Below are 144,179 nucleotides of genomic sequence, written 5' to 3' on the forward strand. Positions count from 1 at the left end.
AGAATATAGCTAATAGAGTTCATCTTGAACCTCATAAGAAATGTGAAGTGGGGGCAATGAGATTTGATTGGGAAAGTATAAGTCCATGGCTTCTCTCAGTTGCAGTAGATAATAATGGTCTGTCTTCTTGCTGCCAATGCAGGTTAGGATGGTGAAGCAGATGGTCCCTGGCATTTATTAGTCTGCTGGTTAAAGTACTAGAAGAGAGAAAGGGAGGTCAATATTCAATTATCAAAATAAAACTAAGTATTTAGATAAAATAAAATGGCAAATGATGGCCAACCCCAATATAAAATATTCTCCAGTTTATATTTCTTGGTTTGCTATAACTATCAAATAACTCTCAAACCTTCAAAAAATGAGCAAGTGGTTGGTTTTGTCTTTATTGATTGCTCGTTTGTTCATTTGTTTGTTCTTGGCAAGTGTAAGAGAGCTCTACCAAGGGACAAATGCCATATTTATCCTTGTAACTACATCCCCCCAGTAGTTTGTAAATGCAGTTAGAAGCTATCAGTGCTTCCAAAATAAAAGAACATGGGAAATAGCTGAAGAATGGTAGTACGAGAAGAATATGAAGAGAAGCAAACAATATGAAAGAGGTAGCTGTCAGTGCAATGAGGACAGTGGTGTGGTGAGGAACAGCTGGTGGTATGAGAGAGCTGATGTGTGGAGAAAGGTAATCAGCTCCTAGGAGAGATATGGAGTTATGGAGATGACCTGCCAGATACTCCCTAGTTATTGCTGTGAAAGACTGTGAAAAAGTTGACTGGATCAAGGATGGTTTGTCAACATTACCTTCCTTCTAATGCCTAAAATGATGAGTTAACTGTTTTTATGTGGGTGTAGTGAGGCAGTAGCTCCCTGGGGACACCCATACTAATTATCTGATTCATCTCCTTTGTTATATACCTTGTTTCAAGTTTTGATAAAGCATTTTATTGGATTTATGCCTTAAGTATGTGTAAGAATAGTGCAGGAATCATGGAATGAATCAGCCTGAGACTTGAATAATTGATTACTCAAAATAAGACTACACACTTGGAAAGAAGTAAGTAGGGGAATAAAGCAGTGAGTTCTGGACTATGCATGATCATATTGATAGAGGTTTAATCTGAACACAGAATTTGTAACAAGTGATTTCTGTACTATTGTGCTAGTCCCTCAAGTTTAAGTTACAAGAATCTACTCTTTCCTCCCTAGCATCATTTATGGTAGTGACCTCTTCCACCATAATTGCCATGTTAGTAGGACCACCACCACTACCCCACCTGATGCTCTACGATGGTGGTGTTAAATAATAGATCACTGTGGGCTACATAATGGTGTGAAAAATAACAAATTATTATCTATGTTGTATTTTATTTTTATTTATTTTGTTAAATATTTCCCAATTACATTTTAATCTGGTACCAGAAGCACTCAAGAGTTTTGCTTAGTTGCTTGAGGTCAGAGACTGAGTTTGACACTCTTGCAGTCTATACTACAACTCAGTTGGCTGAATTACATTATTTCCCTCAAGATTCTTGAACTTTGGATCTTCCGGATGAATTCTGTTTTGTTTTGTTTTTATAATTCTATAAAGTAAATCTTTGTTAGATTGATTGGCATAGAACTAAATTTAAAAATTAATTTAGACAGTATTGTAATTTTGTTATATTAGCATGATCTAACCATTACTCTCAATCATTTGTCTCCCTTTACTTCCATAAAGAGAGCTTTGTACTCATATAACTCAAATGCATCTTAATTGCTGAATTCTCAGATATTTTCTTCCTTCAGTAATTATTTTTGAACATAATTTCTTTTTCTATAACTTCCTGGTAGGTTTTGTTGGCAATATGCAGAAAGGCTATAGATTTGTGTGGGATAATTATATTTTCTGCTATTTTACAGAAGTTAATTTTTTCCAATTGATTTTAGTTCAATTTCTGAGATTTTCTAAGTAAACCATTGTATCATCTGCAAAAAGTGATATTATTTCTCCTTTGTATATTTCCTCAATTCCTCTAATGTATTGAAATAGCTAGAATTTCCATAAGAATATTAAGTAATAATGGTGATAGTGGTATCTTCACTTTACCCTGAGTTATTGGAAACATTTTAGCTATTCTTTATTATAGGTAATACTAGCTTTTGGATTTAGTTAAGTGGTGGTGTTCAGTTGTTTCAGTCATATCTGACTTTTTGTGAACCCATTTGGGTTTTTATTGGGAAAAATATTGAAATGGTTTGCCATTTCCTTTTTGAGCTCATTTTATAGATGAGGAAACTGAGTCAAAAAGGTTAAGTGAATTGCACGGGGTCACATTGCTAGTAAGTGCCTAATGCCAGATTTAAACTCTGATTTTTCTAACTCCGGCCATGCATTCTATCCACTGAACCGTCTAGTTGCCTTGTTTAGATAGGTACTACTTACCCATTAAGGAAGAGTCCATTTATTCATAGTGTTTTTTATGTTTTTAACATAAATGAGTATTGCATTTGGTCAATAATTTTTTTTAATATATTGACATAATCATGAGATTTTATTATTTGTTATACAGTATTCCTGCTGTTCAGATAACTTTGGATTCATGGTAATAGTGTATCATCTTTTTGTTATGTTGTGGTTTCTTTGCTAATATTTTATTAAATTTTTGCATAAATTGGAGGTATTGCACAGTAGTTGTGTTATCTTCCTGACTGTATCTCTTCCTGGTTTAGGTAACAGTATCAAATTTGTCTCATTGAATGAATTTGACAGGATTGCTTCTTTTTTTAGAAAAAAATTTAGGTAATGTTACTTAATCTTTTAATAACTGAACTTAATTCTAAACTTATGTAGTAATTTTTCCTTCCTTTGAGAGTTCATTTATGGTTTGCTAATTTCTCTCTCTAAAATTAATACATTTCAATTCTTTATTTTGTCTTCTGTTAATCTGGCTATTTTAGACTTTTATAAGTACTCATCTATTTCATTTGGGTGATCAGTTCTGAGGGCATGTAATTGGTCTTAATTTCCTCTTTAAATGCTGTTAATTAAAAAAGATTTTAAAAAACAGCAAAAAAAATGTTGCTAATTATCTTTTTATAATTTCAGTATGGTAATTTGTGTTTCCTCTCTTGTCATATTAGTTTACTTTATATCTATTTTATCAATTGATTTTCAAATAAAACTTACAATTTTATTTATTTCATTCATTTAAAAAATAATTTATTATTCTTTTATATTATTTTAATGTTTCAGTTTTAAAATTTGTTTTATTATTTATTGTTGTCTCATTATTTTTAAGGAAGTCCATTCTTTGAATCATATTTTATAACTTAAATTTTAAGTTATTTGTTTCTCCTCAAATTTTTCCTTTTAATTGCATTGTTATTTTTCATTTCATTTCTTCCAAGCACTCTCTCTTCAAATTTTTTTTAATTTACAAGCATATATTATCTCTCTACCATGTCCCACTGGAAGAAGAAGAAAACAAAGAGGAAAAAGGAGGAGGAAGAGAAGGAGGAGGAAGAGGAAAACAAGAAGAAGAAGAAACTCCCTGCAACAAATACCCATAATCAAGTGAAACAAATCTTCACATTGGCCATGTCCAAAATATCAAGTTTTATTCTGCATATATCACCCATAACCTCTGTCAAGAGGTGGACAGCATTCTAAATTATTCATCCTCTGGAATAATACTTGATCATTGGGTTCATCAGAGTTCTTAAGGTTCTCAACATTTTTAATTTATTTTTATTTTTAAATTTTTCAGGGCTTTTAAAAAGTTTATTAAATTTCATATCCTATTCTGCTGCAAGGTTGAAGCCTCATCTGTATAAAATAACTTCAGACAAGCAGTTTATTCAAAAATTAAGTTGATATCATTCTGCATCCGACAGCAGCCAGCTAACCAATATCAGTAAATTATTCCCATGGACAGAAAACCAAATGTATTTTGAACAAAACTGATGATGAATGGAGTCAAATGGCCATTACAACATTACTGATTTAAGGCTTTTTACAGATAAGATTCTAGCTTTGAAGTACATGGTCTTAGAATTCATTTTTACCACACATGATGCAATGAATTCAGAACTAGACAGACACTAACTTGAAATCACTAGGAAGAAGTTATGCAAAAGGTACAGATAGTAAAAATAATTTTTATCCAGTCATTTCTGAGTAGTTTAGATTTTTTTTCCCCATGCCATGGTGTTGTTTCAGAAGTGTTAAAGCTGCTAACCTTCTATATACCACTGATTTAGGACAAAATTGTACTGGACTGTATTCTTATGCAGTGCTCAATAGATGTTATGAATCTCTCATATGCATTCTCGCTCATTAGTTCATCAAGTTCTGAAGGGTCGCTCAGTCATCTTGATCAGGCAACCATCTTCATAACAAAATTTGTTGAGAAGTCCTGGGTCTTCTGCAAGAGCTACATTAATTTCAGTTACTTCTGTAAGCGGAGAATAGAGTTCACTGGCAGCTTTCACACTTTCCAAAGCTCCAAACTCATCTTGTTTGTTCAATTTTGTTCCACCTTCTGGAAGACTACAGTAAACTGTATCTCCCATGCCACTGTTCCAATACCATTTTCAGTTGATATCCATTTCATTTTATTTCACTCCTACTTTGGACCCTACTGATGCTATAGTTCTTGGGATGCATTATTTCCCCTCCCCATTACAGGGTTTGGGAGCAGGGAGATGAATTCTGTCTTAGACACATTGAATTTGAGGTTTTGTTTTCCTGATACTGGACCTTCCTACAATTTTATAATCATTAGCCTTCTCTAGCTAAGCAGGCTACACTGAATTGGGAGTAAAAGGACCTTGTTTCTAATCCCAGTCCTCATACTTGTAACCTGTGTAACCTTATACTAGTCATTTAGGGCCACCGGGCTTTGGTTTCACCAATGTAAAATGAGTGATTTAGAATGGATGGAGTCTGAGGTCTCTTCCAGCTGTAAATCTATAATGCAAATCTCTATTCCTCAAGAAAACTTTTCAAATATTTGAAAGGTTCATATATTGCTCAGATGGACAAAGAAATAAGAAAGATTTTATGAGAGATAATGATAATCCACTACAGTTTTAGATGATGAGACCTAATTCTGCATTTATATTGGACTGGATTTTCAACAATTTGTGTAGTTCTAAGATGAAACGAATTGTATATAATCCTGGAAGTATTCAAGCATATGAATACCATAAAATAATAGAATTTTTGAGCTAGAAAGGATCATCTACTCCAATACCATCATCTATCTCTCAAAAAATTAGTTATTATTGATATTTATACCCACTGTATTGATTTTTACTCTTCTGTCTATGGTACCATCTCATTCTTAATATCAGAATACCTAAGTTCAAGTCATGGTTTTGACATTTTACAAGCTGGGTGACCATAAACATCTTAACCTCTGTTTCTCTGAGTCCAATGTTCCTTATCTGTGTGTGTATGTGTATGTGTGAAAGAGACAGACAGGGACAGAGAAAGACAGAAAAAAAATACTTTATATATCTTAAAGTATTAATTTTTAAATGTATTAGTTATTATTACTTGGCCTCTAGAATCATATATTTTTAGTGTCATAGAATTCATTCTGTTTTTAGTCCCATAGTTCATCTGTTATCGAACAAAACTCCTGCATGACACGTCCAGCATCTTTCCACGTGGTACTCTTTTCAAGATGTATCTCACATATCTCTTGGGCATCTGGGTAGTGCATTAGAGAGAGTGCGTAGCCTGGAGCCAAAAAGATTTATTTTCAAGAATTCAAATCTGGCCTCAGACACTTACTAGCTGTGTGATCCTAGGCACTTAACCTGTTTCTCTCACTTTCTTCATCTGTAAAATAAGCTGGAGAAGGAAATGGCAAACCATTCCACTATCTCTGCCAAGAAAACCCCAAATGGAGTCACAGAGTCAGACATAACTGAAAATGACTGAACAATAAAGCCAGAAATAAGGATTAGACCAAATCTCACCCATATGATCATAATGAACTCTAAAAGATGTATGACTAAGATGTAAAAGGTCACATCATAGCAAATTAGAGAAGCAGAGGACAAGCCTTTCATAACTATAAATGAGGGAAAAATTCTTCACCAAACAGTTCTAAGGTTCTATTTCACACCCATTAGATTGGGGAAAAAAAGACCAATTAGGAAAAGAACAATTGTTACAGGGGATGTGCGAGGATGAACATACTAATTCGTATTGGTAGAGCTGTGAATTGGTTTAATCATCGTCGAAAAGTTTTTGGAAATGTACCCTAAAAGTCATTAAACTGCGCATACCCTTTGACTGATCAATACCACTATAAATGTATATCCTGAAGAGATCAAAGAAAGAAAGAATGGTCTCCTATGAACAAAAACAATTATAGCTGGGGGTTTTTTTGTTATGGCAACGATCTGGAAAATAAGGAGATGGTTATTAATTGGATTATGGCTGAACAAAATATATTATGAGTTTAATGGAATAATATTGTGATATAAGAAATGAGGGAGGAACAGATTCAGAGAAACTGAGGAATGTTTGTTTGGAATGATACAGAGGAAAATGAGTAAAACCAGGGGAAAAGTTACACAATGAATAAAATATTGCTTTAAAAAAAAACTTCAAAAGACTTAAGTACTTAAGCATGGTTCCAGGAGGCTAATAATGAATCATGCTTCCCAACTAAAATATGGCCCAACTCAAATCTAGCCTAGATACTTGCTAGATGTATGACTATAGGCAAGTTACTTAAACTTTTTTTTTCAACCATAGGATGAGGATAATAATAACAGCTACCTCTCCTAGGATTGTCATGAAGATCAAATGAGATAATATTTGTAAAGCACTTAGCACAATGTATAGCACATAATAGATATTTAATATATACTTTTCTTCCCTTTACCTTTATAGAGCATTTATAGGCTGGAGATACAGAATGACACATCGATTTTTAGATATGGTCAATATGCAGGTTTATTTTGTTTGATGATGCTTATTTGTTGTCAGGTTTTTGTTTCTGTTGGGGGTGGGAAACTAGGGTTAAAACTATATGCTAGTGATAGGAATATCCCTTCCTGAAGAAAAAAATAATATTAGTGAAATATTTTATTTTAGAAATGCACTGAAGGTAACTAAACAAAGTCCAGGTGAAGACACCAAGAAGCATACCACCTTTGGAAAGAATGTATTAGTTCCATTATACATTTTTAAAATGAGTAAGCTATGGATAATATAGATTCACAGTTTCATAAACACTTATTTTTCTGTTCTTTGTATATGGAAATATTCATACTTGTTAATGTTTGTTAAATTCAGAACAACAAAAACAAACTTAAAATTTAAAAAACAAATAAACAGAAACATACCACCTCCTACAGAGTTCTTCATGAATACTGTTGTACTTATTACAATGCAAAGAGCTTAACATTTAGAGTCAAAGGTTATCAGTTTGGCTCCTGGCTCTGTTCCTATCTATGTGAGTCACTTCACCTTTTCTGAGTCTCAGTTTTCTCATCCATAAAATGAAGAGATTGGACAGGATTATCTCTAGGTTTCTTACCAGCTCTGAAGCTTATGTGTCTTGCAGTCTTCCAGAGTGAGGTTTTGGACACCACTCTTCCAGTTGCATGCTGGTTAACATTTAGTTTCTTCTCTTTGCATAAAAGACCAGCATTCTGCTTTACAAATTATCATAGGGAGCATGGTGACATTATTACACATATTCATAAGGAGGATTTTTCTCATTTTACTAATAAGGATAGAAAAAGTGATTCAGTTTAGATCATAGCTTATACAGTCCAATTTCATGTAGAAGAGGGTTATTTATTGGTGCAATCTACCTTTGTGAATATTTGTGCTTTGTTAAGTAGTGAAACATGGACTTAAAATAATTAAGCCTCTAAATACTTGGTCGTTCTAACTAGTGGAGCACAGTTTCATAATCTATGAAGTATGTGAGCAATAAAATAGTGATTTCTTCTTCATAATACACTGTACCAAGATCACTGAAAGTCATATTGAAATATCCCTCTGGTTTTTAAAGGCTTTTCCCTGAGATTATTGCACTGTGATCTATTTTTGTACATGAAATGAAGGTTTTCCTTGGTAAAACAAACTTGATGTTCTGCTAGCTCACATTCAGTAACACAGTGTTCCAGGAGGTATGTTATTTCCTTCTGTTAACTTCTTTTGATAGTTAATCAATCTTCTTATTGTTATAAACAGTACACAAAACCTTTTTTTTTAAACATACAGCTGAAAAAATCATGGGGTTTTCACAAAATGCGTTTTCACTTTGCAGCATTCATTAGACTCAAAAGAAAATAAAACTAATCATTACTATCTAATTTGGAAAGTTCTCAGATTTCTTGTTTTCTTTTTATTTGTGCATGATCATTTCTTTATTATATCCACATTTGGATAGATCCATAATCTCATTAATGTGGATACTTCCTTTTATAGTACAGATCACAATTTATCCACAGTGTCTCTTCTCATGCGATTCTTGTTTATGCCTTCCAATGATAAAACCTTCTAAGGGAGTTCCATTCTATGAGCTAAGACTGTCCTCTAGATCTCTTTATACGGTGTACAGGTCAACGCAGTATATGCATGTGCTTAATATGCTTAGTCTGGTACAGGGACTCTTTTTTCTTTTGTTTTATTTAGTACCATTTCTTCATTTCTCTTTCTCCATGCAGTACATAAATGACTGTGACCTGTGACACGAGAGTCCAAATATAGGCATTCTATTCTTGTTGATGGAGAGAATACTTTATTATAGTCATCTTGACAGCTTTTTATCTATTTTTCATCTTTTTGTTGTCCTTTTAGTTTTGCCTTTAAATGATCCAGTGATCTTTAGTTGAGTTTCCCACCAAACTTCCTGAAAACTTGTATTTCCCCACCACATCTTTCTGTTTTAAAAGCTGTCATGTCTCATAATCTTCTAACATTCTTCTACATGAGATTCTCTAAATTAATTTATATTCTATACTGCTGTTGCCCTTGGCTGCCATATCTGTCCATGTAACTGGAGATTAATTAAAGAAATAATAGTTTCTTTTGTCCAACACATTGTAACAGTCACTTTTATGTTAGTTAAACTTCATTAGAAAATAGTAGCATCTGTGCTGTCAACAACAGAAGCAAGCATCTATTAAGTATTTACTATGCCACTAGGAATGGCAGCTAAGTGGCTCAGTGGATAGGGTACCAGACCTGGAGTGAGTAAAACTCATCTTCCTGAGTTCAAATCTGGTCTCAGACACTTACTAGCTGTGTGACCCTGGATACCCTGTTGCCCTCAGTTTCCTCATCTGTAAAATGAGCTGGAGAAGGAAATAACAAACCACTCCAATATCTTTGCCCTAAAGGGGGTCACAAAGATTGGGACATGACTAAAAAATGATGGAACAACAATGTACCTGACAGTGCACTAAGTGCTAGGCATTCAAAAAGTGACACTCAACCAAAACTGCTTTCTACAATGATCTTTTCAATGTTACGTTCAAAGGTTTTCTCTCAATTCTCATCCTTTTTGACCTCCTTACAACACCAACACTGGTGAGTATTCTCTCCTTCCCTGGGTTTTTGTGTTCCTCCTTTCTGATGACTTTTCTCCTACCAATATGACTTTTTAAAAAAACTCTCTTTTGATTATCATCTATATCCCCTGACCCCTAACTGTGAGTAAGCCTCCATGTTTTATTCTGTTCCCTTTTCATTTCTCCTTCCAAATGCTTTCTCTTGCTGTTCTCATTGGTTCACATGGGTTCATTCATTCATTCATCCATTCAATTTTTTTTGAATCATCAGTAATCAATGTGATAAGCCTAAAGCATAAGTGACCATGTTACTCCACTACATAATAAAATTAAGTGGATTCCACTTACCCCTAGGTCCAAATAAAAGCTTTTCTGTTTGGCATGTGAGCCCTTGACAAACTGGCCCCAACTTACATTTCTAAGCTTTTTATGTATTATTCCCTTTCACACATAACATGGTCAAGCCAAACTGGTCTTAGTGTTCTTCCTACATGGCATATTATTTTCCATCATTTTGATTTTGTATTAGCTATCCCTATGTCTGGAGGGCTTTCTTTCTCGGCACCACTTCTTAGAATCTCTATTTTTCTTTAAAAATCAGCTTAAATACAATCTTCTATAGTCTTTTATGTCTTTCTTAATCTTCCCTATTACTAACGTCTTCCACCCTCCAAATGTTCTTATATCTATTTTGTATAAAACAATATATGTACATTTTGTCCCCTTTAGCTAGATTATATAGTAACTTCTTAAAGTTAGAAGCTATTTCACATATATTTGTATTCCTAGGACCTAAAACAATGTCTGGATCACAGTAGGTACCTGAAATGCTCATCGATTAGTGGATTGTTCACATGTAGATGACTTTCATATCTATATATTCTACCCTATTTCTCTTGAGATTGAGGATCTCATCACCAATAGATTGTTGGACATCTCCAATTAAATATCTTGCAGGCATCTCACATTAAGTTTGTCTAAAAGAATTGCCTTAGTCCCTAAACCCTCCCATCTGCCAGACTTTTATATTTTTTATTGTGGAAAGCACCATCCTTTAAGTCACCCAATTTCACAGTTTTCAAGTTATCCTTGTTTCTTTCCTTTTTCTTGACTCCAACATCCATTTATTTTCCAAGTCTCAGTATCTCAGCCTCCATTATATATGCATGTATATGTATGTATGCACATGTATACACATACATATATACATGCATGTGTGCACACACATATATATGCATATATGTGTATGTATATATATGTATATATATATATATACATATATATATATATATATATATATACATACATGCATGCATATTACTACCCTTCTTTGCACTCATGTGGTCACCATCTTATTTCAAGCCCTCGTTCCCTCTCACTTGGACTATTGAAACCTAAGATTCCAATTACTCCTTTCTCTAACATATCCTTTACATAGCTACCAAAATAATTTACACATCTTACAATGTCACTCCTCTACTCAATAAGCTTCAATGGCTACTTCTTATCTCTAGGATAAAATATAAATGTCTAAGCCTGGCATTTAAAATCTATAATAATCTGGCTCTAGACTCCCTCTCCAAATTTATTACAATTTTAATTCTCCATGCACTCTATGTTCAATCTAACCTAACTGGTCTATTTCACTGCTCTCTGAATTAGACATTCTGCTTCCTGCCCCATACCATTATGTAGGCTAACAATACCCCATACCTGGAATGCACTCCTTAGTCAGTGCTGTGTCTAAGAATCTCTAGCTGCTTTTAAGCATGAAGAACAACAACTATCCCATAAACACTTATTTCCACACATACCTCCAAATGTAGGCTCCGTAATGGCAGGGACTTTTTTTTTTTGTCTTTGTATTCCTAACACTTAGCATAGTGCTTTGCAACATTTTATGCACTTAATAAATGGTTACTGTATTAGATTCAACACTTTGCTAGCAGTACAGTAGGAGCATAAGGAGGCCACATAGGTTAGAGACCATTTTATACCTTACTTTATTACTTTATTTTATTGACTACCATGTCACCAAGTGACCTACCTACTGCTGATGAGTTGTGGGGGTTTTTTTTCATACTTAGCTAATCTGATTCCTAGAAAACAAATATTGTTGTTACCATTACAATATATGAAATCTATTTAGAATGATAAAACTCACTACAACTTGCCCTAGGTTAGCATAACTTTTAAGAACTCAGTTATATCTGTACAATGATGATGTATCAGAGTATAAGCTAGGGAAGGATATTTTAATTGAACTCTAAAAAGTATTCTAAAGATAAATAATCCTGATAATTGAGCTATATCATAAATTTTCCAAAAAAAAGGAATACAACCTTTCAAAATATTTGATACATGAGAGAAGTAAAAACAAAAAAGGAATATTGAAGTCAATCTTCAAATATTTAAGGAATACTTGGGAATCATAGACACACAAGGTAAAAAGAAGTACATAACCTAACAGACCTTTCCTGTTTGGGCATCTCATTCTAACCCATTTTCTTTAGCAGATTGCTTCTTCTATCATTCCCACTCTCTACCTTTTCTTCAATCTCCCCTTGTCTCTTGGATGCTTCTGTACTGCCTATAAGCACTCCCATATTTGTAGACAGCTAGATGGTGCAGTGGTTAGAGTGCTGGTTCCAGACTCAGAAAGACCTAAGTACAAATCCATCCTTATATACTTACTGTGTGACCCTGGGAAAGTCACTTGACCATTATCTACCTCATTTACTCTATCTGTAAAATGGGAATAATAATAACACCTACCTCACTGGGTTGTTCTGAGGACCAAAGGATATAATGATTGCAAAGCATTTAGTATAATAGGTGCCTAATAAATGCTTGTTCCTTTCCCTTATTCCCCTCCAATATCTCCCTCATCCTCAAAAAAAAAAAAGTCACTGGATCTATCTATCCCCAATAGCTATCAAGCCATATCTCTCCCTTTTTGTGGCTAACCTCATTGAGAAAGCCATCTCCAGTAGATGCCTTCTCTCCTCCTGGGTTCACTGGTTTCCATTAAGTCACAACTAAATCTAACCTTAAACAGGAATCCTATAGTGATGCCACCTTCCTTTAATTCTAATACTTCCCCTCTGTTGATTACCTCCAATTTATCCTGTATGTAGTTTGTGCCTAGTTCTCTATCCCCCATAGACCACGAACTCCTGGAAATTGGGAACTTTCTTTTGTCTTTGTTTGCATCCCCAGTGCTTGGAACAGTGCCTGGTATATAGTACTATTTGTGCTTAATAAATGTGTGCTGACTGACTAACTAGTGAGGCATGAAGTCTTTGAATAATGAAATTCTGAGTTGAACAGATAACTAATATGTACAGTGGTAGTTGACAAAAAGGAAAGATGAATACAGGGGAAAAAAAGGCACCTGAAAAGTAAAAAATTGAAATTCTGGCATTGTCTTTGAGTTTTCATGTTCTTCCATTTCCCACAGCCAATAGCTTTTTTAAAAATTTTCTTAATTTTTCATTACACCAAATACATGTCTTAGTAACCATAATTTAAAAACATAAATTGCGTCCACTTTAAATCTTGTGTGCTTAAAACATTTCTTCAATAAATACTCTCCATTAAGTAGCCATGTAAATAGCAGACTTACTAGAAGACTTAGCCAATCAAGGCAACACACTGATGTACTTTTTTTTTTTAGTAGCAAGATACAATATATTTTCATCATTCCTCTTTGGCAGGGTAGTTTGTTGCCTGAATTTGGATTCAGATCAACACTGTAGCACAGCAATAAATTATATTGAAATAAATGCAATGTATTTCTTGAGTCATATCAGATGTGTCCAATTCTTCATGACTACATTTGGGGTTTCCTTCTCCAGCTCATTTTACAGATGAGGAAACTGAGGTAAACAGGGTTAAGTGACTTGCCCAGTGTTGCACAGCTAGTAAGTACCTGAGGCTAGATTTGAACTCAAGAGCATGAATCTTTCTGCCTTCAGGCTGGGCACTCTACCCACTATCCTAGCTGCCCTATCATATGTGACATAATAACATAAATACTTGTTTCCATTTTTTCTTTTATTATTCCATCCTCCTCTCTATATCCAGCCCTAATTAGTCAAAAAAGAAAGAAAGAAAAGAAAAGAAAAGAAGAAAAAAGAAAAGAAAGAAAAGAAAAGAAAGAAAGAAAAGAGAAGAAAAAAGACAAGAAAAGACAAACAAGACAAGACAAGAAAGAAAAGAAAGAAAAGAAAAGAAAAGAAAGAAAAAAAAGAAAAGAAAAAGAAAAGAAAAGAAAAGAAAAGAAAAGAAAAGAAAAGAAAAGAAAAGAAAAGAAAAGAAAAGAAAAGAAAAGAAAAGAAAAAGAAAGCCTCAATATCTAGCGTCATGATCTGGTGAAACAAATCCCCATATTAGCCATGTCTGAAAATGTATATATCTCTTTTCTGTGTTTTAAGATCATTACCTTTCTGGCAGGAGTAATAAGTATATTTTATCTTCATTCTTTTTTTACTTAACGTTGATCACTACATTTATCAGAATTCTGAAGTCTTGCCAATGTGTTACCATATATGTTATTTATTTAAAGTTTCTCTCAAAATTCCTACTTCTTTACCATGGCTACACTAATGTCCAGGCACTCATCATTTCCCATATGGATCACTACAAGAGCTACCTATAAATGCCAATTTTTTTGTGACTATCTCCTCTTTCAAGGCAATCATATCACTGAGTTTACCATCTAATATACTTTCATAGATCATGAGATGGTAGATTTTAGAACTGAAAGGGATTTTAGAAGCCATGTAGTTATATTACATAATTTTATAAACAAGGAAACTGAGGCACATAGCAGGTAAGTGACTTGATCAGTATAAAATAGCTAACAAGTATCTATAGCAAGATTTGAACTCAGGTCTTTCTGACTCCAAATCTAGTATCATATCCACTACACCTCATTGTCTCTCAATTCTCTATTCACTATTTTAATTTTCTTCTGCTTTTCAAAAAGGAAAATCAAAAACTAATATTTCATCAAAGGTAAATGAAAGAAAGCATTCTCTTTGAGTTCAGGAACTATTTTCATTTATGCCTTTCCCTAGCACTTACTCAAAAAGCATTTATTAAATGACTACTGCATTCTGGGTACCATACAGGCTGGGAATACAAAAAGAGGCAAAGGATAGTCTCTGCTCTCAAGAAAGTCACAATCTAATAACAGTGCTTAGTCCATAAAATATCCTCAACAGATGCTTGTTGAATTGAATTGACTTGGACTTAGTCTGTTAATTTGAAAGGAGCTAATAAACTTCATAAAGTTTTGACATCATAAAATAATTCATTTCATTTTAGTGTTTAAGGAGTCATTTAAAATATGAATTGTATTTAAATTATGTTTATTACTTTCCTGTCATTTTTTTTTGCAATTGACACATTTACCTGTGATTTCTTTGATTTTGATAAAAAGAGAAAGAAGAAATATCATAAATTTGACATTGAAGAACTGACATACTACAAGATTTTGATATTTCAGTGGACACACAAAATCATCTGAATCCAAATATTAACTCAAACTCAAAACTTTTCTTTAAATTGGTATTAATATATTTTGTTTTTACAAGAATACTATTTCCCCACAGTGCAGTGTGGGCCATGTAGGCAAAGATGGGGCCTCAGCAAACCTGAAGCAGGTCTCAGAGGACTGAATCAAGGGGAACTATGGCAGTTTCCAGACTTCTCAACCCACAAATGACAAAAACAACTGAGAAGGTCAGTAGGAAAGATCTATTGAACCTCAGTGAGCAAGGAGCTTAGGCTGGCCCCAGTCCTGGCACAGCCCCAGGGCTGCTTCTGGAGCTCTTGACCTGCAGACAGAGGGGGTATCAAGCAGTTGATTAGAGGTGGATTGCAGGGATTTTTTTGCTGGTGCTGAAGCAGGATTCCCTTGCTTTGCCAATGCTTGGATCTGGGTTGCAGTCCTATGTGGCAGTTCTGGAGCGAGGAGGAGTGCTTGATACTGGAGTTTATGGTAGTGGTACAGAGAGAATGCTGCTCACAGTGCCAAGAAAGAAAAGAGTGTTTGTGGTCTCTCACAGACCAGAGCACAGGCCAGGAAAAAAATAAACACCTCACCTTTGATCATATGACCTTGGAAGAACTGAAAATGTATAGGTGCCCAGAAGTATTTCTGAAAACAGCTGCACAAAACCCCTGAAGTTGGGGACAGTAGATTCTCCACACTGGAAGCAGACCCCTACTTTAACAAAGAGTTTTATAGTCAAGTAACTGGCTGGGAACATGAGGAGACAGAGCAAAAAAGTCAGACCATTGAATCTTACTTTGGTGACAAAGAAGATCAAAACAAACAACCAGCAGACAACAAAGTCAAAGCTCCTACATCCAAAGCCTCCAAGAAAAATATGAATTGGTCCCAGGCCATGGAAGAGCTCAAAAAAATTTTGAAAAGCAAGTAAGAGAAGTGGAGGAAAAACTGGGAAGAGAAATAAGAGTGATGCAAGAAAGTCATGAAAAACAAGTCAACAGCTTGCTAAAGGAGATCCAAAAAAGTACTGAAGAAAATAACACCTTAAAAAAATAGCCTTACCCAAATGGCAAAAGAGGTCCAAAAAGCCAATGAGGGGAAGAATGACTTGAAAAGCAGAATTTACCAAATGGAAAAGGAGGTCCAAAAGCTCACTGAAGGAAATAATTCCTTAAAAATCAGAATGGAGCAAATGGAAGCTAATGACATTATGAGAAATCAAGAAATTATAAAACAAAACCAAAATAATGAAAAAAATAGAAGACAATGTGAAATGTCTCAATGGAAAAACAATTGACCTGGAAAATAGATCCAGGAGAGATAATTTTAAAATTATTGGATTACCTGAATGCCATGATCAAAAAAAAAAAAGCCTAGACATCATCTTTCAAGAAATTATCAAGGAAAACTGCCTTGATATTTTAGAAACAGAGGGCAAAATAGAAATTGAAAGAATCCACCTACTACCTCCTGAAAGAGATCCCCAAAGGAAAACCGCTAGGAATATTGTAGCCAAATTCCAGAGTTCCCAGGTCAAGGAGAAAATGTTTCAAGCAGCCAGAAAGAAATAATTCAAGCATTGTGGAAACACAATCAGGATAACACAATACTTAGCAGCTTCTACATTAAGGGACTGGAGGGCTTGCTATACAATATTCCAGAGGTCAAAGAAGCTAGGATTAAGACCACAAATTACCTACCCAGCAAAACTGAGTATAATCCTTCGGGGGGGAAAAGGGATACTCAGTGAAATAGAGGACTTTCAACTACAAGACTCAAGAGAAGCATGAAAAAGTAAACAGAAAAGAGAAATCATAATGGATTTATTAAAGTTGAACTGTTTATATTCCTACATATAAAAATGATATTTGTAACTCATGAGACCTTTCTCAGTATTAGGGTAGTTGGAGGGAATATATATAGCCAGAGGGCACAGGGTGAGTTGAATACGAAGGGATAATATCTGAAAAATAAAGTTAAGGAATGAGAGGATTGTACTGGGAGAAGGAGAAAAGAAGAGGTAGAATGGAGTAAATTATCTCACATAAAAGAGGGAAGAAAAAGCTTTTACCACAGAGAAGAAGAGGGTGAAAGTGAGAGGGAATGAATCTTACTCTAATTGGATTTGGCTTAAGGATGGAATAACATACACACTCAATCAGATATGGAAATCTATCTTACCCTACAGGAAAATGGGGGGAAAGGGATAAGAAAGGGAGGATGATAGAATGGAGGACAGATTGGGGGAGGAGGTAATCACAAGCAAATACTTTTGAGAAGTGACACGGTCAAAGGAGAGAATAAATGGGGGGGTGGGATAGGATGAAAGGAAATATAGTTAGTTTTTCTCAATGTGGCTATTATCAAGTGTTTTGCATGACTATATAAATATAACCTGTATTGAGTTGCTTATATTGTCAATGAGAGTGGGTGGGCAGGGAAGAAGGGAGGAAATTTGGAACCCAAAGTTTTAAAAACAAATGTTAAAAATTATTTTTACATGCAACTGAGAAATAAGATATACAAACAATGGTTTTCCTGCCCTACAGGAAAATAGAAGGGGAAAGGGATAAGGTAAGGGAGGGACAGAAGGCAGATCAAGGTAAGGGGTATTCAGAATGCATGCCATCTTGGGGTGGGGGGAGGGATGAGATGGGGAGAAAATTTGGAATTCAAAATCTTGTGGAAATGAATGTTGAAAACTAAAAATACATAAATTAATTTTAAAAAGACTACTATTTTACAATATTCAATTTGCTTTCTCTTGTAAAGAATTAACCCTTAAAATAAAGAATGATTTTTACAAAGGGAGGTGGAGGGAACAGTCCAGCAAATCTAACCAGCACAAAAACCAAATCCAACATGAAATGCAGGTTTCTAGAACCATCTCTGGAAAGATGAGAGAAAAATACATTTGCATATTTCTTTATTCAAGCAAGCTGGATCATAATAATTACATAATATTCAGTTTTGATTTTATTGTTGTTCTTTTCATTTACATTGCTGCAATCATTGTGTATATATTCTTTTCCTGGTTTTGCTTACTTCATTTTGTATCAGTTCATACATGTTGCCATGCTTTTTTTTGCTTTCTTCATTTTTTCTATTTTTTGTCATGGAATAATAAAATTCCATTATATTTATGTGTCAAAACTTGGTAAGCTATTCCCCAATCAACTGGCATCTATTTACTTTCCATTTATTTTCTGTTGCAAAAAATGTTGCTCTAAATATTTTGATATATGTGGGACCTTTCTTATTATCTTTAACCTTCTTGGGCTATAGACCAAGCAATTGAAGATTTCAAGCTCATTAAGTCTTAATAGCCAGATTTTAGTTGGATTTGTTGAAAAAAAATTAATGAGCTATCGTCAAAGTGGTGATGAATATTCACACTCAGAAGTTAGCTAGGTTGGTCATTTATTAGAGGCACCAGCCTACCAAAACCTTCCCAATTTGATATTCTTCTGAGCTTAACTTCATTCCTTCAAAAAGAAATTATTTGGTACCTTCTCAATTTTGCCACCTAGCAAATTAATAAAACCAGGATTTAAGAAACCTAAACTTCAGAAGTTATTCCCAAGCATGTCACAGACAATATCAGAGCCATTCCTTGCTTTAGCATATGACTGTGTGACCTTTTAATACTTTGCTTTGAGATTATTTCCCACTGTTACCTATTTAAAATGCAGACACCTATTATCGCTCTTAACTATGTTTAATACTCTGCGAGAGCTGGTCTTCCCTTTAAATATATGGATTATTCATCACAATTTCCCATTTACATTGTCAAGTCCCAAGAACTTTGATCAATAACAAATATTTTGCTCACAAAATACAAAACGTCTTCCTCTTTACATTCTAAAATATAAGATATGATATGAATATAAGAATACTAACAGGGTCAAACTTTACCACAAGATTGGTTTTCTGATCATTTGATCTTAATGAGATAGCTAGATTGTGAGTTCTGCCTGTAGTCGGAAAGCTACAGCTTTTTTTTTTCAAGGATGGGTTTCTTCAAGATAAAAAGGTACGCATGTTTGATCCAAGTCAATCACTGACCACTACAAAGTAGCATTGTCAAGGCATCAAGCTATGTCTATCTTCATTTTTTCAACTTGAGTCATTCATTCAGCTCATAATACGGCTTCCCCACTTCTCTCTCATCAATTATTCTTTGTCATTTCTCATCTTTGAAAGCACCTTTTTTTCTTCTGTGTATGATAATTATTTTTAATTTTAATGGATGTATTTTAATTTCATTTTAATAAAATGTTTTCTTTTTAATGGAGAGGCAGAGCAGCATAGTGAATAATCAGTTTTTTTTTCAAAGTTAGGAACATCTGGATACGGATTGTATCTTCTGACATACTGACTGATTCTGGGCAAGTCACTAACTTTTCGGTGCCTTAGGCAACTCTAGAGACTCTACTTTGAAATGCAACTATAGATTTGCATTGATAGGGGGAATTCCCTGCCTGGATCTCCCTAAGCTGACGAAATCCCAAGCATGAACCAAAAATAAAAGGTTGCGTTTTCCTTTTTGCCATCTTCTTTTTTTTTCTTTTTTTCCTCCAATACTAGAAACATTTATTTAGTTTTCAGGCAACCTCAAAAAATGTCTGTTTTATTTTTCCACTCAATATTCTTTAGATGTGGCCCTTCCCATGTTTATGGGTTTTTTTACTGTAATTCTTTTTATAACTTCTGAAATAATTTAAATTCAATCTTTCTTCAAATTGGTGAAGAAGCAGAAAAGGGTATATCAGGACACTATTTCCTTTTGAATTTCATTAGAAGGTAACAACAACAAAATGTGATCTGCAGTACCATTAAAGATAATTGGAAGTATAATTATTCAAAAGAATTTTGGATGTAAATTGTCACTTCACAGCCTCTGTTATTACAATATCTGCCAATCTTTCCCAAGTCAACTTCCAAAACCCAGGCTGCAGGTTTGATTTAGAAAGTATGTGTTTCAAAATAAATGCAATAGACTTTAGAGTATTTTTATAGGCTTTATAAGTTTGAGCATTTCCTGACCTTATCTCAGCATCTTCAGCTGTTTATATTGAAAGATGGTTGGTCCTGACTTTGGTAAATGCCATTTCTTTAGTATTGTAACGATCTGTTTCATAAGTAGACAACAAGGAAATAATGATGATAACTAAAATTCCTTAAGAAATTTTTTCTCCAAATTCTTAAGATAGATGACAAACTTTACAAATAATTACATGGTCCACCTTAGAGGTAGAAGACTTCACAGAAAGAATAATTCAATGAACAATTTTTTTAATATCTACTGTAAGTAAAATATCATGCTATTATCCTAGGACAATAATCTTAGTCTTAAGTAATGGAAAATCCTTTCTTCCTTTAAGGAAGAGTGTGGAAGAATTTTAGGAAGCTGGGTGGCATAGTAGATACAGTGCTGAGAGTCAAGAGGACTTGAGTTCAAATCTGGACTCAGATATTTACTGGTGGTGTGACCTTGGGCAAGTCACTTAAGTCTGTTTGCTTCAGTTTCCTCACATGTAAAAAGAACTGGAGAAGGAAAGGGCAAAACACTCCAGTATCTTTGCCAAGAAAACACAAAATGGGGTCTCAAAGAGATATGACTGAACAGCAACAGCAGCAACATGGAGGAATTATATATATATGTATATATTTCTTATATATAATTGGCAGATGTATAGGGATAAATTGACAAATTTAATAACTGATAATTTTAGCAAAGTTATTGTGTTAAGCTAAGCTATAGTTATTACATAAGGCTGTGATGACCATTTAATTCCAAAATTCTATGGACATACAGATAGATGATAAAGAGAGAGAGGAGAGAGAGAGAGAGAAGAGAGAGAGAGAGAGAGAGAGAAGAGAGAAGAGAGAGAGAGAGAGAGGAGAGAGAGAGACAGAGACAGAGAGAGAGAGAGAGAGAGAGACAGAGAGTCTATCAGTCAATAAACATTTATCAAGGTACTATGTATGTACCAGGCACTGTGCTAAGCACTGGGAAAATAAATATGATATAGTCCCTGTCATCAAGGAGCTTATCATTTAATGGGGGAAGATAATATATAAAAGGAAGCTTAAACTGCAGGGAGTAGGGGTGGGAGTTTAGGGAAGGAACCCAGGGCAGGGGCCATGATGGAAAAATCCAGAGGAATGCAATGTGTTTTAAAATCAAGAGATGGCTGACCTGGGTGCCCTGCTTAAATGGAGATTCTGAGAAGAGCTCCCAGGTTCCAATCAGAAGGACTAGAGGGAGAGAGATGGAGAGAGAGAGAGAGAAAGAACATATCATTACTGTTCCACTAGGAAATTCTGGTGAACTCTTGCCCTATATGTTAATAACTTTATTCAATTTCTGTTTCATTTATCACTTCAAGGAATCTTTCATCCATACTTACCTAATACTGAAGCATAAAATCTTTTCTAATTCAAGATATCTCTCTCTGTTTATCTATCTACACACACACACACACACACACCACACACACACACATATATATACATACACACAAACACACATATATATTATATATATATAATATATATAATATATATATAATATATATATAATATATGTATATAATATATATATATAATATATATATATTATGCCAAATGTCTGGACGAAAATTGAAAAATTTCACCAATAAAAAGTATGGTTCCAAATATTCCACATTTTATTATTGTGTGGACACTGCCACAGAACAAAGAGTGCCATCTACTGAACCTTGAGCAGAATGTGTTTTATCATTTTGGAGAAGGAAATGCCAAACCTCTCCAGTATCTTTGCCAAGAAAACAACAAAATGGAGTCACAAAGAGTTGAACACAACTGAAAAATGGCTAAACACAATTCTACCATTTGATACCATTTGAAGGTAAGACCAGACTCTAGTTAGTCTGTATTCATTAGAGACAATGTCAATGACATCCTTGACATTAGAGGTCATTTTTCTGTGACTGCCACTTGGCAGGTGGATTTACTATCATGAATAAATGTTAATTGATGAGACCTGTTTTCTCCTAGGTTAAAAAAAAAATAAAGTATTAGCTACAATAAAATCTGAAGTGTTATCCTTTAAAATTGAGATTTTATGATTTTTTTTCTTTTCTACTCTTATAATATAATATCCCAACCTTATTCTCCCTAGTCACTCGATGAATACTTGATGAATGAATGAATGAATGAATGAATGAATGAATGAATGAATGAATGTAAGCATGCATGTTCTGGGAAATCTGTTCATTTCAGAGACCACAATGAAAAAAGAGAGACATGAAATGATTCATTTGGCCTCAGCTTCCTTTGCCAACCATGGAGAAGTCAGGATGCCCTCAATTGGAATGCAGGGCAATAAATCCAGAGAAGTCCCCCTCCTTTCCTATATTGACCAGACTATGGTGATAACTGAGATGAGAATTAAGAACAAAAAACTGCGACAGTGATAGCTAAAGCAAGAAAAAGAGAGGCTAGATAGCTACTATCAGCAAGAAAGGTGTTTCAGAAAGCAGTAAAGGCACAATAGGTAGTATTTATACAGTGCTTTGAGGTATGCAAAGAGCTTTACATGTTATCTTATTTGAACCTCACAACAATTTTATAAGGTGAGCATTATTATTATTTCTATTTTACTGACAGCAAAACTGAGGGTGAGTGAGGTTAAATGATTTTCCCACGGTCATACAGCTATTAAGAGACTGAGTCAGGACTTTTGCAAGTCTAGCATTCTATCTACTATATCATCTACCTGTCTATAGAACAAAGACACTGGCACATTTCCAACCAAAGGTAGACAAAGATTTTGAAGGGTAGATAGACCTGACTCCATGGATGAAGGCATGTAGGAGTATGGAGATGGAGCAGGGAGAGAAGGATAAAGAACTGACCTACTCTTGACTCTGCCCCAAAAGAGAATAAACACTTCCTTGAGATCTGAAGATTGCCAGAAGAATCCATTTTCCTATGCTGATCACTGATAATTCCCAATGCCTCTGCTATTAAGGCAGAAAGAAGTTTCATCCTTCAGACTATATATCATACTGCTTAAGTGTACTGCTTCCAGAGCTACAGGTAGTCATGGGTTGTACACATAGGGGAGAAGGCTGGGACCAGTAGAATAAAAACAACAGTTGGGGCTCAAGCACAGGAGTAGATCAGAGGCAGCTAGGTGGTGCAATTGATAGAGTAGTGGACCTGGAGTTAGGAAGACCTGAGTTCAAATCCAACCTCAGATACTAGCTGTGTTACCTTGGGCAAGTCACTTAACCTCTGTCTCCCTTAGTTTCCTCATTTATAAAATGGGGATAATAATATCAAATGAGTTAATCTTTGTAAAGCTCTTAACACAGTACCTGGTACATAGAAGGCACTCAATAAATGTTTGTTTCCTTCCTCCCCTAAGCTATAGATAGCAGCAAGGAGTCAAAGCAGGTCAAGAATGAATACATGCATGAAAAGGCATTTATTAAGCACTTATGTGTCAGACTCTATTATAAGGGCTGGGGACATAAATACAAAAGGAAAGAATACAAAAAGAAATATAGTCCCTGCTGTAAAGTATTTTATATTCTATGATGCACTTAGGGGGAACAGTGAATAGAAAGCAGGGCCTGGAGTCAGGAAGATTTGAGTTCAAACCCCACTTCAGACACTTAGTAGCTGTTTGACTTTGGGCAAGTTACTTAACGTCTGTTTACCTCAGTTCCTCCTCTGTAAATGGGATGATAATAGCACCTATCTCCCAGAATCAGATGCGTTAATAATTATAAAGCACTTATCACAGTAAGTTATATTACTATATTAGCTATTATTATTATTATACTTATTAACAAAGGAGACAATACAAAGGAATTGTGGATGAAGAGTAGTGTTTAGCACTAGAAAGTTACAAAGACATAACCTTTTCAGAAATTGAACTGTTGATTTGATTACTGTCCCCAAAGCTAAAGATATAAAGGAAAGGGACCCAGAAAGGGTATATGGGTTGGGGAATAGAAGTAAGATGGTTAGAACATGGTGGGTCTACACAGTAGAGGTCAGAACAAAGCCCCAGGTTTACATCACACTTTTAAAAAATATTTGTATTTTCTATTTTACATGTTTAGTAATTAATAGGTATTCATAATTTTGTCTGATAAAGCTGGCATTCATTATAAAAAAATTATATTACCCGAAGGTATATCTGTAAGTTCTTAATGTTTTGCTTATATAATGCAAATTGATAAGAATTCTCTGGGAGAATGACAATAACTACCAACATAACCTTTTTATTATAAACTCACAGAATAACCAAAACAATGTCTAAAACAGAAAGTTTTTTAATGAAAAAAAGAAGTAGTTAAAAGTAGAAATGAGTTTTCTATTCTCTTCAGGTAAGCATTTTTCTAGCTATTGGTTTTGGAGGACACCTTGGTATGCTTTGTTACAATCTAATAATATTTTTTTGAAAAAAAACTTAAAGTAATTCCAGAAAGAGAAACCTATCACTTCTCTCTTCTTCCTTACCTTTGCCATTTCCTGTCTTTTAGAGAAGCTATTTTTAAACATTGAACTGGAATCTACTATAATATTTGATTTAAATTTTTATATTTAATATTGTACATGGTGCTTTCAATCTTCTCTTACAAGGCCTATCAAGAAAATAAAGCATCCTTCCAGAAAATCAGTAGATAAATAATCCACATTAACCAAAATAAATGTAAGTAGGAAGTTATTAACTTGGAGCAATGATATATAATCTTCCTGGGTAGCTATGGTGGTCTCCATCAAAATTACTATAAATTTACAAACATTGATTGGCAATCCACAGCCATAGCTAGCCCTTGCCTTTTAATCCCTCTCTGCATTCCTCTAAATGAACGTGTGTCAGGGACTGGAGATGAGCATCAATCTCTTCAGCTTTAGGAGATAATACCATCAGCAGTAGCTTTGTCAAATTCAAAAATAAAACACATACAGTAAAATCCTGTTAGAGAGCCTTAGACCATAAAGTCCATAATTCCACTGCACAACATGTTAAATCACACCAGGGTGTGAATGGTGATAGGATGTGCACATCTTTTGCTTTAAGAAAAGTAGAAATGGGAGGCAGAGCCAAGATGGCGGAGTAAAAGCAGTGACTTCCTTGAGCTCTCCTCCAAACCCCTACAAATACTCAAAAAATGGCTCTAAACAAATTCTGAAGCAGCAGAAGCCACAAAAAGACAGAGTGAAACAAATTTCCAGAGCAAGACAACCTGGATGATTGATCAGAAAGGTGTATCTGCGGGCTGGTGCACAGGCGCAGCATGGGGCTCAGGCTGCAGCAAACCTGGAGCAGGGCTCAGAGGATTGAATTTCAGGCAGCTGTGGAGGTTTCCAGACTCCTCAATCCACCAATGCCAAAGACAGATTAGAAAGTCAGTAGGAAAAGTCTGTTTCTGTCAGTGCCTGAGAAAGGAAGGCTGGGTTTCAGCTCCATTCCCCAAGAGCATGGCCCTGGGGGTGGGGGGCAGCTGCTTCCCGAGCTTTTGGCCCACAGACTGAGGGGGAATTCAGTGGCTGATCAGAGAGGGATTCCAGGGATCTCTTTGCCAGTGCTGAGGCAGGAATCTCTTGCTTTGCCCGTGTTTGGATCTGGGCCACAGTTCTGGGCAGGGTGCTGGGGTGAGGAGGAGCGCTGGCTTGGTGGAGCTTGTAGTGGTTGTGGAGAGGAGCCCCTCTCACAGTTACAGGACAGAAAGGAGTACTTGTAGTCGCAGGCCAGGAAAGGAGTAAACACCTGCCCCTTATCATACCACCTTGGAAGAACTGAAAATTTACAGGTCCCTACAAGTATCTCTGAAAACAGCTGTACAAACCCCGAAGCTTGGGACAGTACATTCTCCACATTGGAAGCAGATTCGTACCTTAACAAAGAGTTTAAAACTCAAGTAATTGGCGGGATCATGAGCAAGCAGCCAAAAAGAGTCAGACTATATTATCTTACTTTGGTGAAAAAGAAGACCAAAATATACAACCAGAAGAAGACAACAAAGTCAAAGCCCCTACATCCAAAGCCTCCAAGAAAAATATGAATTGGTCCCAGGCCATGGAAGAGCTCAAAAACGATTTTGAGAAGCAAGTTAGAGAAGTAGAGGAAAAACTGAGAGTGATGCTAAAGGAGACCCAAAAAAATACTGAAGAAAATAACACCTTAAAAAATAGCCTAACCCAAATGGCAAAAGAGGTCCAAAAAGCCAATGAGGAGAAAAATGCCCTAAAAAGCAAAATTGGCCAGATGGAAAAGGAAGTCCAAAAGCTTACTGAAGAAAATACTTCCTTAAAAATTAGAATAGAGCAATTGGAAGATAGTGACTTTATGAGAAATCAGACACAGTAGAACAAATCCAAAAGAATGAAAAATTAGAAAACAATGTGAAATATCTCATTGGAAAAACAACTGACCTGGAAAATAGATCCAGGAGAGAGAATTTAAAAATTATTGGACTATCTGAAAGCCATGATCAAAAAAGAGCCTAGACATCATCTTTCAAGAAATTATCAAGGAAAACTGCCCTGATATAGTAGAACCAGAGGGCAAAATAGAAATTGAAAGAATCCACAGATCTCCTCCTGAAAGAGATCCCCAAAGGAAAACTCCTAGGAATATTGTAGCCAAATTCCAGAGTTCCCAGGTCAAGGAGAAAATATTACAAGCTGCCAGAAGGAAACAGTTCAAGTACTGTGGAAACACAATCAGGATAACACAAGATTTAGCAGCTTCTACATTAAAGGACCCCAGGGCATGGAATATAATATTCCGGAGGGCAAAGGAGATAGGATTACAACCAAGAATCACCTACCCAGCAAAACTGAGTATAATCCTTCAGGGGAAAAAATGGTCATTCAGTGAAATAGAGGACTTTCAAGCATTCTTGATGAAAAGACCAGAGCTGAATAGAAAATTTGACTTTCAAATACAGGACTCAAGTGGAACATGAAGAGGTAAACAGGAAAGAGAAATCATAAGAGACTTATTAAGATTGAACTGTTTACATTCCTGCATGGAAAGATGATATTTATAACTCATGAGACCTTTGTCAGTATCAGGGTAGTTGGAGGAAAAAAATTATATGTATGTATATGTAGATAGATAGATAGAGGGCACAGGGTGAGCTGAAGATTAAGGGGTCATATCTGGAGAATAAAATTAAGGGATGAGAGAGGACTATACTGGGAGAAGAAGAAAGGGAGAGGTAGAATGGGGTAAATTATCTCACAAAAAAACAGAAAAGTCTCTTACAGTGGAAGGGGAAACAGGGGAAGGAGAGAGGGAATGAGTGAATCTTATTCTCATAGGATTTGGCTTAAGGAGGGAATAACATACACATTCAATTGGGTATGGAAATCTGTCTTACCCTACAGGAAAATAGGGGGAAAGGGGACAAGAGAGCAGGGGGATGATAGAGAGGAGGGCAGATTGGGAAAGGGGTTAATCAGAAGTAAATACTTCTGAGGAGAGACAGGGTCAAAAGAAAGAATAGAATAAATGGGAGGGCAGGATAGGATTAAGGGAAATAGAGTTAGTTTTTCACAACATGTCTACTATGGACGTGTTTTGCATAACTGCACATGTACAACTTATATTGAGTTGCTTGCCTTTTCAATGAGGGTGGGTGGGGAGGGAGGAAGAGAGAAAATTTGAAACCTAAAGTTTTAAAAACATATGTTTAAAAAAATGTTTTCACATACTACTGGGTAATAAACATAGGAAATGGGGTACAGAAGTCTATCCTGCCCTACAGGAAAATAGAAGGGGAAGGGGATAAGAGAAGGGGAGAGAGATAGAAGAGAGGACAGAATAGGGGAAGGGATATTCAGAATGCATGCCATCTTGGGGTAGGGGAAGGGGGGAGATGGGGTGAAAATTTGGAACTCAAAAACTTGTGGAAGGGAATGTTGAAAACTAAAAATAAATAAATTTAGACATAAAAAAAACCAAAAATAAATAAATAAATAAAAGGCAAAAAAAAAAAGTGAAAATGAGTTCTCTATTCTCTCCAGATTCAAATTTTTTTCATTTGAACGTGCATATATATCACCCTTTTTTCACTAGCATTCACAAAATTCAGTCTCATGTTATTTATTTGGTCTTTTTTCTTATGTCTTAGTGTGGTATTGTGTATTATATGTATTGTGCCCAATTTGATTTCAAAGTCTTTGAGTTCAAGGTTCATCTCATATTTCTTCTATATTTCCCTTTACTGGTAGACAGTGTAGAGCGCAATTGGGTTTTCTTCAAGGTTGTGTTGTGTTTTTGCTTATTTGTTCATTTATTTGTTTCTTGGAGGGAAGGAGGTATATCTTGGCCAGTGATTTCATCACTATGGAAAAGTAACATTGTGAAAATTATCTCCACTAATACAGACTGAAAATTAAGTAACTTTAGAGAGCTTCAAGATGCTTTAATCCAAGATGTGTATTATTTATCTACTGATTTTCTGGAAGGATGCTTTATTTTCTTGATAAGCCTAGTAAGATTGAAAGCACCATGAATAATTTTAAATAGAAAAATTTAAAGCAAATATTAGATTCCAGTTCAATGTTTAAGAATAGTTTCTCTAAAAGATAGGAAATGGGAAAGCTTGTTGACTGATGAGGAATTCCCTACAACAATGAAAGCACAGGTCTAGGCCCCTATCCCTCTCCTGATTCCAATTACAGAAGTTTATCCACTATAATAACTAATGGGCCAGATAGTAGGACAGGATATGACACGAATACAATATAGCATGAGGTTGGTGTAAATGAAGGAGTCTATTGAAGTCACTCCCAGTCATGAGACCCTCCACCTTGGTGCACTTTTCCTCAAAAATGAAATCAAGCATAAAAATAATGTAAAATTTGCATTATGTCCAAACTGTTCTGCTATTTCAATTGCATTGGAAGAATTTCAAGTTTTCAAACCAAGCATTATACATGAACTGTTATTATATGCCAGATACTCTGTTAGGTGCTATGCATACAAAGACAGAAGGTGCCATCTCCAGTCACCCTGATTTATATCTTGCCACTGGACCCAGATGACTCCAGAGGAGAAAGTGAGGCTGGTTACCTTGCACAGCCCTCCATCACTTAAATCCTATTCACTTTCAAGTCACAGCATCATCTTCCTGAAGTCATGGTCCTCTTCCAGAACAAAGGACAAACAACAACAACAAAGGCAAAAGTCAATGTCTCTGCCCTCAAGGAATTTACATTCTATTAGGAAAAACAACAGGTACATATGTAACTACATACAAGACATATACAAAATAATAATTTTGGGGAGGAGGCACTAGGAGCTAGGGTTAGGGGAGGATAAGGCAAGGTTTCATATAGAATTTGAACTTTGAAGGAAACTAGAAATTCTGTGATTTTGAAGTGAGAAGGGATAGCTTTCCAAGAATGTGGGTCAGACTGGACAAAGACATGGAGAGTGATATGGAGGGTCATGTGTGGGAAAGAACAAGAAACCATGTTAATCTTCAAATAGTGGAAGCTACCTGTAACCACTTGTGACCTTTCTACCTTCATAGTTTGGTGGATTCTGTATCATACTCACCACTCTAACACTCAAACACTTTGTAAATGTCATATTCTCCTATGTCTCCATGCACACTAATACCTCACCTCCACAGCGCACACAAAATAATCTATTTTATATTACAGAGACTACCACGGAATTAGAATTGTGCCAGGGCTAGTCATCATCCATAAAATTTCACTGCAAGTATTAGTAGCAACATTCATCACCCACTGAATCTTGCCAACCAGGTTGGGTGCCTGCCTTGATGTACTGCCATAACTCCAGTGTTCCCCAAGCTTCCTAATAGGCATATTAGCCTTAGAGAGCATTCCAAAATCTCTGAGAATCTAGACTGAAGATCCAAAATGCATGCTCAAATTGTCTGATGACCTCTATGCAAATACACACACATATGCACACACACTCACATACTCTGACACAATCCATCAACTTGTATACAGTTGTTCTACTAACCATGCTCTTACCCTAACTCACAAGCCTAACACTAACATTCTAGCCCCACTCTGTTTTCCACGTTCTTTGTACTCTCAGACACCAGAGGGAGCTGACTTCTAACCCTGTCCTCCTCATATCACCAGAGGATCTGGGAAATCAAACCTGCCATTTCTTTGAGTGTCGTAGGATGAAGTTCATCTGAACCTAGGGACTTAAACTCATTGAAGGCAATTAGGTATCTTCATTCTATATCTTCATTTATTATTGGTTTCAGCTTCTCATTAACCAGTTTTCATTTTCCAACCTGAGAGTATTCTTCTTAAAAGAGAAAACAGAAGCAACACAAAAGTTGAATAATTTAGCCTTCTCATTCTTATATCATCCCACTGATCCCAAATAGTGCTTTTATAGCTACAGTAGGAGTCAGAACTTGAAACCAGCTCTTGCTGACTCAGTACATTTCTGAAATTCTCTCTTTAACTCTTCTCTCTCTCTCTCTCTTTCCCATTATTTTTTTCTCCCTGTCGCACCCCACTCTCACTTGTCTCCCTCCAAATAGCATTTTTGTCAGTATGTGTGTGTTATTATTGAGAGAGAGAGAGAGAGACAGACAGACAGACAGAGAGATGAGAGCCATGGGTTTTATTGGCAGTCTTTTTATAAATGTTCTCCTATAAATTATCGAATTATTGACCCTTTCTTCTGCTGTTATTTTTATTGTTGTATACCTGCTGCTCTCTATAGTATTAGACTTGACAGGTACACTTTGGCAGTTTTTTTTCCTGTCCCTCTCTCTTTTCTGTTGGAAATGTTCTTACTAATTTCATTAAATTCTTAAGACTCAAAACAAATATATCTATTAATCATCTAGGTAGTGTCCATCACACAGCAATACAAATCCCATTCCCAGCCATAATCTTAGCTAGATAGCATGCTACTTCCCAAATTTGAATTATCTCCTGAATAACGTACCTTCAATCAGCAATAGTAATGAAAATACAACCTATGTACCTGAAGTCTTCTATTTTCCCCAAAAACTTCTTAATCTTAAGTATACATAGTCTAGTTTCCTTCTGATATTTTAATTTGTCCCCACATGAATCATTAGAAATGAGTCATTTCAAGCTGAACAAGACTCAAGAAGCTCTCCATCACTTACCAGATCCATATCCTGAGAAGACCTCCATCTTGACAAGTAACTGCTTCAATAAGCCTCAGCATTGTATTTTTGACCATCACCATTTGTTTATACTTCCTATTGAGCATTAATGGATGTCATCATCTTGCCTAATAGCACCTGTTAAGTCCACATGCATTAGAACTCAAGGTGCTGCTTCCTTCTAAGATAGTAAAGTTCCCCCTCTGCAGGGCAAGTCTCATATATGTTATTTAGCTCCAAATATTCAATGTTCCTTCTTCATTCTTTCCTATCACATTTTCCACCTCTTGGCACAGGTTATAACTCCACAATGTCCCTTCAACCTTTCATGTTCTTTGCTTCTTCCTTGATACTTCCTTTTTCCATTAACAATTCATTTTCTCCTTGGAGACCAGAGACATAATCTGTCAATTCACTGCCCTTCTCTTGTAGGAGAAAGACTAGTTTACAAATGCAAATAGTATATACCTAGGTTTTATCTAGTACTGATAGCTAAATATGAATTGTCCATTCTCTGATTATCATTAAATACTTCTCCTTGTCTTCTGTTTTCGCTTTTTAAAAAAGAAAGTCCTCAGTTATTGTCTTTATGTTAGCTTTCATAGCTAAACTGAGCAGGTAAAGTCTGTGGCAAATTGTCTCTTTGTCACAAATATTTTGTACCAGAGCTTAGGTGCTACAGTTTCCTAAGCAAAGCTTGGCTATATTGTAAATGATAGCTGTTCTTTCTGTTCGTGCTTGGAATAGGCTCCCTCCTTACTCACACCACTTAGAATTAAGAGTAAAATAACAGACCTAAAAAGATGCTGAATGATAAGACACAAGAAAGTCCTGGTTTGGGTGGGATTTGGAAATGCGGATATCTCTGCCATGATCACAAAGAGAGAAATAAAACAAAAGCGGTATTTATACCAATTTGTTTTCCAAGGACACACAAGACTTTCAAGCATGGAATCAAAGGTGATGATATTCAATCATTTCATGGTCAATCTAGTTTCTGTCCAAATTCAGTTTAAATGGCAACTCTTGCATAAACCCTTGCCTTATTCTCCCCTCCAGTTACCAATGCCTCCCCATGAAAAATACTTTGTGAAGCACTGCGTCCCCCCTACTCTGAGCTCACTCCATCAAACACGCACTAGCACTGATTAGTTGGATCACCAGATGGGTGGCTGCTTCAACTTTGACAGGGTTCTAGAGGTAATCCTGTGAGTGACAATTGACCTAATCTACAGCTCACAAGCCCCTATTGGCATACTTTACCTTCGATCCAGAGTAGGCTCAGTTCTCTAACAAATGAGATAGCAAAAACAGAAGTTATGAAGCATTTTCCTCAAAACATAGGGCGCATATAAACAAAGAGGAAAAGGTTTTTCATGTACAAAAAAAATTATGAAAGCTTGTTTTCTGGTGGTAAAAAAAAAGTGGAAAAGAAGAGGTCAATTGAATGGCTGAATAAGTTATGGTATACGCATGCATCAAATACTGTTGTACTATGAGAAATAAAGAACGGATGATTTCAAAAAGACATGGAAAGATTTGTATGAACTAAAGCAAGAGTGAAGTGAGCAGAACCAGAACAATTTGTACAATTACATCACCACTACAAAGACAAATACCTTTAAAAGTTAAAAGAAATATAATCAATACAATGACCATTCATGATTTTAGAGGACCAGTAATTGAACATGTAATGGAAACATTACAGAGAAGTGATGGACTCAGGGTGCAGAATAAAATGTGCATCTGTCTGTCTACCTATCTATCCACTTATCTATGAAATCTTTATATATAAATAAAAGACAGAGGTTTTGTTGTTGTTTTTTTCCTAGTGTAAAAGAAGTATTTCTAACTGTGGAAGGGGTCTGTCTACCTATCTATCCATTTATCTATGAAATCTTTGTATATAAATAAAAGACAGGTTTTGTTGTTGTTGTTTTTCCTAATGTAAAAGAAGTATTTCTAACTGTGGAAGGGGTAGAAGGCTCAAACAATTAACTGCATTAATAAAAGCAAAGACAATATAATATGACCCAGGGCAGATTGCTATAGATAGATAGATAGATAGATAGATAGATACATACATACATACATACATACATACATATGTATACAGCCCTTGAAGTATTTGTTTTGCTTTATTATGCATATTTGTTACAATAAATTTGTTTTTTTTTTAATTGAGTGGCGGGTATAGGGGAAGAGAGAATAGATTTGCTATTTTTTTAAATAATGGGATGCTACACAGGTGATATGTCATATGCATTTTTCCTTTTGCTTAATTATTTTACTTTGTTACAAGACAATTCTCACAAAAAAGGAAATAATCTATAAATGCTTGTAATGTAAAAAATAAAACAAGTCAATTAAACTGAAAATGTAAAAATTAAAAATTAAAAAGCAATCCATGGCATGAGGCACATTATATTCTCTTTGATAACTTTTTCTTAAAGAAACTGAATAATTCAAACCTTTCCATAATGGGAACGATTCTTTTCTTTTTTTTATTTTCAGACAAAGAGAAGGTTTATTAAAGATCCGCCATACTAGCCATACTGAGGACTCTGAGAGTCTGTGAAGTGTTAGCTAGATTTGAAGAATCTGAGCCTGGGAATGATTCCTTTACACAAGAAAGAACTTCCTCTTTTCCTTTCAGTATCTCTGCCTTTTCATGCCTTCCACCAAACAGTTTTGCTGGTCTCACCTGGGTACATTATTACATTCAGATTCCTTTTGCGTACATTTTCACACACTTACATGTATATATTTATTGACTCCTTGAAGGCAAGGACGCTTTTATTTTTGTCTTGGCATATCCAGTGCATAGTACAGAGTCTGATACATAATAGATGCTTAATAAATGAGTGTTGCTTAATTGCTTATATGTCCTGAACTGGCAAAAAAGGACATTGGTACTATGCCCTAACTCAAACAGAAGCAAATGGAAGCTAATCTATAAGCAGAAACACAAATATTTCATTAGATCTAATTTCCCAACGTTGTTTCTCTTTGCCAAATGATCTCCCATTTATTCTTCAAACAAGACATTTCATCTCTGACTCCAGGCATTTGCACTGACTGCCTCCCCTGTCTGGAAGACACTTCCTCCTGATCTCTACTTCATAGCATGCTTGACTTCCTTCAAGCCTCAGCTAAAATCTTACCTTCTATATAAGGCCTTTGCCCTTCTTCTATAGAGTACTTCCAATTTATCTTATATATAGCTTGATTGTCCAAAGCTGTTTGCATATTGTATTAACCATTAGACTATGAGCTACTTGAGAACAAGGACTGTCTTTTTTCTTTCTTTTGTAGCCCTAGAGTTTAGGATGGTGCCTGGAACACAGTAGGTACTTAATATATGTTTATTGAATGACTAACTGATTCCAGTGACTGATTAGTTTTCAGGCTCTCTGCACTGCATCCTAGAAGTACTCTAGAACAGTGGTATCCAAATGCTTTTTGATAGTACATGTTCCCATATGCAAATTACATACGTGTACTACTATATTAATAATTACCTACATTATAAAAGTTACACAAAAACAAAAGTTAAAAAAGGTGAAATAAAGTTGAAATAATATTTGATCCTAGAATCAAGAAAAAGCTACTAGTTTATTTTTTTAATTTTTTAGTTTTTTTAATTAATTTATTTTGATTTATCAACAATCACTTCCATATGCTTTTGAGTTGAAAATTTTTCTCCCCCTTCCCCCCCACCCTCCCCAAGACGGCACACAATCTGACATAGGCTTTACATTTACATACCCATTCAACATATTTTCACATTAGTGAAGTTATAAGTAAAAATTAAAACCAATAGGAAGAACCATCAGAAAGATGAAACAAAACTCAACTGAAGGTAAACATAAGTGATAGCGATTCAACTTCCATAGTTCTTTCTTTGGATGTGGACAGCATTTTCCATCCTGAGGCCTTTGGAGATATCTTAGATCCTCGTAATGCTGAGAAGGGTTCAGTTTAACAATCTTAGTCAATGCATAACATGGCTGTTATTGTGTACAAAGTCCTCTTGGTTCTGCTCACTTCACTCAGCATCAGACCATATAAGTCTTCCAGGTTTTTCTGAAGTCAGCCTGTTCATCATTTCTTATAGCACAATAGTATTCCATTACATTCATATACCACAACTTGCTCAGCCATTCCCCAATTGATGGGCATCCTCTCAATTTCCAATTCTTTGCCACCACAAAAAGAGCTGCTATGAATATTTTTGCATTGTGGGTCCTTTTCCCATTTTGTTTGATCTCTTTGGGATATAGCCCTAGAAGTGCTATTGTTGGATCAAAGGGTATGCACATTTTTGTAGCCCTTTGGGCATAGTTCCAAATTGTTCTCCAAAATGGTTGGATCATTTCACAACTCCACCAACAATGTATTAGTGTTCCAATTTTCCCACATCTTCTCCAACATTTATCATTTTCCTGTTTTGTCATGTTGGCCAATCTGATAGGTGTGATGTGGTACCTCAGAGTTGTTTTGATTTGCATTTCTCTAATCAATAACGATTTAGAGCATTTTTTCATGACTATAGATGGCTTTAATTTCTTCATCTGAGAACTGCCTGTTCATATCCTTTGACCATTTATCAACTGGGGAATGGCTTGTGTTCTTATAAATTTGTCTTAATTCTCTATATATTTTAGAAATGAGGCCTTTATCAGAGAGACTGGTTGTAAAAATTCTTTCCCAATTTTCTACCTTCCTTCTAATCTTAGTTGCATTGGCTTTGTTTGTGCAAAAACTTTTCAGTTTAATGTAATCAAAATTATCCATTTTGCTTTTCATAATGTTCTCTATCTCCTGTTTGGTCATGAATTCTTCTGTTCTCTACAGATATGATAGGTAAACTATTCCTTGTTTCCCTGTTTACTTATGGTATCAGCCTTTATATCTAAGTCCTGAACCCACTTTGACTTTATTTTGGTATATGGTGTGAGATTTGGGTCTATGCCTAGTTTCTGCCATACTCTTTTCCAGTTTTCCCAGCAGTTTTTTTCAAAGAGTGGGTTCTTATCCCAGAAACTGGGGTCTTTGGGTTTATCAAATAATAGATTACTATAGTCATTGACTACTGTATCTTGCATATTTAACCTATTCCACTGATCCACCTCCCTATTTCTTAGCCAGTACCAAGCAGTTTTGATGATTGCTGCTTTATAATACAATTTAAGATCTGGAATTGCTAGGCCACCTTCCCCTGCATTTCTTTTCATTAGTTCCTTTGATATTCTGGACCTTTTGCTTTTCCAAATGAATCTTATCATTTTTTCTAACTCTATAAAATAATTTTTTGGTAGTTTGATTGGTATGGCACTGAATAAGTAAATTAGCTTAGGTAGGATTGTCATTTTTATTATATTAGCTCAGCCTACCCATGAGCAACTGATGTTTTTCCAATTATTTAGATCTGATTTTATTTGTGTGAAAAGTGTTTTGTAATTGTGTTCATAGAGTTCCGGGGTTTGTTTCTGGAGGTAGACTCCTAAATATTTTATAATGTCTACAGTAAGTTCAAATGGGATTTCTCTTTCTATCTCTTGTTGTTGGGCTTTGTTGGTAATATATAGAAATGCTGATAAAAGCCACTAGTTTATTGAGTGACATGATCAGACCTGCACTTTAGGAAAATAAATCCCAAAGCAGCTCTATGAAGTATGGATTGGAGAGGGGAGAGATATAAGGCAGGAAGATCATTTAGGCTATTTCAGTAGTCCAGGAAAGAGATGATGAATGTTGTATGGGGTGGTAGCTGTGTGAATAGAGATAAGGAGATAGATGGAAAAGATATGGAGGTAGAAGCACATAATTTGGCAATTGATTGGGTATGTGTGGGGAGGAAGACTGAAGAGTCTAAGATGAAACTGAGGTTCTGAGCCCAGGGGACTAGAAGGATAAAGGTACCCTTGGTAGTAGGTAAGTGAGAAAGAGGTATGAATTTGGAAGAATGTAATGAGATCTCACTACTTATACCTGTCTACTTATACTATGTGACTCACTTTATCACATCCAAAATGAAAAAGGGGAGAGTATTGATTCTTATTAACTTGTCACTGTCCTGGATCCCAGAACTCACCTTCTAAAGGGTTCTGCCCCAGCCATGAAAAGATCTGGGCAACAAAAGATAGATAGGTTTTGGGTAGGTGGATATCATATAATTTTCCAAATGGCTTCTACACTGAAGGAGAGGAAGAAGGGAGGGAATATTAAGAGATAGAGGAGATAAGTTACTGGTTAGAGAAAAAGTCCAAAATTGGCTATGATAGAGAGAGAGAGGATCAATTTTCCTACCCTCTAATTGACTGATCAGACTCCTTATAGGGTCATGCTATAGTCTGCATGTTAGATACCATTGATTTAAAGAAGACAATTCGCACATATCAGTTATTATTGCCAGGTGTTATTAGGCATGCTTGTAAATGGCTTCACTTATTTCTACCCATTCCACTTCAACTCCTGGATACTCCCTAGAGCTGAAAGGAAAGAATAATTTTAAAGAATAATTTTAGATTAAGAGAGTAATAAAAAGGAAAGGGCAAGGAAAATGGAGAGTGGTGAAAGAAAGAAATAAAGGGAGTCGTTCAGGTGGCACAAGTTCCCTGTTCTTGTTCTTGATTCTTTCTCTCTGTCATTTATCCTATGAAGAAAGATAGTATAGGATGCTCTTCTGATCTGCAAATTCTAAATTCATTAATTCAGATAGTTCCCATTATCTTTGGTGTTCTTCCAAGTTTACCTCCTCCTGTTCTGGCTTCTATTGCTGCTATGCCACCACGGCTGTTGTTTGCAGAAAGCCCTGCTCCTGCTCCTCACCCTTCTTATTAAAAGGGAAATTAGCAGTTGCTGAAGAGATCTGATAAGACCATTCAGTTCTAACTGGAGTTTTAGTCTATAAATAGCCAGATATGAAAGAGTATCTAAAAGTAGGGAGCTTTAGAGAAAAGTAAATACTCATGGATTCATCTATAAACAAGGATCTGGTTTAAGGTTTATCTCCATTGAATAGGGAAGAGATTCTCTACCCTTCCTAGAATAATTTAAAAACCATAGATTAGCATAGAGATTTGAGGTCCTTCTAAGCTCTAAAAATTTAACCACTATAAAATCACCAGGGCTTGAATTACATGCCCATTTTACAGACAAGAAAGTTGACACTCAAATAAATGATATGGTCAATATCACCAAGCCATAGGTTTTAGAGGTACAAGAGGTCACAGGTCTCACCTAACCTAATACTCTCATTTTACAGGTCATTCAATAAGCATTTAATAAGTGCCTAGTATGTGCTAGGGACCAGGGATACAAAGACAAAAAGAAATAGTCCCTGCTTTCAAAGTAGGAGACTATATAAAGTTATAGGATCATAGATTTAGAAAAGGTCATCATTAGTACAGGTCCCTCATTTTGCAGTTGTTGAAAGTGAGATGCTGGGAGATTAAGTGACTTATTGTCTTAATACAGACTCAGAGAGGTGCAGGATACAGATAGTCTAATACAAGGAAACATGGAACTCTCAACAAGACAGTGAATCAGGCCAGCTTTATTGAGGGGAGATACTTGTGAAATAAAGGGCAGTCAGGGAGAATGATGGAAACAGGTCTGCTGGTAGCCCCAGGTGGAGTTGGGTACCCCTTTGGAATTCTGGTAGGAATTGGGCACCGAAGGCACCCTCTCCTCAAACAATAAAGTCTGGTAGATTTTTATAGGTTTCTTATTTTTGTCTAGTCAGACCAGGCACTGGAGGAAGGCAGTGAGGAACCTGGACCTGGGGAAGGATGTTCATTCATACTAGTAAGAAGAAGTAAGATTCCTGGGGAATTGAAGCCTAGCTGATAGTCAAACTCTCCATCATCAAGAAGAGAGAGGGGGACTAACTGGTCTTATTCTAACAAAGTGACTGAAATACTCTCCCAGAGTTTTTTGAGCTTCTCCTGTTAGTGGATTGGGAAAGTTACCATATTCCTTACATTTGTCCTTCGCCCCATAGGTATTATGTCAGAGGTAGAATTTGGATCCAGGACCTCTGACCTCAGATTACAGTGCCCTTTCCACTGCACCATTTATGTGCAAAATATATAGAAGGCAATTTGGGGGCTGCAGGAATCAGAAAAAGCTTCATGATAAAGAATTGCTTGAGTTGAAATTTAAAGACTAGCGATACTAAGAGCTAGAATGAAGATGCAATGAGTTATAGGAATGGGGAATAGCCTGGAAAAGCCCCAGAGACAGTCTTTTGATAAATAGAGTATTGTATAGGAGAAATAGCAAGCCCCTAATTAGGCTTCAGGGAAAAGTACATTAAAAGAAGTGGAAGGGGATAAAGCAGCAAAGGTAGGTTGCGGCCAGGCTGTGAAAAGTGAAAGGGAGGAGTTTGAACACATGAGAAATATGAGGCCTTAAGAAATAAATATTTGCCCAAGGGTAATACAGGTAAACAGGAAGTGGAATTGATCCTCAGAATCAAAATCTAGTGTTCTTGCCACTATGGCCTGTCGATAAACAGAAACTCAGACCTCAGTGTCCTGATTCCAAAGGCCAGTGCTGCCTCTACTATCCCATGTTGTTTCTCTTCACATTAAAGAGGAAGTGTGGGAAGAATCAGTAATAGGCCATGTCAGCTTGGGTGTCAGAAAGACAAAGAAAGAGGACTCCCATGATTATTTGCATACTGTATTGAGTGAATTCTGATTTTCTAGAAGGCAGGCTTTTGTTAGCTGTTTCAAGAATGGCAGAAGCAGCTGGCACTGTTTTGACATTTTGGATAGCAAATGTAATCTTCTGAATTTAGCTTTCCATCAACTGAACCAATCATTTAGGGAGGGAAAAAAAAAAAGCAAAACTGTGTATGTAAAAAGATTCTTAAAATCAACTTGGAAAAGGTGGTCAAGGTCTTGATCATTCAGCCTTGATTTGTCACAAAGGGAATAAAAATAAGAACATTTCTGAGGAATATCACTGAGCAGAGAAAATATAACCAGGCCCCTCAAAAAGTGCTTTTAGATATCTGTATAATGATTCCAACTAAATAATGTAATAAGATGTCTTATTAGAAGCTATTATATTTAGCTTGTTGGTGCAGGCAGAATTGAAAACAAAAATTAGTCCTTTCTCAGTGGCCACCCATCTGTCCATACCCTAGAAGTAAATGCTGAGACTGGTGAGGATAGTCTACCTCCAAAGCATATTTTCCCCCTTAACTCAAACAGTCTTCATGCCAGAGCTACTGAGTAGGATGAAAGGGATGCTTAGTCATCATTCTCTCTCCTTCTTTGATCTCCAATTCATCTATACTCACTGCTAGAATATTGGTCAAGGCCATACCTTTCCCTCCTCCTACCATGGTCACTGGATTTGTTGAGTCCAAGATTCTTTGGGGAGAAGATCAAAAAACTAAAGGCTCGATCTTTAGCAATAGCTTCCTAAGGGCCTTTCTAAAGTCCATCTCCCCAAGAATTTAAACAACTCTCCTGGAGTTTAAGTCCCCACATGGTTAGTTTCAAAATTATTAAAACACACCAACAAAGGGGCAAAATGTTTAAGAGACTCAAATGTTTATTGAATGAATGAGTATATGAATGAAAGTGTAGGCGAAAAGTAGTAGAATCTCATAGGTTTCCAGTAATCTCCTTTCCATGATTATGAGATAAAAGAAATATTTGAACCAAAGATGTTTGGGACATTTAAAAGTTCTCTCCAAAATACAAAGTGCCCTTCATAGGAAATGGGGAGGGAGAGAAACTCTTCCTGAAACTACTTATTCTACCAACATCAATGGGGCACTCAAAAGAAAGACTATTTTACATATTTATTTTCTTCAAATAATATATGCAATAAGAGGCACCCTCGGAGTCAGTAACGCCCAAGTTCAAGTCCCATCTCTGACAAACACTGGAATATGACTTTGGATAAGTCATTTATTTTCTCAATGGCCCAGGTATTTTTTTTTTTGGTTAGGCAACAGGGTTAAATGACTTCCCCAGGGTCACACAGCTAGTAAGTGTTATATGTCTGAGGTTGGATTTGAACTCAGGTCCTCCTGAATCCAGGGCCAGTGCTCTATCCACTTGGCCACCCAGCTTCCCCTGGCACAGGTAACTCCAAGCTAAATTGCTTAGCAGGTACTTGATAGTACTGCTGCTGCTGCTGCTGCTGCTGCTGCTGCTACTACTACTAGCTAACCTTTACATAACACTTTCAAGTTTGCAAATCACCTTAAAATATAATGTCATTTGATTTTCACAATAGCTCTCTGAGACAAGATTTATTAGTAACCCATTTTACTGGTGAGGAAACTCAGGCTGATAAAGGACAAGTGACTTGCCCAGGGTCACACAGCCAGTAAATATCTGAGGCAGAGTTTCAACTTGCCATTCTATCCACTGCACTACCACTACCCAGTCACTGCTGATCTACATTGGTAAAAGGGAGTTTCTCACCAGATTCACACACTGATATAATCACAGATATGGTAAAAATGTTAGCAAGGGAGGAAGATGGGAAAGCCTAGTCTCTGACTAATACAAAAATAATAATTTGTACCAATCAATTATTATTAATAGTGGTATTCATATCAATACCTTGTTAATAATAGATAATTCTATTATTATAATACTCAAAATGAAATTACATTAAATATCAGAAAGACTGCTAATAATGCTGTAGATTTCTATGAGTAGGTCTAAAATTAAGCAAAGAACAGATTAAGACAGAGAGGAAAGGATGGTCAATTTAGCTTTTGTAATAGCTTACTCTATACCAGGCACTGTGTTGAGGAAGAAAATAGCTACAAATACTAACAGGAAATATGTATATATATATATATATATATATATATATATATATATATATATATACACACACACACACACACACACACACACACACACATACATACATACATATATATGCATATATACATATATATGTATGTATATATATGTATGTATGTATGTATGTATGTATGTATGTATGTATGTAGTCCCAGACTTTAAGGTGCTTACATTCTAATGGGGAAATAGAACACCTAAAAGCATGCTGAAAAGGAGTGCTGGGGGTTGGGAGAAAGACAAAGCTATCCAGGAAAAATGAAAAAAAGGACATGATAGAGGAAGTCAGGAGGGCAGTCTGGCAAAGCATGAGACATGACTGGCCTGGAAATTCTCCTTTAAATGGAGGGTCTGTGAGGAGGAGCTATCCAATCAGAGAGACAGAGGTCTCAGGGGTGGATTCCAAGTCTGGAGTGAGGCTTTAGGATGAAAAGTTACAGCTCAGTAGAAGTCCAGTAGCAACTAGTTGAGAAAATACCATGAGAGAAGAAAAGAAATCATATCAAGATATCTCCATTGAAAATAGACACAAAAGATGTTTGAACTTCTAAGAAACATGGCTGAAGGGCCACCAAAGAATAGAAATAGAAGTAAAATGCCCCTATGAACACACTGTCACAGAATCTACCTTGCCTTTCTAAAATGGAATGGAAGTTCTTTCAAATGTTAGTACTCCTTTTATTTTGTTTCCTCAGGCTTTACTAGCCTCAGATTATAGTGGCACACAACTCACAGCTGGCTGCTATGAGGCGGGTGGGGAAATGACTGCCTTTATGATATATTATATTATTTCACAACCACCTCCTGCTCATACATTTGTTTGCATTATGATTAGCCTGTCAGCTGCATGAAACAGTTGCTTATGATGCATAAGTGCAAAAAGACTAAATGTTTGCAGTACTCAGGGTGTAAAGCATGATTGTTTCTAGAAGATCTAAACTAGTCACTAAAGTTTGTAAAGTAATGTCCCCTTGGAATGTCTTACCCATCTAGAAGATGGAAGCCCCTCCAACATCATAGACAAAGAGTGGAAAGGGACCTCTGAGGCCTTCTGGTAATAGGAGTACAGATTGAGAGATTAAAAAAAAGGCACTGGAGGACATTGAGGCTATCCCCCTCACATTACAGATGAGAAATCTGAGGCTCAGGGAAGTTAATTAACTTGCCCATAATCACATAGATAATAAGTAGCTGAACCAGAACTGGAACTCAGGTCTTCAGACTCCAAAATCAGTGTTCTTTCCACTGTGTCACCTCTCTCTTTTTACAGATGAAAAATGGAAGACAATGGAGGTGATGTGTCTTGACCAAGGTCCCCCAGGTAGTAAGAGTCAGGGGTAGGATTTGGATCCAGATTTTCTGGTTCCAGTGTCAATGTTCTTTCCATAACACTGTCTCCCCATACCCACTGATAGAGGGTCTTATTCTAACACTTCATAATTATGACACTGTCATCGAATATATTCTTGGCATCATAGATCTCAACCTTCAAGTGGCCTCAAAGGTGATTTAGACTGACATTTTGATTTTAAACATGAGAAAACTAAAGTCTAGGGAAGTTATGAGATTTGCCCAAGATCACCCAGGCAGTAAGCACCAATCAATCAATTAATTGATCAATAAAAATTTATTAAGCTCCTACTATGTGCCAGGCACTATGCTAAGCACTGGAGTTATAAAAAGAGGCTAAAGATGGTTATTGCCTTTAAGGAGCTTACAATCTAATGGCTGGGGAGCAGGAAAAGAACATTCTAACAAATATATACAAAGCAAGCAATGTGTAGGATAAATAGGAAATAAGAGAGGAAAGGCACTGGAATTAAGAAAGTTTGTGGAAGGTTTTGTATAAAAGATGGCATTTTAGTTGGGGTTTAAAGGAAGCCAGGGGCATCAGTAGTTAGACTGGGGAGAGAGAGCTTTCCAGGCATGAAGGACAGCCAGAGAGAATTCCCAGACCTGAGAGATGGAGTATCTTGTTTTAGAACAATCAGCTAGTATCACTAAATAGAAGAGTAAGTATAGGGGAGTAAAGTGTGAAAAGACTGGAGGCAATATTTGAACCCCAGTCATTTGATTCCATAGCTGGTGTTCTTTCCACTATACCATACTGCATCCCTGCACAATACCGATGAAATGTCCAGTTTCTCATTCTCCCACTCTGCTGAGTTAGCTACTTGCAGAATGCAGATGTTGGAAAGAGTGATGGATAGCAGGTTGGGGTGGGTTCAGGACATTGAGATTCTAGTCCAAAAGTGGGGAACCTGTGGCCTTGAGGCCACATGTGGTCCTCTAGATCCTCAAGTGCAGTCTTTTGAATCCAAACTTCACAGAACAAATCCACTTAATAAAAGGATTTGCCCTGCAAAACTTAGACTTAGTCAAAAGGCCACACCCAAAGACCCAAAAGGCCACATGTGGCCTCAAGGCCCCAGTTTCCCCACTAGTCTTTTGTTGTTGTTCTTGAGTTATTTCAATCATGTCCAATTCTTTGTGACCCCATTTAAGGTTTTCTTGGCAGATACTGGAGTGGTCTGCCATTTCATCCTCCAGCTCATTTTACAGATGAAGGAACTGAGGCAAACAAGGTTAAGTGACTTGTCTATGGTCACACAACTAGTGAGTGTTTGAGGGCAGATTTGAACTCATGAAGATGAGTCTTCCTGACTCCTGGCTTGGCACTCTATCCACTATATCACCTTGGTCCTTTACTATTAGTCAAATGATGTCACCTTGGGCAAGTTGCCTCACATTTCTAGGCCTGTTTCCTCATGTTTAAAATGAGGCATTGGACTAGCTTGGTAAAAGTAGAAAAAAACACTGGCTTTGGAGTTAGAGGATCTGAGTTCAATGTTCTGACTCGACTACTTATCATTTATGTGACCATTGACAAGTTAATTAACCTCCCTGGGCCTCAGATTGAAAAAAAATATTCCCAGCCCACCTCTTTGCAGAGGTAGAGTGAGCACATTGCACAAATTCTTAGACTTTTTTTCATATATTAATCAGTTTTTTTTATTTTCTTGTTATTAAAATATTACTTGCTTTGTGGGATGGTTCTCTAGAAGGGGAAGGGTAGGGATACTGGGGAAAGTTTTGGTTATGTAAAAAAAACCCAAAAATTTATTATAGAAAAAAAATAAAATAAAATATAAGGGGGTTAGACTAAGTAACCTCTAAGGCCACTTTTAGGTCTAAATCTATGATCTTATTATATGAAAAGATGATCCCTCCAGGAGCCATTCCAGCTACAAAATTCCCTCAGTCTCTTATTCACTTTGTCATTGTTGTTCAGTTGATTCAGTTGAGTCCAACTGTTTATCCTGTGGACCATACTGTCCATGGGTTTTTCTTGGCAAAGATACTGGAGTGGTTTGCCATTTCCTCCCCCAGATTATTTTACAGATGAGAAAACTGAGGCAACAAAGTTAAGCAACTTGCCCAGGGTCACACAGCTTAGTAAGTGCCTAAATATGGATTTGAACTCAGGTCTTCCTGACTCCAAGCCCAGCACTTTATCCACTGAGCCATCTAGCTACCATTTTATTCAGTTACCATTTGACAAACTGAAGATTCGCAGAATTCTAGAGTTGGAAGACTATCTAGTATAACCCAAGTCAGAAAGTTATTCCCACTAAGACATTTTAAACATCTGCCTCTGCTTGAAAATCTCTAGTGATGAGGAACCAGTCACCTTCCTAACTTTGGACAACTCTCGTTATTAAGAAGTATTTCCTGACATTTTAAGACTAAATTTGCCTGTTCGTGACTTCACTCAATCGACAAGTGCCAGGCACTGTGCTAACCTGGGGAACACAAAGACTAAAAAAAAATAGTTCCTGACCTCAAGAAGCTTACAATTTAATAGTGGAGATGGTATTTAAATATAAAGGTGAACAAAGAATATATAAAAACTGAATGCATAATAGTATGAGAAGGGAAGATACTGGCACTGTATGTGGAAAAGCAAGAATAGATGAGGTAAGGCTTAATGTAGAAAACAGCACTTGACCCGAGTTTTAAGGGAAACCAGAAATTCCAAGAGATAGAGGTGAGAAGGGAGGATATTCTAAGAATGGGAATAGCCAGTAAAAAAGACCCAGAGATGGGAAATACAATTTCTCAAGTGACAAAAAGCAACTATGCTAGTATAACCGGCCTATAGATTGTGTGGAGGGGAATAATTTGTAAGAAAGGCTGGAAAGGTAGGAAGGGAGCAGACTGGGAAGAAAGAAGTATTTATATTTGGTCTTAAAGGTAAGAAGACACTAGGTTTAACTGAGGATGAGAGGGAGTAACATAGTCAAACCTGTGCTTTAAGAAAATTACCTTGGTAGGTATATGGAAGATGAGTTGGAATGGGGGAAGACACAAGAAAGGGAAACCAAATATGAAGCTACATAAACACAATAGGTAATCTTGTCCCCTAAAACAAACCAAAACTTAAAAATTATCATGGGAGTTGAGTTCAGAATGGCCGGTAGAATTGTTTGTCTTTAGACAACTCTAATTTAATTAATATGCAACTGCAAAATCATACCTCCTTGAAAAGCCAAAAGGAACAGATGAAAGTAGAGAAAAGGGGAGAGTAGTTTAGTTTTATTCCTTCTATACTTTTAAGTCTTGACCATCAAGAACAAAAAGGTACATGACTTTGTGGACTGCTGAGTAAGACAATAATAAAAGAAATATTTATTAAGTGCTTTCTGTGTGCAAAGCACTGTCCTAGACACTGGAAGGAATACAAAGTTTAGATATAGGATGCATGATCCCTGGCCTCATGGAGCTTATGATCTATTGGAGGAAAAATATAGATAATTAAAACACAAAATAAAATAATAATTAGCTCTTATGTAACACCTTAAGGTTCGTAAATCATTTTCACAAATAAAATATAATTTTATCCTTATAAATAGAGAAGGTAAATGCTATTACTATCCCCATTTTACAGATTAGAAAACTGAGGTATGCAACAGTTAAATAACTTAACCAGGGTCACACAGCTAGTAAGGGTCTGAAGCCATATTTGAACTCAGCTTTCCTAAATCAAAGTCCAGTAATTTATCCATTGCTACATGTAGTCACCATTACATATACACTAGAAAGGGCCAGACCACAATGTTTTTTGAGGTCTGAAGAGAAAAATAATCTCTACCAGAGAGAAGAAGATATGGATATGGTAACAATGATTTCAAATTTAAAGGATGGGTAGGAACAAGTGTCACGTAGAAAAATTCGTAATTTATCCTAGAGGCAATTTATAATTGAGCCAATGAAGTTTTGAAGTAGGGGAGTGGTATAGCCAGACCTGAGCCTTTGGAATATCTATTTAGCAGCTTTGTGGAAGGTGGATTGGAGAAAGGATGAGGAGGATGCAAGAAGACTATTACAATAAACCTTATAAGATGTAAGAAGGAAAGGGATTTCTCTCTTCTGTCTCCACATTCCAATTATCGATGGGGCCTTGCCACAGTAGCACAACCTAGCATCCAGTGGAGCAATAATCTAGCTATGGAGTTGAGTTGACCAGCCAAGAGGAGCTAGAAGTCTGGAGCTTTGAGCTGAGATCCTTCTTGGGAAAAGGCAAATCTCAGAGCCAAGACTCTTGCTGGTCATAGAAAGTGAAGTATGGTCTTTCTGACAGGACGTAACAGTACCCTTTGCCAGAATGTTAGCTGATCCTAAAGCTGGAGGCAATGGTGACTAAAGTAAAGCTGTAAACTGGTATCTACTACCATAGCAACCATTAGTGGAACAGCTTCTGGTAGTCTCCAAGATCAAGGTCAGCAGGAATCATGTAAAAACAGCAGTGCTCTCCTACTGCCCTGAAATATCAGTTCTATGGATTGTTTTTCTTTGTCCATGCCTTAGTCATTTATGTTTCCTCCCATTGTCCCTCTCTATTTGTGAACTCTATGTGACCATTCTTCCTACTGACACTATTCATTTGTGGGAGAATGTACTCTGGTTTATGAGGAAAATGTTATGTTTAGACTATTTCAGCAAATCTCTTTGCTTTAAACTTATTGTGTCAATTGGCTGACTGTTAGAAGGCAAACCCATTAGTAACAACTGTGATATAGACTGGACAGTGAGATGGCACTGTGGATAGATTGCCAGGCCTGGAGTCCAGAAGACTCATCTTACTGAGTTCAAATCTGGCCTCAGGCACTAGCTGTGTGACTCTGGGCGAATTACTTAATCCTATTTGCTTCAGTTGCCTCATCTATAGAATGAACTGGAGAAGGAAATAGCAAACCACTCCAGTTTCTTTGCAAAGAAAATCTCAGATAGGGTCATGAAGAGTCAGACTCAGCTGAGAAATGACTGAACAACAAAAGTTTTATAAACTCACGGATACCTCAGACCTGGAGTAACTGAACTCTAGGGGTCCCAAGCTGAGAGTACAAACTGGGGTATAGTTCAGAAGAGACAATTTATAGAGAAAAACTTTTTGCTAATTAGATTATGCCAAAATAGAGTGAGATTTCTCAGGAGGCAGTGAATTACTAATCATTAGAGATCTTCAAACAAAACCTTAATGACTATTCTTCTAGGATGTTGTAGAATGAATTCCTTGCTCAGGCACGTGTTGGATCACAGGACTTCTGAGATTCTAAGAGTTTATGACCCTGAGGCATTTTAATTCTTCAGTCATAAAAGAGCTAATAAATTATGTTCATTACCCTCTATTCACTAAGGCAAGAAAGAAGATTACTAAAGTTTAAATTTTCAGTAGTTAGGATTGAAGAAAAAAAATAGCAAACAAAAATCTCACACTCCTTTGACCAGGAAACACAATCAATCCAATACATATTCTCCAAGAATTTTAATTAACCAAGATACAGCAAGGTTAGTAAAAAATAATGAATCCCCCAAAAAGGTTGCATGTATTCAAAAACATACTATTCTTAACTTGTAATTATGTAAAATATGATAGTTGGTTCCAATAGAAATAGACAATGTGAATTTAAATAATATAATCACTTCAGGAGATTCATTATTCATACTAATTGGCACTTGGTTGGACATGAATTAACAATAGAATCAGCAATGGAATCTTTATAAGTTTTGCATGTAACCATCCTTTTTGTCCAATATGAATTCAATAACTATCCATATCTATAGAGCTTAGAGTTAAGGCTTAGATTCATTTTTAGCTCTTGCTTCATCAAATACTGTCACATAATGAAATGCATGTTCCCTTGAAAAAAAAACCCAGTGATACCTGCACATCCAGTGAAACTCATCCATTTCCTCCCTGAAGTTCACCATGGAGGGTCTGTTTCTTCTAATAATTGTTGTTTTTCACTTGTTCATTCATGTCCAACTCTTTGTTACCACATGTACCATAGCATGTCAAGCCCTTCTCTCTTCTACTATCTCCCAAAGTCTGTCAAAACTCATGTTCATTGCTTCAATGACACCATCTGTCCATGTCATCCACTGACATCCCCTTTTTCTTTTGCTTTCAATCTTTCCCAACATCAGGGACTTTTCCAATGAGTCCTGTCTTCCCATTATGTGGCCAAAGTATTTAAGCTTTGGTTTCAGTATTTGACCTTCCAGTGAAAAGCCTAGATTAATTTCTTTAATTATTGACTGATTTGATCTTCTTGCTGTCCAAAGGATTCTCAAAAGTCTTCTCCAGCATCACAGTTCCAAAGTGTCAATTCTGTGGACCTCAGCTTTCCTTATAGTCTAACTGTCGTAGACATACTTCACTACTAGAAAAAACAGAGCTTTGATGGTATGGACATTTGCCAGCAAGGTGATGTCTCTGCTTTGTAATGTGCTATCCAGATTTCCTATAGCTTTCCTTCCAAAGAGAAAGTGTTTTTTAATTTCATGGCTGCAGTCACCATCTGCAGTGATCTTTCAGCCCAGGAATATAAAATCAGACAACTGGTTCTATTTCTTCTCCATTTGCTAGGAAATGATGGGACCAGTGTACAAGATCTCTTTTTTTTTTTTTTGGTTGGTTGGTTTTGCTTTGCTTTGCTTTTTTTGATGTTAACTTTCAATATAGCTTTTACACTCTCCTCTTTCACCATCAAGTGGCTTCTTACATTCTTACATCCCAGGTTCCTATGCCATATTGATCTTTACAACATCAGACTTTCATTTCGTCACTGAACTCATCTACAACTGAACTTCCCTTTGGCTTTGGCCCAGCCACTTTATTAGTACTGGAGCTACCTGTAGTCATCCTACACTCTGCCCCTGAAGTGTATTAGGCACCTTCCAACCTGAGGGGCTCATTTTCTGATGTCACCTTTGTTATCATTTTAGTACTGTCCATGGGGCTTTCTTGGCAAAGATATTAGAATGGTTTTCCATTGCCCTCTCCAATGGATCATGTTTTGTCAGAACTCTCTTTTATGACCTGTCTCTGTTAGGTAATCCTGTACAGCATAGCTTATAGTTTCATTGAGCTACACGTGCCCCTCCGTCATGACAAAGCAGTGATCTGGGGGTGGCAGGGCATATGTATGTGTGTATTTATACACGCACACACACACACACACAGATATATATATATATATATATATATATATAAACAATTTTTTGTGAGTTTATGGATCTTACCTAGGAGGCTATGAAATGTGTGAGGGTCTCATGTGATCAGTACAATGTCATATAAGAACATCTGGAGAATCTCACCAACTATAGGGAATCCCTCTTCAAATTTAACTCCTCCAATGACATTAATGTTTTAGGACAACAGAAATCTGAAACATCATATTTTCACTATGGAAAGGGATCTTGTAGACCTAGAAGTGATCCACACACTACTCACAATGCTTTCAGGTTATCTTCTAACTAATTTCAAATTGTTTGAGCACATAGGAGAATCTGCAAATTTTGAACAACCAACAAAATGCTAAAAAATACTTCTGATTTATTTTTTTCTATGACATATCCTAACTCTGGGAGGCAATACTTCTGAACAATACTACTGAACAATTTTCAAAGTATTAATTTACAAATTGTTTCTTCATAGGCATTAAAGAAGCACATGTGTATGTGTGCGTACTGTGACTTAATTGGTGTAGAGAAATCCTGTTCTGGAAACTAATTCCACTGATGCAGGTCAGCAGCTCATCCATAACTACTAGTCTTAAATTGGTCATGTAGCTAGTTAAGGGCCCATCTTCTGGAATCCAGGGCAGACCTATCTACTAATCCAACACTTAACACAGTGCCTGGCATATAACAGGCACACACATAATAAATCCTTGTCGATTTGAGTTTATTTAATTCAGTGTTTCATATGCATTTTAAACACCTCAGAGAATACAGTACCTGAATATGGGTATATTAATATTTTGGCATGGTTAATAAAAATATGATTTACTATTAGGTAGATAAGGTTTTTGGAAATTCAATTCTGGCTTATGTGGTTAGAATTTTTAAAAATTCTTGTTTGGACTTATTTCTCTACTTATTTTGTTGATTTGTATAACTTCCTGTGTCAGAACATATTGGAACATTTGGGAAAAATTAAAAACATAAATCATTCACAATTGCCTTTGGTGTGGGAGAATTAAGTGAGGGATAAGGTATAAAAAGGGGGCAAGGGAATATAAAATTAGATATTATGTTGTGATAGCTTTGACACAGTCTGATCTCATAACTCAGGCTTGAGATTAGAGTGAAATTAAGTATTCATAGTTCATTAACAATTAGCAAAAGGAAGTTATCTTAGCCAACAAGGTAAGGACACTCAGTAAAGATGCAGCACTGGTTCAGATAGATTCAATCCCCTTGTTTCTATATACAGCTATACATGATCATCAAGGAAAGGTATGACAACTGGAATGGCAATGTGACATCCCAAGTCTGAAGGTCACTGACTCCTCTTAGGCTGGCCCCTTTTACATCCTTTTATTTACCAGGAAGCCATTTCAGTGGCTTGAGCCTTAGCTTCCTGAGCTATTCAAGTCTCAGGCACAGAAAAGCAAGTTTCACCTATCCATGGGGAGATGAGGAGGACTTGGGGAAAGGGACAGAAGATTATTAAATACTGTTCCTACCATACACATAACATTAACAACTGATAGGAGGTATTCATATGAAGTGATTTTAAAAAGGTGCAATAATCACAAAACATGAATTACAATTTGGTCTAATAGATACCAATACAATACGCTATATTTTTAAAGCATGTAACCGCATACACATAGATACTTCTTCCTATACTATTCTCTAATTCTCCTCACTCAGCAAGAAACTCCTCCCCACCTTGCTAAACCATTCCAAACATCTACATTGAATCCCATGAGAACAATCTGTCCAACATCTGATCCGTGATAATTGCTGATGTCTAGGTGAAGTGATTTTTCTGTTTCCTCAAATCCTCAATTTGCTGTTTGAGATGGGCCCTTTTATCCTACAAAGAATCTTCCCCGTCCCCATGCCCACATTCACCCAGTTCTGCCGACATAGGACAGCTGTCAACACTTACAAAACACATTTGGCTATCAAAATGGGACATCCATCCCCATTTTTTAGGTGGATAAGAAAAAGTCCATGGGACAGAAAATAGTAATTGGTTCAGGTTTTCATTTCCCTTTTCCTGATTCACCACAAAACAAACCACTTCTTCTGACATCTGCTGTAGAGTCAAGTTAAGCAGGAAAAAAAATAACCCCAGAAGATGGCAGAAAGCGTAGAAACTACATCATTGATGAATCCTCTCCGTTATTTCTTCTTTCCTTACCATTTCCATAATCACCATAGCGATCCAGATTCCCATTAACTTGTGTTTATATTACTTGATCAGGCTTCTACCTAGCTTAGAACACATGCATAGGAACATATTTTATACACAATATATGTTGCATAAATGAGATGTGTTCATCATGTATGTTTAAATATGTGTATGTTGTCTCCCTCTCCTTGAGGTAGCTAGGTGGGGCAGTGGATAGAGCACTGGACTTGGAGTCAGAAAGACCTCAGTTCAAGTCTAGCATCACATGCTTATTAATTGTGTGACCCAAGGAAAGTCACTTAACCTCTGTCTGCCTCAGTTTTCTCATCTGTAAAATGGGGATGATAATAATAGCACTTACTTACCTCAAGGGATGTTGAGAAGATCAAATGTGATATCTGTAAAGCTCTTAGTGAAGAAGTAGACACAATAAATATCTCTTCCCTTCTCTTTCTTGAGAGCAGAAACAGCCTCTCTTTTTGTACTCATGTCCCCAAGTCTTAGCACAGAACTTTGTAAATAGTAAGTGCTTAGGAAATGCTTTTATATTTATTCATTCATAAGAGTTACATAGCATGAGAAGGCACAAGTGTATTGAGATTTGCATCACTGCAGAGCATACTCACATAAATGAGATCACAGATCCATTAAAGTAGCAAGATAGCTTAAAAATGAATTTTATTACTGTTTCATTTCTTGGCTATTGTCTCTGCTGAATTACTGGTCTTCTCTGCTGATAGCCTTCTTCCTAAGTTACAACAGCTACTTTTTGTCATATAATAACAAAAGCTAGCATTTATATAGCACTTTAAGGTTTGCAAAGCACTTTACAAATATTATCTCATTTGATCTTTGTAACAACTCTTAGAGGTAAGTACTATTGTTATTTCCATTTAACAAATGAAGACTCTCTGGCAGACCTCTAGAGGTTAAGAAACTGACACGGGGTCACACACCTAGTGAGTGGCTGAGTCTGGATTTTAACCCAAGTCTTCCTGACACCAGACCCAATGCCTCATCCTCTTTGCTTTCAGCATATAGTACAATACTGGGCTCATAGTAGATAATCTACAAATATCTATTAACTGATAGATTAAGTAGTTGTAAAATACAGCAACAGAAAAAAGAAATAAAATAAATCAATGAGTATGGCAGGGGTCTTGGGAATTGGGGAGTTGCTCAAGAAGGAAAGGGAACAAATGTATAAATTAAGGAAAGATTACGGGGGGGTGGAGAGGAGGGAATTATGTTTATATATTCCATGTAGAATTTCTCCTCCTGAGACATTAAAAAGTGTGTGTGTGTGTGTGTGTGTGTGTGTGTGTGTGTGTGTGTGAGAGAGAGAGAGAGAGAGACAAAGAGAGACAGAGATAGAGAGAGAGATAGGGCTGATCAAGGAAATCCCTGATCAATATGATTGATGAGTCTCTTTTACACACTTGATGAGATTATACCAGATGATCCTTGGTAGGAAGGGCTACTTTCCTTGTCTTGTGACTTAAGTGTTGCCACTGAATTCTGATAACCCAGGAGGACAGAATGAGGCTGATGACTTTGCGCACTTCTGCCTGTACTTCACTCTAAAATACAATTCACATGCAGATCAAGACTTCACCCTCCTGATGTCATTGGTCCTCTTTAAGAATGAATGATAAACAACAATCATCTATTCTAGCCCATTGCTAAGAAGACACAAGAAACTCCTCTGCTTGGTCGGATTGGTTCTGATTGGACTAGAGTGACCTTCAAAATTATTTGCAACTGGGGGTGGGTAGATGGGATGAACTGGGGGTTTCAAAAATACTTTCTGTAGACTATAAGAATGAGTTGTGAAATGGCTCCACCTATTTTATCCTTTCCTGTGTTCACACTTTTTTTTCCCCTTGGACTTCCAGACAAGAGTGTGGCACAATTAAAAGGGAAGGACAGCTCTCCTCCCAAACCTGGAAGCAGAAAAAGTAACCAAAAATTAGAGGTCCAGACACAAAGCAGCAGGTATTTGCCCTGGGGTTCTCCTGCAAATTGGCATATGCTTTTACTGACACTCCATGGAGGGGTATAAAAGTACTCATACCCCTGCCACTCTTTGATGTGTTTATATTCAAGTAATTAATAAATACTTGTTAACTGAGTGCTGTTCATTGATTGTATCAAAACTACAATGTAATTGCCAATTTTAGATCAATTTTATGGTCATACACTCAGATATTTTGAGTCATTGTAACTTATCCTAATGATTTTTTTTGGCTCTAGTTTCTATTCCTATGTTATTAATTTTAATTAAATCTTTGTTTTTGATCCTGTTTGTTGGTGTTTGGTTCCAAGCCACAGAACTGCCTCCATCATGGTATAAAGGGAAAAGTGCTACACTTGCAGTCAGAAGCCCTGGGTTTGAACAATGGATCTGCTCCTTCTGCCTCAATTTCCACATTGTAAAATGAAGGGATATACTAGAAAATCTCTGAAGTCTCTGCCACCATATGAGCTATGGTCTTATGATCCTTACCATCTTTTAAGACAAAGTTTTCCCATCCCTTAAGCATTTTACTAGGCTGATGCTAGACTCTGTGAGGACAGAAGAAGGCAGGAGGGAATCAAAGAAATGACAAAAATGCCTGGGTATACAGTTCCTATAAAATACATCTACTTTTTCTATGAAAAAAAAATTTAAATCTAAGTTAGTAAAAGTGAGAGCAACATAATAAATTTGTTACAAGTGAAAGTGAATGCATTGCAATGATTATTTAATATGGTATCAGCAAATGAGGTCAAATTTAATCAGTATACGTCAAATTTTCATGCGTATGTGTTTTAGTGTAGGATCATGAAATGTATAGATTATGTTATGCTGCTTGCTGCTTTTGAAAGTTCAATCTACAAACTCAGTGAGTCTATAAGTCTATAAAATCAACTAATATGACAGGGGACTGGGGGTTGGAGACATGAGAATATTAACTAGGTCTGGAGAATTGCTGAATGAAGGAAGGGATCAAGGAAAACAAATTTAGCATTAATATTTTTTGACTGTTTAAAGTACCATAATATCTGTCACATGTGTCAATGTCATTCAATTTACTCAGTATACTCTAATAAGCTAGTTTCTAAGAAACAATAACTTTCAAAAATTAAAATAATTCAACATTGTCAAAATATTCAATAAATTTAAACTTGTCTTTTTTTCATTCTCTAGTTTTTTTAAGTGAAATATCATTTCATGAAGAATATATAACTAGTATAAAGAGAAATTCACTGAAATAGCTAAAACTAGTTCAAATAAAGACAATAGAGAAAGTCTAAGTAGCAGAATTTCAGAAACAAAAAATGAAAAGGCTAAATCCAAAAAAAAGCAATTCAATATTTTTTATCACTTAGATTCATAAGTGCTGCTATTAATAGAAAGACCAGTGTATTTGGTTTATATGAATGCTTTAACTGCGAATAGCTTGGCAACTAATAAATTAAATATCTTGCAAGTGACCATGCAGAAAAGCATTGTTAAGACGAGAATTTTCCAGATAACTTACGTAATTTAAATAACAGGAGAAAAAAACATTTTTTTCTCATCTGTAACATCTAAAGCATTGCTGAATTGTATAGGGTGTAACAAGCCTCATTCAATAGAAGAATGATGCTTTGTGAATGATATACAAAGTAGTTTCAAATAGTTGCACTTGCAGATAATCCTAGTAGGAAGTAAGTTATCCATGTGTCTTAAGACCTTTTGCAATCAATTATTTAAGAAATTAAAATCTTCTTATTTTACTTTGAAAGTGGCAGAGGATCTTTTATTCACAATATGTATAACATCTTGTTGAAACTATTGTTAGAAAAAGATTTGTTACTCCTCAAACCTATTGATGGCAATGTCACTTCAGGATGAATTATCAATAAAACTAAGGGGTTTCTTATGAAAATGTTAGAATGTGGAAGAATCATATTGCATATTGGATTCTTTATTGACAGGTCTCAATTGAACAAAATTCAGGTCATAAAGGCAAGACCTTTCTAGCATTTTGGACACATGACATGGCTCACAGACAACCACTTGTATTGAAAAAATATGACTAAGGATCTACATACCATTTTAGAAGATGTTGCAAGAGTAATCAGGCTTATAAAAAAATCAATCTATTAGAAAGAAGGCTTTTTGCAAAACCACATCACAACGTATAGGGTACTTCTATATTATTCTGAGAAATGTTTTGCCAAAGTACTTTGATGAGTCTTTGAAGCCAAAGAAGAAATTACCATTTTTTCTTAGAGATCATGAAGCAAATTCAATTTTATATAAAAATTCCCTCTTCAACTTCGCATATTTTTTGGATATCTTTGAAAATCCTAGTGATTTAAATAAAACTGAGCATTCTAAATAAATCATTGCTAGACTTTCCTTTCTTTTTTGCAGAGGTGGAAGACTATGGCTATGGAATGTTGCATATACTGTCAGACTCAGTAGATGCATCACTTACCTTTACTTTTTTTTTACCTCTTTTTTATTCTTTGGTAGAAAACCTGGCTTTATAAGGAATGAATGGGAGAAGCATCCATATGGAAATGAAGGTGATTTCAAAATAAAATGTAGCAATAAAAATTAAAAATTTAAAAGTGATTGATGCAAATTCATCTTCTAATCTGGAAAGATAAAAATGACTATTTTAAAAATCCAGAGTTGTGAATAATAAATTTACTAAACATATTTCTCCCAATGTTAGAATAAACCCTCTGCAAATGAAGTAGAAGACTATAAAGACCTACTTAGGAAATCGCAAACCACTCCAGTATCTTTGCCAAGAAAACCCCAGATTGGGTCACAAAGAGTTAGATATGACTGAACAACAAAACATTAATTATTTGACCAGTCTACAGAAGAAATGTGCATCAAATCCTTTACAACTCAAAATCGACAAACTTGTATGTGCTGGTCTACAGAAAAGTTCCACCCTCCCTCTTTCCACCACTCCCACTGGTTGAATGAATATGGGTCCCAGATGAATTCTACTCTCTCCTTCTTCACTTCTCCATCCCCTACCCCAGGACCTTTTCCTGTTAAATCAGCAGGGAAAAGGGCAAGGAGAAAGAGGGGTGTGTCCAGTGTACCTGAATCCCTGTCTCCAGCTGACTATGCCATCAATCATTTATACCTTCGCTAACTGGTTTAATATTGATTGCCAGCTTAATGAGCTAGTGACAGAGAATTTCTATCCTACTCCACTGAATCAACATTAAAAAGTGCCAGATGACAGTCTGAGGATGTCACATATGCCCTGTTATACCAGAACTCCACAGCTTAATCAACAGATATCTTTGACTTCATCCAGTAGACCACTACTTACTGGGTAACTTGGGGATGGGGTTACTTGTAGCTGGGACCAAATGTCCTATAAGACTATGGTCCTGTAATTTAGTCAATATTTTGACCTCCTCTTATCCATTTATCAAATTCTAATTTATATTACATTTATCAATGTGCATGTTTAATCAAGTCTACTAGACAGGCTGTAAAGAGAACTTGGCAAAGTTGACAATAGTCCTAGGCTTGGAATCAGGAACACATGGGTTCAAATCCTGTCTCCAACACATAGTATGACTATGGGCAAGTTATTTAACCTCTACATTCCTCAGGCAACTACTTAGGATTTACCTACTTATATTGCATTGTTTTTGTCTTCTCATCCTAGGAGAAATTTGTCCATGTTCTCCCATAAGTCCCCAGTGGGGAGTCTGCCTAATGTGCTAGGGCCCTTCTGGTTCTCTTAGCAATATATGATGTTATTGCCGGATTCAACTATGTCCACCTTCATTACAACTAGCTTCTCTTTGACAATATCCTTTAATGCTTCTAACAGGGAACAGTCCATGGTACACGGGTTCTGGCTGTATAAAGAGAGATGTCTACACTGGCTCACTGCTGAAGGACTTGTACTCTGGGATGATGAAGCAAGCTGTATTCAGATGGTGAAGTAATCTCCTTATTGGTCCCTTGGTTTCAGTGACAGGTGCAGGAAGCAGAGCTGAGCCAAAAAGGATTAACCACACAAGACGAATGAATGAATAAGAAATGAATGGAAAAAGTATCATTTATTAAATATTTACCAAGCAAGGTTCTAAGTGCAGGGGGTGCAAATAGAAACACCAGGATAATTCTTGCTGTCAAGGAAATCACACTCTTAATAGGGGATATAATAGACACAAAAATTCAGACACACAGGCAGATGGGAAGGTCTGGAGGTCTTATAGTTGCAGTAGAAAGGAAGATATCAAGGCCCTGGAGTCATGGCATTGACAAGTCATATGACAATGTCTGAGGTCTTCAGGTTGTAAGGGCAGAGAAGATGATATTGCTTAGTAGTGCTCCATCTGACTAATCAGCGAGTCAAAAAACATTTATTATGCACCTACTATGTGCCAAGCATTGTGCTAAGCCCTGGGGATACAAAGTAAGGCAAAAAGCAGTGAACAAGTCATAAAAGTTTTGGGCTTTCCAGGGTCTGCAGAAGAAAAGCTACCCACTCAAAAGGCTTTAAAGGGGGCAGCTAGGTGGCGCAGTGGATAGAGCACCGGCCCTGAAGTCAGGAGGACCTGAGTTTAAATCTGGCCTCAGACCAAACACTTGACACTTACTGGCTGTGTGACCCTGTGCAAGTCAGGTAAACCCCAATTGCCTAAAAAAGCAAAAATATATCAAAAGGTTTTAAAGGAGAAACAATTTCCTATATGGCTCTCTCTCTTCCCACCTGTCAGGAATGACAGGACTTTTTGAGCTTCTCTCTTATAATTCTTTTGGGTTTTTTTGGTGGGGTATGATTCCTTCCCCCCAATTATTCTTCCAGAAGCAGCTCTAAAGTCTTCTCATACATGTCCATTGGAAGCATATGTTATAAAGGTGCATCTGAAAGAAGGTCTCAAGCATCTGGCTGCCTTTTCTGCTTTGCGTGCTTTGGTTTTTCCCCACTCTGAGCACGGGCAAGTAAAAAGCACTCCTGAGATAGGTGTTTTCTAATCATAGCAACAACCTCATGAGTTCAAGAGCTTGGGGCTTGAATGGGTCTGAGTCTCAGTTACATAAAAGGAAATGATCTCTGAAACAACTTTTCAGAGTAGTTGACCACCAACAGGATGATGAGCCTAAGCCATTGAATGAATTGCTCAAACTTTAGAGAGCTGAGATAAAAGTACAAAAATTATAGCAAGTTTAGCATGCCCACAAAGTGTTCCATGTTTTAGTATTTTAACTAATGATCTAAAAAGCATAAGAGAAGTTACAGATTGTCATGCTTATGAGCCTTTTGTGTTTTAAGCATCTCTTGTGGTAGAGGAAATAAATAATTGTCCCATATATGATGCCAATGTACATTGCTTACTTTTCTAAAAGGGGCCCAGTTAGTACCTCTTGTAGAGACCTTTAACATGGGTGATAGGGGAATTTTAAGGGATTTTTCCTGGGGCTTTCAGGTAGGAGCAAAATTATCCAGAAAGTATGAGACAATCCCTCTCTTTAGAAGTCAGATTCCAGGAGGACTAAACTTGTGTGTAGCTGTGAGCCCAGAGCTAAGGGGCACTAAGAGGAAGAAGGTCTCCCAATATAAGACTTTTCACCTGCTTTTTGTGTACAATTCTTGACTGATAACATGCTACGACCTATTTATATTTACCATGCATCTTTCCATGACACTTTCAGTGACCTACAGCTTTAATTCTTCAAAGACTGTGGAATCTATCTCATGCTGAATATACTCAGAGCAATCAGTACAAGTTTAAAACAATGGGCTTTTATTTCAAGGAAAGACTTGGGAATTATTAAACAAGACTTCAGTTTTCCAAAAGAATTCCAACTTCTTCTTTTCCTATTCTTGAATTCTGCATCTAGTTCCCTGTCTCATCTGGCAAAGATATATGTCTTGATGGAGCAGCATCCAACTAGATATTATATAGACATTTTTCATCACTTTTCTTCCCCACATGGATAGATAAAGTATTATGAGTGTTTATTGGTTTCATTTAGGAAGTTATGTAAGATTCTCACTGACCCATATGCCTTCTTTCAAAATCATAGAATCATAGATTTAGAGTTAAAAGGGCCAGCCAGATAGATAAGTAGATAGAATATTGGTTCTGAGATCAGGAAAACCTGAGTTTGAATCTAGCTTCAGACACTTTCTTGCTGTGTGACCTTAAGCAAGTCACTTAACCTGTGTCTGCCTCAATTTCCTCAACTATAAAATGAGGATAATAGTACCTCCCAGAGGTAGGTGAGAGCAAAATGTCATAAAATTTGGAAAGTATTTAGCACAGGGCCTGGCATATAGTAGATGCTTAATAAATGCTTGTTTTAAAAATACCCTCCTTTTACAGATGAGGAAATTGGAACATAGAGAAGTTAAATGACTTGCTCAATGACACACACACACACAGTAGATGATAGATCTAGATTTTTAATCAAGGTTTACAGATGCCAAATTCAGTATTTTTTCCACTCATCTTGATCACATAATTGACTAACAGCTGTAGAGAATTCCAGACCTCACTGTGTTTATTGTTTGTTAGCTATAAGAAAGTATTTGATTTGCTAGAGACACCTTAAAGGCTCTCTTTCAAAAATATATCTCCCATGTATATTTAAAACATATAAGACTCTTGAAAGATGTAACAGCAGACATACTTTACATAGTTATTTTTTCTGATCATGAATATGAAGCAAGGCATAAAACATGAAAATTGTGTTCATCCTTCATTTTCAAAGAGAAGCAATGACATCATAAAACGATGCCTTGACTTGTATGTGAATTGGTTTTAAGTGAGGCAGAGCTGCACAAAGTATAGTCCCACTCTCTTTCAGAGTCATTGAGATTCAGTGACAAACCAAAAGTCAAGATGACTGGTGATGGCCCCGGATGCAGTGAATGACCTTGGCATCTTTGATATCTGACCAAGCTTTCAGCATTTCACAGCCCCTGTCTCAGCCACTTTCATGGTTATTGGGACGAATTGTTCTCATCTACCCATTCTGGAAGTCTTCACATGCTGGTAGTAGATATTCCCCTACCATATTGATGGGTTTAAGGACTATCAGTTACATTCAACTTGGTTTAGCCTGTCTGCTAAGGCAGTTTTTACCAGGGTGTGGTAATTACACATGCTATACCTTTTTAGAGCCCCACTTGAGAATTGGGTGACGGGTAGACAGCAAAAGTAGATGAGCAGCCCTGGAAAGGACTCAGCAAGCCCTCACACCAGAGGTGTTGGTCCTCCCTGAACACTTCATGCACCACAAAAACATGAAAATACCTGCTCACCAAAAGCATTGACAACAGTCGTGGAGGACATCTAGCACAGAGTCCATATAGAAGAGGAATTATTTGTATATAATGAGATCCTCCATAAATGCCTATTTGTGGATTACATCCTGTTAATTGTATCATGTCCCAGAACATTATAGAACATCCTAAATGAGAGGGTGTTTAATAACGAATGAGTGAATGGTAGTTCTTTGTAAGTCACAGTCTTGCTTAGGCCGACAAATGTTTCAAAACAGAACTATAAAAAAAAGAACCTCAATGAATGAATTCATTAATAATTATTTTGCCTTCTTTGACATTAGCGAAGTTTAGCATTTAGCCAAAACATACAAATAGCTACCTAGCTAGCTAGATGAATAGATATAATCTTTATGTACAAAGAAGCAATGCCTTCTTTTTTTTTTAATCTAACCTTCCTGAGCAGGCTTCTTTCTAGCCTTTCACTTGAGTTAAGCAAGCTATTGAATAATTTTACTCTAAGGAACTGAGGCTGCTTTATAAAACAATTACCTCAATAATCCTCCCCAAATCCAGTGGGGTAGATAGGGATACATTTGTTAAGAAAAAAAAAGGAAATATTATAAGCTGGGTATTTAGTTGGAGTTTTATCTGTTAGGGTAGCCTTAGGTTATACATTTCATTCTGCCTGGAGGCTGGAAAAATGGTACTCTTAGAAAAGACTTACAAAGAAAATAAAAGGATTTAAGAGATTTTTGTGAAAAATACCTTGTTTCTATTTATCCAAGGTTCAAATACTGGGATGATTAATTGAAAAGCTGCAGCTGACCATAACTCTCATGGGTATATTTAGGCCAGCAGATGATTTTATGGAAATCAGAATTCAAACTATTTAGGTCCTCGTTTATTAATCTCAACATTTTAAATTACAGCTGGAGGAAGGCAGGCGTATTTTAGCTAGCCAGCTCTGAAAACCTTTCTTGACAGGCATCCTTGCCAGCAGGAGGGGAAATCGTTGCCTAGCACTGAGATTATCCAAGAGCAGATCAACACATAAAGGCAGGAAACACAGAAAGGCAAAGCTGCCAGGGTGCATTGAAAACCTCCTGCTGGAAGCAGTGTTATCAATTAAATGTCTGCTTTCTTAAGGGGATCGATCTAGGTTTAAGAAAAGATGCTTTTGCCACTGCTTATGTAATTGACTGGGAAGCATGCTAGAGAAATGCATGTAATTGACCAAGAAGCATTCTAACAAGCATGAGAGCACGCAATATGTTCTGTGACTATATAAGCCCTTATCTGCTCCACTGAAAAACAAAACGAATATTTTTTTAAAGGCATCTTGCCCTTTGGATTCACTTGAACTCTGCATAGAAAAAGAAGTAACTATTTACATCAGGGCATTTCACCTCTTTAATTAAAATTAATTCCCATTGTAAATCAATCAACAAGCAATTATTAAGTACCAACTATGGGTTTTCAAGGGGTTTGCATTCCAAGAGGGAGGTAGCAAGTTCATAAGTAAGTACATGCAAAAAAAATACAAGGTTATTTTTTTGGAAGGGTAAGGAGATGCCAGGAAAGGTTTTGAATAGAATGTAACTGTTGAGTAGTTTTGAAGGAAATGGGGATATTCTAAGGAACAATAAATGAAACAGTTTGTCTCATGAAGAAACTTACCATTCAACTGGGGGCAACTGTACATATACATGTAAGTATATACCAAACACAGACAAGTATATACAAGGTTGGTTGATTGAATGATATCAGGATGTCGGGGTCAAGATACAGTGTGTCTGACTGTAGCTCATTGCATGAATATATCTCCACTCCAAATGTCCAGGTGGACTATTTGTACCTAACCTGTGGTAGATCTTTCTGAGCTTGTATTAAAAATACAAGATAGTTTCAAATGTGAGCACTACTGGCTGAATGAATAATGAACTATAATAAATTCCATTTGGGGGGACTCTAAGTGTTCTCTCCCTCCTCAGATTTTTCAAGAACACTATGTTCAGTTTTCTCCTTTCCCAACCCACCACAAATGATATTTATCTTTGGATACATTACATTCTTTTTCTTTTCTTTCCTTTTTTTTTAAACATGTGTTTTTAAAACTTTGGGTTACAGATTTTCTCCCTTCCTCCCTCCCCACCCACCCTCATTGAAAAAGCAAACATCTCGATACAGGTTATAGATGTGTAGTCATGCAAAACACTTCCATGGTAGTCATGTTGTGAAAAAACAAGTATATTTCCCTTCATCCTATCCTACCTCCCATTTGTTCTATTCTCTCTTTTGACTCTGTCCCTCCTCAGAAGTGTTTGCTTCTGATTATCCCCTCCCCCAATCTGCCCTTCTATCTATCAACCCCCTGCTCTCTTGTCCCTTTCCCCCCTTATTTTCCCATAGGGTAAGATAGATTTCCATACTCCATTGTGTACGTTATTCCCTCCTTAAGCCAAATCCTATGAGAATAAGATTCACTCATTCCCTCTCACCATGCCCCATTTCCCCTCCACTGTAAAAGCCTTTTCTTGTCTGTTTCATGTGAGATAATTTACCCCATTCTACCTTTCCTTTTCTCCTTCTCCCAATATAATCCTCTCTCACCCCTTAATTTTATTTTCCAGATATCACCCCTTCATCTTCTACTCACCCTGTACCCTCTATCTATCTATCTATCTATCTATCTATCTATCTATCTATCTATCTAATCTATCTATTTGTATATACATACATTTAATTTTTTTCCTCCCACTACCTGAATTCTGACAAAGGACTCATGAGTTACAAATATCATCTTCCATGGCCTGGGACTAATTCATATTTTTCTTGGAGGCTTTGGATGTAGGAGCTTTGGCTTTGTTTTCTTCTGGTTGTATGTTTTGATCTTCTTTGTAAGATAATACAGTCTGACTTTTTTTTCCCTGCTTGCTCATGATCCCAGCCAATTACTTGAGTTATAAACTCTTTGTTAAGGTAAGGGTCTGTTTCCAGTGAGGAGAATGTACTGTCCCAAGCTTCAGGGGTTTTGTGCAGCTGTTTTCAGAGATACTTGTAGGGACCTGTAAATTTTCAGTTCTTCCAAGGTGCTATCATCAAGGGCGAGGTGTTTATTTCTTTCCTGTACTGTGCTTTGCTCTATGAGTGACCACAAGCACTCTTTTCTGTCTTGGAACTATGAGGAGGATTTTCTCTTTATAGACACTACAAGCTCCACCAAGCCAACACTCCTCTTCACCCCAGGACCGCCACCCAGAACTGTGACCCAGATCCAAGCACAGGCAAAACAAGAGAATCCTACCAGCAGAGAGATCCCTGAAATCCCCCTCTGATCAGCCACTTGATTCCCCCTCAGTTTGTGGGCCGGAAGCTCAGGAGGCAGCCACCACCCCGAGACCAAGCTCGGGGACTGGAGCTGAGACCATAGTGCTTCTCTCCCTCAGGGCAGACACAGACTTTTTCCACTGACCTTCTAAGTTGTCTTTGGCATTCATGGGATGAGAGTTCTGGAAACCGCCACAGATGCCCACAATTCAGTCCTCTGAGGCCTGCTCCAGGTTTGCTGCAGCCTGCACGCCCACGCCAAACTGCGTTCTTCTCCTAGCCAGGTGCGATATACCTTTCTGAGCAAACATCCAGGTTGTCTTGGGCTGGAAATTTGTTCGCTTTGGTTTTTTTGTGAATTCTCCTGCTTTAGAATTTGTTTGTAGCCATTTTTTATAGGTGTTTGGAGGGGTTTGGGGAGAACTCAAGCAAGTCACTGCCTTTACTCCACTATCTTGGCCCCCCCCATACGTTACATTCTTATGAAACCACATTACTTCCACATTAGATCTTAAACTTGTTGAAGGCATGAATTATGTCATTTTCCATCATTTTATTCCAAGAACATATCAGCATGCTCTTTACATAATCAGTCATTCTAACAAATGTTTGTTGGACTGAATTAAATTCACCTTTTTTTAAAAGAAACTAAGCACCAATTCACCAATTCCAATCTCAATCAATACAATTTTCTTGCCCTGCACTGTTAAGAGCAGGGAATGAGAGTAATTTAAAATATTTTAACACAATTTCACATTTGTGGTAAGAGGACTATCTTCCACATTTCCCTGCTGAGCTACTTCTTTTCCTTAAAGCATATTGAAGCTGTCCTCAAAACTTAATTGGCACAGAGGACTAAAGGCTCAGGTGATAGACAATTGTTTTTTGAGTGCGAAAAGTCAAAAGGAACAGCAGCTCCTCCCTGTTCCTTGGCCATCACACCTCTATGGACAAATCAGAAGCAAGGGAGTGGACTCAAATAAATTAATACATTTTTCTCTCTGAATGTGCTTCTTGAATTTAATTCTCAGGCTGAGGAGAAGCAAATCTTCTTTGGATAACTGTTAGATGAACTATAAGTGTCTCCTTTTGTTCCCATCTCAGGCTTAAACTACCAGAGGACTACCTTAGTCAGCTCTGGCCTATGGCACTATTTTAATGTAAAATCAATTTGATTTTAATCATTTTTTTCCAAATGATGAATAAATAACTATTTATGATGCTCAATCAAAAGTACTTGAATGATATTAATTATTTAGATGGTTGCTGAGGTGATGAAGACCAGAAAACGCCAACACCTTCAACCCATATCCACTCCTCAAAATTTCTCAGCTTCATCACTCATTCTTTCCTTCTCTCCTCCTATGTCAGAAGGGATATGCCTGCTAGGAAAATACATTTTCTTTTGCTTTCTCCTCTCACCTCCTCTAGGAACTTGCTCCAGCCATCAATTCCTCTCTCTTTGCCCATTCTCCACTGATTACTTATCATTTGCCTATAAACATTAGCTCATGCCCTTTATCCTTAAAAAAATCTGTTGCCCATCCTACACAAACCTGCTAACATGCAAGAATGAAGAAAACTATTAAGTACTAATTATGTGGAAAGTATTGAGGAAACATATGAAAAAACAAGAGAGTCCCATAGGAACTTACATTCTAATATCAGAAAACATCTCTCAGGGACTTGTGACCAGGAAAGTGTTTTGGTCGAGAAATTAGAGACATGGTGAATTTAGCTGTAGGTAAATGGTCAATTGCTTGATATATTCTTTCTCAGAATGTTCATGTTGATTTGATTACTCTTCTTGGTGCAAATGATGAAAGGAGGTCATGGGAAGGGGAGAGGAAAATGGTACATATGTGCTGGCATGGCAGTAAGGTGGTCATAGCACATTCTGGAGGATCTGAAGATGCCTGAAAATGGTGAGATTTCAACAATCAGATGCTCAGGGTCCTGAGAATTGGACGGTCAGAAGAAAGGAAGAGGAGGAGGTGGAAGGAAGAGCCTAGTATCAGGAAGAGGATGACCATAGTGTAATCCTGAATGTCTAGAGCAGGGGTGAGGTATGGGCAGGGGTGGGGAATTTGCATCCTCAAGGCCACATATGGCCCTCCAGGTCCTCAAATATGGCCCTTTGACTGAATCCAAACAGCCCTGCAGCCAAGCAGTTATTCCCACCTCACCAAGTCTCACACTTATTATCTCTTGCTCAGAGATGAAAATAAATACACATTCCCTGCCATTGTGCAAGGTGTGACAATAAACTGTCATAAGGATACACTCAGAATTCTCATGATTCTAATATGAAGGCTGCCTAGGTGCCCTCCCTAGCCACCATTCTGTGCTTCTCCAGATCTATCAATGTCAACCCCATCCTTCTCTTTAACCTATCCCATGGTACCCTACCCTTCCATGAGAGTCCTCTTCAATTAACAATTGGCTTTTCATATTAGATCTGTATACCACCTCTAGAAATTAATTTGTAGACACATACATCCTGTCTTCTGGTCTTGGTTTGCATAACACTTGTGTTTTAAAGTTATTTTATTTTCCATCTATTAAATTACCTTCTATTTTTGCATTATTGAATTCCAAATCTATCACTCAATATCTACTTCTTAATAGGGACTATCCACCATTTATTCTGTTTTCTTTCTTGTCATTTTTAAAAATTCTGTATTTAGAGCTCTTGTTTCAGACCTAATTTTTATCATAATATGTTTAATAACAGTTATATTTATCCTTTAGATTCTGAGATTTCCTGATATTATTCCATGATCTCTAGGGAGTCCACACAATTCTCTTTTTCAGGTTTTTTTTTCTCTTTAAGTTGTGCTTTATATTATATTTGTTTGAAGTGTTATCTTCTCTCTGAATTTTTATTCTTTTCCTTCTGTCTTTATGAGTCTCTATTGGCTTAATCTGCTTAAGATCTAGGCTTTAACTCACTATAGTACTTAGCACAGTGTCTGGTACATAGTAGGTGTTTAATAAATGTTTATTAACTGCCTTTCAATCTCTCTGTGTCTCTGTTTCTCTATCTTTAAAGTTGTCTCTCTCTCCATATATGTGTGTGTGTATGTATATGCACACATACATACATACATACACATATATGTATATACACATATATGCATATACACATATATAGATTAATATATGCATTGTAATAGGCAATAATTGAATGGAGCTGCTTTAGCTTTCTCTGCTACCCACATTCACATTTATATAGTGCCTACTATGTGCCAGGCACTGTGCTAAATATTTTATAATTAATATCTCATTTGATCCTCACAACCACCCTAGGAGGTCGATGTTATTATAGATGAAGAAGCTGAAGTAAACAAAGGCTAAGCCATTTGCCCAGAAGTATACAGCTAGTAAAGTATCTAAGGTCAGATTTGAACTCAGGCCTTCCTGACTCTTACCACTGTGCCATCTAGCTGTCTTATACAAATACACAAAAAGGGATGTCCAATGCCAAGATGGCAGAGTGAGGAATGACCCCTCTGAAACCCTCCAAAATTCCCCTCCAAGCAACTGAAAACCACCTCAGAATTTGTCTAGGAACAGAGAAGCAGCTTCCCAGCATGAATGGAAATCTCTGCCTCACTGAGGTAAGAGGGGAGCAAGGACCAAGAGCAGCAGCAGCAGCAGCTGTTGCAACAGCCAGTTTCTTAGGAGTGGACCTGCAGTAGTCTCTAAGCCTAGGGCAATCCATCAGTTAGGCCTCACTGTATTGCAAACCAGCAGACCCCTAGGTAAATGAGCAGTCTGTATAACACAGAAAGGCCCTGCCCCAGTGATGCAAGCAGTGACTTGTTGAGCTTTCCCCCAAACCCCTCTAAATACCTGTAAAAAATGACTCTGAACAAATTCTAGAGCAGCAGACTCTCAACAAGACAGAGTGAAACAAATTTCCAGCCCAAGACAAGCTGGAAGGCTGACGTGAAAGGTCTATTGAGCCAGACTGGGAGGAAAGCACAGTTCAGCATGGGCTGTTCCAGCAAAGACAGGGCTCCAACAAATCTCAAGCAGGCCTCAGAGGACTGCATCAGGGGACAGCTATAGTTGTTTCCAGACTTCTCAACCTACAAACACCAAAGACAACTTAGAAGTTCAGTGGAAAAGGTCTGTTGGACCTGGTTGAGAGAAGAGCACTCTCTGGTCCCAGTCCTGACATAGCCCCACAGCAGGGATGGTGGTGGCTCCTTCTTGAGCTCTCTGCCAACAGACAGAGGGGGGATCAAGCAGTTGATCAGAGGGAGATTGCAGAGATCTCTTTGCTGGTGCTGAAGCAGGATTTTCTTGCTTTGCCTGTGCTTAGATTTTGGTTACAGTCCTGGGTGCAGGCCCTGGGGCAAGGAGGAGGGCTGGCATGGTGAAGCTTGTGGCAGCATTGGAGAGGGAATCCTCCTTACAGTTACAAGGCAGAAAAGAGTGATCACTCATAGACCAGAGCACAGGGCAGAAAAGGAGTAAACACTTCTCCTTTGAAGAACTGAAAATTTACAGGTCCCTAAAAGTACCTCTGAAAACAATTGCACAAAACCCTGAAGCTTGGAACAGTACACTTTCCACACAGGAAGCAGAGCCCTACCTTAACAAAGAGTTTAAAAGCTGAGTAATTGGCTGGGAACACAAGCAAACTGTAAAAAAAAAAAAAAACGTCAGAATATAGAATCTAACTTTGGTGAAAAAGAAGATCAAAACAAACAACAAGAAAAAGACAACAAAGTCAAAGCTCCTACATCTAAAGCCTCCAAGAAAAATATGAGGAATGTGAGAGGGAATGAATGAATCTCATTCTCATCAGATTTGACTTAAGGAGGGAATAACATATACTCACATATCTTGCCCTACAGGAAAACAGGGGGAAAGGAGATAAGAGAGAGAGGGATGATAGGGTCAAAGGAAAGAATAGAATAAACAGGAGAGCAGGATAGGATGGAGGGAATAATAGTTAGTCTTTCACAAAATTATTATTATGGAAGTGTTTTTCATGACTCTGCATGCATAACCTATATCAAATTCCTTGCCTTCTCAATGAGGGTTGGTGGGAAGGGAGGAAGGGAGAAAATTTGGAACTCAAAGTTTTAAAAATGAACATTAAAAATTGTTTTTGCATGCAACTGGGAAATAAGATATACAGGCAATGGAGCATAGAAATCTATCCTGTCTTATAGGAAAATAGAAGGGGGAGGGAATAAGAGAGGTGGGAGGATGATAGAAGGGAGGGCAGATTGGAGAAAGGTCTATTCAGAATGCATGCTGTCTTGGGGTGGAAGGAGGGGAGAGATGAGAAGAAAATTGGAAACTCAAAATCTTATGAAAGTGAATGTTAAAAACTAAAATAAATTAATTAAAAATAGAAATGAATGAATGAATGAAAGAATAGAATACAACAAATGAAAAAGGAAGCACAAAAGCTTACTGAAGAAAATAATTCCTTAAAAATTAGAATTGAGCAGGTGGGAGCTAATGACTCTATGAGACATCAAGATTCTATGAAACAAAAGTTTTAAAAAATGGAAGAAAATGTGAAATTACTCATTGGAAAAACAACTGACCTAGGAAATAAATCTAGGAGACATAATATACGAATTATTGGACTACCTGAAAGCTGTGATCAAAAAAACAGCCTTGACAACATCTTTGAAGAAATTATCAAAGACTGCTACTGTTGTTATATATATATATATGTATATGTATATATATATACATATATATATATTAGAATCAGAGGACAAAATAAAAATTGAAAGAATCCTCCAATCTCCACCTGAAAGAGATTCCAAAATGGAAACTCTCAGGAACATCACAGCCAAATTCCAGAGTTCACAGATCAAGGAGGAAATACTGCAAGCAGCCAAAAAAATAAAATTTAAATATCATGGAGTTAGTCAGGATTACACAGGATTTGGCAGCTTCCACATTAAAGAATCATAGGATTTGGAATATGATATACCAGAAAGCAAAGGAATTAGTATTATAACCAAGAATCATTCACCCAGCAAAATTGAATATAATTTTTCACTGGGGGAAATGGACATTAAATGAAATGGAGAATGTTCAAGCATCCCTAATTAAAAGACCAGAGCTGAATAAAAAATTGGATTTCCAAATACACAACTTAAGGAAAACATAAAAAAGTAAAAAAAAAAGAAGAAGAAGAAACAAGGAAGAGAAAACATAAAAAATTAAATAAGCTTAAGCTGTTTATATTTCTATATGGCAAGATAATATTTGCAACTCTTAAGAGCTTTATTACTGTAAGGGTAATTAGAAGGAGTGTATATTAGAGGGTGTGGATATAAGAAAACTTTGATGTGATGATACCGCCAAAAAACATAACAAAGGGGTGAGAAAGAAAATTGCACTGGAAGAAGAAAGGGGGAGATCAAATGGGGTAAATTATATCACATAAAAGAGGCATAGAAGAGATATTGTAAAGATGGGGGAAATAGGAGGTGTCAACTTTACCCTTAATCCTTACTTAAACCTTATTCTCATCAAAATTGGCCCAGAGCGAATAACACATACATTCAGTTGGATAGAGAAATCTATCTTACCCTATAAGGAAGTAAAAAAGGAAGGGGATGATAGATGGGAGACTGATAAAAAATGAGGGTAGATTAGAGAAGGTGGTGATTAGAAGTAAAATGCTTGTGAGGAGGGAAAAGGTGGGGGTAAGAGATGGTGGGGATAAATAAATGGAAAATAGCATAGAGGGAAATACACAGTTTTCATAACTATAACTGTGAATGGGATGAATTCAACCATAAATCAGAAGCAGATAGCAAAATGGACTAAAAACCAGAATCCTAAAATATGTTGTTTATAAGAAGCATATCTGAAGCAGAGAGACTCAAGTGACTTGCCCAAGGTCACACAGCTAGTAAGTGTTAAGTGTCTGAGGCTAGATTTGAACTCAGGTACTCCTGACTCCGAGGTCAGAGCTCTATTCACTGCACCACCTAGCTACCCCAGAACAATCAATCCTAATACCGTATAAACTAGTTGGAAAAATAGAGGAAGGGGTTCTACAAAATTTCTTTTATGACACAAATATGGTGCTGATCCCTAAACCAAGAAGAGCCAAAACAGAGAAAGAAAATTATGGATCAGTTTCCTTAATGGATATTGATGCAAAAAACTTTAAATAAAATACTAGCAAAGAGATTACAGCAATATATCACAAGGATCATACACTATCACCAGGTGGGATTTATACCAGGAATGCAGGGCTGCTTCAATATTAAGAAAAACTATCAGAATAATTGACCATATCAAAAAGAAAACAAACAGAAATAATATGATTATCCCAATGGATGCAGAAAAAGCTTTTTGACAAAATACAATGTCCATTCCTATTAAAAACACTAGCTAGCATAGGAATAAATGGAGCTTAACTGAAAATGGTAAGTCATATTTCTCTAAAACCATCAACAAGCATTATTGGTAATGGGGATAAGCTGGAAGCCTTCCCAATATAATCAGGGGTAAAACAAGGATGTCCATTATTACCTCTATTATTTAATATTGTACTAGAAATATTAGCTATAGTAATAAGAGAAGAAACAGAAAAGGAATTAGAGCAGACAATGAGAAAACAAAACTATCACTCTTTGCAGATGATATGATAATATACTTAGAAAATCCTAGAGAATCAACTAAAAAACTACTAGAAATTATTAACAACTTTAGCAAAGTTGCATGATATAAAATAAACCCACATAAATCATCAACATTTCTATATATTACCAAAAAGTACAGCAGCAAGTGATATAGAGAGAAATTCCATTTAAAATAACAGTAAACAACATAAAATACTTGGGAGTCTACCGAAGATGAACCCAAAAACTATATGAACACAACTATAAAACCATTTTTACACAAATAAAGTAAGATCTAAACAATTGGGAAAATATTAAATACTCATGGGTAGGCTTAGCCAATGTAATAAAAACTACAGTTCTACCTAAATTAATTTATTTATTCAGTACCTTACCAATCAAACTATCAAAAATCATTATATAGACCTAGAAAAATAATAACAAAATGCATCAAGGTTATCAAGGGAATCAAGGGGAAAAAGGGCAAAAGAAGGTGGTCCAGACAAACCAGATCTCAAACTATACTTAATTATTAATTCATGAGACTTGTATCTCAGATGGTGCTTCTCTCTTCTAATCTCATGGATATATCTTTAGTTATTCTTTTTCTAGTGTGTACTTACAGATAATGATAATTATCAAAATAATCTTGTACTGGCTAAGAAACAGAGTAGTAGATCAGTGGAATAGATTAGGTACAAATTACATTATAGTAAATGACCATAGTAATGTGTTATATGATAAATCCAAAGATCCAAGTTTTTGGAACAAAAACTCATTATTTGACAAAAATGCTGGGAAAACTAGAAAATGGCATGGCAGAAACTAGGTATAGACCAACATCTCACATTGTATATCAAGATAAGGTCAAAATGGGTACATGATTACACATAAAAGGTGATACCATAAGCAAATTAAGAGAGCATGAAATAGTTTATCTGTCAGATTTGTGGAGAAGGGAAGAATTTAGGACCAAAGAAGATAGGGAGAGCATTACAAAATGTAAAACAGATAATTTTGATTATATAAAATTTTAGAAGTTTTGCAGAAGCAAAACGAATGCGACCAAAATTATAAGAAAAGTGGAAAACTGGGGCAGGGGGAAGTTTTGCAATAAGTATCTCCGATAAAGGCCTCATTTCTCAAATACATAGAGAACTGAGTCAAATATATAAGAATAAAAGCCATTCCCCATCACTCCAAATGGTGAAAGTCTATCACTAGCTAGTTTTCAGACAAAGAAATCAAAGCTATCTATAGTGATAGGAAAAAATGCTCTAAATCACTATAGAGAAATGTAAATTAAAACAACTCTAAGGTACCACCTCATACCTATCAGGTTGGCTAATATGACAAAAAGGGAAAATATTGGATGGTAGAAGGGATGTGGAAAAACTGGGACATGAATGCATTGTTGGTGGTGTTGTGAACTGATCCCCTTTGGAACTATGCCCAAAGGGCTATAAAACTGTGCATACCCTTTGACCCAGCAATACCACTGTTAGAGCTGTACCTCAAAGACATTCAACAAAAGGGGAAAGGAACTATTTTATACAAAAATATTTATAGTAACTGTTTTTTTTTGTGGTGGCTAAGAATTGGAAATCAAAGAGATGCCCATCAATTTGGAATGGCTCAACAAACTGTAGCATATGATTGTAATGGAAATTATTGTGCTCTTAGAAATGACAAGTAGGATGATTTCAGAAAAAGCCTCCAAGACTTCCATGAACTAATGCATAGTGAAGTGAACAGAACTTGGAGAACGTTGTACACAACAACATTGTGCAATGACCAACTTTGAGCTCTTCTCAGAAAATCAATGAATTTGGAACTCAAAATTTTAAATAAAAATGTTTTAAAAAAGAAATACATAAACAAATAGTTGTGTGTGTGTGTGTGTGTGTGTGTGTATATATATATATAAAATGCATGTATATACATACATATCTACATACATATACAGGTACATATATGAATGCAAATACATGCCCATATTTCTCTCAACCTTTTTCCTTTCTTCCTAGAGGTTTGACTATAGCTCTAGGGCCTCCTTCTACCCTCTTAGTCAAACTTTGTGCCACTAGGGCACAGATTCCCCAAGACCAATTGACCCCAGTCTCTTCTTGTTGGAGGATTTGGGAACCCAGTGTCTTCACTATCTAGAATAAACTCCTTGAGGAAAGAAATAACTGTGGATGGTTTTTCAGTGCCTATTCCCATGGGCATGGAAGCCTCAAAGATTTTCCCTCTAACTACTTTACATTGTTGTGCCTTCCAGTACTGCTCCCCAAAGTTATACTCCTGTCCTCAGAGAAGTTGGGCCCAGTCAGTGTCTTCTGCCTTTGGGAAGTGAGGGTAGCATTCAGAATGAGTCACTGACATGAGAGAACTAGTCATTGACCCACACCACTGGACTATAAAGCTTAAGTCTATGAGGTTGGTTGTGTGAGCAGCATCTGGAGTGCCTGGACTAGAGCAAGAGACATTGAGTTGAAGTTCTAATTGTTTTAGTATTCTAATATTAATTCATGAGACTTGTATCTTAGATGGTGCTTCTCTCTTCTAATCTCATGGATATACCTTTAGTTACTCTTTTTCTAGTGTGTATTTACAGAAAACAACTACCTCATCATCTTGCCAACCACATGATCCTTCTGGTTTCATTCATAGCAAGAATTTCATGAATACCGTAATTTATTTTCTTAAATAGTAAGCTCAAACAATAGTTACTGGACATGGATCTTTTATATTTTGAATATATTTTATGTCTGCACAATTCAACTTTTTCCTTTGAAGTTTTGCATAATTAGATAATTTTCAAAATTCAAATTCCTTGGTAAATATTATCATTCTTATTTTCTAGATTAAAAACATCTGATAAAATGAATGAAATATCAGTGATTTTTTAAAAATTACCTTATGTGGGGGCAGCTAGGTGGTGCAGTGGATAAAGCACCAGCCCTGAAGTCAGGAGGACCTGAGTTCAAATACGGCCTCAGACCAAACACTTGACACATACTAGCTGTGTGACTTTGAGCAAGTCACTTAACCCCGATTGCCTCACTGAAAAAAAATTATCTTATGTGACTACTATGACGTACATTATAATATGGTACACTACTGATATATGACTTTCTACCATAAAGCTCAGTGATGGACTAAGCCCCAGAAAGGGATTAGGTCCATTTATTTATAATTTTCTGAAACTACTGCATAAATCTCCATTTAGGGAAGTGTCTTCCTTATTAGAACAAATATTTAGATTAAGTGATACTTTATTGTAACCATCTTTGCTTACATTTTAAGTTTTTTGAAGTATAACTACTTTAAACTTCACTGTTTATATGATAAATTTTTTTTAATTTTTTTTTCCCTCCTGCTTTGTAACTTTTGCAAGAAGCCTTACCGGACTTTGCCTACCTCACCTGATAACCACCAATATAAGATAATGACAGTTTCTTCCAAAATCGTTCTTCGGAAAATTACTGGCAACTGGACTGGGTAACCCATCCACCCTGAGATAATGTGGATGTGTGTCTTCCTTAGGTGAAGTATGAGAAATGACTCACTATAAATCTCTCATAAAGATAATAGCCTACAGTTTCTAATGTCAACAAAGATTTTGAAAGTATGCCAAGATTATGTAAAATGACCAAAAATGAGTTCAAAAAGAAGGGTCATGAGTTCATCCACACGAAACTACCTTACCAGCAAATGCTCACAATTTTTCCCAACGCCAATCAAAAAGGATACTTTACTGATGACAGCCACCGGGGTTTTATTATTTATAAGAAAGAACAATTTAGACTAAAATGGCTTTCTGATAAAGATCAGTTTCACCAGAGATTCACTGGTACCTGCTCTGTACAGATGTGGGAACCAATGAGACATAAAGACTCATCCCACAACTGGGAGGAACACCAGAGGCAGATGCTTTATAGAAATCTTCTTTATCATTTCTTAGCTAGCTATGGTGGGATCCTCAATAAACACTACTTGAATATGTAAGGTGTGTGTTTGATTTGGTTTTCACTTTCTAGTGGCAACAGAGAATACTTTACAAGGATGGTGAAGTACTTTGAATCCATTTCATATGAGAACAAGTTGAAAAAACAAAAAAAAAAGTGGAGATGATTAGCCTAGAGATGAAAAGTCTCAGAGAAAATGTTTCAACTGTGTGAAGGTATTTTAAAGTATTTAAGTATTTTTAAAGACTGTGACCTGAAAGGAGTTAGACTCATCCTTCTTAGCTCCAGAGGGAAATGGGTAGAAGCTGCAAAGAGGTACAGAAGGCTCAATATCAGGAGGAAACTTCTTAACAATAGAATTGTCCAAAAATTAAATCAGTTGCCCCACTGGATTAAAGCAAAAAAAACATTTATCTGCAATGTTATAGTGGAGATTTCTGTTGGAGTAAGGGTGGGAGGATGTCCTATTGTTACACTATCTAGTCCCTGACAAAAGAAACTCCATCTTTAATCAATGATTAACCCACCTATGTATTGGGAAGTTCCTATATACCTAATAACTGGCTTAGTCAGCTACACTTAGGCAAGGACTACAAGGCTCTACTTCTAATAACCAATTTAGCAAAAATCATGCAATCACTATATGCAAGGTTAGCAAACTTTCTTAATCACACTGTTCTTATGAAAGAGTTGCAGTCCAGACCACCCACTGATTTCCCTAATGCTCCCCTCCCACTCCATCTTTGTGATATAAGGGCGGAGACCCAGAGACCTGGGCTCTCATTTGATGTACACATCCCACAATATTTCTGAGCCACCACTTCTGTGCCCTTGGGACCATAAGGCTGAAGAGCCACATACTTGCTTGGCTGTGAGTAATAAACTGCCTTTGAATGTAATTTGTAATCCTTTGAATGACTACTTCGAGTGATTTCTTTTCAGTACCCACAATCTCCTCACAAAAGGTTAGACTAAATGACTGACTGGCTGGACAGTAACTAGTCCAACCCTTACCAATTCATAATTCTGTTTCTTCAATAACTATCTATTGAGAGAGCTTGTTGTTGTCGTCCTGCCACGTCTGACTCTTCATGACCCTATTTGGGGTTTTCTTATGAGACACTGGAGTGATTTGCCATTTCCGTATCCAGATCATTTTACGGTTGAGAAAACTGAGACAAACAGAGTTGAGAGACTTGACCCAGGGTCAAACCTCCAGTAACTGTCTGAGGTCAGGTTTGAACTGAGGTTTTCCTGACTCCAGGCCCAGTGCTCTATCCACTGAGGCCTTACTTGGAGAGCATTTAGTGTTAAATGTTGGAAAGCTAACAAGAAAGATCTCTCTATACTTAGAAATTATCCCTTGAGCCTAGAGAAATAAAATTCCAGTTAGCCAATGATTGCTTTGGAAACCAAATTAAGGTCACCACACTCCCAGTCCAGTCCTCTGATTCACAGCACAGTGGCAAATCACTATAGTAATAAGGTGTGTTGTTAATTTGGCTGCTGTTTACATCTTTAAGAAGACCATATGTATTTCATTTATTAATGCACAAGTAGGGAGGAAAGATTTAGAGAACTGAAAAATATATTTGAAGTTCAAAGTAATATATTTTGGTTGTACTTATTGTTTACTTGGGAATACATGAAGGATATGTGATTCAGTCGACATAGGGGACTTCCAGAGGGAAAGAAATTATTTCCACTGATATACATTGCACCTGTGATTTAGTAGACAGGACCTAGGGAAGTTGTCTGAGGCACAAAGAGAAACCCAGACTCTAGCCTAGGTCTCCATGCTTCTGGCCAGCTGGAGCTCCCTCCATTACACCACACTGTGTCTAGATGTTATGCTATTTCAGATGAAACCTCTATTCCCTACCTAGAATTTAAGTACTTCTTTACACATTTGGAAATTCTATGTAGAATGTCTGAGCACTAGCTCTTTCCAATGCCAGATCTGGAGAGTATAAAGGTAATTTGGGAGAATGTATTAATTATAGCCAAATTCAACTACAATTAGCATATCCCTTGGAGTTCATTATACTGTACTATAATTCCTAGCATTCGCTAATAAAGCTGCCTAATTGGGGCTTAAGTCATCTCTCATATCGACTATCTCTCTAAGAAAGGCAGCATGGCACAGTAGATAGAGCTGGCCTCAGGGGAATGAAGACCTGGATTCAAATCCCTCTTCTGAGAAATAATGGCAATGTGACATTGGATAAGTTGCTCTCAGCATCCTAGGCAATTCTCCAAGATTATAAGCTTCAGAGAAGTGGCTGCTCTGCGTTGATAAACAGAATTTCACTGTGAACTTCAAAATGAAATCACTGACCCTGAGTGGGGGAGGGGTGTTATTATTTAAGTCAATTATGAACTCTTGGAATGCATGCACTATATAATTTTAAATGAACTAATATAAAAGGTAAATTGAAGGTGGTTATATTCAATCATTTCATAGGAATGGCAAAAGATTTAATCAAGGAATGGGGATCTGATTTTGGTTTTAAAATGTATGAACTAGTATTACCTTTTTACAGAGCAAAAATTTGTGCCAGAAAAGTGTGCTATAGGAAAATATTGATTTTTAGTCTTTTTTTTTAAGAATGCAGGTCAGAGAAACTCTTTATTGTTTTTTAAGCTTTTTTGCATAGATTATCTCATTTGACCCTCAAGAAAAGCCCATGTTATCAGGGGTAAGAGGAAGGCATATATTATCCCCTTTTAAAAGATAATAATAGCTAACATTTATATATAATTTTAAGATTTGCAATAATAATAGCCAGCATTTGTATGGCTCTTACTGTGTGCCAAGCACTGTGCCAAGTACTTCACAATTATTATCTCATTTGATCCTCACAACAGCCCTGAGGGGTAGGTGCTATTATTATTACTTCCATTTTAAATGTGAGGAATCTGAGGCAAACAGAGGTTAACTGAATTGCCTAGGGATTACACAGCTAGTAAGTATCTGGAACTGAATTTGAACTCAGGTCTTCCTAACTCCATGTTCTTTACACTATCTACTACAGCCCTTTAGTAGGTTAAATAGTACTCCCTGTCACACCGGTAGTTAATGGCAGAGATGATGACCCAGATCTCTTGACATCAAGAATGGTGTCTATGGACAGTCAGTCAGCCAGGATTTATTAAGTGCCTACTGTGCGCCAGACACTGTGTTACATACTAAGGATACAAAGAAAAGCAAAAAAAGCTATCCCTGCTCTCGAGGAGGTCATAGGCTAATGGGAACAACAAATGATATAACATAGAGTATGGCATGGTTATAGAATGTCACACTCATAGGACCTAGAATTAGAAGGAGCCTTAGAGGGTATATGGTACATTTTACAGATGAAGGAAAAGGAAGAGGAAATGATTTGACCAAGACCATGCAGAGTTAGCATTGAGCACCAATTCAAATGAGAAATATTTATTAAATGCCTATCGTGTTCAATGCACTATGGTAGGCTTCAAGAATACAGAGAAAGAGAGACAGAGACAGAGATAGTCCATACTCTATTGGGATGACACAAGGTGCAGACTGATAGGTACATTCAAAATAATACAATGTAATTTCAAAAAGACAGAATGTGTATCCCAAGTGCAAAAATGGGCATACTCTGAATCTTGTTATCTCATTATCAAAAGAGGCATGTTGTAATTGCTCTAAAAAAAAAACTTCTATAAGGTTTTTTTTTTGCATATCATAGATGTATTTATTCCACACTACAATATCGCAGAGACAAGTATTCTTTCTGTTCAGCTAAATGTGATATATGTAGAAAATGTGAGAAAATGTTCTAATAGAAGGTGACTAAGGGCCAGAGTGATGAATTTTGGGAGTGTGAGTGGTTTTATTGGATATAATTAATGTGTTTGAAATTTGCAGTAGAGTGCAACATGATTGTTTTATAGAGCCCTTAAGATCATGAGAAGTTTACTTCAATTAAACTCACTTATGTTCAGAATCTATTTAGGAATCTCAAATAAAAAGAATTCTTTTCTATACCATTGTATAATAATTGATGTGATTACCTTGAATTTGAGATGTAAATAAGATCCCATTGTGAATCAAAAAGGAAGATTAAATTATGTCCTCTATGTTTTCAGTGCTTTGTATTTTAGTATTTAGTATAGAGAGCCAGATGAGACACTGTTACATAGTAGATCGAGACAACTATGTAGTGTACAAGACGTGGGTTCAAGTCTTTCCTCTGAAATATACTCACCGTGTGTGACCCTAGGCAAGTAACTTGCCCTCTCATTGTCCCCAAGAAGTTCTCTAAGAGTAAAGATTATAGATATGCATCTGTGGAGAGACTTTCTATATCAAATATTCTCCATGTAGATAAAATCGCAGGTTCAGACTAAAAACACCTTCCCCTACCCAGAAAAATTAATAGATTTCTTTGAATATATAAGTGCAAGTACAATATTTTAAATTGTACTTTTACATTTTACATACATCCCATGATGCCTAGTACAATGCCTTACACAAAGTGGGTAGTCAAAAAATATTTGATGATTTGAAGGAAACTCAGTCCTGTATAATCCAGCAAGCACTTACTAAGTATCTACTGTATGCTATGCTATACTACATTCTTTTTCATTTAGCTTTACCATAGATAGATTTCATTCCAGTTTTTTCTTGAAAATTAAATATATTTTTTTTGGTGAGACAATTGAGGTTAAGTGACTTTCCCAGAGTCATACAGCTAGTGAGTGCTATGTGTCTGAGGTCAGATTTGAACTCAAGTTCTCCTGACTCCAGGAGAACTATTCACTATCCACTGCACCACCTAGCTGCCCCTTGAAAATTAATTCTTGAAGGGTATCCTTTTTACATATATTGTTATATAGCTTTGTGGAGTTAAATTATTATATTTGTTTATTTTTTATTTTTTTGTCCAGTCTTGTGATTTCATTTTTGGAGGAAATTCTAGTATGGAAACTGCTTCTACTGATTTGACTCAAACCCTATTTGGTAATTTAAAGACAGAGAATTGCCTGGGTCAATGAGGGGTCAATGGTGTAATAACTTGACCAGGGTCGCACATCCAGTGTATGTCAGTGGTGAGACTTGAACCCAGGTCATCCTGATTTAAAGACCCATCTTCTATTCACTTTATCATGGTAGGTAGATAAATATATAAAGCATCTATCAAATTCTTACCTTGTGTCAGCATTGTGCTAAGGGACAGGGATTCAAATGCAAACAAATAAGTCTCCAACCTGGAGAATGGTACCTGGGCAGGTGCAAAGAATCTGATGAAGATGTGGAGAAGTTCCAAGAGAGTAATATGAGCAAAGATGAAGTGAAATGAGCATAGCTGAAGTAATTGATAAAATGGTGGTCCAGGGTAGAGACTCACTGGAGCTACCTCTAAGTTTCACTCAATGTCATTATGAAAACTATTTGGTTAAAATCAAATTGCTTGGAATCAAAGTTGAAACAATTTCCTCACATACTCAATGCATTTAAATTTGGTGTTTTGTTTTTTTAAGCATATGTATACCCAGTCATGAATTATCTATATATATTTTTCCTGCTTATAGTGATTTCTGCCCAACAGCTAAAAAATATAAGCAATTCATGGGAGATTGAGGATTTATAAAAAGCAAAATTACATTTTTTGTTCCCCACCCCAAATGTGCTTATTCATTTTCCGTATCAAATCTATATAAACCCTGAATTATTGGGATAATTCAGATTTCTGCCTGAATAATTCCAATGATTCAGGCCACACACAGATTTTTCTCTCTCTCCCCTCCAACTTTTTTGCTTAGAAATAATGCAGTCCTTTTTTTTAATTTGAGTTCATCTTTTCAGCAACTATTATTTAGCAGAAATATTTCACAGTTAACTACATATAGATTGTGTTTCTTCTAAATAAGCTTTTACCCATGACCCACTAGTAAAATCCATTTCAAGCTTAAAATTGATATCTGCTTATGCTATGACACATTGTGCAATCACCCTGCCTAGAAATCTCTACAATCTGTCTAAATTTTATAAGGCAAATTTGCATATTCTATGGGCATTCTAGCTGTCAGATATGTCCAAATTCTGAGATTCTTTTGGGGAATTATGCCCATTTCTACTGTCTTCCACTCCCCAAAAAGCTGATTCTTCAGAGCCTGCAGCATGCTAAAATGTCTGTTGTCAGACTTACTTGCTGCCAAAATCTATGCTGTTTTCCCCAGGCAGCATTGGCCAATATCACCAAAATCTAACACTGTAATATGTTAGGGGAAAAAAAATCTGCTTTCATTCCTCAGGGATGCCTTTAATTTTAGTAAGATAAACAGAAAACTTGAACTAAGAACTTGGCAGCTAAGAAGTGACATCCAAATGTTTTCAAAATATATTTGTAAATTTGAATTTTCAACACCCACCCACCCCCCTCACCCCTAGAAGAAGTCACTTTTATTTAGTTTTTAAAAGCTGGTTCAGGGGGTTCCACTTGCTTACTCAGCCATAATAGCGAAAAAATTGCCTGCTTGGAGAAGGTGGGAAAATATCTCTCTTACAGATAACAGACTGAGATATAGAATGAGTAAGGACCTATTACACCATGTAGAGGACAAATGATGCTTTTTTTTTTCAATCAGATCTGTGATTTCAGTGATAGACTAATGGTCAAGAAACTCCTTCCACCAACATAGACAGGTGAATATTCTGCACCTTTGTCTTGGGGATTTGCCTAGGGTCATTTTGAGGTTGAATGATTTGACCAAAGACACAAAACCGATACGTGTCAGAAGTGAGATCGGAACCTAAGTCTTTCTGATTCTGAGGCCAAATTCTCTATGCACTATGCGACACTGTCTCTCTCCTTAATTAATATGGCAGTATTAATTAAAAGATCCCTAGGCACAGCAATAACTGACATGAGATGAAGGAGATTTGATGAAAGTGGCAACATATAAGAGGGGGTAGCATGATTCCAGTTTTATAGCTTGGATTAGATAATAACTAAGTTCCCTTCCCACTCAGAATCTGTGACATATGGTGACTGTGGTCTCTTCCCCATGGCAGCCACTATTCTTATACCTTGTAGTCCTCCACCAGACCCACCACCACCTACTACAATTATGCCTGGGACAACAGCACCCAGGACATCTTCTGTACTACCACAACCCTCCCCCTGTCTGATCAATTTAATTTGCCTAAGCCACAGACAGTTCCTAGTTATGTCTCTGGCCTTGAGAGACCTGAGTTCAGATACAAGTCCTACCATTAAATAGCTATGTAATCTTGGGTAAATCATATAACCTCAATGATCCTTAGTTTCTTTATCTATAAAATGGATAGGAGAATGCTTGTACTATATGCTTGACATTTAAAGTGCTTTGTAAAATGCCTTCTATCAATGTGAGGTGTTGATTAAAACAACTGTGGAAAACTGAGACTGGTGCCCCCTGGGTCCACAGGAATTAGATCCAAAAGGGATCTTAGAAATCATACAGTCCCTCACTTTATAGATGAGGAAACTGAGACTCTAAAAGGTTAAATATCTTGTCCAAGGTCACATAACCACTGAGCATTTGAGCTGGAATTCAAATCCAGGTCAATGCCTTTCTTTAAGTATATAAGGTTAAGCATAGCATTTTCAAGTAGATAAACATTGTATGGTCCCAACCTCCTTATTCTCTACCACTATTCCACCTAAATAGTATTTCTCCCCCTCTTTTTTTAGGTTTAAACTCTCTCCCTACAAGCCATAAAAAATCTCTTATCATTAATTGATCAGACAGGGGGAGGGTTGTGGTAGTACAGAGGATGTCCTGGGTGCTGTTGTCCCAGGCATAATTGTAGTAGGTGGTGGTGGGTCTGGTGGAGGACTACAAGGTATAGGTAAATGATTGATAGCTTAGAGAATTACCTCCCTCAGGTATACATGTATTTTAATAGCTTATCAAAGCTTTGAGATAATAGATCAAGTTCTTTTGGTAGAATTTTAGACATCAGCCTCTGTGTTAGGGGAGGCTGGTGGATATTAAAGACTCCTTGAAGCCCATGAAATGATAATACATTGGCAGTCACCCTTGAGACTAGCTATGCTGTTTAATATTTGTTAACAGAACAGGACTTTGATTTTTCTTTCAGTTTTCTTCTAAAATAGCCCCGCCATGTTCACAGAGTTTAGGATGAACCATTAACCCTTCAATCTTCCTCATGAAAAAGAACTATACCTACTTAATAGAGGGCAAACACATCATCAACAGTCAGGGCAGTAAATTAGCTGAACTTCTTGGACCAGCAGAGATGGAGAGAGGTTAGGGACACTGGGATTACTATACCTCTATTGCGCAGTGCTATGTTAGCATTCCTTAGCCGTGATACATTTTTAGGCAACACAAGCTCTGACACTGAAGTGATTGTATATGTAGAGTAGTGGATGGTGTGTTTGACTCAGAATAGGAGTCCTGGGTCCAATTCCAGCCTCAGATATTTTACTAGCTGTGAGATTATGGTCACATTATTTGACATCTCACAGCTTCAGTTTCCTCATCTTTGAAATGAAAAGGTTCAATTAGACAGTTGGAAGTAGGAGTTCTTCCATTCTTAAATCTACGGGTCTATGATATGCAATAGTCTCAACTAGCTTGAGAGGCAACATGACTTGGTGGAGGCTTAGCTAATCTCAGAAATCAGGAAGACCTCAATACAAGTCCCACTTCTAATTTATGTTGTTCAGTCGTTTTCAGTCATGTCCAACTCTTCATGACCCTATTTGGGGTTCTCTTGGCAAAGATACAGGAGTAGTTTGTCATTTACTTCTCCAGTTCATTTTACAGATGAGGAAATTGAAGCAAACAGGGTTAATCAACTTGCCCAGGATAACACAGCTAGTGTCTGAGGTCAGATTAGAACTCAGGATGATGAGTCTTCCTGACTCCAGGCTCACTGCTCCATCTTGCTGCCCTCTTCTGACGTACTGTGTGTGAACCCCTGGCAAATCACTCACCATGTCAAAGAGCTTGTTCCAAGGAACTCTCTCAGATTCTGCAATATAGAGTCATGAAATGAGCCTCCTGATAAAGAAACTTCTTCTACATAATGAAATCAGAGACCAGAGCCACCTCCTTCACCCCACTCTGAAAGGAAAACACTTTAAAATCTTTGTCAGTGGATTGTTGTGAAGAAAACCCTTTTGCAGTCCACTGCTACGTAAATATGGGTCAGTCATGTTGCTTACTCTAGACAAAGGGTCTTTACCTCTAATGTTTTATATTAGAAAAACCTTGATCAGAATTTCAAAGGAAGTTGGGACGGTTGTGGATTTGGAAGCAAACTTAAACTTGCTAAAATGGAAAAGTGTCTAAATTAATACCTTTTTTCTTACCTTCAGGAGTTAGTGATACAATTGTGACTCACACCAGTGATGACAAAGTGTGTGAATTAATAGGGTTATAATTTCCCAGGGACACTTCTAGTGTGATATATGTTATATGCTGCTGAAGTAGACCAGAAGTAAGGAAGAATGGTTAAGTCATAATTAATATACAATAGTTTGATAATTATTAACTTTTCTAAAAAGAGGAAGTGGGCTAGATGGTCTAGCAGATCCCCTGATATTCTAAACCTATTATTCTAAATCAAATACATTAATTGGGGGAGGGAGATAGGGAGAGAGAAGGTGGATAAGGGAAAGGAGGCCTTGTTTCACAGTTTTAACATTTTAAAAAAGTGCCAAAATTCTTTGTAGCACTTTTTTAAGTACCTTGCAAGGCAATGAGATAACAGGAAAGAAAAGAGTAGATTTGGAGAAAAAGTCTAAAAACTGGGTCACAGTGTCAGAAGGAGATGAATGGATTGAAAAGCAGTTCTGCTGGGGGAACAGACGGTGATATATTATAGATAAATATACCAAAGGCATCAAGGATGGGGGTTCTAGGGTGAGGTAATGCCGTGTGTTATAACACATAAGACACTTGGGATCCTAGGTTTACAACTGGATAAGGGCTCATTTTTCCCTGAGACCCAGAGAGATTAAGGGGCTTGCCAAAGCTAATGTAGCAAATGACAGTGGTGGAACTTGAATCCAAGTATTATGTCTCCAAGGCTTGCTTTATTTCCACCCCAACCCACGTCTTAATCACTGTATGGTGGTGGGCAGGTCACAAACTCTGAATCTCATTTCTCTCATTTCTATTAAGATCAAATGACGATAATAAAGGTAAAGCCCTTCCCAAATCTAAGTGGCTACTGATGTATAACATATCCTTTCACTACAGGCATCATCTGATCATAGATTTACAGCTGGAGTGACCTCAGAGTTCATCTAGTCCAAACCCTCCCCCCATTTTACAGATGAGAAAAGTAAGTCCCAGAGAAGGGAGACAATTTGCTCAAGGTCAAATAGGTAGTTACTTCTACAGACAGGATTTAAAACTTGTTTTTTGACTCCAAATTCAGTACTTCCTGACCTCAAGAAACCGTCCACCCTTTGGGAAAAAGAAGACATTACTCATAACATTTAGAGACTAATACAAGATAATATACTGATACTAAATGTTATGTTTCAAATAGTACATACTTTGTTTAGAAAAAAGATTTATCCCATTGGTGGAGTGAAAGATCCCTGAATTTGTAGTCAGATGGCCAGGATTCAAGGAATAGGATGGTAGAATCATAAATCTAGAGCTAAATGGAATCAGAGGCCATCTATTCCAATCTGTCTCATTTTGTATATGATTATACCAAGTTGTTGTTGTTCAGTCACTGCAGTCACATCTGACTCTGTGTGACCTGATGTGAGATTTTCTTGGCAAAGACACTGGAATGGTTTGCCATTTCTTTCTCCAATTCATTTTGCAGATGAGGAAACTGAGGCAAACAGCATTAAGTGATACTGAGTACTCATTATAAATGTATGATCAAATAGAAATACTCACGGAAGGGGCAGGATTTATCTGTGCCTTGAAGAACGAGTGGGATATAGATGGCTAAAGACGGGGGAAATAGTACACAGAGAATATTGACATGTAGGAACATGGTATTTGGAGGAGAAATGAAGTAAACACTTGAGCTTGACTATAATGAGAACTTGCTCATATTAGGGAGAAAGGATAGCTTGGGAAATAGGGATTTGACCATATATAAGATCCTGAAGGCTTGTGAATATATTTGAAAATGCTCATTTTTTTATGAAATAAAAATTTCTCCCTAAATCAAGCCTAGGTAGGGGTATGAGATTGTTCCCTGTGCATCACCATTTTTTTGTTTAATACTAGGCTTTACAATTTATATACAAAATAGAGTATGTGGCTATAACAGAGCCTTAAATCCCATAAACACTATACAATGCTGAAATTATGGAGGGTGAGATTCAACTAGCCTGATTTCAGCGAGGCGAGGATGATGACCTGTTTAAGGATTTTTAATAATTTTTGATAATTCAACTTGGACATCCTGCTAAGCTCAGGCAATACTTTTTAGGAGCATTCTGACTGCCTCTAGTATTGTAGGCAAAATAGCAAAGTAGAACCTCTAATTCATCTTTCTGTCCATCCTACTTTCCATTTTCTGTCCCTACCAAATACCAACTCTCATGCTGCCTCTGTATATCTTCTTTCCACCTGAGTGCCCTCTGATGCAAAGTTTCCCTTCCTCTCTGAAGCAATTGAAATTCCTATTTCTTAGTACTGCACTTTTTTAAAGTTAGAGATAAATTTGATTATCTGATTAATTAACATTAAACTGCAAATGAGGTTGAAGTCTCCCAGGAGATAACTGCTGCTTTAACTCAGATGAATCTGTAATTGATAGAATGTGAGAGAGATCTTTTGAGTAAAGAACAATTCACACTTCTTGACTATTCAGGGGTGGGGAACCTCAGCCTCAAGGCCACGTGTGGCCCTCTAGGTCCTCAAGTGCAGCCCTTTTACTGAATGCAAACTTCACAGAAAAATAAGGATTTGTTCTGTGAAGTTTGTATTCAGTTCTGTGAACTCAAGGCCTCAGGTTCCTTAGCCCTATTAAGCTAATCCCTTTTATCTCATTTGCCAGGGAGTAGACTATATAAGACATTATAATAATTCAGTACACGTAACAGCTGGTTACACCTCATATATACTACCACTACCATCCCTCCTTGTAAACTACTGCAGTTTGCAAATACTCTGTGAATCTGTATCCACTCAAAAACCTTGCCTATTATAAATACTCTAATTAACCACAAAGTATATATGAAGGAAGATGCTATCTGTGTCCAGAGAAAGAACTGATAAATAAGAGTAAAATGATTTTACATAGATATACACATTTGTGTCTAATGGTAGCCATTCTAGGTGAGAGGAAGAAAACAAAAGAAAAAAACAAATTTATATTATAACTTTATTATATACCTAAAAGGAATAGCAAAGTGTATATAATAGATTTTCGGTTTCATGTATAATCATCTTTTTATTACACTCTGTTCTAGAAATGCTTGTTTTATTCCATAAATTAAAAATTAAATAAATATATTTTTAAAATACACTTTATAGTCCACAAAGATGTACATATACATTTATGCATTTACATATATGATGACCTAAAAGCCTTAGAGTAGCTGTGAGCTTAAAAAAAAACTCAATGCACTGACTTTTGAGACATCCTTTACATATGTATGTATACACACATCAATGCATGCATGTGTGTACAAAATGCCATGTATGCATACATGCACATAATATGTGATGTATGTTTATATTTAATGTGTGTGTATGCATGCGTTTGTAACCATTGACCATATACCTCAGGTTGAAGTCAATCCCTCTGTAGTTGAACTTCCAACTGAAGAATAGGTTTTGCATGCCATTAGGGTCCTCTCCTGTGGCAAAGTGCCTGCTGCTGATTCTATTCCGGCTGAGACTTACAAGACAGGGAGTGCATTGCTCATACAAAAGCTGACTGAAATTTTCTGGGTTATATGGCAAGAGGAGGTTATCCCCCAGGAATTCAAGGATCCCTCCATTGTACATCTCTATAAAGGAAAAGGAAATAGTTTGTCCTGTGATAATCACAGCGGGGTAGGGAGCTATCTCTATTAGTCATTGCTGGCAAGATTCTTGCCAGAATCCTCCTCAATAGGCTGATCCCTCACCTGAAAGATGATCATCTACCTAAGACCTGGTATAGCTTCAGAAAGGGCTGAGAAATAGTCAATAGGTGTTTGCTGCTTAACAACTCCAGAAGAAATGCCAGGAGCATAACAGAGGTCTGCATACAACATTCATTAATCTAACAAAGACTTTTGACACTGTCAGTCATGAGGGTTTGTGGAAATTATGGCAAAAGTTGGTTGCCTAGAGTTTCTCAGTATTACACATCAGTTTCACGCCAGCATACTTGCTTGGGTTCTGGACAATGGATGATGCTATCACATTTTCCCAGTCACCAATGGAGTGAAGCAAGGCTGGGTGCTTGCTCCCATGCTTTTTAGCATGATGTTTTCAGCAATGTTATCAAGATGCCTTCAACGAGGATAAAAATGATGTCATGGTCAGCTATTCCACTGATGCTTAATTATTTAATTTGAAAAGATCTTCATGATGAGGCACATACATGGGGAACACATGTGACTAGGGTGCACAAGTAGAGTCACAACTCATGACTCCATGTTACAGGGCTCCACTGGCATCTGGTGATGCCACTGTACTTTTGTGCTTTTGATTGTGTTGAATCTGGGTATGTTATATAGTCTCTGTGGGCTGTTTTTGGTCTTCTGACGTTACTACTGGGCAGTGATCAAGTAGTCTCATTGTTGCTTCCAGGTGTTTTGTCACTGATTGTATGGTGGTGGAACTCTTCTCTATTACCAGCTCTCTTTCCCTGGATTACTTAGCTAACATACTTCCCCATCTCCATAAGTGGAAGAGTAGGCTCTGTCATCTCTCGTTTAAGTAAACTATAAAGGACATATGAAGAAAGAAGCTGTCTGCATCCAGAAAAAGAACTGACAAATAGAAGTATGTTTAGAATAATTTTACATATGTATAATATACATATATTATATATTATATATATGTGTGTGTGTGTATATATATACACACACACACACACACACACACACATCTCTAATGATAGCCATCTCTGGGAGAGGGGAGGGGAGGAAAGAAAAACAAAGGAAATTTACATGATAATTTTGTTATATATTTGAAAGGAATAGCAAGTTGTGCATAGTAGATTTGCAGTTTTATGTGCAATTATATTTTTATTGTACTATATTGTACTATATTATGCTTGTTTTAGTCCATAAATTACAAATAAAATTTAATAATGAAAAAAATAGCTAGAGCCCAGAGGTCTAAGCTTCAACCTTTTGAATGATAGGGGCAGGCCCTTCACACACCTCTAGGAAAAAATGCTTAGATTCTTCCTCTCCTTAAGGAAAAGCATCTGTCAGTTCATACAGCCTTAGCTACATGTAGCTTTTCTTTCCAGAAGGTGAAGTTCTAGACTCAAAGTGACAAGTTTCTTAGAACATAGAACAGCTAACCAGTGAAGTAGAGCCCACAGACATTTTAATCTTGCCTTTGGTCCTCCCCTCTCAATGTCTCTGCCCCAAACTTCTATTTGACTTAGAATTAAGATGTCCCCTTTGATTTCCTTCAGTAATTGATTGCCAACCTATACTCTCTCAAAATCATTTTTAGGGTCTACTTTCAAGAAAGCACCAAAAACTATCTGGATCTGAACCCTGTGGCTTTCCTCAATCCCTCCAGATCTGTCATATGAAAGAAAGAGAGGGCAAAGGAAGGACAAGAACAAAAACAAAAATCCAGCAGAGTCACTGAGACCTCACTCAACTCACAGAGTCATAGATTTAGAGCCAGAAGGAACCTTGGAATCTATCAAGTCCAACAGCCTTTTTTTTTTTTAACAGATAAGGAAATTAGAGTGAAAGGTTATGCCCAGGGTGACACATCCAATTACTTTCAGAGGCAAGTTTTAAATTCAAGTCTTACTGACTGCAACTCCAGCAGTCTTACCCCACTGGATGACTAGATTGTACAGTGGATCAAGTGCTGGCTCCAACTTCAGACATTTTTGACTGTGTGGCCCTGGGCAAGTCACTCCACCTCAGTTTATTTCCTTGTCTTCAACTTTAAAATGGGGATGATAATAGCATCCCTGTCCCAGGGTTGATGTGAGGACCAAATGAGATATTTCTAAAGTGCATACATAGTGCCTGGCACAACATAGTAAGCACTTAATAAATGCTGTTTCCTTCTTTCCTGTGACAACTAGCTAGCTTAATAATCCTCCCTCCACCTAAATCTTTGGGGAAGTATTAAAAAAGTAGACCTAGATAATTTTAGATAATTTGCATGACCAATGCCAGCTGTGCCAAATAGGGATATTCAAGACAAATGAAAGAATACTGGGAGTCCCCTAAAAAAACTCATTGGAGGGGCTGAGATGAGTGGGAAGCATATTGTTCCAGTGCTGTGGGAGGGAAAAGATAGATGGCCATGGGTTCCCCATTAGGTGACCCAGAGATCTTTTGAGCAGGCCATAGAAGAGGAATTTCTGCTGCCATATGGAGAGATTATTTACGAGGATATGGGGGCTGTTGGATCCAGGTGTAAAACAGCAAAAGGTTTAAATAGAGCACTGTCTCTTTATGACCTACAGGCAGGAAATACTGGTTAACCTGTCAGCTGAGGTTTCAAGGTAAGCCCTTCCTGATTCCGCTGCTCTAGGAAAGGTACCTGGAAAGCAAACAAATATTAGCATCTCCTGGAGAGAAGCCAAACATCTGGGAGCAATGAAGGAAGGCTAAGGTGACAGTAGAACTCCAGTCCTGCATCATGACTGCCTACTGTATTTTTGTTGTTGTTACTGAATCATTTTAGTTATGTCCACTTCTCCATGATCCCATTTGGGGTTTTCTTGGCAAAGATACTAGGTTTATCATTTCCTTCTCCAGCTCATTTTACAGATGAGGAAACTGAGGAAAACACGGTTAAGTGACTTACCCAGGATTACACAGCTAGTAAGTGACTGAGGCTGGATTTGAACCCAGGTGTCTCTGACTCAAAGGCTGGTGTTATATCCACTGCCCCTACTGTACATCTGCACACACATCCAGAACAGAATTCATTATTGGATTTCTTTCATAGAGTTTTGTATCTTCTTATATGTGCATGTTATTTCCCCCAGAGAATATAAAGGGGGAGGGTGATCAGCAGCTGACGTGGATGTTGTGCCATAAAGTGGTAGGTAAGGGAGGGTTAAGTATCCATTGGAAATACTGTAAATGTATTTAGAAATATGAGCACTTAATTGTATATGGTGGAGTAGAAACAGTAATAGACTGTCTGCAGACCTCTGGGTTCAAACCGTGCTTTTGATTTTTGTTTTTCTTTTTAGGGATGTGTGGATATATGATAAAGTACTTAAATCTTGAAAAATGAAATAAAAATCATTACACTGAAGTAAGTTTCAGGACGCTTTTTGTCTTTTTTATTTTCAGAGTCCTTCCCCCACCCGGATTTGTTGTTAGTTTGTTTTTGTTTTTGTTGTTGTTGTTGTTGTGGTTGTCATCATAGTCATTGTTGTTTTTAAATCCCCATGCAAAAGTCAAGGTTATCAGCTAGGGAAATGAGAAAAGTGTGAAATTCCGAAAAAAATCTAAAAACAAAATCAATCTTTGGAGTGGCATATGATCCCTTGTGTTTTAAAAGGAATGAACTTACTAACAATATTTCTCATTTATTGGACTCTTTTCCTTTTAAAATTTCTTCAAAGCACTTAATTCAAAGAGCCTCAATCCCTTTAACCATGGGGTTTCCTCCAGAAGAGTTCAGCAATGCCTGCAGACCAGGATAAGAAAGCCTTCTAATTGTGAGGCAAAAGGCAAAGAAAAGCAAAAACAGAAATATAGTATACTCACAAAACAAGCAGGTGGTACCAACTTGGCTGCACTTTCAGGTATGGCTCCATGCCCATACCCCACAATATGGAGGCTCCCCATGCATGAGAACTCCCCAGCTTCCTCAGGCATGCAATCTGTTGAGTGATACTAGGGGAATTTACATTTTCTTTTAGTATTTTGTTTCTCTAGGATGCTTTTGATTTTTTTTTTCCTCCAGGCCAGTTAAAAAAAAATCTTAGCTTGAATAGACTTTCATCAGTTTATAAGATCATAGGTTTAGAGCTGGAATGGATCTTATAGGCCATCTAGTCCCCCTTCATTTTACAGAAGAGGAAATTGCCGGAGAGGTTAAACAACTTGTCCAAGGTCATATAGTAAGTGTCTAAGGTGGGATTTGAACCTGGGACTTCCTGAAACTACTGTTATGATACTATACTTGTTCCTTAGGAACTATTATTCTCTCTTCTTAGGAGAAGCTCTTACAAAGTCTGAGGTGTCCTACAAGTCAAAGGTGAGGAGCATGGAAAGTAATAAGAGATATTCTTCAGTTGATTGCAGCTAATATTTAAAAGTTTAATTAGAGACTGAGTTAGAACTAAGTAATAAAAGCATTCCAGCAGACTCCTGAAAAATTGTCCTTGTGAGCAAATGCCTACTCGTTAGCCTTAAAGAGATTATACATCCTGAGCAAAAAGTGATTTATAGTATTCTTGGTGACCATCCATCTTCCCTATTGATCCCCACTCTAAAAATATACAGGCATGTCCTTTATTAAAATTCTAATCTAGATTGGGAGTTTTCTTTATTTAAAAATGCTACAACACTCTTTAATGCTTCAAGTACAAGCTAGTGGTCTCTTGCAGCCTGGTACAGTCATCAGAACAGACAATCAGAAGGACTCCCAGTACATTTTCCATCCTCATGCCCCTGGCTACCTCCTGAAGACTTGCTGTGATACAAAGCATTGTATTACAGTGCAAGGAATAGATAACTTTGCAACTAGTTAAAGACAGTTTTTTAAGTGATAAATGATTAATCTCTAGAGAAAGCATCTTGGCCCATTTCTTTATATCAGGGATTCTTTGTCTGAGGTTTCTGGAACTTTTTTTTGTTTTCAAATCTTGATTTCAGTATTTCAATAAAGTTGTTTCTATAATATGGATTTTATTTTATGAATTTTAAATCATTATTCTAAGAAGAGATCCATAGGTTTCACAAGACTACCAAATGGGTCCATGATGCAAAAAATTATTAAGAATCCTTGCTTTGATTGCTCTTAGAAAGAGGCAGTATGATTCAATTGTAAGCACTGTCTCTAGAGTTAAGGACTGATTCAAATTCTACCCCTGGTGTTTACTTTCTGTGAAATTAAGAATACGTTAGCTAACCTTTCTGGCCCTCAGTTTCTCATCTATAAAATTTGGGGTAGGGTAGACTAGACGACCTTTAAGATGCTTTCCAGCTTTATATCTATAATCCTATGTTCCTAGGAGGAGAACTCAGTGGAATATATGCATGTGTGTGTGTGTGTGTATGTGTGTACACACACATACACACACACACACACACACACACACATATATATATATATATATATATATATACATACATATATACATATACATATATATATATATATATACATACATATATACATATACATATACACACACATATGGAAAGAGCCAGTGTTCTTGCCATTGTACCATACAACCACTTTCTATATAACAGTTAAGTGGCCCAGGCCTAGAGTCAGGAAGATAAGTCTTCCTGAATTCAAATCTGACCTCAAACACTTAATAGCTCTGTGACCCTGGGCAAAACGCTTAACTCAGTTTGCCTCAGTGTCTTCATCTTTAAAAAATGAATGGAGAAGGAAATGGCAAATCACTTCAGTATCTTTACCAAGAAAACCCCAAATGGGTTCATGAAGAGTTGGACACAACTGAAACAACTAAACAACAAATATGTGTGTATGTTGTGTGTGTGTGTGTGTGTGTCCCACACCCCTTCCCTCTTTTGCAATACCAGCTGTACCTCAGACTTTCTAGTTCCTGCTAAATTTTCCTCCAATAATTGTCATGACATGGAGTTAGTATAACCTAGTAGATAGAGTGTTGAGTTTGGAATCAGGAGTGCTTGGGTTCAAATTGCTGTCCCTAATAGCTGTTGGACCTTAAGCAAATCATTTAACTGAAATGTGCCTTGGGCAATTCCCCAGGATTTATTCAGTAAGTCTTAGTTGATTTGGGACCTGCAGTTTCCACACACAGATGAAATCAGTTGCTTCATTAATTCTTATGAAAGGGATAAATCGTCAACTGGTTCAAAACTTCTTCTACTTTTACTATGGTGTTTCTTGAAATTTCTAATACTGTTACCATAATTAGCATGTTTTCTTTTTATGTGAACTTACCATATCACAGGTCCTAACATTTTAAATATAAATAAGTTATCAACATTTAATTGCTCTTGAGTAGGCTGAATCAATATAATAAAAAATGACAATTCATCTGGAAGAAAAAAAGGTCAAGAATATCAAGGGAATCAATGAAAAAAAAATGTGAAGGAAGGTGGACTACTAGTTTCAGATTTCAAACTATACTGTTGTTCAGTTGTTTTCAATTGTATCCGATTCTTTATGACCTCTTTTAGGGTTTTCTTGGAAGATACTGAGGCAGTTTTCCATTTTCTTATCCAGCTCATTTTACAGATAAGGAAACTAAAGCAAACAGGGTTAAATGATTTCCCCAGGGTCACACAGCTAGTAAGGGTTTGAAGATGGAACTCAGGTCTTCTTGACTTCAAGCCTGGCACTCTAGCCATTGTACCATATAGCTGTCCCTCAAACTGAAATGCAAAGCATTGATCAATAAAATAATCTGGTGTTGGCTAAGGCATAGAGTTGTGAAACAGTGGAATATATTAGGTACTCAATATACAATAGCAAATTTCTGTAGTTATCTAGTATTTGATAAACCTAAAGAGCCAAGCTCTTGGGACAAGAACCCATTATTTGACAAAAATTGCTTGGAAAACTTGAAAGAAGTTGGGCGGAAACTAGGCACAGACCGACATCTCATCTTGTATACTAAGACAAGGTCAAAATGGATATTTGATTTAGACAAAGGGTGATATAAGCAAATTAGGGAAGCATGGGAAAATGTACCTGTCAGATCTGTGGATAAGGGAAGAGTTTATGACCAAACAAGAGGTAAAGAGGATCACAAGAAGTAAAATAACTAAGTTTGATTACATGAAAATAAAAAAGGTTTTGCACAAACAAAATCAATGCAGCCCAAATTAGAAGAAAAACAGGAATTCTCTCTTTTTCTCTATAATAAAAGCTGCTAAATCTTGTGTGATCCTGACTGTGATTCTTCAATGATTGAGCTTTTCCTTTCTGGCTACTTGTTGCATTTTTCTTGGCCCTGGAAGCTCTGGAATTTGGCTATGGCATTTCTGGGACTTTTCATTTGAGGATTTCCTTCAGGAATTTGATTAGTGGAATCTTTATATTTTCGCTTTGTCCTCTGTTTCTAAGATATCTAAGCATTTTTCTTTCATGAGTTTTTGAAATAGAATGTCCATGCTCTTTTTTTTTTGGTTGAAGCAGTCAATTCCAGGTAGTCTAATGATTCCTAAAATATCTTTCCTTGACATGTTTTCTAATTTAATTAATTTTGATAAGATATACTTTACAGTTTCTTCTTTTTTCAGTCTTTTGACTTTGTTTCAATATTTTTGTCGTATCAAGGAGTCATTAACTTCAATTTGGTCCATTCTAATATCTATCTGTTACTTGGATAAGGCTTTGTACCTCTTTTTGTGACACTGTTAATTCTTTTCCAAGTCCCTTCTCCATAGTTCTCATTTCTTTTCCCATTTTTTCCTCTACAGTATGGTTTTACTTATAATATCATTTTAAGCTATTTTTAACTCTTGCATCATTTCTTCTAGGAATTCTAATTGATCTTGTGGGTAAGCTTTTTTTTCCTTTAAGACTTTGTAGGTGTTGGGGAGTTATTCTCCCCTTTTGTGTTTATCCTGGAGATCCCTGACCTCATAATAATTTTTTGTTTAGTCATTCTTCCAGAGATCTGCTCTGGACAACCCAGCATTTTTGGGTAGTTAAGTGCTCTGGGGGTTGAGTTCTAGGTTAGGGTTTGGAGTAAAAAACCTGCTCTGGTGATCCTATCCTTAGAGCTTTGAAAGATAAGTCTGAGCTCCTTTCCCTCTGGGAGATCCTGAGATGCTGACTTGGGCCAAGGCTGTGTCCATGATCAGTTCTGGGTATCCCCTTGCTCCTTTCCCAACTTGAAGCTCTAGACAATGAGTCTATGATCCCGTCTCACCTTTGATCCACAGTTCCACTTCTGTTCAGTAGCAACAGGTCAAATTTGTGGATTTGTGATGGAAAATGACCTGCTATAATATTTCCTTTGATTTTCTGATCACTACTCAGCCTAACATTCTTCTAACATCATTGTTGAGATAATTGGAAGGGGAACCAAATTGTATTTGTTCTTCCTACTCCATCATCTCGGTTCTTTCACATCAGGATAATATGATATTAAACTGGAAGAGAGAGGGTGACTGCAAACCATATGTCATCTGTTGCCCCCGTCTTTGGCATTTGGAATTATTTAAGGAGATTCAGGTTTTACACTGGCTATTATCAGGGAATACTAACTGATGATATTTTAAACCCTATTGCATTCATTCTTCATGTACATTTCTCATTTCCCCTTTAGTGAAGCTCAGAGATTGTGGTTTCCTATGACTTAAGAATATTAATGTTGAAAAGGAAGGTCTTTGTTTTAGGGAGATTTTTAGGATAATTAAAAGCACTGTACAATTTCACAAAGGCAATTCAGCTTTGTTAGTAGGAACGTTTTAATTTATTGTACCATCCCTCATTCCTAGCACAGCACATGGCACATAGTAGGCCCTTGCTTGCTTGATTGATTGATTTATCATATACTCTCTGCTGAATTGAATAACTAGAATGATGCTCTCATATGAATAACAGAGACTAAGGATTGGGTCTACATCAATATGGACATATGGACTTTGCAGCTATATTGCAAAGGAATGATATGATCCTCTTAACTCAGGATGACAACCACTTTTCCCAATGAGACTCTATGCCAAAGTATTTGCCTTTCAAGAACCCCACATAGTTCTCAACCTGCCTCTAATTGGCAAATTTATTATACAAACCTATTCCTTCAAATGCAGGGCAAGAAGTTTCTCCTCGCTGCAGTTAATGCCTGTTCAGGATATAGGATTATAGCACAATGGAAGCCACTTTACGGAACATATGCCTCTTCGTCATGCCCTCCTTTGTGCCATCAGTTATGTTCAGGCTGACAATTTTAAGGTAAGAAAAATGCCTGAGAGATACTCACTGGGTTTTTCATCTTCCATAGTATCTCAAGCACTTGGTATGGTGGAAGTTTGGAATGGACATTAAAAATAGCAGCCTCATCATCACACCCCTACATGGTTTGGTTATATTATTTCACAAAGATAATCTCTTTGATAAAGCTGTGCTATCACCCAGAAAGGATCTAAATGAAAAGAATGAAGGATTCCTTATGTATGTGTATGTGTACATATATGTATGTATGTATGTGTGTGTGTGTGTGTGTGTGTGTGAAGGTCTTCTAGATATTTCTTTTTTGGAATGACATTGTACAGATTTCATTCAGACCTTGAAAACTGTTGATCCTACAAAATGAAATTAATAATCTTGCCAAAAAGCTTTCTTAACTATCCACAAAGGAAAGACCAAGTGGAAGAATGTTATCCATTGTTTGGACTACGCAAATAATTTGGATATACGCTGCACATAGACAGTGAGCCAAATTAAATAACATCAATCAATCAAGTATTTAAGTGCTTATTATGTGTTAGATTCTGTGATAGGAACTGGTGATGCAGATATAAAGAATAAGATAATCCTTACTCTTGGGGAGCTTACTGTCTAATGGGAGAGAAAACAAATACAGATAAAAATATAGAGAACATAAATATAAAGTGATTAAATGCAACTTTGAGCAAATTAGCTAAACATAAGTTAGGTTGAAGGAATCAGAAAGACTTCATGGAGAAGGCAGTGCTTAGGCTATGAGGAAGAGAGAGGCTCTGGGAGGGGAAGGTTTGAATGGAGTACATTCTAGGTATAGAAGATAGACAGGGGAAAGATGCTGATAAGGGAAATTGTGTTCTGTATGAGGAACAGAAAGAACAGTCTGACCAGATCACAAAGTGTGGGAGGAAGAGTAATATCTAGAAAGGCTCAAAATACAGGTTTGATCCAGGTTGCTTGGAACTTTTAAAATTACAGATAAAAGTTTACATTTTGCCCTTCCAACCCATTTTATTTATAGCCTTATAGAGAAGTTTAAGAGGAAGCCATTGAAGGTAATTGAATAGAGGAATAACTGATCAGATCTGTGTTTAAGGAAAATTACTGTGGTAGTAGTGTATAGAATGGACTACTGTGACTTGAAGCAGAGAGACCAATTAGGCAACTCTTCTAACAATCTGGGTTAAAGGAAAGGAGGATCTCAACTAAAGTAGTAGCTATGTGAGCAGAGAGAAAGGCTCAGATCTGAGAGATGTTGTAAAAGTAGAAATGTCAAAACTGATAACTAATTTGATATATTAGGTGAGGGAGAGCAAAGAATCTAGGATAATGCCAAGATTACAAATCTGGGAGACTGGAAGAATTGTAGTACCTTCAAGTGAAATAGGAAAGTTTGGAAAAGAAGAGATTTTAGGAAGAAAGATAATGAATTCAGTTTTGGACATGTTGAGTTTAATATGTCTTCAGAACATCCAATTTATGTCTCTGATGGGCACTGGCATGCCTCACAAGAAATTGTGCACTACAAGAAGCATCAACAAAATCTTACGTTGATTCACACCCTAAACTGGAAACCTTTAAGCATCTATCTCAGTTTTCTCCCAGTCCCAGATCAATCAGCCAAGCCCGTTGCTATTGCTCGAGAATCAGCATAAATAAAAATTGCAATATTTCCATCCCTCAAGGCTCTCCCTCAGCCATGTACCTCATAGTTCATTCCATTGGGAAAACTTGTCAGGACTCACATCCATTAGGACATCTCCAGCCACTGGGTTAATAGCTGCCAAAGGCTAATTGCTTCTCTTGAAAGCACTTAGGCTAACAAGATATCCAATATGGAATAAACTTTATTGAACCTGACGAAAAATTCAAAAGACCCATAACTAAACATGTGAAAAGTCAAGACAACTATTGTCCTCTAGTGGTCTCATCTTCCCTAGGGTCTGTACAGTCCACATGACTCACAGTATCAGAAAATGGCTAGGTTCAGCTTATTTCTCCTCCATTCCCTGGTTTTACTGGAAGTGGGGAGCTTGGGGTAGGAGGAATAGGACATATATGTGCAGGCCCCTCTGCAGAGAACCCAGTATGTCCAAATTGTGGCTGTGATCCTGGTTTGTGGGGCTATATTTCCTCCCTACAATATTCCTCCATATTACCTATGTCAGCCACTTTCTCTCTATGGGATATGTATATTTGGGGAGAGGGGGAGGATTTACTCTTCCGTAATAATGATTCTCATTTTAGGTATGATCTTGAGTATTCACCTGAATTCTAACCATAGTGTGGATTCCACTTCTACAGGCACTAATGATAGTCTATGTGTATCTTATTGACCTACTTGGTTGAAAGCTCATTAAGTGAAATTACTGTGGATAAGGAGGAGGAATTCTTATTGCAGTGACTGTTGAAAACATATCAATGTAAAAGGACCAGCAGCTTTCCTGTCATGATTGCAGAAGGAAGACAAAAGCAAGGACAAAGCAAAGGGGGGGCAGGGAGAGAGAGCTTGGTAAGAAATTTCCTATAATTCCAAATTTTCTGTGTTAGTCCTTGTAGCAAAACTGCTCAGGAGTATAGTCAACTAATGATACTATACATTCTGAGCTAGTAGCAAGAATATGAAAGAAATATTAAAGATCCCAGGGTCATTTGAACTTGTGGTGAATTTTTAAATAATCAGAAAGCAGACATTTTGAGGTTTGTCTTTTTATAGAATCTAGAGATGAGACTGACTAGTCTTGAATGCTCATTTTCATGTGACAAAAAAAGAATCAATTAGCAAGTAGTTATTAAAAAACAGTATGTGACAGTTAATGGAAATATAAAAACAAAAGAGAAAAGTTCCCTATGTTCAAGGAAATCTCATTCTAGTGTAAACAACACTACATACACACACACATTAACAACAACAAATACAAGATAACCTTGGAAAAGGGTGATGGCTTGGCAATTTCTTCAGCTTCCTTAGATACAATTAGCATAAAGATGATTTTCAGATCCATTTGTCCAGCTTGAACCTCTCCACTGACCTCTAATCTCTCATCTTCAACTGTCTATTGGATATTTTATATATTAAATTCAACATATACAAAATGAAACTTGTTATCTTTCTCCTTCTTTCTGACTGTCAGGGTTACCACTGTACTCTCAGTCACCAGAATCACAACCTAAGTTTCATCCTTGACTCATCAGTCTTTGTCAGCCCCATTTCAAATCAGCTTCTAAGTTGTCATTTGTACTTTTGTAATATCTCTTGTAAACATCCCTTTCTTTCCTTTGACATTACTATTACCCTTGACCAGCCCCATCACTTCACACCCGGACTGCTGCAATAGCCTGGTGTTTGGTTTCCTTCCTACAAGTTTCTCCCCATTCAAGTCCATCCTCCACTCAGCTGTCAAATTGACCTTTACTCCATCCCTCAACCCTGGATATTTTCACTGGTTGTTCTCCATACATGGAACTCTCAACCTCCTCATTTCCATCTGCTGTCTCCCTTAGCTTCCTTCAAGTGTCAGCTAAAGTTCCACCTTCTACAAAAAGTTTTTTTTTTCCTAGAAATGGCAAGTGTTGGAGGGGATGTGGGAAAAATTGGGACACTAGCGAATTTTTGTTGGAGTTGTGAACTGATCCAGCCATTCTGGAGAGCAATTTAGAACTATGTTCAAAGGGCTATAAAACTGTACATGCCCTTTGACTCAGAAATACCACTTCCAGGTCTCTATCCCAAAGAGATCCACAAAAGGAGAAATGATTTATTTGTACAAAAAATATTTATAGCAGCTCTTTTTGTGGCAAAGAATTGGAAACTGAAGAGATGTCCATTAATTGAGGAATGCCTGAACAAGTTGTGGCATAGGATTGTGACGAAATACCATTATGCTATAAGAAATGAGGAGCAGGATACTTTCAGAAAAACTGGGAAAGCCTTTATGAACTGATGCAAAGTGAAGTGAACAGAACCAGGAGAACATTGTACATAGTATCAGCAATATTGTAAGGATAATCAATTGTGAGTGACTTTGCTATTCTCAGCAATAAAATTGTCTAAGACAATGCCAAAGGACTCATGATGAAAAATTCTATCCACTTCCAGATAAAAAACTGATGGGATCTGAATGCAAATAGGAGCATACTATTTTTTACTTTTTTTTTTTGGGGGGGTTGTCTGTGTTTTCTAACATGGAAATATGTTTTGCATGTTTGCACCCATACAACCTATATGAAATTGCTTAACATCTCAGGAAAGGGTGAGGGGAGAGAAGAAGGGAGAGAATTCAGAACTCAAAATTTAAAAAAAATGTTTAAAAAATGTTTTTACATGTAATTGGAAAAAATAATATATTACTCAAATTGAACACAAAAATTAAAAAGCGTTTTTTGCAGTACTTCTTAATTGTAATATCTTTCCTCTGAGATTATATTCAATTTGCTTCCTCTATATCTTCCTGCTATATAGTTGTTGGCATGTTTTCTTCCCCCATTAGACTGTGACCTCCTTTATAGCAGGGACTATTTCATGCCTTTCTTTGCATCCCCCAGAATTTAGCACAGTGCCTGGCACATAGCAGGTGCTTAATAAATGCTTGTACACTTGATTCTTGATTAAAAAAAATCTAAAAAAGTAAAGTGACTTGTTCAAAGTCACTCAGCTGATTAGGAATAGTGTTTGTCTTGTTTTATAATCAGGACAGCAAAGACTCTCTTTACTTTTGTAGCTGTATATCCACATTTAGGCACAGCACAGTGATTCACAATGTCAGTGCTGAATAAATGCTTTTTTATTCACCCAGTCATTGGGAAGCACTGAAAGACTGCTACAATTCCTTTGATCCTCAGTAGTTCCCTTGGAGACTAGTTAGTCATTCTCACTGTTTCTGTCTCTATCTACTCCATCCTGTTTTACTCCAGTGTAGAACTGGAGTTGGAAGGGACCTTCAGGATGACCTAGTCCACCATCACCCCATCTCATTTTTTACAGTTGAGGAAACTGAAACCCACAATGACTTGTCCAAGGTAACAAACGTGATTTAAGGAGAAGGTTGTCTGATTCAAATCCTGCAATCTTTCCACTGTACCACCCCTGGGCTAGGCTAATCAAGAATGTCATGTCCCAAGAATCTGGGATTTCATCAGAATAAGGCAGGGGTGTCAAACTCAGAAAGAAATAGGGAACACTGAATGACACATAAGGATCCCTACAGATCCCTGCTGGCTGCACATTGATTTAGAAAAACATATTAAAGTTATCCAGTTACATTGTACTTTTATGTATTTTGTTAAATATTTCCCAGCTACATTTTAATTTGGTTCAGGCCCCACTCGGGATATTGTGGCAGCACTGTGGCCTGCAGGCGGTATGTTTGATGCCTCTGCTAGGAAATTCCTAGATGGAATTTCTTCTGCCAACGCAGGTGGGAACCTTCCCTACGACCGATAGACTTGAAAAGCTGCCTAGCACTTAGATGGTAGATTGACTTGCCCAGGGTCATACAATGAGTACGTATCAGAGGACAGACTTGAACCCAAGTCCTTGACTCTGAGTCGAGCTCTCTATCTACTACACCAGGCTATTTAATAGAGTCCAGCTCTTTGCGCACTCACTATACAATGAAAACGTAATGGTAAACATAGCCAGCACTTATATATTGTTTAAAGGTTCCTTAGAACTTTACAAATAATATTCCACTTTATCCTCATAACAGTCCTGGAAGGTTGGCATTATTGTTATCCCCATGTAACTGAAAAGGAAACTGAGGCAGGGAGAGGTTGAATGACTTGTCCAGAGTCACACATTAACTGCACCATCTCGTTGCTTCTAAATATAGATAATCCCTGCCCTCCAGGAAAATAGAAGGGGAAGGGGATAAGAGAAGGTGGGGAGACATAGAAGAGAGGGCAGACTAGGGGAAGGATATTCAGAATGCATGCCATTTTGGGGTGGGGGAGGGGCAAGATGGGGTGAAAGTTTGGGACTCAAAATCTTGTGGAAGTAAATATTGAAAACTAAAAATAAATAAATTTATATTTAAAAATAAATAAATATAGATAATCGTTATTTAGACCCAAAGAAATTCTTTCTTGGGATGCTCTGATTTCAATACTTGACAGTTCTTCACTTAGCCCCTAACCCACTGAGCTCTCTTTTCTCTCCAGGGTGAGTGTTTGAAAGTTATTTGACAAAATCATATTACAAAGTGCCTCACTGTGCTCTCAACTTAATTAGATTGTAGACCCAATCACACTTCCCCATGTGCACAGTAATGTATAGAGCCTCTCTCTCCCAATAGGAATGAAGGCCTAGAACAGGCACTATCATTGTCTCCTGGCACAAATTATAACGGGGCTTTTCTGCAATTGTTAATTCAGTGACAAAGAAAATCAAACTGCAGCCCTAAGCCTGCATGCAGTCTGGGGCCCAGCTGCACTGTACTTAACCAGCCTTAAATAGTAAACCATTGAGCTTCAGGGCTCAGTGACAGTTTTCATCCAGCTATAATACTGGTTTAACAATCAAGAAAAAATAAGCTTCCACAATGTAAGCAAATCTAAAGTGACAATCATTAAACAATGTAATTTACTGAGGGCATTAACTTAGAAGGAGAATGCAAGTGGAGATGGGCATTTTCCCACCTGTTTGTAAGTCTCAAATTTGCATCCAGTTAAATAATAACAACAAGAGAGCTTATCTAGAAGTAATTGCGCAGGGTCCTGGAATACCTAAGAGCTCTGCCACCCACTACTTGATTCATGAAAGGCACCCTGCCAAGATATGTGTGTAGGGGTACTGTGTATTACTTCAGATACCACTAATTGGCATTTGTGCTAATTGCTAATACATAGTATATATGAGCAAAGGCTCTCTCTCTGTCTGGGATCAAGGGATGATGTTTATGTGAGATAGGTATTCTGATGGGGAGAGAGAAGCAAGAAACCAAGCTATATGTCTTAGAAAACCTTATTCAGGGAGTCATCAGATAAAACCATGCTTTATAATTAGCACATTAATTTGTGTGTAGACTGAGCTGAAGTTACCCTTTACACTATTTATGAGAAAGGAAAGGTTTTCTAAGCAAGTTAAGACTATAGACAAGATTTGAAGGGGAAATGATTAACCTATTCAAGGTAAAAAGCTTCCTCTCCTACCAATCCTCTGAAATAAATTTTCTAATACTTTAAAACTTTTGCAGTAGCCATCAATTGGCAAACAAGGGACAAGAGAAAAATCATAGTCAGAATTTGGAAAGTCCAAAGGACCTGAGAAATCACATAGTCCAATGCCTTCATTTTACAGATTAGGAAAATTGACCAAGATGACGATTCAAGATCTCACAACTAGTTAGTATCAAAGTTTGAATGAGAATCTGGATCTCTCCAAGACTGCTGTTCTGGGAACTCTTATAAGAGTATAGATTTATATCTGGAAGAGGCTCTAGGTGGCATCAAGTCCAAGATCATCATTTTATAATACCATCATGAGAAAAGACAGGCACAGAAAAATACCATGAATCTCCTAGGGTCACGTAGCTAGCATCTGAAATAGGATTTGAAGACAAGCTTTCCTAACTTCAATCAAATGCCCTATCTATAACACAACCCTACCTTTCAGTTCACTAGCAGAAGAAAATGAAGCAAAATTTGAATATATGTGTACAAATTTCAAAAATAGTAAAAGTGCTTTTCTTTTTAAAATATTGGCAATTGGTACCTTCACCAAAAAATTACTGGATTAGGTGACTTGCCACTTTCCAAACATATCCTATAATTTTATTCTTTGGTGTCTTTGCTCAATTGGCCTTTTTTTTTTAATTTGCCCTTTCTTCCTCCAACTCTACTGGTTGAAATCCTGCCCTTTCTTTCAAGGTCTTTCACAAATACTATCTCCTTTATAAAACCTTTCCTGATAGCCCAAACTGCAGGGAAACTACTGAAAGTTGGCAATCAAAAGAAAATTAACTATATTGTTGATTTCTTTTCAGTTCTGAATCTGTGTTTCTCATTTTGTATTTTGGTAATTTGGTTTTCTTCTCTTTGAGGAGGTGGAGTTCCAATTAACCAATTTGTATATTTTATTGGTATTATTCAAACTGTTTTTAATTTTATTTATTATCTCAATAACCCAAGTATTTTTAATTTGGAATTCTTAATTTTCAAAATTTCTATTTTTATGCTTATTTAAAAATTATAACCTTGTTGATTTTCTATTTTAATTGTATATTCAAATAATGGGTCTTTCCTTTCTCCCTTTCATTTAAAATTATTTTTAGAATTATTTATTATTTAGAAATATTTCTTTCTCACAGTGCAGAGCCAAGCTGTCAGAGTAAAAGCAGTGAATTGCTTGACCTCCCCCCCAACCCCTCCAAATACCTGTAAAAAGTCTCTAAACAAATTCTAGAGCAGCAGAACCCACAAAAAGACAGAGTAAAACAAATTTCCAGCCCAAGACGACCTGGATGGTGGGAAAGGTCTGTTGCAACTGGCTGGGATCTCAGTTGAGCATGGACTGTGCAAGCAAAGACAGGGCCTCAACAAACCTGGAGCAGGCCTCAGGGGACTGAATTACTAGCAATTGTAGCAGTTTCCAGACTTCTCAACCCACAAACACCAAAGACAACTTAGAAGGTCAGTAGGAAAGGTCTGTTGGCCCTCAGTAAGAGAAGAGTGTGGCCTGGCCCCAGTCCTGATGCAGCCGTGAGGCAGCCACTATTTCTGGAGCTCTCAGCCCACAGATGGTGGGGGGATTGAGTGGCTGACTGGAGGAAGATTGCAAGGATCTCTTTGCTGGTGCTGAGGCAGGATTCTCTTGCTTTACCCTTGCTTGGATCTGGGTTGCAGTCCTGGATGGTGGTCCTGGGGCAAGGAAATGCTCTAGTGTGGTGGAGCTTGTGGCAGCATTGGAGAGAGAATCCTCCTCATAGATCCAAGGCAGAAGAGAGAGCTTGTGGTCACTCACAGACCAGAGCACAGGACAGGAAAGGATTAAATACTTTGCCTTTGATCATACCATCTTGGAATAACTGAAAATTTACAGGTCCCTACAAGTATCTCTGAAAATAGCTGCAAAAAACTTCCAAAGCTTGGGACAGTACACCCTCCACACTGGAAGCAGAGTCCTACTTTAACAAAGAGTTTAAAAGTCAAATAATTGGCTGAGAACATGAGCAAACAGTGCAAAAAGATTCAGACTATAGAATCTTACTTTGGTGACAAAAAATATCAAAACATACAACCGAAGAAGCCACAAAATCAAAGCTCCTACATCCAAAGCCTCCAAGAAAAATATGAATTGGTCCCAGGCCATGCAAGAACTCAAAAAGGATTTTGAGAAGCAAGTAAGAGAAGTAGAGGAAAAATTGAGAAGAGACATGAGAGTGATACAAGAAAATCAAGAAAAACAAGTCAACAATTTACTACAGGAGACTGAAAAAAATACTGAAAAAATAACACTTTAAAAAATAGACTAACTCAAATGGAAAAAAGAGGTCCAAAAAGTCAATAAGGAGAAGAATGCCTTAAAAAGCAGAATTGGTCAAATGGAAAAAGAAGTCCAAAAGCTCACAGAAGAAAATACCACCTTAAAAATTAGAATAGAGCAAATAGAAGCTAATGACTCTATAAGAAATCAAGAAATTATTAAACAAAACCAAAAGAATGAAAAAAATAGAAGACAATGTGAAACATCTCATTGAAAAAAACAACTGATCAGTGGATAGGGCAATGGCCCTGAAGTCAGGAAGACCTGAGTTCAAATCCAGCCTCAGACCAAACACTTGACACTTACTAGCTGTGTGACCCATAAGCAAGTCACATAACCCCAATTGCCCAAAAAAATAAAGAAAAAGAAAGAAAAAACAACTGACCTGGAAAATAAATCCAGAAGAAGTAGTTTAAAAATTATTGGACTATCTGAAAACCATGATCAAAGAAATTATCAAGGAAAACTGCTGTGATACTCTAGAACCAGAGGTTAAAATAGAAATTAAAAGAATTCACTAATTACCTCCTCAAAGAGATCCCCAAAGGAAAACTCCTAGGAATATTATAGCAAAATTCCAGAGTTCCCAGGTCAAGGAGAAAAATTGCAAGCAGCCAGAAAGAAATAATTCAAGTATTGTGGAAACACAATCAAGATGACACAAGATTGAACAACTTCTACATTAAGGGATCAGTGGGCTTGGAATATTACATTCTGGAGGTCAAAGGAACTAGGATTAAAACCAAGTATCACCTACCCTGCAAAACTGAGTATAATCCTTCAGGGGGAAAAAAATGATATTCAATGAAATAGAAGACTTTCAAGCATTCTTGATGAAAAGATCAGAGCTGAATAGAAAATTTGACTTTCAAATATAAGACTCAAGAGAAATATGAAAAGATAAACAGGAAAGAGAAATCATAAGGGGGACTCATTAAAGTTGAACTGTTTACATTCCTACATGGAAAGATGATAATTGTAACTCACGAGAACTTTCAGTATAAGGGTAGTTGGAAGGGAGATAGATAGATAGACAGAGGGCACAGGGGGAGTTGAAGATGAAGAAATGATATCTAAAAATGAAATTAAGGGATGAGAGAGGATTATACAGGGAGAAGGAGAAAGGGAGATGTATAATGGGATAAATAATCTCACATAAAAAGATAAGAAAAAGCTTTTACAGTGGAGAGAAAGTGGGGGAAGGTGAGAGGGAATGATTGAATCTTACTCTCATTTGATTTAGCTTAAGGAGAGAATAACATACACACTCAAGTGGGTATGGAAATCTGTCTTACTCTCTGAAAATATCAGGTAAAGGGATAACAAAGGGGAGAATGATAGAAAGGTAGGCAGATTGAGGGAGGGGATAATCAGAAGCAAACACTTTTGAGGAGGGCCAGGGTTAAAGGAGAGAATAGAATAAACAGGGACAAGATAGGATGAAGGGAAATACAGTTAGTTTTTCACAACATGGCTATTATGGAAGTGTTTTGCGTGACTAGACATGCATAATCTGTATCGATTTGTTTGACTTTTCAATGAGGGTGGGTGGGAAGGGGAAAAGGGAGAGAATTTGGAGCCCAATGTTTTAAAAAGCAAATGCTAAAAATTGGTTTTAAATGCAACTGGGAAATAAGATATACAGGCAATGGGGTATAGAAATTTATCCTGCCCTACAGGAAAATAGAAGGGGAAGGGGATAAGAGAAGGGGGAGTGTGAAAGAAGGGAGGATAAATTAATTAAAAAATGTAAAAAAGAAAAAGAAATGCTTCTTTTTCATAGAAACTGCTTCAGCAGTATCCCTAAGATTCATATGTTGTCTTTATGTGGTCATTCCCTTTAACACAATTGTTTGTTGTTTCTATGATGCATTCTTTGTTCATTATTTTGTATTCTATTACTTACGTGCCATTTAAATTCAAGACCTTCATTGTTATTTCCTTCATTCATTATAATTTTATTGTCTTATGGTCTATGAAGGATTTGTTTAATATCTATGCCCTTCTGCATCTTCCTATGAGACCTAGTGCTGTCAATTATTATAAATATTCCATACAATGTTGAAAAATACCACAGATATATTCCATGAGATGCTTATTAATTTCCAAAGATTCATTTTTCTATTCACTTCCATCTATTTTTCTAATATTCTCTTCAAATTCTTAAACTTTATCCTTGTTTACCTTTCTGTTAGATTTGTTTAAGACATAAAAAGGCACACTGAGTTCCTCAACAATTATTGTCATTTATTAAGGTTTTACTATAATTCAGTTAGTTTTTTCCAGATTTCCTAATTCAATATTCAACAAAGATCCTTTGAAGGTTTTTGAGCAGGATAATGACATGATTGGAAGTATATATTTGGAGGATTAATCTTCATTGTAGAAGATGAGTTGAAAAAGACTGTAACTGAATGTAGAGAGACTAATTGGGAAGATTATTACAGTGTGGTATCTGAGGAAAAGTACTAGCACAATAAGGAATTCTTTGAGAAAATTTACTAAACTACTACCCAGGAAAGGGTATGCATGAAGAATTGGGGTGAAGAATGAAAAAGAGGGAACAACTATGGATTGAAAGCACGAATTTATAAAATAGATCCTTAAATGAAGAAAAATGAGTAAGAGTAAACACTACAGTTAAATAGCATTTTGCAAGAGACAAACTGCTTTACAAATAGATGATGGTTGTATCAACATTCTACAAAAGCAATGGGCATTACATTAAATTGCAACTAAGTGAGGGCATCTCTGTAGGGAGCTGAGATAATATGGTTTTTCCTAATGATCCAAGATTATATATTGGAGAATCTAGATGAATGGATAATTAACATGTCCATTAGAATGCCATCTCAACTATCAGATGTCTTTAGCAAGCTTTTGGCAAGTGTTAGAATAAAGGCAATGGATTATTGAATTCTCTGAGAAGTATTAGTAGTGCAGATATTATATGTTGTTGATTAAAATGAGGGTCACAGACTTTAGAAACTATCTATTTAAGTTACAGATATACTCTTGTGAAAGCTTAGGAGCAAGATTTTTATTCCAACCCAGACAGAAAGCCACTTGAGCACAGGTGTGGCGTCGGGTGCATTTGCATGTAAAACTAATATTTTCATCCCAAAAGAGTCTTGGATCGTACTTTGTTGAGTGCCCAATATTCTCCATTACTTAACATGGAACAAATCCTCTTAGGTAACTATTATTAGCTGGCTTCAGCTTATCTTTCTTGACTTTTCACATTGCTTTTTTTTTTTGTACTTTTGACATGCCAGCCAAATTGTCCTACGTTCTGTTTCTTACATATGACATTCCATCCCTTGACTCCACGCTTTCACACAGTTGTTCCCCTATGCTTGGAATGCTTTCCATCCTCACCTTTGCTTATAGAATTTCTAGCTTCTTTTCCAGCTTCATGGTTCATCTCAAGTGCTACAATATAAGGAGACCTCACCTCATCCCTACAGTTCTTGATGCTCTCCCTAATATTAATTTGCATTCAATTATCTATGTACATGTTTTAACAATTCTTTTTGTACATGCCTTTAATAGGATATAAGCTCTTTGAGGGCAAGGATTATTTTATTTTAATATTTCTACTCCCAAAACTGAGTATGGCATCTTAATTATAGATGGGACCTAATAAATGCTTATTGAATTAAATTGATTGTCCTTGCCATCAAAGAGCTTTTACTTTATTGGTGGGGAACAACACAATAGAGGAGTGTAAGACAGGGAGGCAGTTAGATGGCTCAGTGGATAGAATGATGGACCTGGAGTCAGGAAGACCTGAATTCAAATCTGGCCTGATATACTAACTAGCTGTGTGACAAGTCATTCAATCCCTGTTTGCCTTAAGCCACTGGAGAAGAAAATGGCAAACCACTCTTTGCCAAGAAAACCTCAGGGACAGTATGGTCACAAATACTTGGACAAAACTGAACAATAAAACACAGAAGAATCTTTTAATTTGATAATTCACAGTTATGGTGAGTTGAGCCATAGGTTAGTTGATGGTTAGGTCCTTCCCAGTAGCAATGTCCGTATTGACTTGAGAATGGTTCTATCTGGAAAGTGAGGACTAGGGGAGAATGCATCATGTTTCAGTAGAGTGAGATCCAGTGGTCTAGAAAATAGAGCAACAATCAGGCAGATAACAAGAAAATGACCTGATTGAAATTTGAATCATGGCAAAGGTTGGCTAGATATAGGGAGCCATGTAATATACTCACTACTAAGGACAGAATAGGCCCTGAGCGGGAAATTCTAGAGCTGGGCAGGTAAAGTCTCTCAAGAGGATGTTGTTGTAGGTCACATGGTGAGGTTCAAAGGGTGCAGTGGTAGTCAGGGCAGATGACAAGATAATGTCTGGGGTAGACTCCTATTCACCTAATATCTGTGCTAACTTGTTTAGATATAAATTACAAATGAATTTAAGGACATGAACCTATTTGGCAATTTATAAGATTGATCTTCATTTTTTATGAAACCATTCCTGCCTATATAATTTCAGCAGAAGTATTTTGGTATAGGAAGAAGCTTTCATGTCCTGTGATCTATATCAAGGTTGTACAGTTTGGCTCATAAACAGTTCCTGTCTGTTGAATCAAAAACTATTGACAGATCGATGCATCCTGCAAATAGCCTTAATCTGCTCATCACTATTTTCTTAAGGAAATAGCTCAGGGCAGAGGTTCTTAACCTAGGGTCCAGATATCTTCTTCAAAAAAAACATTTTGACAGTTATATTTCAATACAATTAGTCTTCATTGCAATCTTAAGAATACAATATGACTCAAAAATAGTAAAGGACCGTTGGCACTGGGTACAACAGTGATCAGTAGTAGCATGGCAGTGCCCAAATTCTGTTACTTTGTTTTCTCCATGCAAGGTACTGTTTTGGGAACTCATGCCCTGTAGTTTGTAGATTGTATACTGTACTGTAATCTCCTTGAGGGTTTAATCTCCTAGACTGCATTATCTTTCATTTTCCTTTCCCTTATACCTTATATCATACAGTGTGTTATTCATATTAGTTGTGTAATAAATATTTGTTGAGGAGAAAACTTATTCTTGCATCTAAAAGGAATATTCAACAAGTTAATCAGCCCATATTTTGAGGTCAATAGCCAAAGACATAACTAGAGCAAGGTAACCAGGGACATGCCTCAGGGTGCTGAAAACACTTGCAATCCTTACACAGAATAAATAGAATTTAGCACTTAATTAATAAGGAGAATTATTTAAAATAAAAATCCCTGAGTTTCCACAGTGCTTTGTGCCACTTGTCTAAGTATGTTTTCAGAAAATATTGTTGTCCCTAGGGCAAAAATGGCTACTTACTGCCCTGATAATAATGCATTATGCTTTTTTAATGTTGAAGTAGCCCACTACTTGTGCCAATCCTGAGGGAGCTGTGTTTGCACTGTTAATTAAGGCATATTGCTTGGTACGCACCTGGACCCACTACTCAGGACAAACTCTGAACAATTCTAATGATAAGTAATCATGCTCTGGGCCTTTTTATAATTTTATGACATTAACTCAAAAACTCTGAAGAATCTTCTTTGCCTTATCTGAAAAACTGGTGATCCAGGCAACCATAGCAACAAAAGTAGGGAGTGTCATGAGATATAGCAAGAAGTTGGAGAAGGAAAAACCACCCTGCTATACCTTTTATTGGAAAAGATCAATGAGTCAAGGCAGGGCTTGTGCGGGGACATTACCGTAGGATCCTATACATTTTGTGCTGTAAGTGACTGGGGATTTATATACATCTTTGGAATTAAAAGTTGTTCATTCAATGATCTGTGTTCTCATAAAATCCCAGAACCTTGTATAGGAAAAGACCTCAGTGACCATTTATTCTAGATGTACTCATACCTAACTGAAGATCCCCTCCATGACACCCCTAATGCATGGTCATACAAACTTTGTTCAAAGATTTCTAAGAAAAACCTCTAGGGTAACCCATTCCATCTCCAGACTAATTAATAAGAAGCTGTTACTTACATCAAACTGAAATCTACCTTTCTACAGCATACTTGTACCTACTTGTGCCCTTTGGGGCAAATGGGGGAGGGGAGAAGCAGGAAAAAATGCTTAATAATTGAATATATATATTTAAGAGTCCTTTCTAGTCTAATCATATTGAGTGTCTTCAATCGATCCTCAGATGGCATGATCTCAAGGCACTCTACTACCTCCCCTGGATGCTCTCCAACTTATCAATGCCTTTCCTAAATTTGATGCCCAGAACTGAACATAATATTCTATATATAGCCTGGTCAGGGCAGAGTACAAAAATATTAACACCTCCCCAGCCCTGGAAACTACCCCTAATAAGGTAGCCTAACAATGAATTAGCTTTTGTGTCTGCTTAATCATACAATTGCTCTCTACAGAGCAGATAGTCACTAAAAATCCCAAATCTTTTCAGATGATCTGCTATCTAGCCAAGCCTCCTCTGCTTGTACTTGAGATATTTTTTTTAAACCCGCATGTAAGACTTTACATTTATTCCTATCGAATTTGATTTTATTAGGTTCAACCCAATGTTCTTTAACCTGATGAAATCATTTGAGAGCATGCTTCTATTATGCCATATATTAGTCATATCCTAGTTTTATATCACTTGTATACTTAACAAATGTGACTTCTTTGACATTATCCAAGCCACTGATTAAAATGTTGAATAGTAAAGGGTAATAGGGATGCTCTGCTACCGATCTCCCTATTAATTGACATCAACCCAATGATGACTATTTTTCTCTGTTGTTCATTTTATAAAACTTTCTTCTGTGATATAACAACCAAATTGGGAGATGGTCTTAGAATACAATAAACATTTCCTCAGATGACCTAGGTGACAGTAGAGTCCGCAAGTGTGAGAATATCCTGAAGAAGTCATGTATCTCTGATACAAGAGATGTTGCCTGATGACCTATATTTATGTTATTATCCCCCCTACCCCCATCACAATGATCATATGAGACACAGTATAAAGAGATTTGGATATGCAACACAGAGAACCTGATTCAAATCCTTACTTTGTTGCCATATGAACTTGGACAAGTTATCTCACCCCTTTGTGCCAGTTTCTTCATCAATACAGTGAAGAGGTTAGACTAGAGGATCTCTGAGATTGTTTCCAATTCTTTTTTTTTCTTTTTTATTTTTTTGCTAAGCAATTGAAATTAAGTGACTTGCCCAGGGTCAAAGAGTTAGTGAGTTTCAAGTGTCTGAGGCTGGATTTGAACTGAGGTCCTCCAGACTCCAGGGCTAGTGCTCTATCCACTACACCATCTAGCTGCCCTGTCAATTCTAAATCTATGATTCTATGATCAATCAATCAACCAACAACTATTTATTAAGCACCTGCTATATAAGCCAGGCATAATGCTAGATCCTAGGAATACAAAGACAAAAATGTAATAGTCCTTGCCTCCAAGAAACTCATACTCTATAAGAATCTACGTCTTCTTTAAAGATTATATTTCCCTTGGCGCCCCATATATAGTAGATGCTTAATAAATTCCTGCTGAATTAAATTGAATTATAAGGAAAAAGAAATCTTCCCTTCTCCATCATGTAGCATTTTTGTAAAAATCTGTTTCAGGGCTTGGAGTTTCATTTATGGGTAGCAATTAATATGGGAGTTATTAGCATGTGCATATTACCAAGTATAAAAGGGTGGGGGAAAATAAACATCATTAAAAGAAAGCTTTGCCTATGAAAAGATGCAAAAGCCTCGTGTCATGGTTGCTTCCTAATCTTCCTTCCTTATCTCCCTCCCTCCTCACACACTTTTGGTTTTAAGCTCTGGATAATTTTTTTTTTTTTAATGAAAAGGGTAAAACATAAATGGATGCCATTATCTTGGTTGGAAAAGATCTAGCCTCAGGAGCAGTATCTGCCATCAAATGTATAGCTAACCCAATAAAATTTGGCTCCTTCTGTTATGGAAAAGGTATGCTGGATGTAAGGATGAATAAAGAACACTCTTTCCCCGAGGACTCCATCGCTTATGTTGATAGACCTCAATGATTTTGTTGTTTGTATGGCATTTTAAAAGCAGAGAAAAATCAGAAATCACTTGTGCTACTATAAAGAATGTACAAACAAATATAGATATGTTGACTTTAAAATGTTCATTTTTAAATTTTAGATCAGATGCCTAATTGTGTATCAGAATCTTGAACACTAGAGCAAATGCAGGCATAAGAGAAAGAAATACAGTTTTGTTTTGCTTTGTTCTGTTTGCTTGCCTAGTAATCATTTTCTTTTACTTTTCTCTTCTGCAGATACTGCTCCTGAGTTGAGATAAAAATATCTTTTTACATAGCCTTCTATCCTGCCTCTATACAGGGTAAACAAAACAACATACAGTAGGTTTTCAGGAGCAATATACTACTGAGCAGGGAATAAAGTCTCAGTTAACTAGAATGTTTGGGCAATGGTGAGTCTTGTTAAGTGAGGTTTATGTAAATGATCCCATTAATTGCACTCTTTATGAGTGAAAATCTTTCTAAAATGTAAAAAGAATGCTAAAGGACTTCCTGACTTAGTAGATAGAGAAAAATTTTTTTTCAAGTGCTCAAGATTTTTAAGGTGCTTTAGGATTCTCATTCTGAATTCCAAAACATAACCAATAGAAGTGTGATACAATGGAAAGTATATTGCTCCTGTGCTCTCACAAGACATGGAATTTAAGTCCCAGCTGTGCTACCTACTACCTCAATATTCTATGATCTATGATGCAGGATCAGTTTCATTTGTTTTCCTATTTCTTTGATGTCTTTGAGGTTTAAGTTTAGCAATGGTATCAAAATACAAAATATGGTAATAGGTGACATTTATAGTAAACTTTGGGGTTTATAAAGCACTTCACATTTATTATCTCATTTGATCTTCACAAATATCCTGTAAAGTAGGTGTTGTTATCCAATCTTTGTGACTATTTCTTTTTTAAAAAGTTGCAATGAGAAGATTTTTTTTGTGTATATGTATAACTATCTGCAACATGAGATCATTAGCATTCCTCCTCACTGAGGACAAACAGTACAGGGCATCTGTGAAAAAGGCTTAAGGGTTTAGTTGACTCCAATCTCAAAATGAGTAAACAGTGCCATGTTGCTGCCAAAATATCTATTGCAAAAAAAATCTAGGCTGCATTAAAAGGGATGAGGTATCCAGAACAAAGGAGGAAAGAGTCTTAGTGCTACTCAGACCACAATGAGAGTCCTTTGGCTGCAGTGTCCCCACACATCAAAAGAAATAGGAACAGAGGGGGTAAACAATGTGATGGAGAAAGACTGGGTTTTGAAGAAAACTGAAGTTTGTATCCTGATTCTGATATTTAATAACTGTATGGCTCCAGGCAAGTCACAACTTCTGAGTGTTGTTTCTCTATCTGCAAAATAGCATTAATGCTATATCATTTTGGTATATGGTCATTAGAGGTAAGAGTACATAGATCTCTGAACTTGGAGTCAGGAACACCTGAATTTGAATCTTGCATTATATAAAAGCTGTGAGACCCTGGTCAAAGTCACTTAACTTGGTGCTTCAGGTTCCTCATCTGAAAAATGGGCTTAATAAGAAAAAAAATCTTCCTATTGCAAAAGTTTAAAGAAATAATCATAAAGATTGGATAACAACATTTGAACAAATAATTTTGAGCATTTTATTCTTTTTTTCTTTTTTTAATAATAATTTTTTTTATTTTTTAGTTTTCAACATTCACTTCCATAAGATTTTGAGTTACATAAGATTTTCTCCCCATCTTTCCACTCTCCCACCTCAAGATTGCATGTAAATTGATATAGACTCAGCATATACATTCATATTAAACTCATTTTCAGATTAGTCATGTGTAAAGAAGAATTAGAACCAAAGGGAGAAACCATGAGAAAGAAGAAACAAAAAAAAAGAGAGAGCAAAAATATATATACTATTGAAATAGTGTTCCCCTTTCCCTTCCTTTTTGTAGGAATGCAATGAAATGACTGGGAAGAAACAGAAAAATATAAAGTCCTCATTCTTCCCATTTTTTCCCTCAGACCCTCACTTCTAGATTTAGAGTGAGGGCAAGGGTGTAGTGGGAGAGCATATTATTTGAAGCCTTCAAAGTTTTTGGTTCTAGTTAGTGGGCTACTTCCTTAAATTGTGATGAAGATCAAATCAGATAACACATGAAGTTCTTTGAAAAATTTCAAGTGCTGTGTAAATGCTAGACATTATTGTTATTATTATTATGTGCTCTAATTCTATGATTCTCTGATCTTCTGAGGACTAGCCCTAACCATCATAATCTCTTTCTCAATTTTAATCTTTCCATATCAACTGGCTTCTTCCCCTACTCATAAGTACTTCCACCTTTACTACCTAAAAGTATGCCTAAGTCTCTTCCATCTTCAAGATAATTGGGGGGTATAAGTCTAGGGTATAGCTGGGTCAATACTACTCAGTAACTTTTTCCATAAAATTCCAAATTTCTTTCTAGAATAGTTGTACCTATTCATGGGTTAATCAACAGTGCATCAATATACTGATTTTTCCCCCAGTCTCTCCAAACTTTTTAATTTTAATTTTTTGGTCATTTTTGCCAATTTGATAGAGGTGAAGTGGAAGCCCAGAATTTCTTTGATTTGCATTTCTCTAGTAGTGATTTAGAGCTTTTTTTTTTTGGTATGGCTATAGATAGCAAGGGGTTTTTTTTTCCCTTGAGAACTGCCTGCTCTTAACCTTAGACCATTTATCAATTATGAAATGGCTCTTTTATTCTTCTAAATTTTAATCAATTATTTATATATCTTGGAAATGAGACCTGTATCTGAGAAACTTGATGCAAAGATTTTTATATTTTATATTTTGATATCATTGCTAAGCCTATACTTCAGAGAGATCAAATAAATAGGAAAAGGTTCTACATGTACAAAAATATTTATGTCAGTTCTTTTTATGGTGGCAAATTTGGAAAGTAAAAGGTGATCATCCATAGATATATTGATATATCATGGATATACTGATGCATCAAAGTCTTATTTTATTTTTTGTATTTATGATATATTTATATTTATATGTTATATATATATATGTAATATTTATTATAATCATTCAAAATAGAGTGACCAGATTGGTAAGAAGCTATGATATCATACCATATGAGGATGCATTGATCCTATTTAGCATGAAGAAGATAAGAGAGTACATAGAACAGTATACTGCATAGTACTTGCATAGTACAGTGGAAAGAAAGAGCATTAAACCTGGAGTCAGATGAGAGGGGTCTGGATTCAAATCCTGGCTCTGCCATTTACTATAGGTGTGATATTAGCTCAGTTCCATAACTTCTTTGGGCTTGAGCTTCCTCATCTATGAAAATGAATGAACTGGACTAGGTGATCTCTGAGGCCTTCTAGCTCCAAATCTGTGAGCCTATGAATTTAGGCAAAAAATGGTAGGAGAAGGAAAAATTGTGACATCTGAGAAGATCTTCCATAACAGAGAACAAGGAGTCACAGAAAGGAGATTTTGACTCAATATAGGAAGAATTTTCTAATCATTATATATTATAATCATAATTATAATAATCATAATCTTCAAAAAACATGGAAGTGGCTTTTTGTGACAGAGTGAGCTTTCCATCACTGGAAGTGTTCAAGCAATGAGTAGATTACCAGTTGCCGTGGGTGCTACAGAGGAGCAACCCTTGTAATATAGGGGGCTGGACTAGATGACTTTTGATATCTCCTCCAATTCTCTATTAATTCTCAAATGCAAAAGCAACTGTTACATTTCAAAGGGTATTTCTATTTATTTCTACAATCAAGAAAGAAGGATCCAATATTTTCCTTGTTTGTTGACTTGTTCTTATTGATTTTTGACTTGGCATTGAATAGCTGTGGACCTGTATTCCTGAAGAGGGTCATGTGATCATAGATCTGTGGCCAAAATGGTGTTGAGTTCAACTCTCCCATTTTATTGATGAGGAAACTGAGGCCTATAGAGATTAAATGACTTTCCTAAGGTTTAATAGGTAGGAAGTGTCAGAAGGAAGATTCGAAACTATATTCTCTCACTAGAAAATCAGTGCTTTTTCAAAGTATAACACTGCCTCCCTATATTAAGGGCAGATTATTGTATCCAGTTATTTCTGTACAGAGCAAAGGCAAGGTATATATCTTCATGTTTGTTTGAAAGGTCAGGACAGGACAGAAAGGAGTAAGGGTTAACCTGGAGAAAAGTGATAGAATGCTATTGCACAATAAGAACAATGAAAGGGATGGTTCAAAGAAACCTGGGAAAAGTTTTATGAACTGACACAGAGTGAAGTGAGCAGAATCATAACAACATACCATAACAATAACATTATAAATATAAACACTTTTAAAAGACTTAACTCTGATCAAAGCAAGGATCAACAATAAATACAGAGGACTGATGATGAAACATGCTGTCTACCCCCTGACAGAAAGGTGATGGACTTAGGATGTTGAATAAGATATATTTTGGGACATGGCTAATATGGAAATTTGTTTTGCTTGACCATGAATACTTATTTCAAAATTCTTGTTTTTGTTGTTAGATAGTGGGAAGAAGAGAATAAAAAGCTTGTAAATTTTAAAAAAAAGAAAAAAGAAAAAACCCACAAAATTATCAGATTATAAGGAACAGGGCACTTTTTAATATGTGAAAGCTAATTCACACTACTACAGATTTTTTCGATCTGGGATTCAAAGGTGGATATTTATATAAGCATTGACACTGCACTTGCTTGGATAGCAAAATTAGCATCACCCTAAGGACTAAATATTGGAAAGGTACTTTCAAAATTTGCCGATTATAAAATTTTGCAGGTGTTTCATTTAGAAAGGCAGCTATAGACTCTGCTTAGCATTGTCTCTTAAGCTCATGAGATGGCTTTTACATGACCAGCCTCTGAATACTCTTGCTTCTCACCTGGCTCATTATCCTGCCATCTTTCACAATGTGTGAATTATTCTGATGGTAAGTATACTGAAATCAAGATATCACCTAACTGTGTGAAGAATGGTGAGGCTGATTTTCTACAGGGGAAAATAATCTAGTTTCCCAAAATATAGTGTCACACCCACAAAGATAGTGTCACACCCACAAAACATAGTGTCATTGGTTCTAGGCTTGAAACAAAAGACCCCTAGGCTTTCATCCTGGCTCTATTTCCCACTACCTCATGTGACCTTAGGTAACTCAAGTCCTACCTACATAGGGGTCCCTAACCTTAAATTTCTTTGTTGTTGTTGTTGTTGTTTTACAAATATTTTCATAGCTACATTTTAATATAAGTGCTTTTCCTTGTACTCCTATGCATTTTATTTTATACATTTAAAGTATTATTATGAGAAGAGGTCCAGAGGCTTCACCAGACTGCAAAAAGGGTCACACAAAACACACACACACACACACACACACACACACACACACACACACACACACACAACGTTAAGACCCTCTTTCCTAGAGGAGTAAAGCACCAAAAGAAATGGAAACAATAGCAGGAACTATTTTTTTCTTCTTTTTACTATCTTGGTGAGTGGTAGTGTGGGGACTGAAGGAAGGGATTGATGTTCTCCTGTTCCAGATTATGGAAAGAAACCTCCAGCAATTTGAAAAAAAAACCCAATCCAATTACCCCCAGAAGTGGTACCTAAAGAGCTTGAGAGAAAACTAAGAAGTCAGGGCATCTTGTCACAGTCATAGAAAAGAACACTAAAATGGCACTGTATTTGAATTTTGATCTGTGCTTCATGCACAAGAAAGCTGTGAAATACTGCCCTGTCAACCAGTTGTCTCAAAAGTAGGGTATGTGTTCTCCATTAGCGTACAGAAAGAAAATATTTGGATTTCTATTTTTATTAATTTTTTCTCTTAAAAGTAAGAGAAAGTTAAACTTTACTAATACTAAATATTTGGATGGAAATTGGCATTCTTACTATGTCCATATGTGAGATATGTCTCATGCAATATTCGGGGAATAACGAGAGAAGAGTAGAAATTGTATAGTTGTGAAAGGGTTAACAGTGGTGCCCTCATTTATTTTTAGAGTATTGTGATGTAATGTAATTGGCATGTGCTGGGTTGAGTGAGCTTATGAATTTCATAATCTGTTTAACTAAACTAGCCTTCACAAAAGGCAGCTAGGTGGCAGTAGGTAGAGTGTTGGGCCTGGAGTCATGAAAACTTATCTTCTTGAGTTCAAATCTGCCCTCAGATACTTACTAGCTGTGTGAGCCTGGGCAAGTCACTTAACCTTGTTTGCCTCAGTTTCCTCCTCTATAAAATAAGCTGCAGAAGGAAATGGCAAACCACTCCAGTATCTTTGCCAAATGGGGTCACAAAGAGATAAAAGTCTGTATAGAATAATTTTACACACACACACACACACCACACACAACACACACACACACACACGTGCGCATATATATATATATATATATATATATATATATATATATATATATATATATATATATATATATATATATATATATATATATATATATATATATATATATATATATATATATCCTATTTTTGTCTAATGGCAGCCATCTCTGGGGGAAGCAGAGAGGAAAGAAAAAATGAAATAAAAAGAAATAACTTTGTTGTACATTTAAAAGAAATAGCAAGTTATAGACTTGTAGTTTCATGTGCAATTATCTTTTTTATTATACTATGCTATAGAAATGATTGTTTTATTCCATAAATTAAAAATAAAATACATTTGAAATAACTAATAATTATAATAATAAACAACTGAAGCCTTCATAAAATAAATAAGTGACTTTAAAAGATTTAGCCATTCTGGAAGGCAATTTGGAACTGGGAGGGGGGAGTTGCTAAACTGTGCATAACAAAAAATTGGAAATTGAGGGGATGTCCATTAATTAGGGAATGACTGGACAAGATGTTGTAAATGAATGTAATGGAATACTATTATGTAACAAAAAAATGATGAGCAGGATGATTTCAGAAAAACCTGGAAAAACTTGTATGAACTTATGCAAAGTGAAATGAGCAGAACCAGGAAAACATTGCACACAGTAACAGCAAAATTTTGTGATGATCAACTATGAATGACTTAGCTCTTTTCAGTAATACAATGATCCAAGACAATTACAACTCATGATAGAAATGAAAGGACTGATGGACTCTGAATGCAGATTGAAACATACTATTTTCACTTTCTTTGTGTTTTTTCCTGTAGGTTTTTTTCCCTTTTGTTCTGTTTCTTCATTCACAACTATGACTAATATCAAAATATGTTTTACTTGACTGCACATGTATAATCTATATCAAATTGTGTACCATTCTAGGAAGAGAGGAGGGGAGAGAGGAAGGGAGAATATTTTAAAACTCAAAATTTTTTAAAAATGAATGCTAAAAATTGCCTATACAAATAATTGGAAAAAATAAAATACTGTTAAACTCCAAAAATAAATAAACTGTGCATACCCTTTGACCCAATGATTCCCCAGTACTACATCTATACCTCCAAGAAACCAAAGAAAGAGAAAAAGGACCCATAGATACAAAAATATTTCTAGCAGCTCTTTTTGCAGTGGCAAGGAACTAGAACTAAAGATATATTCATCATGTGGGGAATGTCTGAAAAAATTATAGTATATAAATGTAATAGGTTATTGTTGTGCCATAAGAAATGCAAAAAGGCTGGATTCAGATAAACCTTCTGCAAATTTATGCAGACATAAATGGATGGAACTAGGAGAACAATTTATGCAATGACTACAACATTGTAAAGACAAACAACTTTGAAAGACAAGAATTTTTATAATGAAATGAGCTACCATGACTTCAAAAGACCAATGATGAAGCATGCTACCTTCTCCCTGACAGACAGGTGATGGACTCAGGATACATTATGAGACATATAATTTCTGAATATGGCTAATGTGGGAATCCAATTTGTTGGATTATGCATATATGTATATATGTTTTTCTTTTTCCGGTCTGGAGGATTGGCGAAGATAAAAGGGGAGAAATAGATTTTTGTTCACAGAAAAAAAAAATAAAAATGGTTCCTAAGAAGAATCCTCAGATTGATGATATACTAATGTTAGCATAAACGAATAACAAGAAAACCCCAGTGCTAACAATCCTACTTTTATTTATCTGCCATATTACAAGAGATGAAGCGATGACAATCTAATCAGATTCAATTAAAAAAAAATAAGCCAACTAAATTCAAAATTAGCAAGATCATTTCAAATGTGGATTTATATCTATTATTATACTATTACTAACAGTGAACTTCACCCTAAGTGCCTATTATGTCTTTAAACATCAGCTAATGTTTATATGAAGCCATTAGATGAACAAGACATTGAAAGACAAAGTTTGCATTCCTTAAAATAATATCTGTGATTCAAGAAAGCTCTCATGGTAAACTTAAAAAACTTAAATTTTCTAACCTTTTGAAAACATCTTTCAGACTATTAGCTTTAAAGTCATTTATTTAAAATGGCCTCTCTGTTCTGTGTTTAAGGAAAGGAAAGAAGGAAACAAGTTTCATCCTCATAACAACTCTGGGACATAGTTACTATTATTATACCCATTTTACAATTGAGGAAACTAAGACAAAGTGAAGTTATGTGATATACAAATAGATGTTTTGTGACTTACATAGCTAATTAATATTAAAGGTAGGATTTGAACTCAAGACTTCCTGACTCTAAGCCTAGAGCTCTATCTACTGTGCCACCTAACTACCTAGATAGTGCTGCTAAGTACTACAACATGCTGTTTCCCATGTAATTTACAAATAAATATACATATATTAGGGATATGTTCTCAAATTATTTTTCTTATTAGAGGTGTGGCTCAATAAAGTTTAGAGTCTGTGGCAACCACAGCTCTACCTTACGGAGACTGAGGAGAAAAGATTGTTCATCTGATCAAAGGTAATGCTGCCACCTGCTGGATACTGTGTAGAACTTCAAGTGGAACAATGGGAAACATTTCTGAGAATTGCAGAGGTAATCAATTCCACTATAGAAATCAGCAGAAAGTGGGAGGTAGGGAGCAACAGCTAATGCTCCCTCATGAGAGTCAGAGAAAGCTTAAAAATACATCACGTGCTGTCCCTTCACACACCAATATATCCTTTGATGCTTTTCTGAAGTAAAGTTCTGACCAGGTCAGTCCCTTACTGAAGAAATATCAATTGCTCCCTGTTACCTCTAGGATCTAATATAAACTCCTCTGTTTGGCATTTCAAGTCCTTCCCAACCTAGTCAAAATCAATCTTTCCAGTCTTATTATACAGTACTCTCTTTCACACAGATTATAACTTAAGCAAACTGGCCTTCTGAAAACATACAAGATTTCATCTCCTACCTCCATAACTTGGTACAGGTTGTTTCTTGTACCTAAAGAATACTTCTTCCTCATCTCGGACTTTTAAAATCTCTGTTATCCTGCAAGACTAGGTCAAGTGCCATCTTCTACATGAAGCCTTTTCAGAACTCCTAGCTGCTAATGACCTGGTCTAAGAGTCAGGAAGACTCATCTTCATGAGTTCAAATTTTGTTTCAGACACTTACTGTGTGACCCTGGACAAGTCACTTAACCATATTTGCCTCAGTTTCCTCATCTATAAAATGAGCTAGAGAAGGAAATGGCAAACCACTCTAGTATCTTTGCCAAAAAACTCCAAATGGGGTCACAGAGTCAGACATAACTGAAAAACAACTGAATATATACTTAACTATAGATATAGATAGGTAAATCTAAGCTAGATAGACAGATAATAGTTATTGTCTACTCCAAATAGAATATAAGCTTCTTGCAGACAAGGACTGCCTTTACAAACCCAGTTGCTTGGCACATAGGAATCAATTAAAGAATGCTTTTCATTCATTCATCATTCATTCACTCACTCATTTGTTCATTCATCTTAGATTTTCTGTTTCTTCTACTTAAATAAGGTAGGTACACTGTATATCTACATAAAATTGTGAGAGAAATTAATTCTTGAAAATACAATGACTTCATTTTATTTGAATGACTTTTTGTGAGTGTTTGCTTATATCTTACAAACTTACAAAAACTGAAAGATGCTAGATTTCTTAAAGATCTGTTACTTTTAGCATCATATATAGTAAAAAGAAAAATTAAACTGGATTTGGTAATATATTATCTCAATCAACTTTTTTAACTTACTATAACCTTTTTAACTTACTATACCAAAAATTATAATTTTATGAGTAAACCAAACTACATATAATTTGTTTTTCCTTTCTCAAAATTAGTGACTTTAGAGCTATCATGAGTTCTAAAAAGACAATTATAAAGTCTTAGAATCAAAAGGGATCTTAGATGTCATCTTGTCTATTTTCATTACCAATTCAGGAATCCCTTTTATTATAGTCCTGATATCTATGGCAATCGTGTTTTCTTGAATATTACCATGAACAGGGAAATGACTGCTTGGCAGGGAAGCCCCAGAACCGTAACTAGGCCAGGGAGATGGAGGCTTTGCTCCAGAGAGTGCCAAATTTAGCTAATGCCAAATTTAGAGGACACTGACAGAACTTGCAATCTTTCAGTAACATTAAAAGAACAGAACTTAGCACTTCAATAATAAAAAAATTAAAATCCTTAAAATAGGAAGCTACCAGATGGCAGACTCCTCTTCCACCCAGCCTTGCTCTCCACTAATTTCCCCACATAGTAGCCTTCATAGCAGTGGCACGTCTTACCTTTCAGATGTCCATAAACTACAAATTAACAAAGCATACTTAGAGGAAGTTCTATGGTGGACTGGAAAGAGCATTGGCACAGGTATCAGAAAAAACGGGTTCTGATACTGCCTGTTTGACCTTGACCAAATCACTTAATCTTCAAGGACCTTGGTTTCCTCATCTATAAAATGAGGAGAATCGATTAGATGACTACTGAGGCCCCTTTGAACTCTATGATCACATGCCAATTCCCACTTTTCTTAAAGTACCAATTCTATACATATTTACGTTAACTCCTCCCCCTCAGAATTCATCCTTCAGTTTCAAATTTTCTATATTTTATTCATTAATTTTATCTTGCTTCCCCCCTGATGCTCTGCTTGAAGGAATCAAGATCTGATGAGTGATTCTATTACAGCTTGTGGTCTACAGATCACAATATTTTCAGAGTTTCTATTCCAGTAAAACTGCTCTGATAACTGTTTCCCATACATTACAGACCATCATCCTACCTCCATGGCCTAGAAAAGTGGTCCTGTATAGAATGTGCCACCACATTGCTGCCATCTATTAGAAGTTCTAGCTTCATTGAAAGCATTATTCAAGTGCAACCTCCTATAGGAATCTTTTAATATCTTCAGTAACAGTGCTGTCTTGATCTTGAAATCATTATGTGTAACTATAATGATTGTTATAGGTATAACTATAATTTATTTGTATTTATACTCTCCCTCCTCTGCTCTGGATATTAAACTCTTTGGTTTCTTTTAAGTCCCAGCTAAAATTCCACCTTCTAAAGGAAGACTTCCCCAACCTGTCTTAATTCCAATGCCTTTCTTCTATTAATTATATATGTGTACATGTTTATTTATTTATTTTTGTGTCTTTGTTTCCATGTTTTCTTTTCCCATTAGATTATAAGCTCCTTGAGGAAAAGGACTGTTTTTTTGCCTACTTTTTTGAATCTCCTCTTAGCACATGGTAGGCACTTGCTTATTGATTCATTGATTGACTGGTGGAACTTAAGGGCTCTTAACCTTTTTGTGACATGAATCCTTCTGGCATTCTGCTGAAACCTATGGACTCCTCAGAATAATTTTTAATGCATTTGTATAGCAGAATTTAATTTTATTGAAATATATTTTGAATGATATGTTATTCAAAATATATTTCATTATAATTATCAAAACATTAACAAAAGTACTTCACTAACTTCAAGTCAAGAAAATTTGTATATACTTTTCTGAGAAGCATTATGGAATTTATACAAACTGTCTATGTGTCTCTGGGCAAGTCACAACTTAGAGTCCTAGACCTCTCTCTACAAATATGAATTGCAGAAAAGCTACCACTCTTTTTTACTAGAAAGAATTTCTGAGATGATTCTGGGAAGATGGTGGAGTAGGTTAGAATTCCAAGTTCTCCAGATTTCCCCCAGAAACAAGACAAAAGTAACACCTTAGTGCAAATGTAGAATGGTAAAAAAGAAACAATAATTGGGGCAGGACAGTGGTCCTCATGGGACAATCAGAGAAGATCTAAAGAAAAATCCCTGGACCAAGGTTTGGTCCCTATGAAGAGTGACAATCTCCTGACTAATTCTGCTGAAATAGCAAGTGGCAAACACTGGGGCTAGCTGGGTTGGGAGATAGCCTCAGCCCCAGCCACAGAAGCTTTTCCCTTCCAGACAGTATGGGGAGTTGGGCATCTAAGCCAGGAAAGATTAAGGGAGCCTCTGCTGATAAGGAATATCAAACCCAGTTGTGCTGCTAAGATGTGTCCCTGTGTGAGAAGAAACCAGCACAGGTCAGGTGAGTGCAGAAATAGTGGGGCAGAGACACAGTTGGCTGTGAGAACATGCAGGAGGGCATAGATCTTGGCTTCAGTTCCAGGACAGAGGGGAGAACTGAAGGAGGATCTGAGGCCAGATACACTAACCCCCATACTACAGGACTAGAAGTGATTACAAAAATATAGGCTGCTACAAATAAAAAAAAGTGAGCAAAGGAGAAAGAATCCAACTATAGAAAATTACTATGGAAACAGAGAAGACTGGGGTTCATCTTCAAAGAAATCTTATCAAGAGATAAGGAAGGAAATTATATCCTACTAAAAGGCACCATTGACAATGAAGTAATATCATTACTAAATATATACTCAACAAGTGGTATGGTATCTAAATTCTTAGAGAAGTTCAGAGAATTACGGGAAGAAATAAACAGCAAAACTATACTGGTGGGGTACCTCAACCTACCCTTCTCTGAACAAGATAAATCTAACCACAAAATAAGAAAGAAGTTAAGGAGGTGAATAGAATATTGGAAAAGTTAGGTATGGTAGACCTCTGGAGAAAACTGAATGGGGATAGAAAACATACTTTTTTCTCAGAGGTACATGGCACATACACAAAAACTGACCATGTAGTAGGGCATATAAACCTCACAATCCAATGCAGACAGTCAGAAATATAACATGTCAGAAATATAACATGTATCATTTTCAGATCATGTATCATTTTCAGATCATTACTATATGTAATAAAGGGCCATGGAAAGGTAGATTAAAAATTAATAGGAAACTAAATAATCTAAAACAAAAGAATGAGTGAGTCAAACAACAAATCATAAAAACAATCAATAACTTCATTCAAGAGAATGGCAATAATTAGACAACATACCAAAATTTACAGGATGCAGCAAAAGCAGTTCTTAGGGGAAGTTTGGGGGTTTTTTTTTACCTCTAAATGCTTACATGAATGAAATAGAGATAGAAGAAATCAATGAATTGGGCACGTAATTAAAAAAACTAGAAAAAAAAACAAATTAAAAATCCTTAATTAAATATCAAATTAGAAATACTGAAAACCAAAGGAGAGATTAATAAAATTGAAATTAAGAAAACACTTGAACTAATAAATGAAACCAAGAGCTAGTTTTATGAGGAAAAAAAACAATAATAAGAGAAGAAAAAGAAATTGAAGGAATTAGAATAGGCAAAGAAGAAACAAAGCTATCACTCTTTGCAGATGATATGATGATATACTTAGAGAATCCTAGAGAATCAAGTAAAAAAAAAACTACTTCAAATAATAAACAACTTTAGCAAAGTTGCAGGCCATAAAATAAACCCACATAAATCATCAACATTTCTATATATTACCAACAAAGCCCAACAGCAAGAGATAGAAAGAGAAATTCCATTTAAAGTTACTGTAGACATTATAATATACTTAGGAGTTTACCTGCTGAAACAAACTCAGGAACTATATGAACACAATTACAAAACACTTTTCACACAAATGAAGTCATAATATAAATAACTGGAAAAACATCAGTTGTTCATGGGTAGGCTGAGGTAACATAATAAAAAATAATAATAATTTATATATAAAAACACATAATAAAATAATTTTTAAAAATGACAGTTCTATCTAGGTTAATTTACTTATTCAGTGGCATATGAATCAAACTACCAAAAATATTTTATAGAGCTAGAAAAAATAATAACAAGATTTATCTGGAAGAACAAAAGGTTCAGAATATCAAGGGAATTCACGAAAAAAAAATGCTAGAGAAGGTAGCCTAGCCATACCAGATCTTAAATTGTATTATAAAGCATCAATCATTAAAACTACTTGGTACTGGCTAAGAAATACAGTGATAGATCCATGGAATAGGTTAGGTATGCAAGACACAGTAGTCAATGACTATAGCAATCTACTTTTTGATAAACCCAAAGACCCCAACTTCTGGGATAAGAACTCACTATTTCACAAAAACTGCTGGGAAAACTGGAAAAGAGTATGGCAGAAACTAGGCATAGATCAAAATCTCACACCATATACCAAAATAAAGTCAAAATGGGTACATGATTTAGATATAAAGGCCGATACTATAAGCAAACTGGGAGAGCAAGGAATAGTTTACCTGTCAGATTTATGGAGAAGGTAATAATTTATAACCAAACAATAGATAGAGAATATTACAAAATGCAAAATGGGTAATTTTCATTACATTAAATTGAAGAAGTTTTGCACAAACAAAGCCAATGCAACCAAGATTAAGAGGGAAGCGGAAAACTAGGAAAGAATTTTTGCAATCAGTATCTCTGATAAGGGCCTCATTTCTAAAATATATAGAAAACTAAGTCAAATTTATAAGAAAACTCTTCATCCTCCAATTGATAAATAGTCAAAGGATATAACCAAGAAGTTTTCAGATGAAGAAATTAAAGCTATGTATAATCGTGTGAAAATGCGGTAAAATCACTAGATTAGAGAATGCAAATCAAAACAAATTTGAGTCACCATGTCATACCTACCAGTTTGGCTAACATGAAAAAAACAGGAAAATGGTAAATGTTGGAGAAGATGTGGGAAAATTGGAACATTAATGAATTATTGGTGGAGTTGTGAACTGATCCAACCATTTTGGAGAGCAATTTGGAACTATGCTCAAAGGGCTACAAAAATGTGCATACCCTTTGACCCAGCAATAACACTTCTACTGCTGTATCCCAAAGAGACCATGAAACTGGCCAAAGGATCCACACGTACAAAATATTTATAGAAGCTCTTTTTATGGTGGCAAAAATTAGAAATTGAGAGGATATCCATCAATTGGGGAATGGCTGAACAAGTTGTGGTACATGAATTTAATGAAATATTATTGTGCTATAAGAAATGATGAGCAAGCCAACTTCAGAAAAACCTAGAAAGACTTGTATGTATCAATGCTGAGTGAAATGAGCAAAACCAGGGGAATATTGCACACAGTAACAGATATGTTGTGTGATGACTGACTTTGATAGACTTAATTCTACTTGGCAATGTAAGGATCTAAAGCATCTCCAAAAGTCTTATGATGGAAAATACTATCCACATCCAGAGAAAAACTATGGAGTTTGAATGCAGATTGAAGCATATTTTTTGCTCTTTTTCTTTTTTTTCTTCTCTGTTTTGTTTTGTTTCTTCTTTCTTTTGGTTCCTCCTGTTGGTTCTAATTCTTCTTTACAACATGACTAATGTGAAAATATGTTTAATTAGGAATGTATATGTAGAGCCTATATCAGATCATACACCATCTTGGAGAAGGAGCCTGGGAGGGAGGGGGAGAAAATTTAAAACTCAAAAGCTTATGGAAGTGAATGTTGAAAACTAAAAATTAGTTAATTAAAAAAAGATGGAAGATTAGAATTGGGCAAGGGGAAGCCAGCAAAGTTGTAAGACAGAGAAACAATAAAACAAAATACAAAGAATGAAAAAAATAGAATATGTGAAACATGTCATAAGAAAAACAACTGATCTAGAGAACAGATCAAGAAGAGGATACATAAGAATAATTAGACTACCTGAACGCTGTAATCAGCAAAAGAATCTTGATACAATAGTACAAGAAATAAAGAAAATCATCCTGAAGTGTTAGAACAAGAGAGGAAAGTAGAAATATAAAAAAAATCCACTGATCACCACCTGGAAGAGATTCTATGAGGAAAACCTACAAGAATATCATAGTCAAATTCTGAAAGCCCCAGTTCAAGGAGAAAATATTGCCAGTAACAAGAAAAAAAACAATATAAATATGATGGTGCCACAATTAGAATCACACAAGACCTAGGAGCAGTGACACTAAAAGACCTCAGGTCTTGGAACACAATATATCAAAGAGCAAAAGAACTGGGGTTGCAGCCAAAAATATTATACCCAGCAAAGCTAAGCATAATCCTGAATGGAAAAAAATATATAGACATTCAATGAATTGCCAGACATTCAGGATTAAAAAAAAATCTGAACTTAATAGAAGATTTGACATATACAATCCAAGAGTAATATAAGATACATATCAAATACTAACTACCAAGGATTCAATAAGGACAAGTTGTTTATATGAGGAAATGTAATACATATGTCTAAGATTAGTAATTGGGTAGTTCAAAGGGAAGATTGAGGTAGACCTAAGTATGCTATGATTCTAAAAAGTAAAACCATTCAGGAAAAGGTAAAAAAAGAGTGATTATCTTATGCAAATGAAGTACAAGAGGAAGAACTGACACAGAAGAGTTAGATGGGGAGGAGGGCTGGTAGTTTCATCAGGAATGGGTTAAAAAGGGAACAACAATACACATATATCTAAAAGGGTATAAATGTCTTCTAAATTCAGAAAGAAGTAAAAGGCTAAGGGGATGGGGAGGCAGGAGAGGATAAGGAATGGATTTTTGGAGGGGACAGTGAGGGAAGAGGATAAGGGGGGTGTAGAAGGATGTTTAAATTAACAGAAATTAGAGGATAAGGAAAGGAACCTTGGAAGGGGAGATAGGTTAAGTAATAGGCAAAGTAGCAGTTGGAAGTTGAGTCAGAAGGGATAGGAAATAAGAGAGACATAAAAACATAAAATAAATATCAGGAGTAGAATTTATTAGGGAAAAAACAGGGGTAGTGACATGATCTCAGACAAAGTTAAAGCTAAAATATCAAAAGAGAAAAAATAGGGAAACTACACTATATGTCAGCCATATTCATCAATAATTTTAGACTATTTAAAATAACTATGGGCAGCTAAGTAGTGCAGTGGATAGAGCACTAGCACTGGAGTCAGGATGACCTGAGTTCAAATCCAGTCTCATAGTAGACACTTGATACTTACAAGCTGTGTGACCCTGGGCAAGTCATTTAACCCCAATTGCCTCATAGAAAGAAAGAAAGAAAGAAAGAAAGAAAGAAAGAAAGAAAGAAAGAAAGAAAAAAAAGAAAAGAAAATGACTAGAAAGTATAAGGTTGGAATATTGCTGTGGTGTAGGAAATGACAAGTTGATTGGCTTAGAAAAATATGGAAAGACTTGGACTTACAAAGGAAGAGGTTATCCACCCTCAGAGAAACACAGGGCAAATAAGTATACTCTGGTCTTACATAGATGCATATGAATGTATATGTCTATATATGAGTGTGGTGATCAATATCTAAGTTATATATGCGTAAGTATATGTATAAACATGTTTTTGTACGTATGTGCATATGTATGTATGTATATGTTGGTATATATATGTATGCGCACATGTGTATTGTATGTATGTGTGTATACATATATGTGGGGGGGTGTCTGTGTGTCTGTGTGTCTGTATGTCTGTGTGGCCACGCCTAACTGTAGCCTTCTTGGGAGATCCAGGTGAGGAAGAGGGAGAAAAAGAACAAAGTGAAAACTGCACAGCAGAAAACAAAAGAAAACTTATTAGGAAGCAAAGATGGACAGCTCTGAATACAATGCACAGTGTTCATTACATAGGCTTTCTTGAAATGGAAATATAAAATCTCTCTTACTCTGTGCTGTGCACATGGAAAACCTTTTTATTTTCTTTCCTTATTTTGTTTTTAAGTTTGTAATATGTTTCTTTTTCTTTTCTTATTTTGTATTTAAGTGTTAATAATAATAAAAAGAATTCCCTTTAGTGAATTTCTTCTCACCAATATGCTGCTAACAAGCCTTGATTGACTCTGCCGCCCTCAGTCTCTGGTCTGCCGCCCTCTGATTAGAGAGTAGAGTACCAAACTCCTCTCAACACCTTCCTTTATAGAGGGCAGGAATTGTACTTTCAACTCACTCCACTTTGCATCTGCTGCTCTTCCTGGTTTTAACTCCATGGAACAAGACAATGTCCCACCCTCCTGCCTGCTTACCAGCCTCCTTTTGTGTGTTTTCTCTGCATCTAGACTAAATTTCTTGAGGGCAGGAACTGTCTTCCTTTGTATTAATTATATCACCAGCATGTAGCACAGTACCTGGAACATAATAGGCACTTAATATTTATTGGATTGGATTAGTGATTAAATCATATGTCTAATCCCATTTCTATACCTATTTATCTCCATACATATTATATTCTCCAAATATAACATAAGCTTAAGGGAATGTTTTGTATTATAAATCTTCATATGTCTAGTTTTGGCTAGGCAATTAATTGACTTGCCCAGGGTCACACAGCTAGTAAATGTTATGTGTTTGAGGCCAGATTTGAACTCAGGTCCTCCTGAATCCAAGGCCAGTGCTCTATCCACTGTACCACCTAGCTGCTCCTAGGAAATGCTTTTTTAAATGTGCTATATGACTATAATAGGATATTTCTATGCCATAAAAATTATGAATATGAAGAATTCTGAGAAGTATCAGGAACTATATAAAATGCAGAGTGAAGTAAACAGAACCAGGAAATACATATATATACATATATACACACACATATATATACACACATATATGTGTGTGTATATGTATATATGTATGTATGTATATATAATATATATACATACACATATACATACATGCAAATACATATATAATATGATTACAATGTTGTAAAAAGAAACAATAACAACAAAGAAACTGAACACTGTGTCATTATAATAAACAAGCTTATCTCAAAAGAAAAATTGAGAAAATACACTTCTTTGTCAGAGGCAGAAGACTATGGTTATAGAACATTGAGTATATGCTCAAATTCTGTTGATATGTTGGTTAGTTTTGATGAATTGCCTCTTTCTGCCTTTTCTTTCTTTATTACTTTTTGTTGGGGAGCCAGGCTCACTGAATAGAAAAGGAAGGAAGAATATCTTTGGAAATGAGGATGATATATAAATGAGGGTATATATGCCTACACACACACACACATACACACACATGCACATACTATAAAAATTTTTAAATTAAATAAAAATTTGAAACCCTAGCACTTATCTCCATGTTTTACACATGGTAATAATGTTCTTAGTAATAAATGTTCTTTTAATTAAATTGAGTCCTGCAGAGTATGAGTTAGGGTTAGACAATCACTATGCTACCAGGAGAATGCTCATTGTTGGTAGTGCTTTAAACTGATCTTGTTCCCACCCAGAAACTAAATGCCAAATAGAATTGTATGGCTTGGGGAAAGTACAAACCAAAAAGTATGGTGGCTATAACTATTACATCACATATAATAGAACTACAAGAGGATAAAGCACCCATCCTCTATCTAGCCTCAGTTTTATGAGTTCATGTGTCCATTTCCAGATTAGAGAATCAAACTAAATATATTATTATAATTTATAATTGAAATTGATTTCTTTTTTCTAATAGTAGTTAAGTGGAAGGGGAAGCATAAAGTTTTTCAAAATGCTGCTTTCCTTGTAAGAAGTTATGGAATAAAGCTCTTTTAGAGTCATTTATTTTTCCTTTTAAAAAAAAATTCTACACTTATCAAATATCAAATAAAATTAACATTTCCATATGTATTGCAGAACAAAAGGAGTGGATTGTATATAAAAGCATGAATGTCAGTTATGGAGAGCTTTCCTCTTTTCTTTTTAAGTACATTGAATATATATAATACATTCAATGTGACTTTTTCAAAGCTGTCCTGCTCATGTGTGATTTTTCTCTGTCCTTTTGTGCTCTTCATTTTGGGGGGGGGAGGAAACTTATCTCTATTCCACCCATATTTTGGCCCTTTTACCCTCACCAAGAGAAAAGGAGGAAAAATCCTAACATATATGCATAATTAAGCAAAACAATTTCCCCAATTGATCATGTAAAAGAATGTGTGTGTCGCTCTACATCTTGTTGCCATCACCACTCTGTCAGGAGGTGGGTAATATTATTTATCTCTGGTCCCCTGAACTCATGGCTGCTCAGCACATCAGTCAGAGTTCTCGAGTCTTCCAAGACAACCTGGTAAAGTTTCTGAAGAAAGTGAGAAGAACCAGATTTCAAATGTTAGCTCTCACACTATCTATCTCTGGGACCCTGAAGACAGGTCTCTTAACCTCCATTCACCTCTGAGAACTCTTTATGACTTGTAAAAGATAGGTCCCTTAAGAGGGATATTCAGGTCACTTATGATTATATCTCACTTTGTGGTCAAATGAGAGAATAAATTCACTATTATATGTATCTGTTAGAGTATTAATGTTTGGATACTTCAAAAAAATGTCAAGGAAAACAATTAAGGTATAGCAGATGTAAACATATCTATTTACATGACTGTTTTCCTCCTTACAACCTTCATTTCCCACGATTTCCCACTCTTTTAGAAGTCCAATTTAAGTACACTGTTATTTGTTTTTTCAGTCCTTTCTTTATAAATAGCTATTTGGCGGGCAGGGGGAGGGATCATTGTAGCAAGTGGTACAAACCTACTCAGAATTTGGATAAGCTTTGTTCACTTGTCTCACATGACCACTGTTTTAACTTCCTTAGTTAAACTTTCTACTCAACATTTAAGGATCATTTACATATTTAAGCATTAGGCCAAGTTGAATAACAAGTAGTAATTCCAGCTTTATACCTCATTTCCTACTTTCCCTTGACTTTGTTATCTTTTTGCTTTCCATAGTGACCATACCACCAAAATGCCTTATGGATCTATTCATGATACAGTGGAAAGAGCAATAGATTCGGAGTCAGAGGGACCAGGGTTTGAATCTCAGCTCTGCCTCCTTGCTATATTTGTGACCTTGGATCACTAGACCTCTCTTGGCTTCAGTTTCCTCATTTGTAAAATCATCTCTAAGGTCCCTTCCACCTCTAAGCCTGTGATCCTCTGACCTGTTTGTCGAATTGAATTTAGTTGTTCTTTAATGTGCGCCTGGGTTCTATCAAAGTTGTCCCAGTCTAACTTGCCATAACTATTGCTGACCAAATGCCCTAGACTATTACAGAGACAAGGAAAGGCATTTTAAACCATTTACTTAAGATATTTCCCATACACAGTATCATGACACGCCTTATTTATGGGTATCTGTTTACAATGAATAACAGAGGAAGTTGTTATTCCTTGGAGGAAAGGGAGGGTGAAGGGAGTTGTATTTTCAGTACACTGAGATTTGACTTGGAAACTACAGGAATTCTGCTATCCAGAGTCCAGAGCAAGGTTCAAATTTTCCTGAATATCAGGAACAAAAAAAATGAATAACCTAAGACTTGTAATCATGTCTTTTCTTTGAGTTTCTGAAACAATATTGGCTCCCTCTAGTGGCCAGAGTCATCATCAAACACCGAATTCCTGACAAGCACATCAACACTGCCTTGAGCTAGACATATCCAGCAATGCCCAAATGCAAGTGGAATTTGGAATGTGGGTAAAGCTTCAATATACTGTGCATTTATGATGTAAATTACAGTCTAATAGCTCCCCAGGAATGCACAATCTGGTCTAGGAACTTACAACACTATGTTCAGAATCATAAGACAGGTTCAAATGGGACCTGTGTGACTTAGAGTAAGTCATTTAACTTCTCTGGGATTTATCTGTAAGACAAGAAAATTAGACTAGATGGTCTCTGATGTTCCTTCCAGCTCTGAATTTAGGATTCTATAAGCCCCCTCAGATAAATTGCTATTTATATGTTTATAACTAAAAAGTTATACACACACACACACACACACACACACACACACACACTTGTGTGTGTGTGTGTGTGGTGTGTGTGTGTGTGTGTGTATATACATATATGTATATATATATATGAATATATGAAGTTTCAATATGAAAATTAAAAGTATAGAGGGAGAAGGCTTGTCCAGGTTTTATTGTTGCTCTTACAAAAGCAATACAAGTAGTACCATATAGTTATTTAGCATTTGTATTGCACTTTAAAACATAAATCACTTACCATTTATTCATTATTTGGTATTAAAAGGAAAGCTATAGCAATGGTCAATACTGAACTACCATAGTTAGAGCTGGGAAGGACGTCAGTGATCTTCTCTCTTAGCAGATTGTTTTACAGAAAAGGAAATTGAAGCTGGGAGTGATAGTGACTTTGTTTAAGCTAACAGAGGTTAAGTAAAAGGTGTTCATAGTTAAGCCTAAGTCTTCTGATACCTATGTTTCCCACTGTACCACACTCAGCATTCTTTAGGAAACCAGGAACTAAAACAGAGAATATGTGGTCTCTTCTAGGTAACACAACAAGTTGTATTAGATAATCTTTGAATTTGTTTCAGTTCAAACTCAGAATGTTTTTAAATAATTAGTCCTAATATATTTCCATTAAGTTGTAATATATGTGTTTTTTTTAAAATCTCTAGAAGTCTCAGTTTCCTTGTCTGTAAAATGGAAATAAGCTCTCTGGAATTATAAAGAAAAAGATTCAATAAGAACCAAACCACCAAAAATCTTTGGTATCTTTACATCAAGCTCATGGTATCTGTCCCAGGAATTCTGGATTCGTGTAGCATTTTGTTAATGAACTTTGGAACATTACACTTTCTGGTATCTCAGGTCATTGAACTAGAACTAGGTCAGGGAATAGACTGCACACAGTGTCTCTGCCTATTTCTCATGGATGCAAACATTTATTAAGCACTTACTATGGGCCAGGCACTATACTAAGATCTGGGGATAGAAAGAAAGGTAAAAAGCAGTCCCTGCCTTCAAGGAGCTCACAGTCTAATAAGGGAGACAACATTTTAATAACTATGTTCATATAAACTATATACAGGATAAAATCAAAATAATCAAAAGATAGAAGATATTAAGATTGAGAATGGAGAAAGTCTTCCTGTAAAAGGCAGGATTTTAGCAGGCACTTGAAGGAAACCAAGCAAGTGAAGAAGAAAAGATGAGGGAAGGAAAGCATTCTAGAATTTTAAAAAAGAAAAAGATGTAATATTTTATCATTTCCACATATAGGCAGCATGACTTTGCAGATAGAGTACTAGGTTCACATCTCTGCCTCTGACATTTTGAAGCTATGAGATCCTAAGCAAGTCACTTCACCTAGCTGACTCTGTCAATTCCATAGGAAATGAATAAGTGAATGAAAAAAAAAACATTTATTAAATACATACTATGGGCGTGGAATTGTGCTACGTGACAGAGATACAAATGTAAGCAAACTTATTCTTGCTCTTAAGAAGCTTACATCCTAATAATGGAAGACAAAACATTGAAGGGTTTATATGAAGGGCTTGGTTTGGAAATGGTGGTCATGGCAGTCTTTGTTCCAGGCAAAATAAGGTATAGGCTCACCACTCAAAACCCAGGATCTCAGGGCCAGATTCCAAGTTCCAATGGGAGAAGAATGAGGATAGCCATTTATAAAAAGTCACAGTTTATGTTGTGATCCCCATTTTGGAGAGAGTTCCCATGCAGGTGTTCTCCCACATGGCAAATATCACAGATCCTTTTTCTATTTGCAAAGCATTTCAAGTAAAAATGCATTTTTACAAATAGCCACTTAGTGATTCAAATAGTAACTATCAGGTGAGCTGAAAAACATACAGTAACATTTTATTATTACCTCTGTGGGGAGAGAAGTCCAGCTAAACAAGACTTTCATTGCTGAGTTAATTTAGTTACAGAACTGGAAATACAAATTTATTTCGAACAATTTCATGCATTCATCCATGGAATCATGGTGTACACCAGTAATTCAAGTCAACAAACATTTATAGAGTGTATAAGGTAAGATTACTTGGACATAAAAATGTAACCCCTAAAGCCTTCCGAAATTATGAGCTCACACACACTGGTTCAAACACCCTCAAAGTTGTTATCCTACTTAATGGGATAGAGGACTTCTTTTTCTCTTTGGCTCACTGCCCCCTTCAACTAGTCACTTCATGAAAATCTGTTATGTTCATATTATATCTTGCATCTAGTTTTCCCCAAATGTGCATAAAAGTGGCCACAGCCCCCCTGCCGCAGAATTCAAGGTAGCTCATGAAAAATAGACATGTAGTAGCCTTTATTTCACCCTAAAGAAAATGTAATGGTCTTAATGGGCCCACATCAGAAAAAGAACTTAAATAAAATGTTTAATTATCTCCTTTCAAAGAAAACTAAACTTGGGAGTTGCTGGGAGATTAATTCTTTGCCATTCTGGTGAGTCCCTCCCTACTTCCTGAAGTCATACTTTTACTCCAAGATGTATATAATACCATTCTGTAACCTTTCCCCTTTCCCAAAAGTAAACCTAACTTTAGGTGCAGCTAAAAAGCAGCTAAAAATCCCATCAACTTGGCATTGTGTGAGTAATTCTCATTGGCTTTGTCTCCCCAAATAGGACATGGCCCAGGACATACAGACTCAACCTCCCCCCTCTGCCAGATACTGGTTCTCTCCTCGAACTAGCTTAACTTATATTAACTACTGTGTCTGTATTTGTATTTTATTCACTTTATAGCTATTCTCTGTATTTGTATGTGTACTTAACTTCTCCACTAGAATGTAAGCATCTAGCAATAATGGCTGGTATATAATAGATAATTAATATATTACTTGTTCAATTTTTGATATGTTGTTAAATCTTTTTGTCTCTTCTCAAGTAAATTCCCTTCTCTCATGCTTTATATGAGATCATTTAACTCTAAGCATTTGATCTATTTGAATTGTGTGTGTGTGTGTGTGTGTGTGTGTGTGTAGTTAATTCCAAGTAGTCTGGACCTGTTTCTGCTTTCTCCTGCTTTACTGTCTTTCTGTTACCCACAGTGACTACAACAATGCTTATGATACTCATGATGTCATGAAAAGAGCAAATCAATAAGCATGAATTCAGTGTCTACTGTGTGTAATAAATGTCTATGTCCCAACACTGTGCTAGTCACTGGGAATACCTCTACAAAGAATGAAACAATCCCTACTGCCAAGGAACTTACATTCTAATGAGGGAGACAATTACATACATACATAATATATAGAGATACTCGCATTTACATACATACATACACACACACACACACACACACATATACATATATATGCATACATATTCATATATTACACATGGCATCCCAAAGGTCTCCACTAAGACCCTTGAGGCACCCTCTACAACATAAATATAAAGTTAACGATACAAATGTATACAAAGTAGTTATGTTTGTTTCGGAGGAAGATACAAATAGTTGAGGTTATTAGGAAAAGCTTTACATGCATGCATACACACACACACACACACACACACACACACACACACACACACACTCATAGGCATGGGCACACACTTGAGTTTTTGTTCCAGGAAGCAGCTTGAATCATTGAAAGAATTACATAATTTCACAAAACACTACCCATCCTTCTCTTTAGCTAATTTAGTTTGGGACCCAATATCTTGTCCATTCACCGTTCTTGGCCCACATACATGCACTGATGTACTAGATCAATGGACTCTTCAGCCAAGTAGATGTTATAATCTTGTCAATAGATAATTTTCATCTATTTAGTTTTTCCTACACAGGTTGCTTTATTAATGCTCCTTGAGTAATAATGGATCCCTCCTATGCTGATATGCTCAGAAGCCCTGGGAGTGGCATTACTCCCTCAATCTACCATTCCTGCTTCCAGAGCAGCCTTCATAGCCATCATCCTGTGGAGAAGGGGCCAGCCATCCCCACCAATTCCCAACCAACTGCCACTCATAGGGCCAGCAAATCAACCTAGCTGAAACACCAAGCAAAGCAGCTGGAGAAACAGAAAGCTGTCAGCATGTGTCACTCAAGCCAAACAACCACCACCACCACCTTGACTTCTATCTTCCTTCGTACCCTGATGGGTTCATCCCAGAACCCTGAACCTAAAAGCCCTTGAAATAACGACATTAAATAATGACATTAAAGAAGAGGCTTTGCTACTTTAAAGAGTATAGAGATAGATAGATAGATAGATAGATAGATAGATAGATAGATAGATAGATAGATAGATAGATAATAGATTCTCACCTGATCCTCACAATAACCCTATGAGGTAGATGCTATTAATTATCCCCATTTTACAGATGAGGAAAATGAAACTGAGAAAGGTTAAGTAACTTGCTGCTGCTTAGTTGTATGGGGAATTCAGCTGGTCACAGCTACTGTGAATCTGAGGCAAGAGTTTGAACCTAGATCTTCCAAGTCTAGTATTCTAGCCACTATGCCGGTCACATTTAGATAATGACTTAAGTGACAAAAGGTTTCTACTTAAGTGACCTAAGGTTTGCAAAGCATTTTACCTTTACCTTATGCTCACAGTTACAAGCAAGGCTCTCACTTTCCTTATTTTAGAGAATTCTGAAAGTGAGGTTCAGAGCTTAAGTTAAATCACTTGCCCAGTTCATGGGATCATAGAACTTGAGGTGAGATTTGAACCCATCTCTCTTGGCTTCAAGTACAGAGCTCTATCCATCCCACCATTCTACATTTCAAGAGTAGGGAAGAGCATTAACTCAAGATGATACAGTGATGCAGAAAGATGTGGAAAAAGCCTGGGATTAGGATCAAAAGATCAGAATTCTAGTCTAAGCTTTGTCACTAACTATCTGCGTAACTTTCACCAAGTTGCTTCATATCCTTATATGAAGCATCTATTTAGGCAGTGCAGCAGATAGAGCACAGTCCTTGGAGTCAAGGATTTGACTTCAGATCTTACCTCTAACGTTTACTAGCTGCGTGACCTTGAGCAAATAACTTAACCTCTGTCTGTCTCATTTTCTTTACACCTACCTCCCAGGGTTGTTGTGAAGATCCAATGGATACAATTTGTAAAGCAGCGAGCACGTTACTTGGCACATAGGGAGCACTATACAAATGTTAGTTATTATTATTATTTTTGTGAATCAATTTCCTCATATATAAAAGAGGATCAATAACATTTCTCCTGTCTGTTATCCCAAGGCTCTTGTGAAGATCACGTAGATGAACTGTCCTGAAATTGCTTTGAAAAATTTATACCCCTGTTCTAACACAAGGCAGTATATCCTATCATTCACTTACTTAATGTTCCTTATTACAGTGTGGGGAACATTTTGCTCTATCATCTGCCT

The sequence above is a fragment of the Phascolarctos cinereus genome, unplaced genomic scaffold (assembly GCF_003287225.1).
Source record: "Phascolarctos cinereus isolate Bilbo 61053 unplaced genomic scaffold, phaCin_HiC Scaffold_5;HRSCAF=322, whole genome shotgun sequence".
NCBI classification, from domain to species: Eukaryota; Metazoa; Chordata; class Mammalia; order Diprotodontia; family Phascolarctidae; genus Phascolarctos; species Phascolarctos cinereus.